This window comes from Oncorhynchus keta, chromosome 18 (assembly GCF_023373465.1).
Source record: "Oncorhynchus keta strain PuntledgeMale-10-30-2019 chromosome 18, Oket_V2, whole genome shotgun sequence".
In the NCBI taxonomy this organism is placed as follows: Eukaryota; Metazoa; Chordata; class Actinopteri; order Salmoniformes; family Salmonidae; genus Oncorhynchus; species Oncorhynchus keta.
This window is the reverse complement of record NC_068438.1, coordinates 14980983-15125161: the sequence shown is the minus strand read 5'-3', so window position 1 is coordinate 15125161 and position 144179 is coordinate 14980983. Positions and strand designations below refer to the sequence as shown.

At 42.2% G+C, this 144179-nt stretch overlaps 5 protein-coding genes, 3 long non-coding RNA genes and 1 pseudogene across 10 annotated transcripts; 4 read left to right on the top strand and 5 right to left on the bottom strand.

The window, feature by feature from the left end:
* Positions 1-15391: 15391 nt before the first annotated feature.
* On the top strand, positions 15392-15980 carry LOC127909002 (uncharacterized). Its single transcript, XR_008069417.1, has 2 exons — positions 15392-15786; positions 15883-15980. It is a non-coding gene; the product is annotated as an uncharacterized LOC127909002 (long non-coding RNA).
* Positions 15981-61494: 45514 nt separating this feature from the next.
* On the bottom strand, positions 61495-90192 carry LOC118396838 (sorting nexin-19-like). Its single transcript, XM_035791249.2, has 3 exons — positions 90094-90192; positions 89424-89595; positions 61495-61666 (listed from the first exon to the last, which is right to left on the bottom strand). The coding sequence occupies exons 2-3, from the start codon at positions 89525-89527 to the stop codon at positions 61495-61497; spliced, it is 276 nt and encodes a 91-aa protein (XP_035647142.1). The 5' UTR covers positions 89528-89595; positions 90094-90192.
* Positions 90193-94820: 4628 nt separating this feature from the next.
* Positions 94821-96736, bottom strand: LOC118396837 (sorting nexin-19-like; annotated as a pseudogene).
* Positions 96737-101113: 4377 nt separating this feature from the next.
* Positions 101114-106382, top strand: LOC118397336 (L-amino-acid oxidase-like). Its single transcript, XM_035791986.2, has 8 exons — positions 101114-101635; positions 102390-102492; positions 103001-103215; positions 103408-103520; positions 103732-103933; positions 104504-104572; positions 104734-104870; positions 104973-106382. Exons 2-8 carry the CDS (start codon positions 102462-102464, stop codon positions 105736-105738), a joined length of 1533 nt encoding a protein of 510 aa, XP_035647879.1. The 5' UTR covers positions 101114-101635; positions 102390-102461; the 3' UTR covers positions 105739-106382.
* A 2649-nt stretch (positions 106383-109031) lies between these two features.
* On the top strand, positions 109032-118004 carry LOC118397338 (succinate dehydrogenase [ubiquinone] cytochrome b small subunit B, mitochondrial-like). The gene is made up of 4 exons (XM_035791988.2): positions 109032-109175; positions 110185-110295; positions 113047-113197; positions 116423-118004. The coding sequence occupies exons 1-4, from the start codon at positions 109127-109129 to the stop codon at positions 116586-116588; spliced, it is 477 nt and encodes a 158-aa protein (XP_035647881.1). The 5' UTR covers positions 109032-109126; the 3' UTR covers positions 116589-118004.
* On the bottom strand, positions 112345-116428 carry LOC127908646 (uncharacterized). Its single transcript, XR_008067876.1, has 2 exons — positions 114713-116428; positions 112345-114528 (listed from the first exon to the last, which is right to left on the bottom strand). It is a non-coding gene; the product is annotated as an uncharacterized LOC127908646 (long non-coding RNA).
* Positions 118005-118131: 127 nt separating the features above from the next.
* LOC118397337 (uncharacterized) lies at positions 118132-122207 on the bottom strand. The gene is made up of 6 exons (XM_035791987.1): positions 122016-122207; positions 120945-121040; positions 120747-120758; positions 119516-119653; positions 118927-119081; positions 118132-118593 (listed from the first exon to the last, which is right to left on the bottom strand). The coding sequence occupies exons 2-6, from the start codon at positions 121012-121014 to the stop codon at positions 118369-118371; spliced, it is 600 nt and encodes a 199-aa protein (XP_035647880.1). The 5' UTR covers positions 121015-121040; positions 122016-122207; the 3' UTR covers positions 118132-118368.
* A 7940-nt stretch (positions 122208-130147) lies between these two features.
* LOC118397333 (carotenoid-cleaving dioxygenase, mitochondrial-like) lies at positions 130148-136455 on the top strand. 2 transcript variants are annotated; one of them, XM_035791985.2, is made up of 13 exons: positions 130148-130305; positions 130575-130764; positions 130900-131111; positions 131228-131343; positions 131541-131643; positions 131789-131926; positions 132171-132331; positions 132505-132672; positions 134425-134562; positions 134723-134905; positions 135068-135178; positions 135284-135454; positions 136310-136455. In XM_035791985.2, the coding sequence occupies exons 1-12, from the start codon at positions 130284-130286 to the stop codon at positions 135428-135430; spliced, it is 1689 nt and encodes a 562-aa protein (XP_035647878.1). In that variant the 5' UTR covers positions 130148-130283; the 3' UTR covers positions 135431-135454; positions 136310-136455. The 2 variants fall into 2 exon arrangements, with proteins under 2 accessions (XP_035647878.1, XP_035647877.1); XM_035791984.1 differs by lacking the exon at positions 136310-136455 and having other exon boundaries at positions 135284-135687.
* Positions 130323-138082, bottom strand: LOC118397334 (uncharacterized). Of its 2 annotated transcripts, none has more exons than XR_008067860.1 (5): positions 137792-138082; positions 137321-137429; positions 136996-137107; positions 136649-136700; positions 130323-130576 (listed from the first exon to the last, which is right to left on the bottom strand). It is a non-coding gene; the product is annotated as an uncharacterized LOC118397334 (long non-coding RNA). The 2 variants fall into 2 exon arrangements; XR_008067862.1 differs by lacking the exon at positions 130323-130576 and adding an exon at positions 136265-136406.
* Positions 138083-144179: the final 6097 nt, after the last annotated feature.

Sequence of the window (144179 nt, the reverse complement as noted above, 5' to 3'; positions counted from 1 at the left end):
CATTTCACGGTAAGGTCTACACTATTCGGCGCATGTGGCAAATAAAGTTTGATTTTAGTTTTTTATATCGCTTCTCAGGTCAATGTCTTGGAAATCTTCCACAATTCACGTTTCATGTGAGTATGACTTCCTCGAACTTGTGCAGACGAGAATGTGGCCTTTGTGTCTGGACATTATCCAACCATGCATGCGTGACCCCACCTGGTACCCATTACAAGCCTTAAACCCAAACATAGATTTATAATTGGGTAGGCACTAATGCCTGGCATAACCAGTTCAGTTTATAAACAGCAGGGGAGAGCTAAGCGATCAGGTGTTATTGCTAACACCTGCCCCTTATGTGCCAGAGGTGCACTAAAGCACAACACAACTAACCTGTGAAATGTGAGCCCTGTTGTGGCAACTATGTTACGACTCTGATAGTTCAGCTCCTCATTTGTGAGTAGAATTATTGTAAAGTACAGTAGGTTATTTTATTTTCTCAGTAAAAATTGAATATAACAAATTGACCTACTCTAATCAACTGGTAAACATTATATTATACATGATAGTACATTTATGTACTTTGGCAATTGCAATATAATGACATAGTAATTAAGTTGAGTGGTTTTTGTTATTAAATACTGTATATCAATGGAATATGGACTGTCCATATACAAATGGGGACTGTCCTCAACTAAAGTACAGTACTATGTAACTAGCCTGACGACTCACACTAAATTTTCCACTGCTCTGTTGCTCTATACGTACTTTAGTTTGCGATTGCCATCATTGAAGTTGTTTGTGGTGACGAGGGCCACGAGGGGCGTGGTACAAAACAAAGTCATCAGCGATTGGATAGTCTAACCAATCAGAGCATCAAAGCCAATGATGAATTTTCAAACTGCCACTTTACCCACGTGTGTTTTGGCTCTGGCCCAACCCATAGTTTTCTTTACCTATCAGACATCGCTGAATGTGTTCGCAATTCAGTGCAGGGGAGATACGCATAGCGTTTTGCGAGAGAAAGGAGTCTGGGTAGCCAGGCAACTATCTCAAAACATGTTAATTCAAAACTGTTACAGTACTGAAGTGTTACCCAATTACAATACCAAGCACATTGTCAGTTTTGGGGTAATATAAAATCTAATCAAATGTTATTGGTCACATGCACATATTTAGCAAATGTTATTGTGGGTGTAGCAAAATGGTTGTGTTCGTAGCTATAACAGTGCAGCAATATCTAACAATTCACAACAATACACACCAATCTAAAATAATGGAATTAAGAAATATATAAATATTAGGATGAGCAATGTCGGAGTGGGATTAACTAAAATACAGTAGAATAGAATACAGTATATACATGTGAAATGAGTAAAGCAATATGTAAACATGATTATAGTGATTAGTGTTCCATTATTAAAGCGACCAGGGATTCCATGTCGAAGAGACCCTCTTCCAACAAATCTCCCTATGGTAACACTGAGCCACTACTTCTACTGCCAGAAGTGGGAGGCTAAAGGAAGGTAAAATAAATCATAGCTTGAGGCAAATTCTTAAACAGAACAGACAATGAGAGATTGTGTGAGATTGATCCCAATTGCAAGCCTCAGCATACCTTTGGTGTTCAGTCAACACTGAGCGCTCAGAACCCCACTGAGGCTGAGAGGAGGAAAGAGAAAAAAGGCTTTAGTTTAAAGCAGTTTGTTAAAGGACGGCTAGAGAATACACAACCTCACTGATTAACCAAGACAAGAGTTGTGTTGGTCTCTATTGTCCCGCTATGGTTCTATAACGCTACAAGGCTTTCGTCTCTAGGTTTGAAGTCCTGAATTCATCCAAGCCCAACATCAAAACCAGAACCATGTTTACAGAAGCACATTGGTTATGAGAATATCAAATTGTATTTGTCACATGCGACGAATACAACAGGTATAATTATTAACAAATTTACATTAAAAAACTATTTCCTCACCATGGTCGTTGCTTTCAAAATCTTGGCTAAGATCAAATCAAATCCATTTTTAAGTGTCACATGGGCCTTACCGTGAAATGCTTACTTACAAGCCCTTAACCAACAATGCAGTTCAAGAAATAGAGTTGAGTAAATGTTTACTAAATAAACAAAAGTAAAAATAAAAATAAAAAGTAACACAATAAAATAACAATAAAGAGGCTATATGCAGGGGGTACCGGTACTGAGTCAATGTGCACGGATACAGGTTAGTCAAGGTCATTTGTACATGTAGGTAGGGGTAAAGTGACTATGCATAGATAACAAATAAAGTGTAAAAACAAAGGGGGGATATAAATGTAAATAGTCCGAGTGGCCATTTGATTAATTGTTCAGAAGTCTTATGTCTTGGGGGTAGAAGCTGTTAAACTACTTCTTCGGGATAGGGGGCAGCATTTTCACTTTTGGATAAATAAGGTGCCCAAATCCGACTTCCTACTACTCATCCCCAGAATATAAGATGTGGATATTATTAGTAGATCTGGATAGGAAACACCCTGAAGTTTCTAAAACTGTTTGAATCATGTCTGTGAGTATAACAGAACTTATGTAGCAGGCAAAACCCCGAGGACAAACCATTCAGAATTTTTAATTTTTAGGTCACTGTCTATTCAATGAGTTTCATTGGGAAACCAGATTTCTAAGGGACTTGTTTACAGTTCCTACTGCTTCCACTGGATGTCACCAGTCTTTAGAAATTGATTGAGGTTATTCCTTTGTGTAATGAAGACGTACGGCCATGAAGACGTACGGCCATCTTGAATGAGTGTCACTTGAAGTGGACTTTGAGAGAGGTGCATGACTCGAAAAGTAGCATCAATTTGTTTTCTTTTTGTATTGAACACAGATTATCCCGTCTTCAATTTGATTGATTATTAACGTTTTAAAATACCTAAAGTTGTATTACAGAAGTAGTTTGAAATGTTTTGGCAAAGTTTACAGGTAACTTTTGAGATATTATGTAGTGACGTTGCACAAGTTGGAAGGTGTGTTTTTCTGGATCAAACGCGCCAAATAAATTGACATTTTGGATATATATTGACGGAATGAATCGAACAAAAGGACCATTTGTGATGTTTATGGGACATATTGGAGAAAAGAAGCTCGTCAAAGGTAAGGCATGATTTAGAATGTATTTCTGCGTTTTGTGTCGCGCCTGCAGGGTTGAAATATGCTACTCTCTCTTTGTTTACTGCTGTGCTATCATCAGATAATAGCATCTTATGCTTTCACCGAAAAGCCTTTTTGAAATCTGACATGTTGGCTGGATTCACAACGAGTGTAGCTTTAATTTGGTATCTTATATGTGTGATTTAATGAAAGTTTGATTTTTACAGTATTTTATTTGAATGTGCCTCTGCATTTTCCCTGGCTATTGTGCAAGTGGGACGCTACCGTCCTGCCTATCCCAGAGGGACACCTCCGGTGTCGCTTGTCATGCGTTAGCAGAGAGAAGTGTCTATGACTTGGGTGACTAGAGTATTTGACCATTTTTTGGGCCTTCCTCTGACACCGCCTAGTATATTGGTCCTGGATGTCAGGAAGCTTGCCCCAAGTCATGAACTCGGCTGTACGCACTACCCTCTGTAGCACCTTATGGTCAGATGCCAAGCAGGTGCCATACCAGGCGGTGATGCAACCAGTGGTGCAGCTGTAGAACCGTTTGAGGATATGGGGACCCATGACAAATCAGTCTCCTGAGGGGAAAAAGCTGTTGTCCTGCCCTCTTCACGGCTGTCTTGGTGTGTTTGGACCATGATAGTTTGTTGTTGATGTGGACAACAAAGAACTTGAAACTCTCGACCTGCTCCACTACAGCCCTGTCAATGTTAATGGGGGCCTGTTCAGCCCTCCTTTTCCTGTAGTCCACGATCAGCACCTTTGTCTTGATCACATTGAGGGAGATGTGCCAGGTCTCTGACCTCCAGGTCCACACTGCCAGGTCTCTGACCTCCTCCCTATATGCTGTCTCATCGTTGGTGGTGATCAGGCCTACCACCGCTGTGTCGTCAGCAAACCTAATGATGGTGTTGGAGTCATGCTTGGCCACGCAGTCGTGGGTGAACAGGGAGTACAGGAGGACAAAGCACACACCCCTGAGAGGCCACAGTTATTTTAAAAACAATTTTATTTTACCTTTATTTATACATGTTTTTTCTCATTGAGATAATATCTATTTTCCTTTTCCAAGAGAGACCTGGTCCAATAGCAGCAGGAGGAACAACGTTTCAGACAAAACAACTTGCATACACTTACACAACATTAAACAAAACTATAAATACACCTACAGTACAACAATTACATATTACATTAAAAACACAAACATCTTGACTAAAAACAGCTGGCCTGAAAACAATTACACTCTTCTATGATATACATATCGATCAAGTGTTTAAACTCCACCAACAAAACTAGATCATCACATTTTAAAATGTTCAGGAGAGAATTCCAGGACCACGGTGCTAAGTAACAAAAACTTTTCTACCATGACCTGTTCTAATTTTGGTACTGTTAGAAGCAAATCAGAATGGGACCATAATTGATATTTATTTACTGACCTGACTAAAAAAGATGGACCAAGCAGCGTGCCCAGGAGGAGCAGGGATTCTGGGCCTGGGAGGAAAGCCAGGAGTGGAGGACATCCTGGACTTGGAACGAAATGGCAGGAGACAAAAGACTGCCATGGAAGCAGGCGGAAGCAGCGAAGGAGGTACAGCGAAGACACTGGGGTTCGCAGCCACGACGTAGGCCCAAGAAGCAGCCTCAAAACATTTTTGGGAGGGCGCACACGGGGTGGTCGGCAACGCTGAGAGGTGAGTCAGAGACCATGGAGGAAGAGTTGGATAGATTGAGAGAGAGTTAACGGAGGGGTGAGATAGAGACCTTCGATGAGTGGTTGGCCAAAATGTGAAGAGAGTGAAGCGGAGGAGGTTTGGCTGGAGAGGCAAGACATTCGCCCTGAGGAGCGTGTTATCTGTCTGATGCCACGTGTGTCAGCTCCCCGTATTCGTCCTGAGGAGCGTGTCATCTGTCCGGTACCATCTGTGCCGGCTCCACGCACCAGGTCTCCATTGCGGCTCCACAGCCCAGTATGTCCTGTGCCAGCTCTCCGCATTCGCTTTGAGGAGCGTGTTATCGTTCTGGTACAATGTGTGCCGGTTCTACGCACCATGTCTCCAGTGCGCCTCCACAGCCCGGTACGTCCTGTGCCAGCTCCCCGCACTTGCCGTGCGAAGGTTGTCATCTGTCCAAGACACGTTGTGCCAGCTCCACGCACCAGGCCTCCAGCGACGGTTCCCAGTCCGGAGCCTCCAGTGATGATCCAGGGCCCAGAGCCTCCAGTGATGATCCATGGCCCGGAGCCTCCAGTGATGATCCATGGCCCGGAGCCTCCAGTGATGATCCATGGCCAGGAGCCTCCAGTGATGAGCCATGGCCCAGAGCCTCCTGCGAAGGTTCCCAGTCCGGAGTTCCCAGTCCGGAGTCCCCGGCAACAATCCACAGTCCGGTTCCTCCGGCGACAATCCACGGTCCGGAGCTTCCGGCGACGATCCACGGTCCGGTTCCTGAGGCGACGATCCACGGTCCGGATCCCCCGGCGACGAGCCCTGCACCAGAGTCGCCACCAAAGCGGGCGGATCCGCGAGCGGAGCGGGGTCTATGTCCCGCACCGGAGCCGCCATCAAGGCTAGATGCCCACCCGGACCCTCCCCTGTCATTTAAAACCTTCAATGTTGCTGAAACAGTGCTGTGGCCAGACCTAAAACCTGATTGCTTTCCATGCATTCCAGAAGCATTAAAACGATGAGGAGTATTGGTTAAGATCAAATCAATCAAAGAGGATTTCAGAGGATATTTTATATTCAACCTAGTTATACTGTTGACAATCTGAGTGAGATTGTAGGTATTGCACAGAATTTTAAGTTGATCAGAGCTAGATGTTAGCCAGTCCTGATTCAGACCCTCCTTCAGGACAAACTCAGAATTGACATTCTGTGATAACAATTTGAAAATACAATCCAGAGAGCCAACAGTAGCAGATGGAGATCTATAACAACAAGATACAACAATATTTAAAGATGAGCCAAGGTTTAGGTTCAAAGACAGATATTCAAATTGCTTAGGTTTAGTAACAGAAGTCAGAACGACCACCGAGAACTTGTCTTTTACATATACAGCAACACCACCACCCTTAGATTTACGATCTGTACGAAAAACATTGCAACCATTTATGCCAATATTTTTGTCTGTAAATATATTTTTTAAGCCATGTTTCAGAAAGCATAAATACATCCGGGTCGGAAGTTTTTATCCAGATATTCACAAAATCAAACTTCGGCAGAAGACTTCTTACATTCATATGCAAAAACTTCAGGCCACTCTAACTACTTAATTCGGCAGGGGTAAGAATGTCAGAACCTGGATTAGACTGGACATTTCCAGACAAAAGAAGCAGCAAGATAATGGCAAGTCTAGATCGAGTGTTACAACATTTGGAGTTACAGACAGAACTTGAACGAGAATCCATAGTCACCAGAGTCTTTAACGCCACATATTTCAGAAGATGTGTAAAGTCCAGAGACATGGTAAAGTACCAAGAGAACAGTCCTGACATGTAAGCGCAAGAGTCCGATTTCTCCCATATTGATCGGGAGAAATGTGCATAGTTCTCATGTGCATTTCCGAAGCAAGTGTGGGGTTTCTCACAATACTCGGGGGAGAAACAATCATATATTTCCTCATTTACAGTGCAACGGGTTCTAAATGTATCGCCAACATTGTAAAAGCCAAGGGTAGACACCAGCAAAATTAACAACAGCATCATGTTCGTTAAATGTCCTAAAAGTCACTAATCAAACCGCTGATCAAAAAAAGAGTTAGCGATGTATGCTTATGATGTAGACGAGCAAAGTGTTGAGCAAAGGGTTGAGGATCAGCGTGGCAGATGTGTTGTTGCCTACCCTTACCACCTGGGGGTGGCCCGTCAGGAAGTCCAGGATCCAGTTGCAGAGGGAGGGGTTTAGTCCCAGGGTCCTTAGCTTAGTGATGAGCTTTGAGGGCACTATGGTGTTGAACTCTGAGCTGTAGTCAATGAACAGCATTCTCACACAGGTGTTCTTTTGTCCAGATAGGAAAGGGCAGTGTGGAGTGTGATTAATATTGCATCATCTATGGATCTGTTGGGGTGGTATGCGATGGTGTTGATGTCATGACCAGCCTTTCAAAGCACTTCATGGCTACCGACATGATTGCCACGGGGCGGTATTCATTTAGTCAGGTTACCTTCACTTTCTTGGGCACATGGACAATGGTGGTCTGCTTGAAACATGTAGGAATTACAGACTCTGTCAGGGAGAGGTTAAAAATATCAGTTAAGACACTTGCCAGTGTTGATTGCCTCGAAGCGAGCATAAAAGGCATTTAGCTCGTCTGGTATGTTCGCATCACTGAGCAGCTTGCGACTGGGTTTTCCTTTGTAGTCTGTAATAGTTTGCAAGCCCTGCCACACCCGACAAGCATCAGAGCCGGTGTAGTAGGATTCAATCTTAGTTCGTCTGAGGGCATAGTGGGATTTCTTATAAGCGTCCGGATTAGTGTCCTGCTCCTTGAAAGCGGCAGCTCTAGCATTTAGCTTGGTGCGGATGTTGCCTGTAATCAATGGCTTCTGGTGGGGATATGTACGCACGGTCACTGTGGGTCAATGTACTTTTTGATGAAGCCGGTGATTGAGGTGGTATAGTCCACAATGCCATTGGATGAATCCCGGAACATATTCCAGTCTGTGCTAGCAAAACAGTCCTGTAGCATAGCATCTTCATCATCTGACCACTTCTGTATTGCGCGGTACGTGTTTCGTTTGCATATTTTGTTTGAGTTTGATAGGCCCAGTATTGGTTGCCTTTGTTGTTTGGTTTGTGTGCTGCGTTGGAGAGAGTATAATGGTTAGTTTCCAGGCCCTGCCTAGCCTGGAAACTCTTGTTCTACTTTCTGTTGGGATGTCAGTCTGAGGTGAGTAATCGGCTGTGTACCTCGGTGGGAGATTTGGGTAGGGTAGTGGAACTTGCTACCCTGAGATATAGTCATTTTCCCCTGATAGGCTTAGTGACATGTTTAATTTTTTGGAATATGTTGGGTATGGTTAATGTTTGTTATTTTTGTGTGGTGTCTGTGGACTGAGTAGTTGTCTCGGGGGCACATCCGTGGCTTGGTGGAATTTGCCAGCATGCTGGAGAGTTTTTCCTTGCCAGCTGGCTACAGTGCGTAAATTCCCACTGCAAATCCGCATGAAGACTAGGGTTGAGTTATTGTAGGTTTTTGGGAAGCTCCATATCTCATCTCTCTTCTGTGGTGCTCAGGGTGATTGTCAATTCTCGGGTTGTGGTCTGGTGTGCTCAGCAGAGGGGAAGAGCGAGAATTTTTTGTGTGACTATGGCGTCTTATGTAGATGAGTTCATTCGCTTTCCATCGGAGGAATGGTTAGATTTAGGTACTAAAGAACAGCTGTTGAAGGTCGCCGAACACTACAAGGTTGAGATTAGTGATAAACGTCTAAAGAATTCTATTAGGTTGATATTGAAGGCCAATCTGATGGAGAGTGGTATTCTTGAAGTTACCACTGGGCCAGCCTCTGCTGAGGCTTTGTCGTTTCCCCATAACTTTACAATGGCCATTCCATCGGTTAGTCCTAGTAGCCTTCTTTTTGAACAGCAGAAAGAACTGCTTCTGTTACAGCTGGAGCATGATGTTGAGACGAGAGAGCATGATCGGCAGCATGATCGTGTAAAGTATGAAAAGGAATTGGCATTTAAACAAGATATGGAGCGTGCTAAAATCAAGTTGCAACAAGAACGTATAGAGTTGGTTAGGGAAGGAAAGATCTCAGGGGAGAGTTTGTTTTGGGAAGGTGACCCAGATTTACCTAGGGGTAGTTCCTCTTTTGGTCGTGCCCCAGAGACATTTGATATTGTTGGGAACTTACGGTTATTGCCTCAGTTTAATGAAAGGGACCCCGAGACATTCTTTTCGTTGTTTGAGCAGGTTGCTGACGCTATTAGTTGGCTTGATTCTGACCGCACTTTAATGTTGCAGTGTGTGCTGACTGGTAAAGTGCAGGAAGCATATTCAGCTCTTAGTGTACACAACAGTGCCAGTTATGTTAAAGTTAAAACAGCTGTGTTACAGATTTATGAATTGGTCCCTGAGGCTTACCGCCAACGATGTATAACTTTAAAAAGGGATGATAAGCAGACTCATGTTGAGTTTGCGCGACAATTATCTTTACAGTTTAATCACTGGTGTTCCGCCTCTGCAGTTGTGATTATGTTACAGCAATTTAAGGAAACAATTCCTGATCGTATTGCCACGTACATTAACTAACAGAAAGTAAAGAATGTCGCTGAGGCTGCGGTTTTGGCGGACGAGTATGTGTCGACTCACAAAAGTGTCTTTGCAGAGCCCCGTATTCGGAAAGAGTGGGGGCGTTCGGATAGATTTGGGCTTTGCTCACCGAGATACTTTGGTTCACGGGCAGAGTTCTATTCAACTAGGGTTGAGCCTGACTCCCATGGTAAAGCTGACTTTGGGCAGGAGTGTCACTACTGTCAAGGTTCAGGTCATTGGAAAAACGAATGTCCACTTCTCAGGTCAAAGGGTGCTTACGCTAAATCTAAGCCTACCGCGTTAGCTGCACCTGTTCCACATCAGTTCACTCATGACTCATTTCCTCAGGCCCAGGAGAATGGGAAAATCCATATTGATCCAGACTATTTACCTTTCATTACGGAAGATTTTGTGTCTATGTTAGGAAGTAAAGACCTAGTGCCAGTGACGATCCTGAGAGACACAGGTGCCTCTGAATCATTTGTGTTGGAGTCTGTGTTACCCTTTTCTGCTGAGACTGATTCGGGGAATAGTGTTCTAAATAGGGGAATAGGTTTGAACACTCTGTCAGTTCCATTGCATAAACTGATGTTGGATTGTGGGCTGGTGAAGGGTGAAGTTGTTGTGGGGGTGCGTCCTTCGTTGCCTATTGAGGGTATCGACGTTATCCTTGGGAATAACTTGGCTGGTGAGCGTGTATGGCCTGTCGTGTTTCCATCTCTGGTGGTTTCCACTAAGCCGTCATTTGTTGGGATTCCTGATGAGAGTGTACAGAGTTTCCCAGAGGTGTTCTCTGCGTGTGCAGTGACACGTTCTATGAGCCGTGGCGAACTGGTCACTGCGCCGACTAATGATAATAATACAAAGTATGTCACTGTTTTCCCTGTTATCCCGTTATCTGTAACCCGCTCAGATCTAATCAATGCGCAACGGGATGACCCCACGTTGGAAGAGTTGCGTGACCAAATTGTGCCTGTAGAACAGTTGGGAGATGTCGCCCATGGCTATTTTCTCCAAGAGGATGTCCTGATGAGAAAGTGGGTGTCTCATGATAGTTGTTTTCTGGGGGAGGCAATTAGTCAGGTTGTTGTACCAGTTAAGCTTTGTGAGTTGGTGTTGGAAACTTCTCACAGCGACGTTGCTGGACATATGGGGGAGAGGAAAACCTACAATCGCATATTAAGACATTTCTTTTGGCCTAGATTAAAGAGGGATGTTTCTGATTTTATCAAAACTTGTCACACCTGTCAATTAACTGGTAAGCCTAATCAAGCTATTAAACCGGTACCATTGTTTCCTATTCCTTTTGTATCTGATTATTGACTGTGTGGGTCCTCTGCCTCGTTCTAAAAATGGTAGCAGTTACCTGTTCACTGTGATTTGTCAGACCACTAGGTTTCCTGCAGCCTATCCTCTCCGATCTATCACGACTAAATCTGTGTGAAAAGCTTTGACTCAGTTTCTCTCATTGTTTGGAATCCCTAAGGTCATTCAGAGTGATCAAGGATCTAATTTCACCTCAACAGCTCCATATTAAACACAATTTGTCTAGCGCCTATCACAAAGTCAAGGAGCGCAACGTCAAGGAGTCAAGAACCACTGGAATGTTTCCATCAAACACTTAAGTCTTTGTTGAGAGCTTATTGTACTGAGATGGATAAGGATTGGGAGCAGGGGTTGCCTTGGTTACTGTTAGCTGCTAGGGAGGTTTCACAGCAGAGCACGGGTTTCAGTCCAAATGACCTTGTGTTTGGACATAGGGTGCGTGGACTTTTATCTGTTCTCCAGGAAGACTGGAAGTCTCCCGAGCCTCCTCAGTCCCTGTTACCGTATGTGTGTGATTTCCGGCGACGGCTGTACGCAGCTGGTGAAATGGCTAAAGAGAAGTTATCATCTTCACAGGAGATGATGAAGGGCATATTTGATCGCCGAACTGAGCCTCGTCACTTTAGTCCGGGTGACCAGGCTTCTTGCTCTGCTGCCAATTGTTGGTTCTCCTTTTCAAGCCAAGTTTCAAGGTCCATATACAGTGGTGCGCCAGTACACTGAGCAAAATGATCTAGTTGCCACTCCAGAACGGAGGAAAGCACACCAGTTATGCCATGTAAATCTGTTAAAACCCTATTATGCACGTTCCTCTGAGACTGAAAGACGGTATTCTACAGAGGATGGTAAACCTGTTCTTTTGGCTGATACCGTTGTTTCCTTGGGTTCTTGTTGTGCTAGATCTGTGCGTGAGGAGGAAGATGTTCCTGGTCCTGACGATTGTATATTGCAGGGTAGATTGAAAAATTCAGAAACACTGGATATTTTAGACAGTCTTCTCACTCACCTACCTGTTGATGGGCGGAAAGAGATGGTTGGTCTGATTCAGAGATTTCCAGGTTTGTTTTCTGATACACCTACACGTACAAACTTAATAGAACATGATATTGACATTGGAGATGCTGACCCCATTCGTCAGCGGTTCTACAGAGTTTCTTCAGAGAAACTACGTTGTCTGGATGCTGAGGTCAAGTACATGCTGGAGAGTAAGATAGCACAGCCTTCTTTCTCCAGTTGGGCTTCTCCCTGTATTTTGGTCAGTAAACCGGATGGAACAAACCGATTTTGTACAGACTACCATAAGGTAAACAGTGTCACAAAGCCAGATTCATTTCCTCTTCCTCGGATGGAGGACTGTGTTGATCAAGTCGGTGCAGCTAAGTTTGTGAGCAAATTTGACCTGTTAAAAGGCTATTGGCAGGTGCCACTGACGAGTAGGGCACGTTAAATCTCTGCCTTTATTACACCCTTTGGTCTGTACTCGTATTCGGTTATGAGTTTCGGTCTGCGTAATGCACCTGCCTCTTTTCAGCGACTTATGAACAGGGTTGTCGCCTGTCTGACTGGGTGCGCTGTTTATCTGGACGATGTAGTGATGTATGCATATACTTGGGACGAACATCAGTCCCGTATTCAAGCCTTGTTCGAACGTCTGGCTGCGGGTCGCCTCACAATCAATCTGGCTAAATGTGAGTTTGCTCAGTCGACCGTTACATACCTTGGAAAAGTGGTTGGGCAGGGTGAAGTGCGTCCTGTTCGGGCTAAAGTGGTGGCTATTGATGCTTTTCCACCACCAACTACTAAAAAGGAACTGATGCGTTTCTTGGGCATGATTGGTTATTACCGTAGTTTTTGTAATAACTTCTCTACGGTGGTCGCTCCCTTGACAGATATGCTGAAAGCTAAGGCTGTTTACATTTGGTCTACTCGTTGTCAACGCGCTTTTGAAGATGCAAAGAGGTTGCTTACCTCAACTACGGTGCTGGCTGCTCCTCGCATGGATTTGTCAATTACCTTGCAGGTGGATGCTAGTCATGTGGGAGCAGGTGCAGTTTTGCTGCAAGCAGATGTGTCTGGGGTTGAGAGGCCTTTTCCAAAAAGTTTAACGATTATCAGTCGAACTATTCGGTTGTTGAAAAGGAAGCGCTAGCACTCATTTTGGCGCTACAACACTTCGAAGTGTATGTCGGGTCGGGGGTAGTACCTATTGTGGTCTACACCGACCATAACCCCCTCACTTCTTTGAGGTCCATGATGTGTCCAAACCAGAGGATAATGCGATGGTGTTTATTTTTTACAATCATTCCATCTCGATGTGCGGCACATCCGGGGGACTGAAAACGTGATTGCTGATGCGCTCTCTCGTGCGCCCTGTTCCTAAATGTTTACGTGACTGACCATTGTTTTGTATTGTCATGTTCTCTCTGTCCTGTCTGCTCCCTCCTGGTCTTGTTTTCTTCTTTCCTCTTAAATGTTGCTCCCTGTGCGAAGGTCGCTGAGGTCTGTGGAGGAGGTTGGCTGGGCAAATTGTGTGAAAAGTGTGAACACGTAACACCTCATCAATTTGTGGCGCAGAAGCTGTGTCAATTTGGAACTCAGAGGGTGGTATTTTGTTCTTGTTGGTCCCCGGTTTTATGGGGGGGAATGTGACGACCCTCCCTCTGTCTGCCGTATTCTCTCTTTGTTGTTTCCTTATTAGGATGCTGGTGGGCGGAGTTGGGAGGGTCGTCAGCTACATGGGAAACACCTGGGCCCGGTGTCTCCCAGGATAAATACACCACTTCCCCATTCATGGAGGAGACTCTCTCCATGCAGACACTTTGATAGTTTTTGTTGTGCTTCTTGGTGGTTTTTGGTTGTTTGCCTTAGCACATTTCAAAACCCTGCATTATCACATTCATGCATGCAAAACACTCACTTACACTACTGATTACTGATTACACACACCATTGATATATTTTCCTTAGTTGCTTTAGTTAATAAATATATATTTTGTTACTCCTTATCTCCACGTTTTCTCCCTTTTGTTACGGGCTTTGAGCCGGTTCGTGACACTAAGCAGGAATCAGGAGCATAGAATTATGGTCAGATTTGCCAAATGCATTGCGAGGGAGAGCTTTGTGTGTGTCTCTGTGTGTGGAGTAAAGGTGGTCGGGAGTTCTTTCCTCTGGTTGCACATGTGACATGCTGGTAGAAATTAAAGTCCCCGGTCCCTAGGAGCACCGCTTCTGGATGAGCATTTTCTTGTTTGCTTATGGCCTTACACAGCTCGTTGAGTGCGGTCTTAGTGCCAACATCGGTTTGTGGTGGTAAATAGACGACTACGAATAATATAGATGAAACTCTCTTGGTAGGTAGTGTGGTCAAGAACTTATCATGAGGTACTCTACCTCAGGCAAGCAATACCTCGAGACTTCTTTATTATTAGGCATCTCGCACCAGCTTTTATTGACAAATAGATACCCACCTCTCATTTTACCAGACGTAGCTGTTCTGTTCTGTCCTGCCGATGCACGAAAACCCCAGCCAGCTCTATATTATCTGTGTCGTTGTTCAGCCACGACTCGGTGAAATATAAGATATTACAGTTTTTAATGTTCCGTTAGGATAATCTCGAACAGAGATCATACAGCAACACTTGGCCCATACATCAATGACAAAACTCTGTTATTGTATTTGAGTGTTACCTGAGTGTGGACAAGTTTGGGATGTTCCATCCCATTAGTTTGAAAAGCTTCAACTTACATTCCTCAAAATGACAGTCCTGAGAGTGAGAAATTGTGTCCTGGAGCGGCTCCAGAGGGAGTGTTTCAGACTGGTGAAATCTTACTGTACTGTGAAATGACGTACTGGGGTGTACATGCCGGCTAGGTCACTGGTGGCCAGACTGTTAAAAACATTCACGTAAATGAAACTATCCTACGGGAGGCTCAATCAACATTTTGGAGCCAAGACAATACTGAGAAATGTTCAATGTTCCATGATGCCCAAGTGATATATCAAACCTTCCGAGCTGTTTATTTTAAATATAGGAAACTGAAATGTGTTTTGAAAGAAATCAGAGGTCTTTGAAGATGATTTAATTCAAATTGGAATTTGTACAAAGTAAACGAGGATTAGAGGAATTGTTAAGCCCTCACTTGCTATACTCCACTGATACACTCACAGATTCACATGTGACACACAGACTTTGTTTACTTGAAACTCCCAGCTTCTACTGTATCTCTGTTTTTCCTATCAATTATTTTCCACTTCCTCTCTCCTCTGCGAACATGTACCAGATCCACTGCCCGAGCCAAACAATGTTCCATACAGAAATTAGAGACTAGTTTGGCCTCCAAAGACTGCAATACAGTGTACTATAACCTACATCCTCATATACCTGTCAAAAGTATTGCATACAGACCCCTTGACTTTTTCCACATTTTGTTATGCTACAGCCTTTTTCTAAAATGGACTGAATTGTTTCCCCCCCTCAATCTACACACAATACCCCATCATGATCAAGCAAAAACAGGTTTTTAGACATTTTTGCTAATTTATTAAAAATAGAAAAACAGAATATTACATTTACATGTATTAATTTACAAGTACTCAGACCCTTTGGCAGCAATTAAAGCCTTGAATCACCTTGGGTATGACGCTATAAGCTTGGCACACCTGGACTTCAGGAGTTTCGCCCAGTCTAAATCAAATCAAATCAAATCAAATGTATTTATATAGCCCTTCGTACATCAGCTGATATCTCAAAGTGCTGTACAGAAACCCAGCCTAAAACCCCAAACAGCAAGCAATGCAGGCGTAGAAGCACGGTGGCTAGGAAAAACTCCCTAGAAAGGCCAAAACCTAGGAAGAATCCTAGAGAGGAACCAGGCTATGTGGGGTGGCCAGTCCTCTTCTGGCTGTGCCGGGTGGAGATTATAACAGAACATGGCCAAGATGTTCAAATGTTCATAAATGACCAGCATGGTCGAATAATAATAAGGCAGAACAGTTGAAACTGGAGCAGCAGCATGGCCAGGTGGACTGGGGACAGCAAGGAGTCATCATGTCAGGTAGTCCTGGGGCATGGTCCTAGGGCTCAGGTCAGTTGAAACTGGAGCAGCAGCATGGCCAGGTGGACTGGGGACAGCAAGGAGTCATCATGTCAGGTAGTCCTGGGGCATGGTCCTAGGGCTCAGGTCCTCCGAGAGAGAGAAAGAAAGAAGGAGAGAATTAGAGAACGCACACTTAGATTCACACAGGACACCGAATTAGGACAGGAGAAGTACTCCAGATATAACAAACTGACCCTAGCCCCCGACACAAATTACTGCAGCATAAATACTGGAGGCTGAGACAGGAGGGGACAGGAGACACTGTGGCCCCATCCGAGGACACCCCCGGACAGGGCCAAACAGGAAGGATATAACCCCACCCACTTTGCCAAAGCACAGCCCCCACACCACTAGAGGGATATCTTCAACCACCAACTTACCATCCTGAGACAAGGCTGAGTATAGCCCACAAAGATCTCCGCCACGGCACAGCCCAAGTGGGGGGGCAACCCAGACAGGATGACCACAACAGTGAATCAACCCACTCAGTCTACCCTACAGATCCTCTCAAGCTCTGTCAGGTTGGATGGGGAGCGTGTTGCACAGCTGTTTTCAGATCTCTCCAGAGATGTTAGATCGGTTTAAGACCGGGTTCTGGCTGGGCCACTCAAGGACATTCAGAGACTTGTCCTGAAGCCACTCCTGCGTTTTCTTGGCTGTGTGCTTAGGGTCATTGTCCTGTTGAAAAGTGAACCTTCACCCCAGTCTGAGTTCCTGAGAGTTCTGGAGCAGGTTTCAATTAACAATCTCTCTGGACTTTTCTTCGTTCATCTTTCCCTCGATCCTGACTAGTCTCCCAGTCCCTGCTGCTGAAAAACATCCCCACATAATGATGCTGCCACCACCATGCTTCACCGTAGGGATGGTGCCAGGTTTCTTCCAGACGTGACGCTTGGCATTTAGGCCAAATAGTTCAATCTTGGTTTCATCAGACCAGAGAATCTTGCTTCTCATGGCCTGAGAGTCCTTTAGGTGCCTTTTGGCAAATTCCAAGCAGGCTGTCATGTGGCTTTTACTGAGGAGTGGCTTCCGTCTGGCCACTCTACCATAAAGGCCTGATTGATGGAGTGCTGCAGAGATGGTTGTCCTTCTGGAAGGTTCTTGCATCTCCACAGAGGAACTCTGTAACTCTGTCAGAGTGACCATCGGGTTCTTGGTCACCTCCCTGACCAAAGCCCTTCTCCCCCGATTACTCAGTTTAGCCGAGCAGACAGCTCTAGGAAGAGTCTTGGTGGTTCCAAACTTCTTCCATTTAAGAATAATGGAGGCCACTGTGTTCTTGGGGACCTTCAATGCTGCAGAAATGTTTTGGTACCCTTCCCCAGATCTGTGCCTCAACACAATCCTATCTCGGGGCTCTACTGATAATTCCTTTGACCTCATGGCTTGGTTTTTGCTCTGACATACACTGTCAACTGTGGGTCCTTAGATCGACAGCTGTGTGCCTTTCCAAATTATGTCCAATAAATTGAATTTGCCACAATGATCAATGGAAATAGGATGTACCTGAACTCAATTTCGAGTCTCATTGCAAAGGGACAAAATTCTTATATAAATAAGGAATTTCTGTTTTTTTACAAAGCTGTTTTCACTTTGTCATTATGGTGTACTGTTTATAGATGATTTAATACATTTTAGAATAAGGCTGTAACGTAACAAAATGTGGAAAAAGTCAAGGGTCTGAATGCTTTCCGAATGCACCGTATGTACAACCAGAATATGATGTGTTGGAGATCCTGAATTCAAATCTAAAAAACAGTTAATGACTCCCCAAAATAAACTTTAGTAACACTGTATTTTAGGTAAACATGTTTAACCTTCAAAATTAGGTTTACAGGCACAAGGAAAATATGAGTTATTAGGTCATAATACACTCACTGCCAACATAAAGCCTTTCCCATTTTGCAGTTGTGGATGAGGTCATGAGTAAATGTAGTGGGGCATTAACTAATTGAATATGATCACCTATGAACTTAGATGTGTAAAAAAAACACCCACATAGCCTTATAATAAAAATGTGTTTCACTGCATTATTAATATAATTACATGTAATTGTAATACTTTTCATGTGTAAATTTCCATTACTTTCCATGGTTGATATTGGAACTATCTGCTATCCATTGTCGAAGGGTTTAACCTGAGTGCACTAGAAATGCTACACTAAGACATGCAAGAAATGTACCATATGTATGTCTGAAGACATTTTAGAGGCTCGCATAATTCTGTGTCATACTACATCACTTTTACAAAAAAAGTCTATTTAACCTAAAAAAAAAAGTATGATGACCAGATGAACTAGGTATTCTACAAAATGGCCCGTCCTTAGTATTCCATGTTCACGCTGCGGTTTTACTGTGAGTATTTCCCGTGTAATAGCTTAGAATGCAATTAAAATGTCTCATTCAATAACTGTGACAAGCTGCAGAATGTACTATTTCATCCGGTGAATTAAATCAAATGTATGAAATTATAGTAATATGTTCTTACCCAATTGATTGGGTTACACCCAGCCAATATTCATTGCTCAAATGTGATCTAATAACAGATCCCTTGTGTTTGATATGACTCTCCAAGCTGATGTGAGAGACCTTTCCTATTCCTTTCCCATTGGATAATATACTTGAGTGTTAGGCTCTGTTAACATTCAAATACCCTTTTTCCCCAAAGTATTAAAAGTGCGCTGTTGAACAACAATCAGCATGCAACGAAAGTTCGATTTTCCTCCAACATACAAGACAAAATACTGGTGATCTTTTTATAAAATATTTACCATCAAAGCCAACCTGACTACCAAAATGTGAAGATAATGCACTCTCTCTCCATTCAGATTTAAATACAGTCACATTCATATTCACTTAAACTCTCTCTCTCTCTCTCTCTCTCTCTCTCTCTCTCTCTCTCTCTCTCTCTCTCTCTCTCTCTCTCTCTCTCTCTCTCTCTCTCTCTCTCTCTCTCTCAAACATTGTAACAGTACGAGTGAAAATGTATTATTCAAAATAGCAAAGATCCAACTGAGGCTACAAACTTGTATCAGGAAACAGATGCTTCTGCTTACTAGTTGGAGTTGTTTTCCACCAAACCCAGAAAAACACGGCCATGCCAACTCTTCTGCTCTGCTCAGTGAAATACAATGATTTCACTCCTGCCCATTGCATGCCAGTCTATTGAGCTGTTCTGAGAATTCATTCTGTGGTGTAGTCAGCTGTTAGCCTGTTAGGGGTGCGTGACTGAGAGGTAGCAGAGAATTGGATGAGACGTACAAAGCTGCACTCTATGGTGCTTGACACTGCCAAATCAATGCAGCCAAGCTAGAATTCCGGCAGCTACAAGAGAAATGACAAAGGGGATGAGATGACCCTTCCTCTACAGACCACCATGGGCCATTTATACAACAGGTCATCTTGTAATTTGGGGAGGGCAGGAACATAATTCTATTTGGCTAAAAAAAACAAGTTTAGGGATGAGAATTGTTTACATTGATTAAATTGTAGAAACATAGCGAGGAACAGCTTACATTAGCTTTCTAAGTGTATGCCTTGAAATCACATATACACTGAGTGTACAAACTGTTAGGAACCCTTTCCACGACATAGGGAAGGGACCAGGTGAATCCAGGTGAAAGCTATGATCCCTCATCGATGTCACTTGCTAAATCCACTTCAATCAGTGGTCACCGGCCTTTTCTGAGTCAAGATCACTTTGAGTCACAATGCAAGCCGAGATCTACCGCTCAAAAACGTAAATGCAACACAAACATATTAAAAGCAGTACTGTAGCAATGAGGTTTGTGCAGTAGGGTATAGGCCCAGTACATGCATCTGATGGTCAGTGGAGGGAGAGGGTAGCAGACTTATGGTCTGCCTCTAAACGTATCTCCGCTCTCACTTTCCTCTGCAGACACTGACCAATAAGGGACATAATCTTCCAGCGTAACTCCAGTAGCACCCCATTATTTCTGCCTCATGCACAAATTCATTGTGTAACTTCTATTAAAGTATTCCTTGATATTAAAAAAATACCCATGCTGCTAATAATAACACAAGCCTATCAATATACTTTACGACTCATTCATTGCAGCTGCAGTGCTGGTTGTAGCACGAGTGGAAGTCGGGAGAACGTGCATTTTATGGCTTGTAAAAGTGTTGAATAGAGTGTTGACAGTGCTGAGTAAGAACTGTAAACTAGAACTCACTAATAAAAACAGACGCTCTTTGCTCTATTAGTTGACAGTCTCTCTCGTCATGGTTTTAAAGGTTTTGAAATCTCACAGCATCAACTACTCCATTGCAGACACGGTAATCTGAGCCATCCGATTGGCCAGCAGTAGGCCTATAGATTTGCTCTCCGGGCCCGCCGGGAAGGCAGAGTTTGTACCTTAAGACACATGAAATGGTTAAAATTGGGAAGACATCGGCTACTCTACGCTCAATCGGTTGCACCTACCGCCAACAGCGGGAGACCAAAAAAATACAAATAAAATAGGAACGCAAGGCTTTATCGTTGTTTTTTTACAGAAATGTTTGGTGATTGACTAGGAATGCCATTGCCATTGACTAGGAATGTCAAACTTCACAAGATAATATGAAAATATTTTGGATTGAAAGAGAACCACAGCAAATTAACTACTTACAGTGCGTTCGGAAAGTATTCAGACCCCTTGACTTTTTCCACATTTTGTTACGTTACAGCCTTATTCTAAAATGGATTAAATAAATACAAATCCTCAGCAATCTACACACATTTGTAAATTTGTTGAAAATAAAAAACAGAAATACCTTATTTACATAGGTATTCAGACCCTTTTCTGTGAGTCTCGAAATTTAGCTCAGATGCATCCTGTTTTCATTGATTATCTTTGAGATGTTTCTACAACTTGGAGTGGAGTGCACCTGTCGTAAATTCAATTGATTGGACATGATTTGGAAAGGCACACACCTGTCTATGTAAGGTCCCACAGTTGACGGTACAGGTCAGAGCAAAAACCAAGCCATGAGGTCGAAGGGATTGTCTCTGAGACAGCATTGTGTCGAAGCACAGATCTGGGGAACGGTACCAAAAACCAAAAAAGTCTCCAAGAACACAGTGGCCTACATCTATCTTAAATGGAAAAAGTTTGGCACCACCAAGACTCTTCCTAGAGCTGGCCGCCCGGCCAAACTGAGCAATCAGGGAGGAATGGCCTTGGTCAGGGAGGTGACCAAGAACCCGATGGTCACTCTGACAGAGCTCTAGAGTTCCTCCGTGGAGATGGGAGAACCTTCCAGAAGGACAACCATCTCTGCAGCACTCCACCAATCAGGCCTATATGGTAGAGTGGCAAGACGGAAGCCACTCCAAAGTAAAAAGGCACAAGACAGCCTGCTTGAAATTTCCCAAAAGGCACCTAAAGACTCTCAGACCGTGAGAAACAAGATTCTCTGGTCTTGATGAAACCTTGATTGAAATCTTTGGCCTGAATGTCAAGCGTCACTTCTGGAGGAAACCTGGCACCATCCCTACGGTGAAGCATGGTGGTGACAGCATCATGCTGTGGTGATGTTTTTCAGGGGCAGGGACTGGGAGACTAGTCAAGATCGAGGGAAAGATTGACGAAGCAAAGTACAGAGAGATCCTTGATAAAACCTGCTCCAGAGCGCTCAGGACCTGACTGGTGTGAAGGTTCACATTCCAACAGGTCGATGCCAAGACAACACAGGAGTGGCTTCGGGACAAGTCACTGAATGTTCTTGAGTGGCTCAGCCAAAGCATGGACTTAACCCGAACGAACATCTCAGGAGAGACCTGAAAATAGCTGTGCAGCAACGCTCCCCATCCAACCTGACAGAGCTTGTGAGGATCTGCAGTGAAGAATGGGAGAAACTCCCCAAATACAGGTGTGCCAAGCTTTTAGCGTCATACACAAGAAGACTTTAAGGCTTTAATCGCTGCCAAAGGTGCTTCAACAAAGTACTGAGTAAAGGGTCTGAATACTTATTTAAATGTGATATTTCAGTTTTACATTTTTATAAAAGAGCAAAAATGTATAGAATTGTGTTTTTGCTTTGTCATCATGAGGTATTGTCTGTAGACTGATGGGGGGGAAACTATTTAATACATTTTTGGCTGTAACCTACCAAAATGTGGAAAAAGTCAATGGGTCTGAATACTTTCCGAAGGCACTGTACTTAGATTGGCCCCAAAACAATCCAGATACACCATTATCAGGCCTCAGAAATTGCAACGCTACACAATGTAGGAATGTTTTTGGATAAAATGCTGCCTCTGGTTCTATGTTGATACCGTAGCTTACTGTTTTGTTCAAGTGTTCAGGCACCAAGTTAAAGTCATATCCCGCTTGTGCGAAGACGCACCAGCAAATCCCAAAGCTGAAACAGACGTCCATCATCGCTGAAGTGTCCAATATATATGATATTCTCATGTCTGATATTAATGGACAACAGAACCATACCAGGAATGTGTCCCAGTGGCCCTGATGCCTTTATGGTAAATGATGTCACATCATGTGATAAACCTACCAGATGCTGCTGCCTTGTCAATCCATTAAAACCCTCAGCTTTGCAGCTGTTCAAAGTATCAAGTATCAAATCTCTGAAAATATTGGCATTTTCTCACCATTTCTCAACCACATTGAAGACAGGTATAATTAAATCATGTGTATATATACACTTGAGACTAAGTAAATAATTGAGTTCATTTAAAAGGACCAAGTTGTTAAACTTTGGGTTATCCTCAATGATGTGCAGTGTATCCAGACGTGTGATTGAATTGTGTTGTCGAATCAATCAAATCAATTTAAATTTGATGGTATCAAATTGAAATTATTAGTGTGAATCAGTTAAATTAAATGTGCCAACCATTTGTGTATGAGATTATTCAACATAAACATTCGATTATTTTACTTACTTATTTATTTTACTTATTATTTTAAAAACCTTGGTACCCAGACTTCACTGACAGGCTCCTTCAAAACACAACATGTGCTGAAACATCACCAAGCATTGTACATCCATTTTAAATAGCTACTCTAATTTAATAATGACCTTTGGTTGAAACAATGAGACATTATACCCTTGGGTAACTTTTAGAATGAACAAATAGTCTTATTTGACAGTAAAGTTCATGTCCATGACTAAGTTTTGTCTAAAAATAACATGCTATTTTAGACCCTGTCTTCCAACTACTCACGACCTTGCTCACATGAACAACAAGACGTCAAAATGCCATTGGCCATTTGAACTCTGAACAGCTTTGGGGCATAGAAAAGGATACAAAATAGGCATGCTTGTCACATTTAGGGGTGAGAGAACCTAAAAACAAAAGTTTAAAGTATCTATGGCCTGGTATTAGCGAGAGCACTGACACACTCACAAATGGAATGCTTGGCACATTTGAGCTGCCTCTTTGACTAATTAAATTAACACCTGATGGCCATGAAAACTCACAAATGAAGTTATTTCATGCATATTCACTTCGTGTGACGTTATTTAGTCAAACCACACTCAACTATGTTATTCTCAAATGTTTTCACTGCTGCACACATCCACAGATAAGTAAGTTAGAAAATATATTCTTGTATAAAGGTTCAATAAGCTGTAGTCTTTTAGTTACTCCACAAGTCAGTCTTAAAAAGTAATTGCGCTTAACATCCAAAATCAAGAGCCACAATAACCCAGACTTACAAAAAACTCTCAAACCCAACATGGCTACTTGGAATTGAATTGAAACATTCTAATTTCTTTGAACTGAAAGAAACACATTCTTCTGAAAACAGATGACCATAAATGTTAAGAATTCATGTCCGAAGTGAATACCCGGACATTTCTCCCCCACACACATTTTTGGAGAGCACTCTCAGACCTGAGCACCCTTTTGTTCCTGTCAACTGATAAGGATCAGTCAAAAGCAGCGACTAGGCAACCTCTCTCAAACAGAATAGGCTCTATGGAATGAGAGGTCAGCAAGCCACTGTGTGACTTTAAAACAGTGGGGAAATCAGCAAATATCACGTTGGTCCCACTCAACGTGCATGGAGAAGGAATGAAGAACTTGGGGTCTCGCAATAACTTCACAAATCACAGCTTATTTGTAAAGTTTTCCCAAGCACTTCTGCTTCACAAATCACAAATCATCTTCACAAAGCAAAGTCATACTACATAGAAGATGATGCTTCTCAAGCATCTATATAGCCCCTATAAAAGGTTAAGGAGGGCTTCCCTAAGCCTCAAAAGCTGTAATTTGTGTCAAAAACCATTATCCACAGTAGATAGCTTTGCAACAAACAAAACTGCTGACCTATGTTATCAGGTTATATACAGTACCTGTCATTCGTGATTTAGTATAAAACGTTCATTCTGTTACTCCAACCTTCAACCTCCTGAAGAAATTGGATGACATTCCAGGGTCTGTGAAAACAATTTCAGAGTGTCATGACCCTCAATGACCCCAATGAACATGTGTTTCCACAAGAGAGAGAAAAAGTATCCACATTTATATCATTGGGGTGTGGTATTTCTGGGTCACTGTTCCAGAAACCCTATCATAAGCATGCAAAAACATCATTAAGGGAAGACATCCATCTTCATCTAAATTATACAGTGTACCACTAGGAGACATTCATTGACCGTCCCTGGAGGTGACCTTGACTTTTCCTTCCGATACTCAAAGTACCATGTGCTACTCCTGAAGGAACATATTTTATGAGTTGTTGACCATTTCCCCAGCCAGCCTCACAGCCTGCCAATGTTCTCACTGTCTCACCTCCATCAGAGCTAAGCACCACACACCCTAGTGCAGTGGCCCAGTAACAAACATGAAACAAATGGCTTGAACAATGCAGAGAGAATTCATCTGAATCTCTATAAGCTTAAAGGCTGGAGCTATGGATGCCTGGTCCGGGCAGACTTATGTCCCCTACAGTGTGTTGTAAATGTCATGGCTACTCACCATTCTAGAGGTTGGACACTTCTGCTGAAAGGGAATGTCTTCAGAGGGGAACTGTGGAGAATTCAGTTAGTAGGATAGATCAAGCTGCCTTGCACACACCTGCTTTTTTACTCAGAGCTTTCAGAGTATAACCTTGACATGTTACTACTGGACATTTATAAATGTAAATTGAACGTAATTTGCACTCTTGAGTAAATTGTTTTTGACCATCTTCGCACTCGTTGCTGAGGTGACAAAATGGCAGTAAAATATGTTTTTTTTTTCTTAAAAAAATAATGAAACCATATTACAGAGTACATGAAATGAACTCACATATCTCTCCCTCTTTTCATGTTGAAAAATAAACAGCCACCCGCCAACCTTACCTGAATCTTTTCAATATGATCTCAACCTTGTGGCATTTTTGTGGTTATTTCTTTCTAAGTCACGAGAACCAAAACCTCTGTCATTTGATACAATAGCTTGCAGTTGAACAATAGCTTGCAGTTGACTAAGAAGAGCACTGCTGAAGAACTGTTCCAAGAGCAGGTGTGCTCTGTTGAGAAAACACTAATTGTACTGTTTGTTGTCATTGCTGCCATTCTAAGAGTGTCCCCATTTGGCACAGACGTCAATTCAATGTGTATTCCACATTGGTTCAATGTCATTTATTTTCAATGACGTGGAAACAATGTTGACACAACCAGTGTGTTTCCACTGCGTCTCCTCAAGGGTCTTGGTGCTCACCCCTTTCAAATGAATCAATCATGTAAAAGTGTCATAAGTCAGGGCATTTTCAGGATGTTAGCTGAAGCTGTTTTCTTTGGAGAGCTGTTGTGGCTGACGTGATAAATGTAGGTAATGCAGAAGTATATTGTCATGGGGTGACTGACAAATGAGGATATGGTCACTAGCTGTGGGGTAACCCCTCGGTAAGACTAATGAACGTGATGGATGGTAAGACTCTGTGAACGTGATGGATGGAGAGGAACATGTACAACACATCGAGAATAAAAATGACTGCGTGTGAGCATTTGTTTATAGAAACGAGTCGCGGCTGGTAAGCTAATGGGAGGACATGTGAGAAACAACGACAATTACATTTTTAAAAATTGTTTTTAATGTTTGAAAAATGTTTGAGGAGGACCGCCCCTATTTTTCCCAAGTGGAGCCTTCACTGATTGAAACACATCAAATGTGTGCTTCGTTTCCTATTTAGTTTAGTGAAAAATCTGATTAAGAAAAAGTTAAACAAATTAAATCTATCTAAATACGTATATTTTTGCACATGGCAACCACACCTTGTCCACACGTAAAATATTAGCACTGAGGGAGAAGGTGTGGAAGACTAAGGAAACCCAAGCCTTTCTCTGTATATCAACACCCACCATTAAAAAGCCATATCAAATCCAGGAATACACAGTACATAGCTTCATCATGCGGTCATGCATATCTGAATGGAAATATCACTCAATCTCAAATTGTGCCAGACACAAATTACTCTTAATTATGAGTGCTCTCACTCAAAGAAGCATTGTGATGTATTTAGAATTAGCCAAGGAAAATTACTCATACATGAAATGATCAAATATACAATACAACGGTGCCAAGCACTTTGCAGTGTTTGCGTCAACAACAGAGACATCAGATCCACTGGAGATGAGGTCCCTGCAGTATTAAGGAATCTGAGTTGAGCTGTGGACTTTGGTGTAAGAGAGACGTGATGTGCTGGTGTAAAGAGTCCCTATGGGGTTCTGCAGCTGTGCAAACCAACCACGCTACCATCTGTCTGACAGACAATCCCATGATGTCATTGCAAGTGAGGTCACTGCTGTCACTGAGCAGAATGACCGGGAGTTGCGTGCTGTCAATCAGGAGTGGACACAGGTGCGGGGACATGCTCAATGCTCCAGCCCAGCCGCCTCATTGCAGTATTTTTCCCGACCGGCCAAAAGCAACAGCTCACGCCTGGTTGGGTTTTACTCTCCCTCAGACGTCACCCACCCACGATTTCCCACAAAAAAAGACAATGTCCCCTTTCTGTGTCCCAGGTGAAAAAATATCTGCACACAGGATTTAGTGGAAATTTGATTACCCTGAAACAGTGTAGAAAAGAGAGTGTCTCATTAACAGCAAACATGTAGGGTCATGAGGTCAAAGGCTCTTGTTTGCCCAATCAACACAAACCGACGTCATTATTATCATTCCATTATTTAGCCTCAGATTTTCCCAGTGGAACTTGATGTCAAAAAGACATCATATTTGTTTGTAAACATTTTTTCAAGTTATGTTTTGGTTATTAGGTTGTCAGACCAGATATAAAGACATTTTTCTGGTCGCTAAAAAGACGTTAACAAAACTTCCTTTCACAACTAGTATACAACAAGACCTGGATGTCACAAAGGCCGTCTTAGTGACGTCATTGCAACCAGTTTGGCTGGCTAGGGTTATATTTTCTAATTGTGGAGGGCAATATTCCACAGCAGCTTTGCATTCCAGTATTTATAACCACAGTTGAGTCACCCCCATACAAAATCTGTTGCTTCTCCTACGTAGTGATCACATCTTATGTCATTTCCAATACGTCAAGGGCTAAAGGAGACAATGAGTAATTCTTCCCAGGCATCAGTGACTTAGAACGAAATTGTCAGCTCAAGACCTTAGCACACTTCCCGCTGCATGCTCCCACAGAGTCAGTCAGGGGAAAGGTGACTAAATACTGAATAATCTCATCCTTCAGATAAATATATGCCATTTATCAGACGCTTACAGTCATGTGTGCATACATTCTACGTATGGGTGGTCCCGGGGATCGAACCCACTACCCTGGCGTTACAAGCGCCATGCTCTACCAACTGAGCTACAGAAGGACCAAAACCATGATTGAACTCCTTGGCCTAAATGCCAAGTGTCACATCTGGAGGAAACCTGGCACCATCCCTACGGTGAAGCATGGTGGTGGCAGCATCATGCTGTGGGGATGTTTTTCAGCGGCAGGGACTGGGAGACTAGTAGGATCGAGGGAAATATGAACAGAGCATAGTACAGAGAGATCCTTGATGAAAACCTGCTCCAGAGCGCTCAGGACCTCAGACTGGGGTGAAGGTTCACATTCCAACAGGACAAAGACCCTAAACACACAGCCAAGACAATGCAGGAGTAGCTTCAGGACAAGTCTCTGAATGTCCTTGAGTTGCCCAGCCAGAGCCCAAACCTGATCGAACAGTTCTGGAGAGACTTGAAAATAGCTGTGCCGTGAAGCTCCCCATCCAACCTGACAGAGCTTGAGAGGACCTGCAGAGAAGAATGGGAGATACTCCCCAAATACAGGTGTGCCAAGCTTGTAGCGTCATGCCCAATAAGACTCGAGGCTGTAATCGCTGCCAAAGGTGCTTCAACAAAGTACTGAGTAATGGGTCTGAATACTTATGTAAATGTGATGTTTATAAAACCCTGTATTTTCTTTGTCATTATGGGGTATTGTGTGCATAATGATGAGCAAAGAATAACAATTTAATCATTTTTAGAATAAGGTTGTAACATAACAAAATGTATAAAAAGTCATGGGGTCTGAATACTTCTCGAATGCACTGTATATGTTGTGTCAAGATAACCTGATTACTACTGCCAATATTCCATGTTATGTTATGTAGATACATTTGTATGAGCTGGGAGATGACTTACACTTATTCTCCTATATAAGCGGCTATAAAGCCACATAAAGTACTAATGTAACAGTATTGAACCAGGGACCCTCTGCACACATCAACAACAGACACCCACGAGGCATTGTTACCCATCGCGCCACAAAAGCCACGGCCCTTGCAGAGCAAGGGGAACAACTACTTCAAGGTCTCAGAGCGAGTGACGTCACCGATTTGAAATGCTATTAGCGCGCACCACCGCTAAATAGCTAGCCATTTCACATCAGTTACACTAACAAACGTCAAATTCTGGGGATTATATTGATATTAAATACAGTGACAATCTATTGAAACAGAAGATGAATGTTAATCTGCTGAGAGAAATACTACAAGAAACAATCACATAATCCAGTTAAGGGGATGGCGTTGTGTCGTCCCATATTAATCTCTCCTTTTGACCATGAATGACACCGATAATATGTTCATATTCAAGGACTTGTGGCTTTTGTGGCTTGAGAGAAAGAGAGATTATTCTTGAACTACAGTATATTAACTAGCACTATTGAAAATCATACAATGAAAATATTTCAATCTCATATGCAGCTTGGGACACGCACATGCCTAGACTTGTCCACTGTGATATTCCCTCATACATTGAAATGATCCATGCTTCACATGTCCTGCTTTGTGTTTTTCCTCTGGAAAGTACCTCTCTTCTGATTGGAAATCAATATCATAATAACTGACCGTACCTTAAGTCCTTAACCTTTAAGTCCTCTAGGGACACTGACCAAATATACCAGCATTTTCCCACCATGCAGCTGATGACCCACAGCAGGTGCAGCTGATTTTAAAAATCCTGCACTCTTAAGGAGTGTTATGAGAGGGAAAAACTCCAGTCTTTTCCCACTGGGAACATTTGCTTTTCGTCCATTTGGCTTGGATCCAGGTGGAATAGAGAGCTCAGCTCAGCTGGGTTAGACCCCATCAGTTAACTAACCTTCTGGCTCAACCAAAGAGGAAACTATACTTTTCATCACAAGCTGAAGAGCTTTCAGTAAAACTGAATAAGACAAGCTTTGCATAAGGACATTTTCATACCATGACACTGACAAGTGTAATGTAAATGATAAAAAATGTTGAGCACACTACATATTTCAATTTAAATAGACCTATGGAGTGCTATTCTAATGTTAAATCTCATGTCATGTGTCATGTTTCTGTCGTGAGAGAAGTATACCGGTCAGATTGAGAAGTACACAGTATATGGGGAGATGTTGAAAATGAAATAGTATTTTATTATAAAACAAACGTATGCAGAATTGGTTGAATTCTGATGTACTCAACAAATCCTCAATGAAAGAAAGGTATACAGACTTAATATGTTGAGAATGTATCGTAATGTTTTTAAAAATGTATAACTGCCTTAATTATGCTGGACCCCAGGAAGAGTAGCTGCTAATGGGGATCCATAATAAATACAAATACAAATAAATACATGGGCCATAAATGTCTTGGTTAAGAGGGCGGTCTAGGCTGCTTATCTCTGTGGTCTGTTTTTAAAACCCTCTCTGGTTTAAAAGATCTCTCTGGTTTTAAATCCTCTCTAGATCTCTGGAGATGGCTATGGCCACTCAAATAAAATGTTGAAAGATGCCGTAAGAAAAGACTGTCCCAGAACCTGTGTAAGAGAGCATTGCTAACTATTGAAAACAAAAGTTACCTATGTAACCACGGTTATGTGAGCTATATGGATCACTCCAATATATTGGTATCACTCCGTGGTGGAGGGATTCATCCGAGGTGAGGATTTACAGATTTACTCCCGTGTACACCTGTGCCGTGACACACGTTGAGGCGCCTTTAGCACCGTAGAGGATTGGAGTGATCCATATAGCTCACATAACCATGGTTACATACATAACCTTTGTTATGTTTCACTATATTGGATCACTCCAATATATTGGTATATACGTATCAGATTAGTCGGTGCTAGAGGGCCCTTGCAGCCAGCGGCGAAGTCCCAGCGTGGGCCAGAGACACAGGGGCCGTCAATGTAGAAGGTGATTCTGGCACAGTCCCCAGAAGGGGAGGCGACGCCCAGGACCGCTGAACGAACTGCAGAGTGAGGTGCCACGTTTACCCGATAGTACCTAGCAAAGGTGCAAGAGGAAGCACAGCTGGACGCAGCACAGATCTCAGCGAGGGGCACTTCACTCAGTAGAGCCCAGGACGCAGACCCACCTCGTGTTGAATGTGCCACCACAAATTCCAGCACTGGCATGCCAGCCAGGCAGTATGCTGTCGTAATCGTGTCCAAGATCCAGTGAGAGTGCCTCTGCTTTGATAACCCAGCCCCCAGGACTCTCTCACCATAGCAGACATAGAGCTGGTCGGGGACAACAGGGACAGGAGAAGGCTGAATCAGGGTTGTCTGGGCCAGTATGGGGCCACCAGAAGCAGAAGATGTTCTGCCATCCTGGTCCTGTTCAGCATAGCCTCGATCAGGGGGGAAGTGGGGAATGCGTAAAGCTCCAGCCCTAGCCAATCGTGAGCCAAAGCATTCAAGCCCAGAGGCCCTGGTGGCTCTGACATTGAGTACCACAGGGGGCAGTGTGCATTGTCCAGGGAGGCAACAGGTCCACCTGCGCTGTTCCTGAACTTGTCCCACAAGTGCTGCTCCACCTGGGGATGTAGGCTCCAGTCCCCAGGTGGCAGGCCCTCCCTCAAGAGCAAATCCGCGACTCTAGACAGCCCTGAGCCCAGAGAAGGAGCTCCCGTGCTATAAGATTGAGGCGGTGGGATCTCAGTCCACCCTGATGGTTGATGTAAGCCACCACTGTGGTGTTGTCCATTCTCACCAGGACATGTCTTCCTTTCAGATGTGGAAGGACAGCAGGGCCAGCAGTACAGCTCAGAGCTCTAGTGTATTGATGTGCCTGCCGCTCCAAGGGGGTAGCAAACAACCGCTGGCTGAACTGCCCTTGGTCACACCCCCCCAGCCAATCTGGGAGGCGTCTGCGCTGACCAGCCACGGTGGCACATCCTCAGCATCTCCACCCCACCTGAGAGAAGAGCAACAACGCCAGCTAAACAATGCCACTGCTGAAGAGGCCGTTGATGGAGCAGGCCCAGGGGAATCAGCAACGAGGCCGCCGTAAGCAAGCCCAACTGGCGATGGCAGGTCAGGGCGGGCACTACCCGCCCCTACCGAAAGTGGTTGAGGCAAGATGGATCACCTGAACCCTTCTGGTGGGAAGGTGTGCTCTCATGAGGACTGAGTCCAGTTCCATACCAATGAAGGTCACCCTCTGGGTGGGCATCAGATGACTCTTCTTGTCATTTACAGTAATGACCTGGGTCCTGGTTGGGGCACAAATCAGCCAATCGTCCAGGTAATTGAGGTTCAACAATCCTCGGGATGAGAGAGTTGCCATGACAGCGTCCATGCACTTTGTGAAAGTGTGGGGTGCCAAGGAGAGGGCGAAGGGAAGAACCATGAATTCATAAGCCATCCCTTCGAAAGTGAATCGGAGGGACTGCCAATGAGCTGGGTGAACAGGAACATGGAAGTACGCATCCCTCAGGTCCAGCGCCTCAACTCACTGGTCCCAGGACACGGCCTGCAACACGAGACGGGGGACAGCATGTGGAAACTCAGTACCTATAAGTACAAATTGAGGTTGCGGAGGTCCAGAATCGGTTGAAATCCTCCATCTCTTTTTGGAAGCACAAAATAAGTGGAGTAGAACCTACCTAGTTGTTCTGATGTCTTGATCCTGCGGATGGCACCCTTATCCAGGAGTGAGGAGATCTTCGGCCGCAGTGTTTTCTTCAGGGGGTCGGCCACCGTGGTGATACGAAGGCCCCTGAAGGACGGGGGCCGGCACCGGAATTAGAGTCGGTACCCCTCGAGCATAGTGGACAACACTATGCTCCACACCCTCCTCCCACTTTGCCCTTTGAGACCTGGAGAAGCGCCGAGGCCGGGGAAGGGTGTGTCCTCTGGTGCCCCGAGCACCTGGGTCTCCCAGGCACGTCCCTATGTCAGTGACGGTTGACACCATCACACCTCTCACAAAGAGAGGTCATACACTCAACCAAGCCAACAAGGCCACAAAGTAGGGATCCAACGCCCTGGGAGAGCTTATGTTGTGACCCCCTTGGAGGAATAGGAACCCGGTGAGGGATAAATTACCCAGTACCTCTGCAAGAACCAGGGTAGACCTGTGTGGGAAACAGCCTGTTGCTTCACTGCATGCTGTGCCCCTCCCCGCTGTCATACCTTAGCACAATGGGGCAGGAGAAGGACCTCACCGTCGTTCGGGTGCAGGTGTGTGGCGACATTCCATCTGCCTTGCACCCGGGGCCTGAGGAGGCGGCATGAACTGTCTCAGGTTCTCTCGATCCCTATGAACCTTATCGGTCTGCTCTAGAATGTCATCAACCCCAGCCAAATGTCAGTTCTGGGGTGATGGGGTGAGTGACAAATGTGCTCTGGAGAGCAGGTGGCAGACAGGATTGGGCCAGCCAGAGATGGCGCTGGGACCACTTGCACCAGGGCCACATCCCTTTGGAGCAGGGAAAGCAGGCGAGACACCTCCATCACTTCCCGGTGGAGCTGCCATGTGCCCTCCTGCAGTCAGGAAAACAGAGTATGCAGGTAAGCCTGCAGCAGCATAGCTGTGTTGGTAAGGTGTCCAAGAGAGCAGAGGGACCCATATGTGGCTTTCAAGTCCGCATTAAAGACTCTGGGGGGGTCCATCCTTCAGTCGTGGGTTCCGCCCTGGCAGAGGCCCAGATCTCCTGCAAGGCCTCGAGGAACTCAGCAGAGATGGGGAGTCATCACTGTCCACCAGTTGATGTTCAGTGCAGTGGCTACCAAGTGAGTAGGCTCCTCATAGCTTCTCGAGCCGCTGGGGGATGATGAAGCCCCTCCTGGCGGCTTCTGATGACCTGTCAGCTTGGTAACCCCGCTCACGGTGGTGAACAATGCCAACATCATCCCCCAGGAACAGCCTATCACTGGCCATCAGGGAACAGCTGTTGTCGCCATCGAAGCTATCAACCTCCTGACGCAGGTCATGCGCCCTCCGTTCAAGGTGGTCCCAGCTTTGCCTGCGGTGGCTCCGGCCACAATTCCTGGGAAGGGTACTGGGCCCAATAGGAGGGACTAACAGCTCGCTGCCGCACCTCTCCTGAGGGAAGGAGCTCGTCCCCAGCCTGAGCCTGGCCAACCCACTTGCACATGGCCTCCAATCATGCCAGGTGCAGGCGTTCTGAGAACACCACACAAAACATGCATCCAGTAGGGCGCTCCACCACCCTCTATGTGTGGCTCCAACCCAGGCAGTGGGGTATGCGGATCCCCAGGGGGATGCCACCATCACACCTGTCACCAGGGGAAGCCATAAACTCAGCCAAGCCAACACTGCCACAGAGCAAGGGTCCGACGCCCTGGGAGAGCTATGTCGTGACCCGCTTGGAGGAATAGGAACCCGGTGAGGGATAAATTACCCAGTACCTCTGCAAAAAACGTGGAAGACCCCTGTGGGAAAAACAGGCAGACAAAAAAAACAGCAACCAGGTAACGGATTTGATTTATTTGGTTTTGGTTTTACGCCAACTGCAATATTACCTACTGGTTTAATATCCAAGCAAAACAAACAGCACCATATAGAGTACCGCCTGTGAACGAACCCCAAAGTTAATGTCTCAACGTAGTTTTCCACGATACTCACACTCTGCAGGGGAAGGAACAAGAAAAACACTGCAAGATAATTAACGGAGAGGCGCGGGGAGCTGCATGTTACGCAATTCACAACACACACATAGTTCGAACCAGTCGACAAGTTGTGGAGGGTAAATGACGGTTTGTCGTAGCAAAAGCCACCAATAAATGAATGCACACGGAGTCGTAGTGTACCGCTAACGAAACCACGAGCGGAAGATACAGATCAGCCGTGTGCAGCGAGTGGAGCACTCACAAGGAGGGGCTGCTCCGGGCTGCAAACTGCCAGTGAGTATACTTCCAAGCAAGATATTACACTTACCAGTGACTTACCAAGCTCACTTCAGAATGTTTATACCTCAAACCATACGGACATCCGCCGAGAAAATGAAAGAACGTGTCGCGGCAGTGGGGTCTATATATAGGGGCGGACCCCAGCCGTGACACAGGTGTACACAGGAGTAAATCTGTAAATCCTCACCTCGAATGTATCCCTCCGCCACAGAGTGTTACCAATATATTGGAGTGATCCAATATAGTGAAACATAACACTCTTAGAAACACAAAATGTCATGACAAATACGATGATTAAAGGAGCAATCTGCAATTGATACATCAATTGTTTCACTTTTAAATGAATGACATGCACCCATTGATTCTTGAAGAATAACTTGCCTCATGAGCTTAGATCAGCTGTTGTACCTATCAAAACCCAAAATATAAACTTGTTTAACTCCAATGTTTGTGAACAAAGTAAATGTAAACAATCTTGCCTCAAAACATGGTTAACACTATAATTTTGATATATATCAGTCCTTACATCCATAGCTCTGTTAACTCATTTGAGAGCGGTTACATTTCTCCAGCCCCACCAAAACGTGGCGGAGTGACGTTTTATTATTTAAACAATACACTTAGGCTATAGATTGTAGATATGGCAATGTTCAACACAGACAAAAAGTCCATTATCGTAATTCCATTTGCCATAAATGGGTCAAATAATATTATACTGTAATTTTAATACTCATGCCAATTTGCTCACCATAAAGGGCAATCAGTTGAAACCATAACTACCCTATTAAAAACACAGGATAATGAATTTTGATTGGCCAGGCTGACATCAGCCCAGTGCCCAAATCTCTAGCTCCATCTTAAATAATAATACCAATGGGAACGGCTGTCTAAATGCTGAGCTGGCACATGGGCATAGGCACCGCCTGTTGCTGCACGGTGTTCCAAAACCAATCACTCTCTAATAGAACAGCTGATTCCGAGACCATAGTATAGTTGTAAATAGGTATAGATAAGTAGCCTCTTCATTTCCTATTCCATCCACCAATGATAACACAGCAATGTCATCCTGATATAGGAAAAGTCCATGATATGACTTTTGAATCAATATCCTCTTCTTAGATTGGAAAGCGATTGGGAGGAAGCATATGCTTCCTAAAGCTATGGCAGCTACAGTATGTGATGTTTATGGTGAAGTAGCTTGCGGGAGCCTTGCAGCATTAGGTCAACTGACTTGGTGGAGAAGTTAGAGCATCACCTCGTCAGATTGGTCAGCCAAATGATCCAGAGCGTCTTGGTCAGCCAAATGATCCAGAGCGTCTTGGTCAGCCAAATGATCCAGAGCGTCTTGGTCAGCCAAATGAGCCAGAGCGTCTTGGTCAGCCAAATGATCCAGAGCGTCTTGGTCAGCCAAATGATCCAGAGCGTCTTGGTCAGCCAAATGATCCAGAGCGTCTTGGTCAGCCAAATGATCCAGAGCGTCTTGGTCAGCCAAATGATCCAGAGCGTCTTGGGCAGCCAAATGATCCAGAGCGTCTTGGGCAGCCAAATGATCCAGAGCGTCTTGGGCAGCCAAATTATCCAGAGCGTCTTGGGCAGCCAAATGATCCAGAGCGTCTTGGTCAGCCAAATGATCCAGAGCGTCTTGGTCAGCCAAATGATCCAGAGCGTCTTGGTCAGCCAAATGATCCAGAGCGTCTTGGGCAGCCAAATGATCCAGAGCGTCTTGGGCAGCCAAATGATCCAGAGCGTCTTGGGCAGCCAAATGATCCAGAGCGTCTTGGGCAGCCAAATGATCCAGAGCGTCTTGGGCAGCCAAATGATCCAGAGCGTCTTGGGCAGCCAAATGATCCAGAGCGTCTTGGGCAGCCAAATGATCCAGAGCGTCTTGGGCAGCCAAATGATCCAGAGCGTCTTGGTCAGCCAAATGATCCAGAGCGTCTTGGGCAGCCAAATGATCCAGAGCGTCTTGGGCAGCCAAATGATCCAGAGCGTCTTGGGCAGCCAAATGATCCAGAGCGTCTTGGTCAGCCAAATGATCCAGAGCGTCTTGGTCAGCCAAATGATGCAGAGCGTCTTGGGCAGCCAAATGATCCAGAGCGTCTTGGTCCTGTATAGTCACGATTCAACTGCCAAGGAAAAACACTGCAAATATGGCCTGGACAACACAACAGAGTTACATGTCATGAATATTGGAGTAAATCAGCACACAATGGAGTCCAAATACTTGACAGATGCAAGCAAAAATGCTTGACACATGCTGGAAATACAGGATTCAAGCTTTTTTATTTTTGAAGAGTGTTTATTAGCTCCCCAAGCTAATATCTAGGCCTTTGCTTCGAACCCAAATATTGAATTTTGCCATATTTTCTGATGAATATGGACGAATATTAATGGTTATTTTAAGGTCTTATTCTACGGGACTGACAAGAAAAACAGCATCTGTAACCTTACAAATAACTGTCTAACCAGTCTGTTACCCTGTCATTCATCAAGTGTAACAAGAATTGAACTCTTTCTCTAAACTTTTAGTCATTCCCTGCATTACTGACCCCATCATGAACAACAGCAGGATTAGCTGTGTCACTCCCTGATCTGTTTCACCTGTCCTTGTGAATGTCTCCACCCCCCTCCAGGTGTCACCCATCTTCCCTATTACCCTCAGTGTATTTATAGATGTGTTATCTGTTTGTTTGTTGCCAATTTGTCTTGTCTTGCCAAGTCAACCAGCGTTTTTCAAAGCTCCTGTTTTTCCTAGTCTCTTTTTTCTAGTCCTCCCGGTTCTGACCTTCGCCTGCCCTGACACTGAGTCCACCTGCCTGACCATTCTTCCTGCCCCTGACCTAAAAATGCCTGCCTGCCACCCTGTACCGTTTGGACTCTGACCTGTTATGAACTCTTGCCTGTCCTTTACCTGCCTCTTGCCTGCCCCTCGTTGTTCAATAAATATCAGAGACTCGAACCATCTTCCTCCTGTGTCTGCATCTGGGTCTCACCTTGTGTCGTTATAGTACGAACTGGCCATGACTGACCCAGCAGACTCAGACCAGCTCCGTCACCATTAAAAAACACGAGGAGCTACTTCAGAACCTTATGGAAGGGTTCCAATCTCTGGCAGAATGCCACGACCAGGGGTTCAAGGCGTTAATGGAGCAGTTCTGTGAATTGTCTCTCAGGCAGCATGCCACATCTGATACCTCCCAGTTGCTCAGTAACGCCCTACCAGTGATGGGTTTGTTCAGCCTACCCCGACTCCCGGAGAACCCCGCTTACCTCGTCCTGAGCGATATGCTGAGGATGTTGGAAAATGCCGGGAGTTTCTTTCCCAGTGCTCCCGTATTTTTGTCCCCTACGGATCTGTCGAGGTTAGCGTATCTTATTACGCTAATATCCGGAAGGTCGCTCTCCTGGGAGCAACAATCCGCCGTTTGCTATTATCTGAAAGATTTCATGGTGGAGGTGAGGAAGGTGCTCGGCAGAGAGGCGGCCCGAAAACTACTGAAATTACATCAGAACTCCCTTAGTGTGGTAGATTTTCACACATTGGCCACTGAGAGTGTCTGGAATCCGGAAGTCTTGTTCGATACTTTCCTTCACAGACTATTAGAGGAGATAAAGACAAGCTAGCAGCTCGGGAGTTACCTTTGGACCTCGATTCCCTCATCACCCTTACCATTAGGATTGATGGGTGTCTACGGTAATGCAGGAGTGAGAGGTCTCGGTCGCGCTCGTTCATCTGCTGCTGCTTGCTCACCTCCGAAGGAATCCAGAAGTCCCCGAAAGCTGCATTTCTGACAAGATCCGAAGCCACCCAAGTTCCCTCGAGAATCATCGGCGATGGGTGAGTTGGACACACTGGAGCCTATGCAACTGGGCAGAACTAGATTATTGCCTAGGGAACGTTCACATAGGCTGAGCTCCAACTGGGAATTCTCTAATTACCATGACCTGTGCTCCTTTTTTGTGATCCTGCTGTGGAGAGACCAGTCTAAGTCTCTCCGGGTGTTCATTGACTCTGGGGCAGACGCAAGTTTTATGGATGCTACCCTTGTATCGGAACTAGGTATCCCCACTCAACTCCTCTCCATTCCTAAGGACGCTAGGGCACTGATCGGCCGCTCCATTGGACGAGTCACGCACAGTTCCCATTAATCTGAGGTTATTTGGCAATCACAGTGAGTCTACACAGCTTCTCCTCATTGAATCCCCTCCCGTCCCTGTAGTGTTGGGATTTTTTTGACTCCTAAAACACAATCTCGTTATTGACTGGACCCCGGGTTCAACCCTGGGTTGGAGCCCGTTCTGTCACTCCCACTGCCTTAAAGCAGCACGGCCGCCCCCGAGACATCCTCCTCTGGGTATAAGTAAAGCATTGGATTTCTCTACTGTTCCCGCAGAGTACCATGATCTCCTGGAGGTATTCAATAATGCTCTTGCTACCTCTCTTCCTCCACATCGTCCCTACGATTGTGCCATTGACCTCCTCCTGGACACCACACCGCCTCGAGCTCGGCTATATTCCCTATCCGGCCAAGGCCATGGAGGAATACATTGAGAACTCTCTGGCTGCTGGGAGCATTCACCCTACTGCATCTCCTGCTGGGGCATGTGGAAAAGAAGGACAAGGCCCTGCGTCCATGCATCGACTACCGGGGCCTCAATGACATCACGATTAAGAATCATTACCCCCTGCCATTCCTCTCCTCTGCTTTCGAACCTCTCCAGGGGGCTACCATCTTTTCTAAGTTGGACCTTCGGAATGCCTACCATCTTGTTCGGATACGCGAGGGGGGCGAGTGGAAGAAGGCTTTCAACACAGCCAGTGGACACTATGAGTATCTGGTCATACCATTTGGGCTCACCAACACTCCCGCTGTTTTCCAGGCCCTGGTCAACGATGTGCTCCGTGACATGCTGAATCTTTTTGTGTTTGTCTACCTCGATGACATCCTTGTCTTCTCCCGGGCTGCCCAAGAACACGTCCTTCAGCGCCTCCTGGAGAACCAGTTGTTTGTGAAGGTGAAGAAGTGCGGGTTTCACCACTCTACTATCTCCTTTCTGGGATACGTCATCACTGAAGGAAATGTCCAGATGGATCTTGAAAATGAGAGTGGCGGTGGATTGGCCCCAACCCACATCCAGAGCGCAAGTGCAACATTTACTGTAGTTTTCTCATTTCTACCGCCGCTTCATCCAGGGCTACAGATCAAATCAAAATCAAATTTATTTATATAGCCCTTCGTACATCAGCTGAAATCTCAAAGTGCTGTACAGAAACCCAGCCTAAAACCCCAAACAGCAAGCAATGCAGGTGTAGAAGCACGGTGGCTAGGAAAAACTCCCTAGAAAGGCCAAAACCTAGGATAACAGAACATGGCCAAGATGTTCAAATGTTCATAAATGACCAGCATGGTCGAATAATAATAAGGCAGAACAGTTGAAACTGGAGCAGCAGCATGGCCAGGTGGACTGGGGACAGCAAGGAGTCATCATGTCAGGTAGTCCTGGGGCATGGTCCTAGGGCTCAGGTCAGTTGAAACTGGAGCAGCAGCATGGCCAGGTGGACTGGGGACAGCAAGGAGTCATCATGTCAGGTAGTCCTGGGGCATGGTCCTAGGGCTCAGGTCCTCCGAGAGAGAGAAAGAAAGAAGGAGAGAATTAGAGAACGCACACTTAGATTCACACAGGACACCGAATAGGACAGGAGAAGTACTCCAGATATAACAAACTGACCCTAGCCCCCCGACACAAACTACTGCAGCATAAATACTGGAGGGAAGCACCCAGGCGGCTCCCCTCTCTGCACTCACTTCTCCCAAGGTACCGTTCACATGGTCCCCAGCTGTTTACAGGGCTTTGTGGATCTGAAGCATTGGTTCACTACTGCCCCAATCCTCGTCCATCCGGAGCCGTCCCGTCAGTTTGTGGTTGAGGTCAATGCTTCTGAATTTGGAGTGGGGGCCATCCTGTCCCAGCAATCTTCCCATGACCAAAAGCTCCATTCCTGTCCCTTCCTGTCCCATCGTCTCAACTCCTCTGAGAGAAACTACGACGTAGATATCCGGGAACTTCTGGCGGTCAAGATGGTGCTGGAGGAGTGGAGGCACTGGGCTGTAAGGAGCAGAACATACATTTTTGGTTTGGACAAACCATAAGAATTTGGAATAGCTCCACACTGCCAAGCACCTTAACTTTAGGCAGGCCCGTTGGGCTCTGTTATTCACCAGGTTCAACTTCACCATCTCCTACTGCCCAGTGTCTAAGAATGTGAAGCCAGACGCTCTCTCTCGCCTATACATTTCCAATGCTACACCCTCTGACTCTGAGACCATCCTCCCTACCTCATGCCTTGCGGCTTCAGTTGTTTGGGGTGTTGAGACCCTGGTCTGAAAGGCACAATGGTTCCAACCGGATGCTGGAGGAGGCCCGGCTAACTGGATGTTTGTCCCTGATTCGGCCCAGGTCCAGGTCCTGGATTGGGCTCATTCCTCCAGGCTTACATGTCATCCTGGCTCCCGTCGAACCCTGGCCTTCCTCCAACAACGCCTCTGGTGGCCCACTATGGTTCCTGACGGCTCTGCCTTCGTCACGGCATGCACGGTATGTGCCCAGAATATAACTCTGCGGCAAGCTCCGTGAGGCATTCTTCAGCCACTGCCCGTTCCTCATTGCCCGTGGTCCCATATATCCCTGGATTTTGTCACTGGGCTTCCTCCGTATGATGGCAACAGCGTCATCCTGACAGTAGTGGCTCGGCTGTCTCTTCTCAAGACCAACTCCAGGTATCGTCGACAAGTGGACCGCCGCTGGACTCCGGCTCCCCACTATCGTCTTGGGCAGAGGGTATGGCTATCAACACAGGACCTGCCCCGCCATCTCTAGAGTCCTTAGTCCCACTGCTGTTCGTATTCTGTTACCCCGTACCCTCCTCATACACCCTTCTTTTCATGTGTCCAGGATTAAGCCCTTGTCTCACAGCCATTTGTCTTCTGTTTCCAGGCCCTCCTCCCCATGTCATCGACGGCCATCCGGTGTACACGGTGAAACGCCTCCTGAGTGTTCGACCACGGTGCAGGTGTTTCCAGTACCTGGTTGCCTGGGAGGGTTATGGCCAAGAGGAGAGGTGCTGGGTCCCCGCTAAGGACATCCTGGACCTGGCTCTCATCGCCGACTTCCATCGCGGTAAACCAGGTATGCGCACAGGTAGGACGCTAGTTGATGCCCCTAGAGGGGGCATACTGTCACACCCTGATCTGTTTAACCTGTCCTTGTGATTGTCTCCACCCCCCTCCACGTATCACCCATCTTCCCTATTACCCTCAGTGTATTTTCAAAGCTCTTGTTTTTCCTAGTCTCTCTTTTCTAGTCCTCCCGGTTCTGACCTTTTGCCTGCCCCTGACCTCAAACCTGCCTACCTCCCTGTACCGTTTGGACTCTGACCTGGTTATGAACTTTTGTCTGTCCTCAACCTGCCAATTGCCTCCCCTCGTTGTTCAATAAATATCAGAGACTCGAACCATCTGCAGCTGGGTATCGCCTCGTGTCGTTATAAGCTGTTTACACAGTGAATGGATCAGCTGCACTGTTTACGAGCCTAGAGCTGTCACCATAACAATCTCTCAAGCACACATACTTCATCTACTGTACAATAAACTGTACATGATTAACTGTGCAATAAACTGTACATCAACAGCTTTTCAGCTCTCCTCCAACTCAAACAAGCACCTCAAATCAAACCATAGATGATGTTGATACATTTTGTTATTGTTTTCTTTTTTTGCTCCTTTTCACTCATGCGTCTCAAAATGTGCCGAAGCGTTCACATGACTGCCATTGTTGATGTGTCTAATGCTTCTGTGAACGGATCGGTTCACTTTCCCACCGAAAACTGTCTCTCTGTGCCTGATTGCCTCACTGGCCAACAATGTGATATGCAGAGCTGTGATGGAGCTGCATCTGTTTAAGCCACTCAGGATTAGTAGGAGGGAGAGCAGGGAGAGATCAAATTGTATTTATCACATGCGCCAGATACAACAGGTGTAGACTTTATCGTGAAACGCTTGCTTAAGAGACCTTCCCAACAATGCAGAGTAAAAAAAAAGATTGTAAAAAAAAACGAATCGCTTACACACTAAAAGTGGTACTTGAGGCACACTCAGTGAAAACATTAAATCATGTACCTGATCTTCAGACCAAAACTGCAAGCACATTATCTGCTTTACACTCAGTTTGCAATTGTAAAACACACTTTTTGCAAAACACTAAACAGTTCTCTACATTAGACACGTCATTCAAAACTAACAGGTCTTGTGTTTCGTTTGGAAAACACTGTCATTCAAAATGCCACACTCATTTACCGATTACCTACACCTAGTGTTCACGTGTGAAAACACATAATAGCTCATTTCTTGACTTAGAAATCAGAGCTTAAGCACTATATATAGGCTTCAGGTTGGCTTTTTTGGTTTGGACAACAATGGAGGCCAATTTTGGAGAGAGAGTCAGAGGAAGAGGAGTGAGAGTAAGAGGAGGGACGAGGAGGAGGCCTGTGGTGACAGACGAGGGGGCTTGACAGGGCTGGATACTCCACTCCAGATGCTACTTCCCCCGCTGTTTAGCCAGAGAAAACATCGCTTGTGATGTTGATGAGCTGCTATGGCCAGACCCAAACAGGAGACAGGATGCACTCAAATAGTTTTTTTCATTACAGTAACAAGCCTATTTTTTTTTATCTTCTACTGTATTTGTTTTGTCTGTTACTGTTCATCCCGAAATCTGGATGAAAATACAATTTTTTGATAAAGAAAGACATTTTATTTTTCCCCCCCTTGCATTTCTGTTTATAGTGTAAAAATATACTGAACATGCATACATACTGTATATATTTGTGCACATACATGCACATGTGAGTTTTATGACAAACTGCCATGGACTCCACTGAACATGCAAAAGACACAAGATAGTAGTGTTTTACATTTGTCACATCCGTGTGTAGTTGGCGTGTATAAGAGCTAATCATTCGAGATGTGTGACATTTTGCATGTTGTGTGTGTGTTTTGGGTTTTGTGTGTAGAGTCAAGAGAAAAGGAGCCATAGTTTCAGAAATCTTGTGTAAGCCTTTGTTAAAAACTGTAATAATAAAATTGTAGCACAAGAGGAATAAAATACACAAGAATGGAGCTATATACAGGGAGTACCAGTACCAGATCTATGTGGAGCTATATACAGGGAGTACCAGTACCAGATCTATGTGCAGTGGTATGAGGTATTTGAGCTAGATATGTATATGAAGGCAGGGTAAAGTGACTAGGCATCGGGATAGATAATAATAAGAGCAAGAATAAAGAACAGAGTAGCAGCAGCAGATTGTGTGTGTGTGTGTGTGTGTGTGTGTGTGTGTGTGTGTGTGTGTGTGTGTGTGTGTGTGTGTGTGTGTGTGTGTGTGTGTGTGTGTGTGTGTGTGTGTGTGTGTGTGTGTGTGTGTGTGTGTGTGTGCGTGTGTGTGTGCGTACGTGTGTTGTGTCAGTATGCGCGTGTGTGTGTGTGCATATGTAGTGTATGTGAAAGTGTGTAGTGTGAGTGCATATATAGTGTGTATACTGTATATAGTTGTGTGAGTTAGCATAGAGTCAGTGCAAGATGGGGTCAATGCAAATAGTCTGGGTGACCATTTAATGACCTATTTAGCAGTCTTAGGTTTGGGGTTAGAAGCTGTCATGGAGCCAGTTGGTCCAAGAGCCGATGCTCCGGTACCATTTGCCGGACTGTAGCAAATGGACTTGGGTGGCTGGAGTCTTTAACAATTTTCTGGGCCTTCCATTCACACTGCCTGATATAGAGGTCCTGGATGGCAGGGAGCTCTGCCCCAGTGATGTACTGGGCTGTCCACACCACCCTCTGTAAGGCTTTGCGGTCAAGGGCAATGCATTTGCCATACCAAGCGGTGATGCAGCCAGTCAAGATGTTCTCAATGGTGCAGCTGTAGAACCTTTTGAGGATCAGAGGGCCCATGACAAATATTTTCAGCCTCCTGAGGGGGAAAAGTCAGTGTCATGCCCTCTCCACGACTGTGCAGGTGGACAGCAAGGAACTTCATGCTCTTGACCCGCTCCTCTACAACCCCGTCGATGTCGGTGTGGGTGTGCTTTCCCCTCTTTCTCCTATAGTCCACGATCATCTCCTTAGTCTTGCTGACGCTGAAGGAGAGGTTGTTGTCCTGGCACCACACAGTCTCTGACCTCCTTCCTGTAGGCTGTCTCATCTTCGCCGGTGATCAGGCCTACCAGCGTCGTCTCATCAGCAAACTTGATGATGGTGTTGGAGTCATGCGTGGTCATGCAGTCATGGGTGAACAGGGATTACAGGAGGGGACTAAGCATTCACCCATGAGGGGCCCCCGTCTTGAGGGTCAGCGTGACGGAGGTAATTACAGATGTGAGTGCTACAGGGCGATACTCATTTAAGAAGTTTCCCTTGGAGTTATCAGGAACAGGGACAATGGTGGTCACCTTGAAACATGTTGGGATTATAGACTGCAACAAGGAGAGATTGAAAATGTCAATGAAGACACTTGCCAGCTGGTCTGCGCATGCTCTGAGAACCTGACCTGGAATTGTCTCTTCTGGTATTCCGAGAGAGAGGAGGGAGAAGCGACGAAGAGGACACACATCAACACTCACAGTAGATGGAAAGACTCCCATCTGGACAGACAGCAGGACAAGAAACACAGACATGAGACATCCATCAGAGGAGGGAGACAACTATGCTCTATGACATCAGAGGGCTACTATGGCTTGTTGACCAAACTTCCCCCTGTAGGTGTGCCAAAGAAGATGAGAAATTCTTCAGTAATCACTGAAACATCTGCCCCTCCTCTTATATTCCCCCATAGAGAATATAACTGGCTTTTGACTGCTGAAACATGCTGGACAAGTCAAGCTAGTATTATTGATGTATGGTCCAACTTCCAAGCTGTCAACATTGTGTTTATTCCTGACGTCTTGCACTTCTGAGATTTTAATGATTATCTACGATCATGATTACAGTACAACTCCAAGTCTCATCTGATTACAAGTATATTGAGTGTAATAACACTGGCAAGGTATACAGAGTTCGTAACGGCTTTGCTCATGTTGTCTGCGGTACTACTTTGGGTAACTGCCACCAAAGTATTTCTCCAGAGAATAAAAGAGGGAAAGAAGCAAATTAGGTTTCTGTTCAGGCTTTGTTTTCAGTTAATGGATGGGAAACAATCCAGGGGGAAGAGAAACTCAATTGTTTCTTTTGCATAAGCACATACTTGGAAACTATTATGTGGATAATCAGGTTGATTTAAACTGAAATATGAATCCCTCCACATTATGGATCCAGAGATGTATAACAGATATTATGTTAGACAACTGCCTTCATTCAACCTGAGTTCCAAACTGTGGGGGAAAGAGAATGGAGTACTGCCTAGAATGGGTGGTCTGTTGATAAAAATAGAATAGTCCTCTTGGAAAATTACCACAGTCTGAGGGGCTTTGTTCCGTCTAGTAATTGTTTTCTAAGGGTCTGTTACTCAACTCTCTCGACCCATGATGTATATAAACCCTGGATTGTTGATCCTATGTATTGGCCATTGAGAGGCTTTGAAGCCACCGGTCGGCCATATTGGCACTCCCCAGTAGGAGCAGTCCTCTATAAGAATGAATGGAATTCTACAGTATTTCAATTAAATGTTTCAAGTACAAAATTACATGTATTTAAGTAATATTTTGTTGTAGTGGGGATAGTAACATTATACTTTTGAATTTGATTTAAATTGTACTTTTTAAAATGTAGATCACATACTATAATTTAAAAGTATGCAATATGGTGTTTGTAGTAGAATAAATGTGGCAAAAACGAAAACAAATGTAGACATTAATACATACATTTCTATAGCTTCCAAAATATTTTTACAATGGTGGGAGTGCCAAGATGGAGGCACGGTGGCTTCAACACAGCACCCCCTATCAGTCATCTACTGTATATTTAAATCATTGGTCTCACTCAATCTAACTTTAATATCTTAAATAAGGACCCAATATTTCCAATTATTTTCTGTGATTGAAACTCCAAGGCCAGCTGAGCCTTTCCTGACCTGTCTGTTAGAGAAGGATGATTGAAAAAGACAGCCGCTGCAGCTGAAAGACAAGAGTGCCATTAATCGGGAATTCAACAAACACATAGCAGACTCCTGAGAAGCAGCAACACCACTCTTGCAGATGGTCTTGTCAGTGGTGAGACTATAGCCATACAGTGATGTACCCTTTGGAAGTGGGTATCATTTTGCCTGGTCCCAGATTTGTTTCTGCTGTCTTTCCAACTCCTGGTGTGATCAATGGACATAGGAGTTGGCAAGACAACACAAACAGATCTGGGACCAGGTTAGGTATCGTTGCATTTGGGGTAAATAATGAATGATGGTTTGGGTGAATGTTTAAGGGTTAACATGGGAAGTAGAGTGGATTTCAATGCAGCAGGTCAGGTTTGATTAGACCACCCGTCACCAGAGGAAAGGCAGATGCAATAAAGTGTCTCGCTACAGCTTTTGATCTGCCAAAACCTAATCCTATTTTATTAAATCAATTCATCACTGCTGACAAAAAGTGAAAGCATGCAATTTGATTCACTCCAACTGAGGTGGAAGATTTCTACCTTCTACTAAGTTAAATTGATTAACTTCTAAATATAATTTTTTCCCCCCTTGTCATGCAACTCACAACAAAGTATAAATTGTACAAAATGCCACTGACTTATAAAGAAAGCACATCTTTGCTATTGTTCTATAACAACTCTGGACCAAGCACAGAAACAAAGGATTTAGCGTTAGCTTGAGGATATGCCAATGGGAGTTAACTTGGTAATAAACTCATGACAGCACTGTGCAGTATTTGCTGTTGTCGTCCGTTGACAGATAACTAGTAATGCTCTTCTTTTAAATGGCCGTATGTAAATCTTTGCTGCAGATCAAGCTGCAGCCTGACAGGGTCAAACAAGGTTCAGGCTTTGATCATCGACCAATCAGAAGCACCGTATAATCAGCTGCCATCTAAGAAGTCTATCTGACAGCCATCAGGTCTTCCTATAAAAGAGCCATTTTAATAGGAACAAATGATATCCAAATAAGTCCCATTTTCTTTCCTTCGGGTTGGCTCTGGGGTCACAGTCATTTGGGGTCACGGTAATGGCACCACTCATACATGAGTTAACCCCTTCTTTGTCTTCTGTAACGGCTGTTGGAAGGAGAAGGAGAGAACCAAGGTGCAGCGTGGTACGTGTTCATGATCTTTTAATTACACTGAACACTAGAACAAATAGAACAAAACGGAACAAACGAAACAGTCCTGTCTGAGACAGAGACAGAAAACACCTACCCACAACTCCAGGGCGAAAACAGGCTGCCTAAGTATGGTTCTCAATCATTGACAGCTGATAGCTGCCTCTGATTGGGAACCATACCAGGCCAAACACATAGAAACACAAAAATAGAACAAAACATAGAATCCTCACCCCAACTCACGCCCTGACCAACCTAAAATAGAGAAATAAAAAGGAACTAAGGTCTGGACGTGACACCTTCTCCTATTACCCCTGCTCTGATACCTTGACTTGGGGAAGAGCTGCACGATGGAGCAGAGGTAACTCAATTTTGTGAAATGAATGTCAATTCTGAATCATTAATGTCTGAGTTTTTTATCCTTAAGGTCCCTTACGAGCAATAAAGAGATGGAACAGAGATTAAATTAACGAGTCTTCTCTAAAACAAATTAACTCGAATTGAGATGACCATTTGAGGAGTATGATGAACAGAGATTTGATCCTTTTCCGACCAAGATTCCAATCATGTCTGATGCTTTTCTCTTTAACTGACTAAAGAGCAACAGCTGAAACATCATGAGGAGCTACAGTATATTAACATGGTATCATAAATCAACAACTCACGGGCACAATAGTATAGACAGGTACAACTGGATAATACCCTCAATGGAAGTTGTCACACAAATGTGCAAACATCAGGCTATATTATGTCACTTCCAGCTGTATTCAATCTGACCTATAAAATTGTAACACATGGAAAGTTCTGTTGTATTGCATCTCTTGCTAGCAATAGTGAACACTAAACTTGTACGTTAAAGGACACATTCTTCCAACACAGGCAACTACCTCCGATAACAGCCAAAAACAGACCCACAGATACCTGCACGAGCACAGTCACAGAATTCTGACACTGTATTCTTCCACTGTGTTGTACTGTGCTGCGCATAAAGTTAACATTGTATGTTGTATACACTGTATGTATTATAATTTTGATTGGCAGCCATGTTAGATTTCAAATGTCCTTGAGCAAACAACCCACAGGGCACACACTGGTTGAATCAACGTTGTTTCCACGTCAATTCAATTAAATGACTTTGAACCCATGTGGAATAGACGTTGAATTGACGTCTGTGCCCAGTGGGAAGCAACTTTACCAGAGGAAACTGTTGATTTAATGTGAAAGAAAACAAACTTGAGTACAGCTGCACACTGGGCTAAAAAGAATCCCACGTGTAAAGTGCAACCACAAATACAAAGATGGATGAAAATTGCTGAGGGCATTTTCAATATCACAGTCATCGGAGCTCTCATTTTGTTGGCGCAATCAAAACAAACATAGTCCATTGGAAAAGACAGGTGCCGTCAATTATAGGAAAAAAAGAGACACGATTTTGGTCACAGCTGTGAGTGAGAGCATTTTCTCAGTCCATGACTTCCAGCCGCATTGCGACACTGTCAAACTGATATTTACATCTGAATCCTCTGAACGAAACGACTGTATTCCTCGCATCATGTGGTCAGCCTTTTCTCGTCAGCAAACAAAGTACAACATACAGAGTACAGTGATGCTTATCTGACTGCACATGCAGAAACTAGAAACCACTAAATGAGTTGTACTACTACAGGTAGCCAAGTGGTTCGAGTGTTGGGCCAGTAACCGAAAGGTTGCTGGATCAAATCGCTGAGCTGACAAGGTAAACATCTGTTGTTCTGAGCAAGGAAGTTAACCCCCGGGTGCTGTGGATGTTGATTATGTCAGCCCCCCGCACCTCTCTGATTCAGAGGGGCTGGGTTAATGTGGAAGAAACGTTTCAGTTGTACAACTGACTTGGTATCCCCCTGTCATGTACTACTACTAAAGTATGTGTAGGCCCAAGGAGGGGAATCGATTAAGAGTATATAAAAACGTTCTAAAAGGAGGTAACTAATAGAAGAGATAAGAAGTTACGGTAACAGATGGATCCCAATGTTTTATGATAATGCCTCCCTGTGGTTGATACATCAATCCTGTGGATTTGCACTAAAACTCAACTATTTGGCTAAAGCTCCACCTAGGGGCAAATGTGCTCACTTACAACCAAGAAAAATGATATGAACGTAAAGATGGTCATAAGTCATTTATTTTTATGTAAAAAGTTTAAGTTGTTGCTTAAACTTGTGTGATACCAGGGGAGAACTGGTGTTTCATGAATTACCCAGATAACTATCAATCCAGTACAGTACAGAGAATGACCCTTCTGTATTTTCTAGTTGCAATGGAAATGATTTGCACAGTTTAACCTGAATATCTACACTGACATTGGAAAAGATACACTGAATACTATTTGTGTAGCTGCTACGGATATCGAGCAGGGAGTTTGTCCTTGAGAAGCCAGCGACATACTGTACCTTGACCATATGACAGGAACATGATAAGCACCAGAGGGCAATGTTGTACAGCAAAGTGACCCTCCTCACCCTCTAGTGCTGTCACATACTGTACTGAACACACACACAGCCAGGAATCATACCAGTCAGAGTGTGTGGCTCAATAAAGACACAGTCTCATGGATGACTGAAGTTTATAGTTTGAACTAATGGTATAGTGTGTTTCATCAACATTTTAATAACATTTAGTAGGAGAGGTGTGGTACAGTATACAGCAGATGTGACTCTGGTATGCAGTGGAGTCATGTAAAAAGGAAATCATTTTCTGAGAATAAGGTGTAGGATTAAAGGTAATGTATATGGTAAACCGTGTATACATGTTTATATTTAAGCAAAAAGGCCTGGGGGGGGGGTGTGGTATATGGCCAATATACCAGGGCTGTGCCCAGGCACTCAGCGTAGTGTTGTGCTTAAGAACAACCCTTAGCCGTGGTATATTGGCCATATATCACTAACCCCAGAGGTGCATTATTGATATTATAAACTGTTTATCAATGTAATAAGAGCAGTAAAAATGTGTGTTTTGTCATACCCTTGGTATACGGTCTGATATACCACGGCTGTCAGCCAATCAGCATTCAAGGCTCGAACCACCCAGTTTATAATATAGCATATATCATGCTCATGGATTCTATGTATAAAGTCACTATAACAATGAACAGGAGAGAGGTTAAAATAATAGCCGCAATGTGAGACACATTATACAGAAAACATATAGGTTACAAATAAGTCCACATTTGTGGTATTACTAGTAACCTAAGCAGGCTTAAAAGACTCAACTTGAACTTCCTTCTTTTTCAGTCCCAGCAGGAATTTCTGCCAGGCACGTGTTTCTACATAAAAGAAAACAAAAGAAAACAGGCACAATGTGCCTTTCAACACTGCCAAAAACCCAAAGCGTGTCAAATACTGTTGGAGATTCAAAGTCTAGAGATTGCGTAACTTTCACTGGAAACATATGTTTTCGATGTAAATGAGGACATGAAGACTGGTGGGGTTCCTGCTGATCTTAAACAAGTCTTTCTTTTATTTACTCTATTAAAACTCGATGCTGTGCGCCAACAACAAATACCTGTGGGCACCATCCATCTGGAGAGCCCTATCCATGCATGCATGCCTTGCATCAATGCTATGGCCTAGTCACACCCAGAACCTGAGCAACTAACTGTACGGATTATCAAATTGTGTTGCGCCACTGAAAAAGTTGTGTAGTCTGAATTATTCTTTCTTTTTCAATTTACTGTTTGCTCTCTTGGGGAAATAGCTAAAGGGTGAAATAACATAAAAGTCACCTTTGGAACTGAGTGAATTAATCTTAAAAATATACACTGTATATTTCAAAGTCAAAATGGAGACATATATCCTCTCCTCTCTAAATTGTTTATTTTTTCTCTCTCCTCTCTCCTTTGTTTGTTCCCTCTCTCAAGGAAGTTATCCCATGCTGGGAAACAGACATAGTTTCTCTCCCAAATGTTCCAGCTTTCTGCATAGCGTAAACCTGACAATTTTCAATATCCTTACTTTCCTTCTCAATGTCCCTCCACAGTAAGGGAGCTTCATCGATTCACTTGTTCCACTCTCCTGTGAAGAATAAGCTTCTGTATTGTGGTGCGGGCAGGTGGGGGGGGGGGGCTTCACCCCAGCAACCACAGGCTTTGCTCTGGATATGTGTGTGAAGATAGGTTGGCCTGAAAGCCTGCTTCCTGGGGCCTACATTTCACTGTTATATAAGTCTCTGACAGCTAAAAGCTTTTACCCTCTCAGTTGCCACAGCGACCCAGTCCTGACAGTCTGTAAATGTGAGGTTACGGTGTATCCATAAGTATCTCCTTTCACCCCAACACTGTGTCCTAACGGGCCCTGGTTAAAAAAGTAGAGCACTAAATAGGGAATATGGTGTCATTTGAGACACACTTATGATTCTCTGCAACCAGTGCACATGAGACAACGCAAAATCAATCTCCTCTATTGCACTCGGTTTCAATTTGACAAATTGTGGGAGATGTGGAAAAGTGCAGTCGTGAAGTGTAGCCTGCAGAGGCATGTACTATACGTACTGTAGATAGTCAAACTGTTCCCTGGCTCACAGCCACATCACAGAACCCCCCACAGATTGATAAAAGAAGATACTCAGCGCCGGTCAAAAGTAGTGAACTATGTGCCATTTGGGACACAGCCAGCATATCTCTCCAGGAATAGCTGGCCCATTCAATAGAACAGGGCCTCTGAAGGAACAATCCCATTCAAATGACTGCCACCCTGCATAAGACAGAGAGCATACCGGGATCTCAAGCTCACTCATTCATCATACTGTAGCAAACATTTACGGAGCTGAATGTTAATATGACATCTTTATAACTACATGTAAACCTTAACATAGTTCACATTGTTTGTTAGATGGGCTGACACACACACATACACCGATTGTTATGTTTGTATGAGGGACAGCCATTGTCAAGGGTAGCTAGGCTACACTAAGCAGCTTTGTCTGTCCATGACTATTGTGTAGGGGCTTGCCCACCCATTTGCGTCAGATCTTTGCATGGGAGTTTTGATGTACGTACCCCTATAGAAATATAATTATGCATCAGAATACCAGGTCTGTCATACTGAGTGTACTCATGAGTGTTCCAGTCAAATTGTTGTGGTCTAAGGGTCGTTGTCCCTTCTGGTAATCCTATTTCTATGCATACCACTTCCCCTTGTGTATAGTATGTATAGAGTGTGATATACCACTAGATAGCCTCTGTGTATGTTTAAGGAGGCAAGCCAAGCCTTAATGGTTCAGAAAACCGCCCTCTTAACCACAGTTCCAGACCCAAACTATTGTGTATAGCCTAGTCAGACAAAATTATTCCCCCTTTATCATCTCCACTTCACGCAGCTGTTACGTAAGCATTCATTCTAATCAAAGCTGTCACTGAAACGCTCAGGAGAGTAGAGGGAGAGAGAAAAAACACTGGAAACACGATATAGATCAGTTGATGTGGATCCCAGGCACTTCATGGAAACATTGACAGAGAAAATCTATCTAAACAGCCCTTGGTTGGATGGGAGATTTTCATGATAAACAATCATTTAGATCATCTCCATGTTGGATAACAGATGCAGTGATGATGATGATGGTCTTGGGTGAAGCTGGAGGTGTGGGGAGTTGGGGGTAGTCATCACCATGGTTATTATGGGCTCTCTCTCACGTAGAATGATGGTCAGAGAGCAGCAGGGTCTCTAAGGGGCCTCTCTGACTGGCAGCATTACAGCATGTCCCTAGACGCGGCTGCTTGGTCTACCCCTGCCATGTAAAACAATTCACCGGTTCACAGGTTGTCAATAAAAAAAGGGGGGCTTGGATTTGACGATCATGTTTAGTATGTGTACTTTGAGAAAAGATCATTAATGAATGAAATAATTGTCTGATTTGTCATATTGGGCACTCCAAACGAGGTACCTAGAAGACTATGTGACAATGACCCTGTTCGTTATCAGGTTTGACTAGATTTTAAGAGTTAATCGTTTATCGCCATTGGATTATACTTCATGGTCATATAATGCCATTCGGTATAAAACAGTTTGGTATTATGCAAGCATGAACAGAACAATCTCTTCCAAGGGTCTGTTCTGATTTCAATTATGGGAGGTCTACAGGTTTCATCCATTTTACTTGTTGCCATTGGAACAGAACCATCTGTCTTCGGGGCACAGTGGGGAACATGGCAAGGCGCTTCGGCAGATTATTATCATTTTTTTCACACTGATCTATAAGACAAAACGTTGAATTATTGGGATTTTTGGTTTCACATGTACAGTGGAGCAAAAAAGTATTTAGTCAGCCACCAATTGTGCAATTTCTCCCACTTAAAAAGATGAGAGAGGCCTGTAATTTTCATCATAGGTACACTTCAACTATGACAGACAAAATGAGAAAAAAAATCCAGAAAATCACATTGTAGGATTTTTTTATGAATTTATTTGCAAATGATGGTGGAAAATAAGTATTTGGTCAATAACAAAAGTTTATCTCAATACTTTGTTATATACCCTTTGTTGGCAATGACAGAGGTCAAATGTTTTCTGTAAGTCTTCACAAGGTTTTCACACACTGTTGCTGGTATTTTGGCCCATTCCTCCATGCAGTTCTCCTCTAGAGCAGTGATGTTTTGGGGCTGTTGCTGGGCAACACGGACTTTCAATTCCCTCCAAAGATTTTCTATGGGGTTGAGATCTGGAGACTGGCTAGGCCACTCCAGGACCTTGAAATGCTTTGTTTCCCGGGCGGTGTGTTTGGGATCATTGTCATGCTGAAAGGCCCAGCCATGTTTCATCTTCAATGCCCTTGCTGATGGAAGGAGGTTTTCACTCAAAATCTCACGATACATGGCCCCATTCATTCTTTCCTTTACACGGATCAGTCGTCCTGGTCCCTTTGCAGAAAAACAGCCTCAAAGCATGATGTTTCCACCCCCATGCTTCACAGTAGGTATGGTGTTCTTTGGATGCAACTCAGCATTCTTTGAGTTTTTACCAAAAAGTTATATTTTGGTTTCATCTGACCATATGACATTCTCCCAATCTTCTTCTGGATCATCCAAATGCTCTCTAGCAAACTTCAGATGGGCCTGGACATGTACTGGCTTAAGCAGGGGGACACGTCTGGGACTGCAGGATTTGAGTCCCTGGCGACGTAGTGTGTTACTGATGGTAGGCTTTGTTACTTTGGTCCTAGCTCTCTGCAAGTCATTCACTAGGTCCCCCCGTGTGGATCTGGGATTTCTGCTCACCGTTATTGTGATCATTTTGACCCCACGGGGTAAGATCTTGCGTGGAGCCCCATATCGAGGGAGATTATCAGTGGTCTTGTATGTCTTCCATTTCCTAATAATTGCTCCCACCGTTGATTTCTTCAAACCAAGCTGCTTACCTATTGCAGAATCAGTCTTCCCAGCCTGGTACAGGTCTACAATTGTTTTTCTGGTGTCCTTTGACAGCTCTTTGGTCATGGCCATAGTGGAGTTTGGAGTGTGACTGTTTGAGGTTGTGGACAGGTGTCTTTTATACTGACAACAAGTTCAAACAGGTGCCGTTAATACAGGTAACGAGTGGAGGACAGAGGAGCCTCTTAAAGAACAAGTTACAGGTCTGTGAGAGCCAGAAATCTTGCTTGTTTGTAGGTGATCAAATACTTATTTTCCACCATAATTTGCAAATACATTCATTAAAAATCCTACAATGTGATTTTCTGGATTTGTTTTCTAATTTTGTCTGTCATAGTTGAAGTGTACCTATGATGAAAATTACAGGTCTCTCTCATATTTTTAAGTGGGAGAACTTGCACAATTGGTGGCTGACTAAATACTTTTTTGCCAAACTGTATATGCAAAGTTAAACTCTCCTTCTCACAGCGGGCCACAAAGCAGTGTGTGTGCGCGCGTTTGTGTGGCTGTGTGCATGTTTGTTACAGCTATCGTTTCATAAGAGATCACTGGAGAACATGAGAACATGCTGAGGCTGCGAGACCCACACCCTAGAGGGATTGTTTCATTAGATGAATCAATAAATACATTGCTTTGGCCACTATCATTCCTACAATGCGTGCAACGTTCACCCAATGTTGTGTCTAGTATAATATTACATTGGGCTTTTAGACTCCAGAGTAGGCCATGAACATTAGAATGTCCCACCCCTTTGGAGACAGCAAAATATTTGGCTCTCATTGGTTGGTGGTTGCATGCAATTGGTTTTGTAACTTCAACAAGGGACCAATGCTAAGAAGACCAGGGTCATGTTCATCTGGCACCAAACATAAGAGTAGGCTGAAACTGGGAGGGACTACCTGGACTGAAGAGTGTCTGCTAAATAAATGAACTGTAAGCCACTCATTTTTATTTCCGTTGCGAAACTTTTAAAAACTGTTTCAGATGCATGCCCTAATGAACACAGACCAGATTGGTGTGTTCTGATTCAATGTTCCTTGATAACACGTAAATATAAACTAGTAGTGCTATGGGCAAAGCAGACAGAATACCAGTGCACAGAATACCAGTGTTCTCCAGTCAACAGGTGCTCCTCCTTGACTCACCATACGGCTTTGGTTAAAAGACGGCGTCATCGGGATCAGGGCATGGACGCCTTGCAGACAGTGTTTTCTCTCTTCACACCTGTGTTAATTTATAGTATAGGCTCTCGTTTGATCAACACAGAGAGACAAAGGCCAATAGAGCTCTCAGGTAGAGAGGCGATGACTGTGTTTGATGTTGCAGCTCTGGGCCATTGCCTAAAGAAGATGGATTACCTATGTTCTAGTCATGAACACATTCTGGCTCTTCTTAATGGGGCCATGCTGGCTATATGGCTATGAGTTGTAAATGATTTAGCCAATGAAATGCTCAAATCAAAAGAAACTACTGGGCCTCAGCCTCAATGACCTCGCTGTTATGGTCTGGAGAAAATAAGTTTGCATTCATGTTAAATGTTGACAACACTTTAGCCGACACTAAGACATAGAATGCATTGGGATGTGGTTTAAATGCATTGTAGAGTTGTTGTCATAAACATGCGGGACCACCTTATAAAACTCTTCTCATAATGATTCAAACTATTAACAACCATTTTGTGTCATTGAGGCAAATCTGCTATGTAGAGAGACATAACATGTAACTAGCCTTGTAATAAGACATTATAAAAGGCTCGTCATCAAACGTATACATTTTTAAAAGCCTAGTTTGATAATAATTGAATGACAAATGATGTACACTAATCCAATTTTGGTCATTTTATTGGTTTTGGAAATTATCAACACCAGCAAATGTAAAACCCTGTGAGTCCAGTTATACCACACTGACAGAGTTACAAAGAGTCATTCAAAGCATTAATATGTCAAATGGCACCCAAAGTCTGACGGGTGTAAAGTGCATTGGGATTGTAATGTCAAATCAGACACGTGGTAAATTGTATTTTCTCGATTCCTAGCTCCCTCCCCTCTGACCTTCTCAGCCAATGTGTTTTGAGGAGGCAAGGAGAGAGGACAAGAGGAATCGAGAAAATACAGTTGAGAAAGAGCTTTGGTGTTGACAAAAGAGAAGTTACTGAGAAACGACGAGACTAGTAGCCATTGCAAGCAGAACCCTTCTCACGAGAAACCAAACAAATGACAAACAGTACCTCTTCTGTAAGTTCGTTAATCACTGATAACTTATTTTTATCGTGAGGGTAAACATATTATTGTGTCTATACATGGCACCATACAGAGGACATAATATCATTTGACACAACAACAACAAAGATGCAGTACTCGAACAACTTGTAACAAGCCACGTAACAAACTTTCAGATTTGCACTCAGAATTCTGTTAAATGACTTACGTGTTGAACATTTCATGTGACGGGATACATTTGAGGACAGGACAATTGTCTTGCAGAATGCAAGCTAACCCTAATGTTCATCACAAAGGATTCAACAGGAACAGAGGTAACAGCTAGGAATGTGTTCAGGAGGGAATAAACATCACAGTACACAACATTCAGCACAACATTAGAACACGCCTTGTCACTGGGGTTTGCTACTACTTTATGACACAATCTACAAAAGGCATGTCCACAGACTCCATAGTAAAGACAGACGAGACCCCTTCCAGCCATGTATAAGGCAATTTAAAAGCATTTCCTACAGGTATTCATATCCTTCTCTTCTGTACTACTGGTATCCCTATCATTATTTTTGATCAATATACATTTTCACAGAAAGCAATATTACAATCAAACAAATAAGTTATAGACACACTCAAATAAGTCAATCACGTTAACAAGAATACAGAAATAAAGAATTACATTTATTATTTTCAGACAAAGTTGAGTGCAGCAGATTGTGTTGGACGTATTGGACGTCTGACATGAGATGTATGCTACTATGCTGCCTGCATGAGCTTTACCTGGCATCAGACCTACCGTACACATTTAAAGGCATTAATAAGCATCAGTAAGAGTGGGGATTGTTAAACACGGTGAACATCTTGTTTCATGCAATGTTGAGAAGTCTTTGTGCCAGTTTCAAAGACATAGGTTAGGCATAGATAGGCGATTACACAGTAGCATGGCCCAAAAATATTTTGGGCATCTCAGATTGTTCTGGCAATTCTCGCATAAAAACTTTACTGGGAGGAAGGATGTGTAACGTGCTTTTTGAGAAAAGTGGCCATTTTAGGCCCTTTTTAGACCTACCTATACATGCCTCCTGTAAGACCCTATGATCCGTAAACGGTCCATGGTACAGACATCATGGTGTCATTATACTCCTCTGAAATATTCATTATGGCTATAATCTGAAATACATTTTTTCACATTAATATCTCAAAAGTGCCCTTTTTGATTTAGCTTATTTTTAAACATATTGTTTGAAACAATATACTCTTCGAAAACATCACATTTCCAGAGTGGGCTCTCTACTACTTTCAAAGAAATTATAAACGCTATACATCAACATTTACATTATAGGCCATTAACCAATCACAGCCCTCCAGCACATTCAGCAAATCACCAGTTGAGAGAGTTCCCTTTGAATCCATTTTCCCATTCACTGTGTTGGTGGTACTCATAAAATATATCATCATTTTAAAAAGTAGCAGAGAGACCACTGAAAATGGCATGTACTTGTAGAGTACATGATTTAAAACAACCATGTCAGATCCATGGGAAAAGTGGCTATCAAGCGCTTTAAAATGCAGTGGCCTTCATCATAAGTTGAAAACGTGTGAGTGACCATTTCAACAGAAACATGTCCGTGGACCATATCAGTACGAGCCAGGCCTCAGGAGTAAGGGAGTAGAGGATGAATGCAACACAGCACATGTGCAGCTTGGTGTAGGGCCAAGGGATCAAAAGGAATAGCGGCATATAACAGGGAACACATAGGCAAGTCATCCCGAAAGGGCAAAGCACGACATAGTAAGCCTGATGTGGGGAAACAATCTAATTGGACTTCTCCAATAGAATATAGAAAGACCACAAGGGATCATGTTGGTGTGGAGTAAATCTGAAATGAGTTTGGTCCAAAGCTGGAGGCTTTAGGAAGCAGGAAAAAGGATGGATTTGGGAAGTTTGGGAAGGCAGCTTTTCCCACACGTGCGTGTGTTTGGGCTTTTGGAGATCAGACACGTATTCTGATCAAACAGAAAACAGGTGTTGGGTAATCAAAGCTGCTCCGGATGTGTGGCCGATGTTTGAGACCCACAAATGTTATGGACTAAATCAGAGACAGACCCGGATGACCTCGGGTCCAAAATGTCAGAGTTAAAGGTGGGGACACATGAATAATGGAATTTATCCAGATACTGTCACACCCTGACCATAGTTTGCTTTGTATGTTTCTATGTTTTGTTTGGTCGGGGTGTGATCTGAGTGGGCATTCTTTGTTGGATGTCTAGTTTGTCTGTTTCTGTGTTTGGCCTGATATGGTTCTCAATCAGAGGCAGGTATTAGTCGTTGTCTCTGATTGGGAGCCATATTTAGGTAGCCTGTTTTGTGTTGGGATTTGTGGGTGGTTGTTTCCTGTCTTTGTGTTTTCTGCACCAGTTAGGACTGTTTGGGTTTTGCCACATTTGTTATTTTGTATTTGAAGTGTTCAGTTTGTATTTATTATTAAATAAGATGAACACTCACCACGCTGCGCTTTGGTCCTTTCCTTCCCAGGAAGAAAGCTGTTACAGATACATTAGGCTGGACTTTCATCGAGGGCTATTCACTGACAGTTGATTAAACGTGTGTGTGTGTGTACACCAGTATTCCTCCCACGACTTTCATGGTGGTAGTTTCTCTGCGTTTTCGGAGAGACTTTGCAGCAGGGTTTTCTAAAAGTTTTCCTCAGATGTTTCAGGGATGAGGAACTTGAGGAAATTGTCCCAGATACAGTAGACCAAGTGTCTGTACAGGGTAAGAGTCACAGGTTAAAGGTCAGGGGTCTCCCAGAAATCAACTCTTCAACATTTCCTCCAAAAGTATCCACCATTTAACTATCGACAGTTACAGGTGGACATTTTAAGTTTGTTTAAAATTTTGAAAACTTCATCATTTGGGGCTTGCGAGTTTTACAATGGGCCAAATCACAACCTGATATTTCGGCAACAAAAAAAATTCCCCCATTCACACCAAGGCATGATTCAGGCGAAAGCATACAGCCGAAGAGGACCAAAACCTAAGCTCCTACGAGGTTCAATGAGCCAAATTACTTCAGAAATGGAATCCTTACAATTGGCCGTGTTCTTCGTTCCAGTGAAGAAAATTCCTGAGACAACTCTCGTGATTTTAACAGCATGTTTCAAACACTACAGGGACTTAGTTGAGTCGTAAATATATTATACTGTACCTTACGCACACACACCTTATTTGAACATTTCAATAAGAAGATTAGGGTGATGCATGCCGCTATAATCAAAACTGATGCATCTTAAGAACAAAGGGCTGGCAATGTATAAATCATCAGCTTGACCCAATGGAAACGTGTCTGGAAAGAGGTATATCATATGGAACACGCTATAAAGCTTGGCTGATGCCCACTGATTCACAACCAGCTCATCACTTAGCTTTAGAACCCTTTATCAACTCCTCATGCCATGTTCCTTCATAATCTATTGTAAGACCATGATGTCAGGCTCTTTAAATTATAGCCAGACAGACAGGCAAGTGACGTAGTGTATATGACTCTGTTTTTTGTGTGTGTGGTCACCTGTTTATGTCAGGGTTCTGCAGAGATTCCAGTGCAGTCTGCCGGTTTAGTCTGTATTTGTCCGAGCACAGCACTTCTGAGAGCAGATCTGTAAACACAGAAGAGTACAAATATAGAAATGAGAGGCCATATAGGACTCCACAGAGAAATCAGAACAGCCAAGGTCACCAAAAATATATTAACTAAAAACATAGCTAGTTGGATAAAGTAAGACCAGCAGTCCCTGAAATGGCTTCTTAGAAAAATCAATAATTCGTTTACAAAATTGAATTTACATGAAATGCCATTGTATTGCACGTAAGCAATATAAACCACCGTAATACAAATTAATTGTATGTTTGCAGAGGTAGATAGGAATGAGCGAGTATGGGCCAGGGTTTTTTCCTGATCATTTGCTGTAATGGACCAAAGTTACAACCTAGTTTATTTTTCATGGTCAGGTCACAAGGTCAGGATAAACTCCTGGGTCCTGTTTATTTGTAATGTTCATAAAATAGTACATTTGAACGTAAAAACTAAAATGAGCGTTTCTTATTGAACATGTCCATAATCCCTCCTGGTTTCAGTCCATTTTCTTCCATTTGGTGTCTAATGAACATGAGCCTGCCTCTTCGTTATTAGTAATCACTTGCCTGGTAGTAGTTTCATGAGGCAGTGCATGGATTGCTGCTTGGTGTCCTCCTTCTGTTGGTGGCTGTGCGCCGGGGGGTGCTGGGCTGGTAGGCTGCCCCCATGCCACACCTGCTGCAGGACCCGCAGGGTACAGGTCAGGTTGGCCACGCTCACGTTAAGCCAACTGCAAGTGACAGACGACACACACATCAGGGATGTGATCAGGACAACATACTGTAGATATATTGAACAAAAATATAAACACATGTAAAGTGTTGGTCCCATTGTTCATGAGCTGAAATAAAAAATCCCAGAAATGTTCTATATGCATAAAAAGCTTATTTCTCTTAGATTTTGTGTACAAATTTGTTTACATCCCTGATAGTGAGCATTTATCCTTTGCAGAGATCATCCATCCACCTGATAGGTGTTCCATATCAAGAAGATGATTAAACAGCATGGTCATTACACAGGTGCACCTTGTGCTGGGCACAATAAAAATGCAAATCTAAAATGTGCAGTTTTGTCACAACACAATGCCACAGATGTCTCAAGTTTTGAGGGACCATATAATTGGCATACTGACTGCAGGAATGTCCAACAGAGCCTTTGCCAGAGAATTAAATGTTAATTTCTCTACCATAATCCGCCTCCAATGTTGTTTTAAAGAATTTGGCAGTACATCCAACAGGCCTCACAACCGCAGAACAAGCGTAACCACGGCAGCCCAGGACCTTCACATCCGTCATAAATGTCATCACAGTAACTTTAGTTGAAATATCAACTTACTAGTGATACACCGATACTACATTTAGGCCAATACCCAATATTTTACTTGACCCCTCCCCCCCAAAAACGATACCGATAACCAATATTATGCATAATTTATGCATTCTAGTACAGTTAAATACGTAACACACACTGACGCAGCGGTCTAAGGCACTGCATCTCAGTGCAAGAGGCGCTACTACAGTCCCTGGTTTGAATCCAAAAAATCTAGTAAATCACATTGTAGGATTTTTTTATGAATTTATTTGCAAATTATGGTGGAAAATAAGTATTTGGTCAATAACAAAAGTTTATCTCAATACTTTGTTTTATACCCTTTGTTGGCAATGACAGAGGTCAAACTTTTTCTGTAAGTCTTCACAAGGTTTTCACACACTGTTGCTGGTATTTTGCCCCATTCCTCCATGCAGATCTCCTCTAGAGCAGTGATGTTTTGGGGCTGTTGCTGGGCAACACGGACTTTCAACTCCCTCCAAAGATTTTCTATGGGGTTGAGATCTGGAGACTAGCTAGGCCACTCCAGGACCTTGAAATGCTTCGTTCCCCGGGTGGTGTGTTTGGGATCATTGTCATGCTGAAAGACCCAGCCACGTTTCATCTTCAATGCCCTTGCTGATGGAAGGAGGTTTTCACTCAAAATCCCACGATACATGGCCCCATTCATTCTTTCCTTTACACGGATCAGTCGTCCTGGTCCCTTTGCAGAAAAACAGCCCCAAAGAATGATGTTTCCACCCCCATGCTTCACAGTAGGTATGGTGTTCTTTGGATGCAACTCAGCATTCTTTGTCCTCCAAACACGACGAGTTGAGTTTTTACTAAAAAGTTATATTTTGGTTTCATCTGACCATATGACATTCTCCTAATCTTCTTCTGTATCATCCAAATGCTCTCGAGCAAACTTCAGACGGGCCTGGACATGTACTGGCACGTCTGGCACTGCAGGATTTGAGTCCCTGGCGACGTAGTGTGTTACTGATGGTAGGCTTTGTTACTTTGGAAGTCATTCACTAGGTCCCCCCGTGTGGTTCTGGGATTTTTGCTCACCGTTCTTGTGATCATTATGACCCCACAGGGTAAGATCTTGCGTGGAGCCCCATATCGAGGGAGATTATCAGTGGTCTTGTATGTCTTCCATTTTCTAATAATTGATTTCTTCAAACCAAGCTGCTTACCTATTGCAGAATCAGTCTTCCCAGCCTGGTACAGGTCTACAATTTTGTTTCTGGTGTCCGTTGACAGCTCTTTGGTCTTGGCCATAGTGGAGTTTGGAGTGTGACTGTTTGAGGTTGTGGACAGGTGTCTTTTATACTGATAACAAGTTCAAACAGGTGCCGTTAATACAGGTAACGAGTGGAGGACAGAGGAGTCTCTTAAAGAAGAAGTTACAGGTCTGTGAGAGCCAGAAATATTGCTTGTTTGTAGGTGACCAAATACTTATTTTCCACCATAATTTGCAAATAAATTAATGAAAAATCCTACAATGTGATTTTCTGGATTTTATTTTCTAATTTTGTCTGTCATAGTTGAAGTGTACCTATGATGAAAATTACAGGCCTCTCTCATCTTTTTAAGTGGGAGAACTTGCACAATTGGTGGCTGACTATATACTTTTTTGCCCCACTGTGTATACACACACACACACACACACACACACACACACACACACACACACACACACACACACACACACACACACACACACACACACACACACACACACACAAGTTATTTTGTTGGCATTTACATATGTCCCCATAACCAGTAAAACATAATCAAAACCTATTTCTTTCACTTACTTGCTGTGCTGTTTCGTTGTTCATTTGTTCAGTCATTTCATTTTCCACCAGGATTTCTATGGAACGCCATTTGGGTCTTTGCGTGTCAAAAAAGATACACGTCAAAAAACACAAAACAATCTGTTTCAGTAGCTAGCTAACTATATAGTTAGGTGTCATCATCTAAAATAACCCTAATTTATAAGACAGTTCTTATTTGATTAATGGTGGTCGGACCCATCTATGTGAAGCTAGCCACAATAAGGATTAGCCACAATATTGGACTTTGCGGTTAGCCTTCAAGATAAAAGTATGGCATAATTCTACTATTTGTATTCATTTCCATCACTGTCAATGACACTTTTTATTTTGAAGGCAAACTGCAAATTCGACTAATCCTTATTGTGGCTAGCTTCACACATAACCCGGGCCAGTCGACCCTCACTAGCCAGATGAAGCTAGCTGGCTGCTTATAACGTTAGTTTTGGGCAACAGGGTTAAGTAGCTGGCTAGCTATATATTTTCATGAACTGAAGTTCAATTTCAATTAGCCGAACAACAAGTGGCAACCTAGCTAATACTTACAAGGATTCCTAAATCATTGCTAAGAATAATGAAAATGACTGCAGTTTCTACTGGTCATTGTTTTCAGGCTGGTTGTATTGGTGCTAGCTAGGTACCATGCTAAAGCTAGCTAGCTACCCCAGAAGTTGCGGTCAAACAAATACTACCAACGCGGTATTGTAAACACATCGTTCGTGGCCGGTGTTTGCATACTTTTTTGGTACAACTTTGACAGTGCTACTGTATCTTTTTCTACACGAAAAGACCCAAACAGCATTCCATAGTATGAATGTCGTGAAGCTAATAACAGTGGCACTATTACTGTGTAACTCCGATAGGGCAACATCTGAAAAATAGCGCACTTGGTAGTGTGTACCGGTGCTTGACCAGTTGGCGAAAGCCAACATCACCTACGACAGAGAACAGTTGATTGTCAAGGGCAATGAATTCCATTATCTTGGCTTTAATGGATGAAATGTCTCTATGAAATGTTGTTACGCTTTCAAATGACTGCTTGATCCACACAGCAGACATTGTGGGCTAGGTTAGGAATGCTGTGTTGCATGTGTAGCGCAACATTTTACGTGGCGTCATTACGTTATGTACCTACTTTATATACGCGGTAGCTTTGACATCGGTTTTTAACATCGGCGTTAAACTAGACATTGGGCCGATACCGATGTTGGCATTTTTAGCTAATATCGTCCGATTCCGATATATTCACCGATATATCGTGCATCCCTACAATTCACTTCTGACAGGGTAAACCGTCCACTTTTAAATGAAGACGTGTGTATGACGATGCTGTCACATGGAGAGGACATTTTACGCCCAACAAGATTAAAACCTGTTCGCAAAAAGATACATTGAAGAGACAGTATGACACACACACAAACAATAGGGTCCACTCCACACTGACTTATAGCATAAAAGGCACAGAACGCAACAACCCCCATCCACATGTGCAGAGGTATTTTGAGCACAAGGTAAACGGCCGTACTACATTCCAATAGCCTTACAGAAATGCAGTAGATGGTATTAATCAACTACACAAAAGTCGTCCAAAGAACGTGCCATGCTTGTAAAATGATCGGTGTGTTTACAGTCATACACACACAGGGAGAGACGATTTGCTGTTGGTCTCTTGAGTAGGGTTTACGCAAACAGTGTACACAAAAATAGTTTGTATCCAGACTCTATTCAATTGGATGAGAGACTTGATCAAAATCAATGAATAACACTCTGCAGGTGTTACATAATACTGTAAAATCCACAAAAATATGGTTCATGGCACATTTCAAGGCCCTTAATTTAGTTATTTCATTACAGGTTTTTTCTTTACACTGCTGAGGGACATGGACGGTTCTGAGAAAACATGGATCTCGTTTTTGTTTTGACTATCTTATACCCTGTCATTGTTAGTATGTTTCATAACAGCGAGGCTGGCTTACCAAACCAATACATGATGACATCTGTGTGGAACCACGATGTGGGACTGTGAGTAAATGTTACTATAAAAAAGCCTATGAAGGATTGCCTGCTAAGAACCTCTCTCAAGATTGATGTGAGCAATTATTATCTTTGCACATACAGTATGTTGTATGCCTTGGAGGGAGAGAGGAGATAAGTTCATATTAAAAATAGGTTCCAATGAGAGTCTACTTCGGAGTTCAAATAACAATGACTAGGAGTTCTAATGAGAAAATACAACTTATGTAACACAAGTCAAATGGATTCCGTCCAAAAATTTGATGCATATTGAGCTCAATACTTGTGCTTGACTGAAGAAGCTGCCATGTCTCACAGAGCAGCTATGAATTCTGGGAAGTGGACCGTGAATTTTTTTTTGCCACGGATCTCCTACTCTTCATGCCTCTGAAGTTTACTCTGCTCATTAAAAACTTAGAATGTGGACAATGATGAGTGTCCGTTCAATGCCGCATACCAACCGGAGACAAGTGCATTAGCCTAAATAATGGTCGCTTACGACGACAGAGACGAGTCGAAAACACAAGCACATGAGCACAAGGTGCCGAGACCAAACATACTCTCTTCCAGACAAACACTTAAAAAGTGCTTTCTTTTTTCACTCATTTGGGGAAAATCTTTGGACTTTTCGGCAGATCCTTCTTAAAGCATTGGGAACCTCCCAAGTCTCCCCCGTCTATAATGTCCTGGGATGGCTGGTCTGGTCTGGGCTGACATGCACGCGGCCGTGGTTTATGTCTTGGGGAAGCAGCAGTCACTCCAGCTCCTCCTACCCAGTCACTAGGGAGGTTTATAGCAGCCCGACTGCACTATTTCATCAGGAAACACGGAGGCCCTGGAAACACTCCCAGCAGGGCCTTGCACTCTTTGATACGCTGTGATGTCTTTCACAGTCAGCATCAGAGTACGTCATGTTCACATTGAAATAACGTCGCCCTAACTTGGTGCACCCGGTGAAGGTCTTCTGCTGTGAGTAACGATATAGGGAAACCAACCTAAGAAGTAAGCCTACTAAAGAATGGTATGTTTCACAGTGGGCGATGTTTACTCTGGAAAAGATCAGGCATCTTGATATATCGATGAATGGCACCCGTGATTTCCCACCACCACATACTATCTAAATCCGTTATATTGTACAGTACATATTACAGTATCATTGATGAAAATTATGCAACACAAAGTGCAATAGCTAACCAGCCTCTCAACATTAGCGTCGGTGGATGGAATGCTGGCGTCTCTGGGATAACATGAAGACAAAAGCTGCACTTGTCCAGACAAACCATTTAAGGGCTGTCGGTGGACCACAGCTAATGTAAGGTGATGGAACTAAAAAGCGAGTTGTTTGAAATCAACAGTGGTACATTTTATTTCGTACTACTGACCCGGTGTTCAGTTTATGAAGTGCAGCTCATTTTGACTGGCAGCGGCTTTGACAGGGACATGCAGCATTAGCAGGGAATACATTTCTCCACCTCAGGAAGAATGGAAAAAAGGGTTACTGCGCTCTCCCGCAGCCAGCCATGTTTAAACAACCCCGTTTCAAATTCTAATAGGTGCTTTGATTTCTTCTGACACTGCAAAAACATCAACGTGATAACTATATTCCATTTGGAAAAGTGCCTAATTGACATGTGAAATTCGCTGGGAAAAAGTGACAGCCCGAGACGTGGTGTTGTTCGGGTAGGCAATGGAAAGGGGAGTGAGAAAGACAGTTAATTCATTGTCTGTGACAGACAGAGACGTGGTGTTGTTCGGGTAGGCAATGGAAAGGGGAGTGAGAAAGACAGTTCATTCATCGTCTGTGACAGACAGAGACGTGGTGTTGTTCGGGTAGGCAATGGAAAGGAGAGTGAGAAAGACAGTTCATTCATCGTCTGTGACAGACAGAGACGTGGTGTTGTTCGGGTAGGCAATGGAAAGGAGAGTGAGAAAGACAGTTCATTCATCGTCTGTGACAGACAGAGACGTGGTGTTGTTCGGGTAGGCAATGGAAAGGGGAGTGAGAAAGACAGTTCATTCATCGTCTGTGACAGACAGAGACGTGGTGTTGTTCGGGTAGGCAATGGAAAGGGGAGTGAGAAAGACAGTTCATTCATCGTCTGTGACAGACGGAGACATGGTGTTGTTCGGGTAGGCAATGGAAAGGGGAGTGAGAAAGACAGTTCATTCATCGTCTGTGACAGACGGAGACGTGGTGTTGTTCGGGTAGGCAATGGAAAGGGGAGTGAGAAAGACAGTTCATTCATCGTCTGTGACAGACAGAGACGTGGTGTTGTTCGGGTAGGCAATGGAAAGGAGAGTGAGAAAGACAGTTCATTCATCGTCTGTGACAGACAGAGACGTGGTGTTGTTCGGGTAGGCAATGGAAAGGGGAGTGAGAAAGACAGTTCATTCATCGTCTGTGACAGACAGAGACGTGGTGTTGTTCGGGTAGGCAATGGAAAGGGGAGTGAGAAAGACAGTTCATTCATCGTCTGTGACAGACAGAGACGTGGTGTTGTTCGGGTAGGCAATGGAAAGGAGAGTGAGAAAGACAGTTCATTCATCGTCTGTGACAGACAGAGACGTGGTGTTGTTCGGGTAGGCAATGGAAAGGGGAGTGAGAAAGACAGTTCATTCATCGTCTGTGACAGACAGAGACGTGGTGTTGTTCGGGTAGGCAATGGAAAGGGGAGTGAGAAAGACAGTTCATTCATCGTCTGTGACAGACAGAGACGTGGTGTTGTTCGGGTAGGCAATGAAAGACAGTTCATTCATCGTCTGTGACAGACAGAGACGTGGTGTTGTTCGGGTAGGCAATGGAAAGGAGAGTGAGAAAGACAGTTCATTCATCGTCTGTGACAGACAGAGACGTGGTGTTGTTCGGGTAGGCAATGGAAAGGAGAGTGAGAAAGACAGTTCATTCATCGTCTGTGACAGACAGAGACGTGGTGTTGTTCGGGTAGGCAATGGAAAGGAGAGTGAGAAAGACAGTTCATTCATCGTCTGTGACAGACAGAGACGTGGTGTTGTTCGGGTAGGCAATGGAAAGGAGAGTGAGAAAGACAGTTCATTCATCGTCTGTGACAGACAGAGACGTGGTGTTGTTCGGGTAGGCAATGGAAGTGAGAAAGACAGTTCATTCATCGTCTGTGACAGACAGAGACGGGTAGGCAATGGAAAGGAGAGTGAGAAAGACAGTTCATTCATCGTCTGTGACAGACAGAGACGTGGTGTTGTTCGGGTAGGCAATGGAAAGGAGAGTGAGAAAGACAGTTCATTCATCGTCTGTGACAGACAGAGACGTGGTGTTGTTCGGGTAGGCAATGGAAAGGAGAGTGAGAAAGACAGTTCATTCATCGTCTGTGACAGACAGAGACGTGGTGTTGTTCGGGTAGGCAATGGAAAGGAGAGTGAGAAAGACAGTTCATTCATCGTCTGTGACAGACAGAGACGTGGTGTTGTTCGGGTAGGCAATGGAAAGGAGAGTGAGAAAGACAGTTCATTCATCGTCTGTGACAGACAGAGACAGACCGTGATGCACATGCTGGGAAGAACCCCTTAATATCAGCAGATTTGGAGCATATTGGCTCTGCTAGTTGATTGTCATTTCTTCTCACTGGAGCCCTTGTTGGAACTCCCTAGCTGCTTCTAAGTGACATGATAGTTGAAGACGCAGTAGACCACTCTCTCACCTACATTTAATACCTTGATACACACAGGGTTGATGAAACGTATGGAAAGGCATCTTCTTGTTTTTTTTATGTAGACCAGAGGTGTCAAACTCGTTCCATGGAGGGCCTAGTGTCTGCTTGTTTCTGTTCTTTTCCATTCAATTAAGACACGGACAACCATGTGAGGTGAGTTCCTTACTAATTAGTGACCTTAATTCATCAATCAAGTACAAGGGAGGAGCGAAAACCCGCAGACCATGGAATGTGTTTGACACGTGTGACAGACGATTATCAAAATGGACTTAAGGATTTAGAAGTCCATCATGAAGAACGCACTACAACACTTGAGAATGAAGAACCTGTGCTTAATTGTTAGGGATATTCTGCCATGACTGTGGGCTGCGAGCCTGTCAAACCAGTTTAAAATGTGAGGCCTGTCTGGGTTCAGGCTTTAACACTCATTCCATGTGATCCATGTAAAAACCCTCCGGTGCCAATCACATAAAGTGTAGTTATTATTCTGAAACCTTGGGTGAAAATAACACAAGGATTTGGCACTCGGCAGCCAATGGGATAAACACTTTTCCAAACAATAATGTGGAGGACATGAAAGTGTTTTTACAGAGCTCAAAGAAATGGGGGAAATGAAACAACTACTTTCTCTAAGGTCAGACTCCAGCACAGCTGAATTAACGTACTATTTTAAAAATAGACGTTGGATGAAACACCCCGTCCAAATCCTGCATCACACTTCACTTTAAATTACGACAACGCTTAAATTGTCTCAATGACCTAAGCCATATCTGATACATTTCCACTTCACTCAAGATTCAAAGTTGTGTTGAGTTAATTACCAGAACCAAAACATCCAACAAAAGTCAGAATGATGGATTTTAAGCATGGCAGGTGTTAGTGTATGCAGATGTACAGTGTAAGTGCACAGGGAAATATAGAAAAAAAGGCCAACTGCTAGTTGAATTCCGACAATGCTGGTGCCAAACAGAGCAAGATGCCTAGGCAGCCAAAAAGATGAATTATATCAATCTATTTAGCTAGCAGAATAATCAAACTGGGAATAGAGGTCTGCAGCCAGCCTCATTACAACTCATTACATGTTAACAGACTGTTCCACAAACCCAGAGGCACACTGGACTGAGACAAAGTGTTCCTCCTCAGTGCAACGTGTCCGCTTTAGCTCACAGTACTCATTTGCATCAACAATACTAAAGCCTGTCATACACAACAAGAGCATTTTTCTCCTCAACCACCTAAACCAAGGTTCAGGGAAAGATTCCACTTAAAGGACTTAAAGGGATATTTCGGGATTTTCACAATAAGCCTATCTATTTCCCCAGAGTAAGGTGAACTTGTGGATACCATTTTCATGTCTCTGCAGTCTACGGCATGCAGTTTGAAGGAAGTTCCTAACTAGCATTAGCACAATGACTTGAAGTATATGGGTATCTGCTAGCATGTTAGTAGATAGCGCAATGACTGGAAGTGCATGGGTAACACTAGTTAGCATTGGCTCACAAAACTACCTCTACCTTCCTTTATACTGAACACAGACGTAAAAATAGTATCCACGAGTTCAATCCCGAAGTTTCCCTGTAAGGGAGGACTTGTTTGTTTGTAAAAACTAAACACAACCACACGGATGTAATAAAGATTGAAAGACAAACAAATAAACACGTATTTACAATACGGTCGGTTACACGAGAGCGCCGTCTTTATCCACCGGCTGCATCCCCAAAGTGGCTCCAGATGGGCTGTGCTGCAAACTCTGTCAGATGAGAGCTAGCCTCATGAATAAACCTGGCCTTCAGGTACAGACCAACAACACTGGCTGGAGAGGAGGACAGCTGGGAATGATTTCTGACCAAAGGGACTACCATATCGTGCAACCACAAAATGAATGCCACTCTTCTGTCCAAAGACAATTGAAAATTGTATGGCTAGGCCACCACTAACTGCCAAACACCTGAAACACAATGCCATTCTCCATGTATCAGAGCGCTAATGACAGATCCACAAAACGTCTATTTGGAACTTTAACCATAAACAAAAATAAAAATTTTAGGATCTTGAGATAGGATAAAAAGGAACAGAAATGTCTTCCGACAGACGGATGTCATCTCATCTGCGTGACGCCTTCCTTCCTCAACACCGGTAAAACCACCTCTACTTGAGTCAGAGGCACTGCGGCTTCATTCGAACTCTGATAACATCTCTGCACATCGATGTGAAGCCAAGACATTGTTTACTCTGGGTCTCAAAACCACCTCTTCTTCAGTAAGAGGCGCTGCGGCTGCATTTGAACCCCGATAACATCTCTGCACATCGATGTGAAGCCAAGACATTTTTACTCTGGGACTCAATTAGTCTCGGCCCTCAAGGCCAAGGGCTACATCAGAGGTTTGTGTAAAGTACGAGAGGAGAAATCTCAGGCTTAATCAAAGTCAAGCCAGAGTTTACATCTCCGAAGAGGAGAACATTGGGCAGATGGCCTGTGAGCAATAAGGCGCATCATCGAGGGGCTCTTGAGAGGTCTGTCTGTCGAGTCCTGGTGGATGTCTGCTGTGAGGAAAGTCCTTAACTGTCTGTGTGTCCAGAGCCTGGGGGGGTGAGAGAGAGTGAAAGAGACAGATGGACATAGAGAGAGGCAAAGCTAAGGCTGATAGTTCTGTGTGAAGATGGGTGTGTGGGACAGGGGCACCAGAAGGCATAATTTCCAACTTATAAACAGCCAGGATGTTGCCCCCCACCACTATAAAAAAGCTGTGTCCTCTTCACTTGAGAGCTCTCAGGAAAGAGCACACATTTTTCCTTAAGACCCAACGTCTTGAATGTCGATCAATTGGAAAGGACATGCAGGAAGTCTGCCACTGAATGACGCTGAATGACTCATGTTAATTACAGGCCCAGCAGAACCTCATAAGGGATAGAGGTTGGGGGCTGACAAATAATGACACAGCAGAGTGGGGGCTATTCAGTGGCAGTGCTGGGGCCTGTGGCGCCATTATGAACAGTGTCTTTAGCACTGCAGGCATACTATAGACACACACTACTGGGTTCACTGCAGCTCCCACAAAAGGGGCTGGGGAGGCAATACTATGAATCTCCTCTGGATCCGACAATGCCTTGGTGGGAGACTCATGAGACTGTTAAAAACCGGGTTTGAATATTGTGTGTGAAGTTCTGTGAACACGTGTGGTGGCACATTGGCCTGCCGGCAAAGTGTGCTCATCAGAGGGAGACTGATAGCTTGGTGACCACCTCAAATAACCTCTATTGACCTCAACAGAACACACTATGCTGTGCTTCTATGTAGGTCTATTTGGCAAGCTTTTCAAATTGTGTTCAATCTGAATTGTGTAGTAGAGACAGTGAGAGCATTTAATTAAAACTCACACAATGCTATCCAAAATCCCGTAACAATCTCCCTCTGTTCTTTGCACACAAGTGGTCAAGAGAGGTTAGAAGACCAAATGAACAAGAAAAAGATGGTAGAACAACATGCTAATAAAGATTCAGAAGCCTTTGTAAATTACTTTCATTACAGTACCATAGACTATAAATTGATGGTTCTGGCTATTAAAATACTATAGTCATCTTGTTGCCAGAGTTCTTTAAGTTTCTTAAATAGATTATAATGACAGTCTCCACTGTGATTGTTCATGGAATGCACTTCCAGAGTTGATATTAAAATAACCATGAGCCAGACTTGAGCTGTGCTTACAGGGAACCACCAAGACTGGGAAGCCATTTGGATGGGACAAAATTAGTAGTTGGCCAAATAAGCCAATGTTTTTGTTTTGAAGTGTTAATAACACATGATAATCAAGCCCCACTCAATACAGCCAACTTCCTGGTAAGAACGAAGGAGTGTGATCGTCTGGGGTGCATTTCTCTTCAAATAGATCCATCTCCACTGTGGTCTTTATTCTGAAAACCTTGTATGGTGTCTGGTGTGCTAATCATTCTGGCATGCCTGGGTATGTGAGGAGAGTGCCGCATCAGAGAGCTAGTGCTTCTCATACCTGGGTTCAAATAGTATTTTAAATATTGCAAATACGTTGACTGTTTTCTTAAGCCTGCCTGGAATGTGCCAGATGGGTGGGGTTTGCACAGGACTATTTCATTGGTCCCATTCCGCCAGGCGAGCTCAATCAAACATGGCTTACGTATTGGAAAGATTTCAAATACTATTTGAATGCAGGTCTTGTGCGAACACGTTCCACTGATACCTCTGCTGAGCCGGTTAGCATCCAAAAGGTGTCTGGCAGACTAACACCTCCAGACAGCCTCCAGACTCCAGGCAGATTTTGGATTTTGATGGGAATTAATTGTTGGTCCCCAAAAAGTCCTCACAAATATAGTAAGACATAGCTGTGTGTGTGTGTGTGTGCGCGTGCGTGCGTGTCGGTGGCTGTTTTTATTGGGAGTATCGTGGTGCCTCATTCCACCGGCTGGTCAAAACACTGACATCTGACGTTACCAAACCAGATCACGTGTGTGGCTGGGGCAGGTTTGCAGAAAGGCTGATTTCACAGTCTAGTGCATCGCATCCAGGACAGTAAGAGGCCATGTATTTATCCAGCGTCCATCTCAAAATCTGCCCTTTTCCTGCTAATTGTCCTCTTTGATTCACTTGCGCATACGGCAGGCTCCCTTGAACCAATTTCTGGTGACAAATGGCATGTAATTCTATACCAACGATTGTGGTCTGGAGAACTATGGCATTAGAGCTACCATTAGAAGCACCAGAATAATTTTCTCATTACAGTCCATCTAAAATATACTACTAAATTACTAAGAAATGGCATAAAGTTGATAAAGATTGGATACTGCTACAGTATGGGGTGAAAATCAAAGAAAGTATAAGGAAAAAGTACACCTAACATTCCAATAGGTGCCAAGCCAGTACCCAAATCCTAACACTCAATTACCATACATGGATCGGATGAGTTACTTTGCCAATAGCTTGTTTCATCGTTTTCATTTGCAAACTCTTCACTGCCATAGATATTAGTAAACGAGAGTGATTGAATATATGCAGCCTATGAGACGGTTATAGAAGACATAGTAGCAGACCAGTCAGTCTGGGTGGAATACGTCTCTCACACGATAAATGAGAGGGGGAACCTGCCAGACAGTATTCCTCTCTGTTAGTAATTACTCTTGTGGGTTGGGGCTTGCCAGGAAAGAGCAATTTACGGCAGCAGGTGACATGTCATCCTGAAAAGAAAATCACCCGGCAGAATTTCCTTGCGGTCGGAGCGGCACACGACGAGAAGAATACCAGGAGCCATGAGCAACCGCCAGCCCATGATAAGCACGGACCGAGAGGGAGAAAGGTTGATGGAGAGGAGCTGAACTCGCCAAAATCCCACCCTTAAGAAAAAAGATTGCTGTCAGAGTGCATTGCAGTCGGAGTGTAGTATAACTGCAGTTACAGTGCAGTATAAATGCAGTTAAACTGCGTCTATAATACCACAGTCGACTGCAGTTACTGCACTTTTACTGAGGTTTCAAAACTGCAATCTTTTTTAGTAATAAATAGTACCTCAATGCTCAGCAGACAACTATAATCAAATCCAAGATGTTAACCTCTCTGGGGTAGGGGGCAGTATTTTGACATCCGGATGAAAAGCGTGCCCAAAGTAAACTGCCTGTTACTCAGGCCCAGAAGCTAGGATATTTATATAATTGGTAGATTTGGACAGAAAACACTCAAAAGTTTCTAAAACTGTTAAAATAATGTCTGTGAGTATAACAGAACTGATTTGGCAGTCGAAACCCAGAGGACAAACCATCCCAAGAAACAATTTTTTCAGCTTACCATTTTTTTCAATGACTATTACTTTAATTACAAGTCCAAGTCCTCCCAGATTGCAGTTCCTAGGGCTTCCACTAGATGTCAACAGTCCTTAGAAACAGTAGCAGGCTGTTTTTTTTTTTAATGACCCAGAAATTGTAGTTTTTCTAGGTGGCTCCCATTTTGGCTGTAGTGTTTCCAAGCACGTGGAAGAAAGCGTTCTTTGGTATTTTTCTCCGGTAAAGACAATAATGATTCTCCGTCTTATATTTTAGCATTTATTTGCGTATTAGGATACCAAAGGTTTGATTATAAACGCTGTTTGAATTGTTTGGAAAAGTTTATTGGTAACGTTTGGGATTCATTTTGTATGCATTTTGATGGAGGGAAAATGGGTGGATTATTGACTGAAGCGCACCAGCTAAACTAAGTTTTTATGTATATAAAGAATGACATTATCGAACAAAATGACCATTTGTGATGTAACTGGGACCTTTTGGAGTGCCAAAACAAGAAGAACATCAAAGGTAAGGCATTTTTTATATCGCTATTTCTGACTTTTGTGTCGCACCTGCCTGTTTGAAATATGATTTTCATGTGATTGTATGTGGGGCGCTGTCCTCAATGGCTTTCGCCAAGTTAAGCTTTATTTTGATGTATAACACGTATATTTTCAAGAATGTTAAATATTTGAATTTTGCGCTCTGCAATTACACTGGATGTTGGCCAGGTGGGACGCTACCGTCCCACCTACCATAGAAAAATGTATCAACCCGAGTAATGCAAGTGGCTGTTCCACTGGTTGTCATAAGGTGTATGCACCAATTTGTAAGTCGCTCTGGATAAGAGCGTCTGCTAAATGACTTAAATGTAAATGTAAATGAGTAACATTATCAGAAACATAGCCTAATCAAACTGTCAGGCCATAAACACTTTATGGCAGGGCAACTATAAATACAGTGCATTTCGGAAAGTATTTAGACCCCTTGACTTTTTCCACATTTTATTAGGTTACAGTCTTATTCTAAAATGGATTTAAAAAACATTATCATCCATCTACACACAATACCCCATAATGACAAAGCAAACACAGGTTTAGACATTTTTGCAAATTTGCATAAAAATATCACATTTACAGAAGTATTCAGACCCATTACTCAGTACTAGGAGCGGCAGGGTAGCCTAGTGGTTAGAGCGTTGGACTAGTAACCGGAAGGTTGCAAGTTCAAATCCCCGAGCTGACAAGGTACAAATCTGTACAAATTGTCATTCTGCCCCTGACGGTTCCTAGGCCGCCATGGAAAATAAGAATTTGTTCTTAACTGACTTGCCTAGTAAAATAAAACTTTGTTGAAGTACCTTTGGCAGCGATTACAGCCTCAAGTCTTCTTGGGTATGACGCTACAAACTTGGCACACCTGTTTTTGGGGAGTTTTTCCCATTCTTCTCTGCAGATCCTCTGTTAGGTTGGATGCTGCACAGCTTTTTTCAGGTCTCTCCGGAGATGTTAGATCGGGTTCAAGTCCGGACTCTGGCTTGGCCACTCAAGGAAATTCAGAGACTTAACCCGAAGCCACTCCTGCATTGTCTTGGCTGTGTGCTTAGGGTCATTGTCCTGTCATTGTCCTGCTTCACCGTAGGGACGGTGCCAGGTTTCCTCCAGATGTGACACTTGGTATTCAGGACAAATAGTTCAATATTGGTTTCATCAGACCAGAGAATCGTGTTTCTCATGGTCTGGTAGTCTTTTAGGTGCTTTTTGGCAAACTCCAGCTCAAGGAAGAGTCTTGGTCGTTCCAAACTTCTTCCATTTAAAAATAATGGAGGCCACTGTGTTCTTGGGGACCTTCAATGCTGCAGGAATGTTTTGGTACCCTTCCCCAGATCTGTGCCTCGATACAATCCTGTCTCAGAGCTCTACGGACAATTCCTTCAACTTCATACCTTGGCTCTTGCACTGACACTGTCAACTGTGGGACATTACATAGACAGGTGTGTGTCTTTCCAAATCATGTCCAATCAATTATATTTACCACAGGTGGACTCCAATCAAGTTATAGAAACATCTCAAGGATGATGAACGGAAACAAGATGCACCTGAGCTCAATTTCGAGTATCATAGCAAAGGGTCTGAATACTTAAGTAAATAAGGTATTTCTGTTTTTTTAGCTTTAATAAATGACCAACATTTTCTAATAAGCTGTTTTTTGCCCTTGCACGACACAGCTGATTCAAATTACCAACTCACCATCATTAAGCTTTGATTATTTGAATCAGCTGTGTAATGCTAGGGCAAAACCAAAACGTGCACCCAGGGGGGCCCAGGGGAGATTATGGGAAACCCTGGCTTAACCTACTGAGGTAATCCACCATTTCAATACACATGGCTCTCTTTTACTGAGCTTTAACTAACACATTGTTGTACATCGTAACTCAGATGAAATACCAGTGAAGGCAATTACAATCAGTGCCCAGAGGCGCCCCAATCAAAATACCTTAAACTTAGGAATTTAACTAATTTATTCAACAGTTAAAGGGAATATAGATTGAATACTTGGCCGGGAATCAGTAATGATGAATACTGGTGACTAGTCAGGCTAGTATGCATAAAAGACTGTCAAGTTGGGCCTGAAACTATTCACGTGTTGTTGACATTGGGCTGCATTGCTTTTAGCTGAACACTACTATTTTTGGTCAAAGGAGCATTGATAGTTCCTCCATTTGAACTAAAATTACCAAACAACTTTTCTGAACACGAAGGTCACAGAACTATGCCTCTGGTTTGTTGTAACAGAGCACGTCGTCCCCATGCAGCTCAGTTGGAAGAAAAAGGATAGCTGAAGTGTGAACAGAGGCATTAGCCTACCGCTGACTTCATGTCACTGACTGTTTATGACAAGTGCGTTTATCGCTTATCAGGGCTAATTTTACCCACCCTCAGATCGTGTTGCAGCTTACGCACTTTTCGGGAATCGAACAATATCTCCCCTGGACCCTTTAGGGTTGACCGTGTTGACCAGAGTTGACTCCATTATGTCCTTGATGTCCAATGTCAGGAGCACAGGGGTGAATGCCACTAAATGGTCCGGCTTAAAGGGATACGTCACTCAAATTAGAAAATGACAATGGCATATCTGTTTCCTGATGCTGAAAGAAGGAAGAGATGAGACAGCAATCCACATTTTGGACTTGCTTACCTAGCCATTGTCCCCAACAGCTAAATTTCGCACTTTTGAACCAAAAACCAACAGAAGTCAATATGTTCGATATAAGCGTGTTTTAAATTGCAAGTATCCTCCAGACACAGCTAGCTGACTGCACTATGGGGAATACAGTTTTGATAGAACAATGCATTTCATAACGTTTGCTTTGGCAGAAAAAAACCTCACCAAGACCTGATCCTTGCCTGGCAGATCACTAGAACCCATAGAGGGTGTTCGTACACTTTCCTCCAGCCAAGATGTTAAGCAGTGGTGGGTGACTTGATTGCAGCATATTCACGAGGAACCTTCCCTCCACCAATGGCCTTCCCAGTTCAACACTGATATTGCTCATTATTTTGGTCATTCTCATTCTGATCACACCGTTGAAGAGGATGCCGTGTTACAACAGGCTGTTCCGGATGTCACACCTCCTCAACAGAACAACGAGTGATAGGGTTACATAACAGGGCTCTTTTCCATCCCTGCTATGCCAAATCTGCTGGAAACGAATGCGAATGGCCTGACCACCAGTGCAGTGGACTCAAACAAAAGCTGGGCGCCTGCAATTGGGGTCTTCCTCCACCGCTCCTTCACAGCTGGGTGAACAACTCATAACTCACAGAGTACGAAGAACAGAAAGACCCTCTGTGCAATGAAAATAACCAGCACCACTGTTAGAAACAACCATCTCGGAGGGAAGTCTATTTTGGGGCCAATCATTTAGGCTGAACAGCTGAACTCGTCCTGGCTGTCAATGAAAAGCTTTCACCATTAAAGAACAACAAGGCCTCATACTTTGTTAACTCCTGATGAAAATAAATCAGCTTTGACACCTCCCCAAAAAGACGACGGCTAATGAAACATTTTAGTTGAGAGGAAGAAAAAGTGTGTCTTCTGGGACAAGGCAGAATCCAAGCCAGGACATCAACAGAAAAACATTGCCATGAAACAGCTGGTGTTTTTTTAAGTTCTCAATAAAAATAATTCAAACAAACTATTGGGTAACAGTAATACACATCTGTAACGTTTCGGGCCTGTCCACCATTCTTCATGCCATCGTTCCTCTCCGAAAATGGATGTTGGCTGTGGATTCAACATGGCGGGGAGCCCTGCTGTACACTACAGTGCAAATGACCCATTTGACATGGTTAAACATCTCACCGCATGGATCTGCTCCACACATGGCAGCAGAGCTGGAGAGCTGGGCTGTACATGCTGTGCTAAAACTCGTCCTCAGCAGAGTGCAGACACTGTCTTTAAAGGCAGGAGGAGGGAGTGGAATAAGAAGGCCAGGCTGAGTCGAAGACGCATAAACAAGTAGAGCCGGATCCAGAAATATATAGATGCAATTAGCCTACCGAAATGATCATATTTGTCTCTAGCGCTGCATTGTGTCATTGTGAAAATAAGGGCACTTAAACGTGTCTTTTCCAATTGAACAAATAAGAGAATGCAGTGTGATCATTATAATGTGTGAGTGTGTGTTTAGCGTGTTGAAAATACACCAACACTGCTATTTTAAAGTTATCATTACATATTAGGCCAACGACATCGTTAAATCTGGAAGTCTGACCAGAGAGTTTAAAGGCTCATTGCATCCCTGAACATGTGCGGTCATTGCTAAATTAAGCAGAGACTGAAAGTCCTTTAATTAAAGCCAAACCACATGCTATCACCCTGGCTGAAAGCAAAGCTCCACGGCTGCAGTGCCACGGCTGGTCCCAGGTCAGATATTAACAACGGCTAAAGGGAACAGGGGAGAGGGGGGACGCTCCCGTTGACAAGTTCAAAACGCACAGTCTACACTTCCTTCATCAAGCTGTCATCGGGCTCCGAGGCCCCCGGCTCGCATTGTTTATGAAAAGTATTCATATTCCAATCAAGGAATAAAAATAAAGAATTGTGTCATTGCACGACAGGTGCAGCGAGGCAGAGGGGGAGGGAGGGGAGGGGAGCGAAGCTCAACAGGGTTAAAGATGTGAAACGTACAGCAGAGCGATTAGCCGCCACACCTCCACCACGAACAAGTGCTCCATTCAAAGCCCTGAGAAAGAAGGTAGTGTGCTGACGGACTTGTATGGTATTTCAGGTGCTACTCCAGCAGGGAACACCTGTACTTTGTCTATTCTGTCAAGGGTCATATTTGGCTTGCTGGTGACGCTGTCGATGCATTACCCAAATACTGAATGATGTATTTTCTGGACTTGGGAGAGCAAATGTTCCACACTGGAATATGTTATCAACTATGCTCAGCTCAGGTAAAAGGTTGCACCGAAGTTAAGCTACTTCATCCAACTTGACTACTAGGAGGTTTAATCAACACTTCTTTAATCACTATTATGTCATGGCCAATAATACTGACATTCAATGCTGGGACAACAGTCCCGTGTCTCACAAACTAAACTAAAACTACAGGTGTCAGAAGTGGGATCCAGAATGACCAAAAAGAGGAAACTATCATTTTATTGAACTGACAAGACAGAGGCTAAAGGGTGGAAATGAAATAGAATGGGAAAACAGTACAAGCGATATGATGCAAAGAAGGAAGTGGAGAGGACACCGACACCTATTTGTCAACACCTCTTCTCACCTTGGCAACTGGACAAATTTTAGAGCAATGTCATGCAAAACAGATCTCAGATTCCCTTGGCTTAAGATGGTCCCTTGAGTACTCTGATGACTGAAGGATACTGCACATAACAAAAACAAGCATATCATCACCCTGTGAGACCACCTTACGGGGAAATGTGTTATATTTAAAGCTTACGTCAATACTCACTTTTCTGAGAGGAGTGTTTGTGTGAAGGACATATCTGCGCATATGAAATTGCTGTCATTCACAAAGCCTAAAGAAAATGTTGCTGCTGTTCCCTGTGTGAGGTTATACAGTATATATAACATCTCACTAAGAGGATGATTTTATCCAAAAATACTTACAAAATGTATGCACTTAATGTCATGTGTGTGTTTTGTGACCCCTGCAAGAATTTAACCTATGACCTTGGCGTTGCTAGCACCACACTCTTACCAACTGTACTGGACAGTATATGAGGAATATTATTCAATGAGATAAGGTTTCCTTCGATGCCTTTCCTCTGAAGATTGTGCTTGCCTCATGTACAGACAAAAGACACAAATCTGGCCTCGAGTGGATTTTCCAGACTTCTGTCTAAGGGTGAATATTTTCATCTATGATTGTCCCAGTTTCCAGTCTATAAAAGTATGCATCTCCCTAACCAATGCCTTGTACCCCATTTACGAGAGCAAGTCTTCAGCCAAATTCTTCACACAGACCCAGACGTTGTGTGTTGGAGGCCGACTCCATCACTCGTGGTTCTTGATTAAAGCAGAGCAGACATGCAAGCGGTGCCGTTTACTGGCATGAACCGGGTTTCCATAGCCTGCATCTCCTTTGCATTTTACTAAACGCTTATGTCATATTAAATAGGTGGCGTTCTTGGCGTTTTCATATTGTAAATTTAAGTAAACAACTCAAATACTCCTACTGAAATGAAGTAATCGACGCACTGCACTGAGAAGTACTGTGAATCTTTAATCAAATACGGTCTTGAAAACCTGAACAGATACAGACAGTAGTCAACAGTAGCCAAAGCTATAGGCCTAGTAACTGTTTAGAATAGCTAACCTTGAGGCCAATCCTTTCCCTTGTGTTAGAGAATTTAAAGTGTGAGAGAATTTAAACCAAATGTGTTTGCCTCTACTGACATCTCCAGAGGCATGGGGGTCCTTAGGGCCTGTCTGTTAGGGTAGAGTTAGCATAGCTGAGCAACGTGTGAAAAGATGAAGAGAGGACTGGTTGCCACAGTGCGGTCTCTGCTGACGGTTTCTGCTGACAGACTGATGCTTTAAATAGTGGGGACCAACAACACAGGGGACACTAATACAGGGCCCTCTGTCTTTAGGGAGGGTTAGGTGACTTAGATCACACAAACCCGAGAACATTGTACGCATGTTGGGTTTACTGGTACAGGGTCAGCTATACTTGTCTATGACCAAACTGCTGTGAAGTTGTTGCTGAAGGCAATCTCAGAGAAGGGAAGCCACCGAAACATATCAAATTCAAGAGTCAGAGGTACCTTTATGACACCAGAAGAACCTTACTTTCGATTCAAGAAAATATGCTTAATGAGTCTAAATTCAAAATTTCCATAACCGAAAAAATATACCTTTATGAACTATCATTATATTAATCAAAATCCTTATTTTAATCTTAAAGAGAATCACAGTTTTTACTCATAGAACTGGAATGAAAGGAGGAAGCTTCTACTTCATAAACAGGATTGGTCTTTGAATGCTGTATTTAGCCCGTGGTCAATCACGTCCCAGTCTGGCTGATGCTCAGCTCACACATCAAAGCCCATGGGGCCCCTGTGATACGATATTTTCCGATGCTCCCGTCGAACGGAAACCCTTGTAAAAGTCGTCTGAGCGGCAAGAGTCATTGAGGGGAAAGTCTCATTAGGAAAACAAATTAGCCTAAGCATTATCACAGCATCAACAATATTTATTTGAAAGGTACTAGGTCTAGCTTTTATACACCATCCTTTAGGCTTCATCCCAGAGTGGGAGTGTTAATACTGATATAGGATTATTTTTGAGACAGGATAATGTTGAGGCACAGATCTGGGGAAGGGTACCAAAAAATGTCTGCAGCATTGAAGATCCCCAAGAACACAGTGGCCTCCATCATTCTTCAATGGAAGAAGTTTGGAACTACCAAGGCTTTTCCTAGAGCTGGTCTCCCTCCCAAACTGAGCAATCGGGTGAGAAGGGCCTTGGTCAGGGAGGTAAACAAGAACCCGATGGTCACTCTGACAGAGCTCCAGATTTCCTCTGTAGAGATGGGAGAACCTTCCAGAAGGACAACCATCGCTGCAGCCCTCCATCAATCAGGCCTTTACGGTAGAGTGACCAGACGGAAGCCGCTCCTCAGCAAAAAGCACGACAGCCAGATTGGAGTTTTCCAAAAGGCATCTAAATGACTCTCAGACCATGAGAAACAAGATTCTCTGGTCTGATGGAACCAAGATTAAACTCTTTAGCCTGAATGCCAAGCATCACGTCTGGAGGAAACCTGGCACCATACCTACGGTGAAGCATGGTGGTGGCAGCATCATGCTGTGGGGATGTTTTTCAGTGGCAGGGACTGGGAGACTAGTCAGGATCAAGGGAAAGATGAACGGAGCAAAGCACAGAGAGATCCGTGATGAAATCCTGCTCCAGATTGCTCATGACTTTACTGGGGCAAAGGTTCACCTTTCAACAGGACAACGACCCTAAGCACACAGCCAAAACAACGCAGAAGTGGATTCGGGACAAGTCTCTGAATGTCCTGGCCTAGCCAGAGCCCGGACTTGAACTACATCGAACATCTCTGGAGAGACCTGAAAATAGCTGTGCTGCGACACGCCACATCCAACCTGACAGAGCTTGAGAGGATCTGCATAGAAGAATGAGAGAAATTCCCCAAATACAGGTGTGCCAAGCTTATAGCGTTATATCCAAGAAGACTCGAGGCTGTAATCGCTGCAGAAGGTGCTTCAACAAAGTACTGAGTAAAGGGTATGAATACTTATGTAAATATAATATTTCAGTTTTTTATTTTTAATAACTTTGTAAACATTTCTAAAAACCTGTTTTTGCTTTGTCATAATGAGGTATTGTGTGTGGATTGATGAGGGGGGGAAAACGATTTAATACATTCTAGAATAAGGCTTTAACATAACAAAATGTGGAAAAAGTCAAGGGGTCTGAATACTTTCCGAATGCACTTTATATAGGCAGGTCGGATCTGATCCTAGATCAGCTCTCCTAATCTGAAACACTTTGTGAATGCTGGAAAAGTTATCAAAACTGCTTCTAATAATCCACAGACTCCATAAATAAATGTCAATACAGATTAAATGCATTATCAAGTTACTATCATTAGGTCTATCAAGTTTTAGGATACTTTGGTAGGCCTATTGATCACAGCAGAGAAGAACATACTGTTTCAAAATCAGTTTCCCCCCTAAAAAATGGAAACAGAAGCAACTAATCACATAACATAGACCTACTGTAGGTACAGAGGCACAGTGGACGGTTATAAAGTAGCAGGTTGAGGAAACTTGGAAAGAATTGATTTCCAAAGTGATTAAATATAGCATATTTACTTTTCTTCCAATCACTGTAAACTTGCAATGTGAAATAAATAATAGGATTCAGCGAAATGTGAAGAAAACATCTGGCTCAGGGCAAAAAGAATAACATTCTTTTACAACACAAGCTCCTGACAGATGGTATTGTGAAGCCATTTGAAGGGACCATGACAGACACGTTTATAACTGTGTGTGTGTGTGTGTGTGTGTGTGTGTGTGTGTGTGTGTGTGTGTGTGTGTGTGTGTGTGTGTGTGTGTGTGTGTGTGTGTGTGTGTGTGTGTGTGTGTGTGTGTGTGTGTGTGTGTGTGTGTGTGTGTGTGTGTGTGTGTGCGAGAGAGAGAGAGAGCGGGCCCTGAGTGAGAGCATGTCAGACTCGGACAGTGGGGAGAGGCAAAAGGTCATTGGAGAAAAATCTCCCCCTGCTTGAGACTATCCTGCCAAATAAATGACTGTGACACACATCGAGGCATGCACAGTAACAGGCTACTTGAACGCCAAAATAACGATTACCCTCCAAAGACCCAACATACCTGTCCCATATGTGCACCAACCAGAGAATGTAAGCGGAGCTGGAGTGGAGCAAGGCGTTGAGCGTACCCAGTAGAGCTCACCTCACCAGCTCAGGGCATTCCCGGCCCAGCATGCATTTGTAGTCTACTTGTGTGCTGCTGTAGCCCCTTGCTTTAGCTACTATCATGGAGTTCGCTAAATATTTTCATAAAGAAACTGATAAAACCCACAGGTGCTAAATCAATGTGACAAAGATCAGGAGGACCAAGAGCAAGAGAGGGCGTGCAGTGATGTAGTGTCCACAACTGAAAAGACACGTATCCCGAGAGCATGATGATGTACTTACTATGTGCACATGCTAACAGAAAGGAATGAGGTGGGTAGCTAGCTAAGTGTGACATTGTAGCAAAGTACACACTACCGTTCAAAAGTTTGGGGTCACTTAGAAATGTCCTTGTTTTCAATGAAAACATACATGAAATTAGTTGCAAAACTAATAGGAAATTTAGTCAAGACGTTGACAAGGTTATAAATAATGATTTTTAATTGAAATAATTATTGTGTCCTTCAAACTTTGCTTTCGTTACAGTGGTATTCTAGTTGTCAATTTGTTGAGGTAATCTGAAGAGATTTCACCCCATGCTTCCTGAAGCACCTCCCACAAGTTGGATTTGTTTGATTGGCACTTCTTATGTAGCATACGGTCAAGCTGCTCCCACAACAGCTCAATAGGGTTGAGATCCGGTGACTGTGCTGGCCACTCCATTATAGACAGAATACCAGCTGACTGCTTCTTCCCTAAATAGTTCTTGCATAGTTTGGAGCTGTGCTTTGGGTCATTGTCCTGTTGTAAGAGGAAATTGGTTCAAATTAAGAGCCGTCCACAGGGTATGGCACGGTGTTGCAAAATGGAGTGATAGGCTTCCTTCTTCAAAATCCCCTTTACACTGTACAAATCTCCCACTTCACCACCACCAAAGCACCCCTAGACCATCACATTGCCACCACCATACTTGACAGATGGCGTCACTCCTCCAGCATCTTTTCATTTTTTCTATCTCACGAATGTTCTTCTTTGTGATCCGAACACCTCAAACTTAGATTAGTCTGTCCATAACACTTTTTTCCAATCAAATCAAATGTATTTATATAGCCCTTCTTACATCAGCTGATATTTCAAAGTGATGTACAGAAATCCAGCCTAAAACCCCAAACAGCAAGCAATGCAGGTGTAGAAGCACAGTGGCTAGGAAAAACTACATAGAAAGGCCAAAATCTAGGAAGAAACCTAGAGAGGAACCAGGAACCAATCTTCCTCTGTCCAGTGTCTGTGTTCTTTTGCCCATCTTAATCTTTTATTTTTATTGGCCAGTCTGAGATCTGGCTTTTTCTTTGCAACTCTGCCTAGAAGGCCAGCATCCCGGGGTCGCCTATTCACTGTTGATGTTGAGACGGGTGTTTTGCGGGTACTAGTGAATGAAGGTGCCAGTGTACTTGTCCTCTTGCTCAGTTGTGCACTGAGGCCTCCCATTCCTCTTTCTATTCTGGTTAGAGCCAGTTTGCGCAGTTCTGTGAAGGGAGTAGTACACAGAGTTGTACGAGATCTTCAGTTCCTTGGCAATTTCTCGCCTTCATTTCTCAGAACAAGAATAGGCCGATGAGTTTCAGAAGAAAGATCTTTATTTCTGGCCATTTTGAGCCTGTAATCGAACCCACAAATGCTGACGCTCCAAATGCTGAAACTAGTCTAAAGGACAGTTTCATTGCTTCTTTAAAAAGAACAACAGTTTTTAGCTGTTGCAAAAGGGTTTTCTAATAATCAATTATCCTTTTAAAATGATAAACTTGGATTAGCTAACACAACATGCCATTGGAACACAGGAGTGATGGTTGCTCATAATGGGCCTCTGTACGCCTATGTAGATATTCCATAAAAAAGCTGCCGTTTCCAGCTACAATAGTCATTTACAACATTAACAATGTCTTCACTGGCCTCCCAAGTGGCGCAGAGGTCTAAGGCACTGCATCGCAGTGCATCGTCACTAGAGATTCTGGGTTCGAGTCCAGGATCTGTCGCAGCCGGCTGCAACCTGGGAGGCCCATGGGGCGGCACACAATTGGCCCAGCGTCGTCCGGTTTAGGGAGGGTTTGGCCAGCAGGGATATCCTTGTCTCATCGTTCACTAGCGACTCCTGTGGCGGGCCGGGCGCAGTTCACGCTGACACGGTTGCCAGGTGTCAGCGACACATTGGTGCGGCTGGCTTCCGGGTTGGATGGGCATTGTGTAAAGAAGCAGTAGGGCTTGGTTGGGTTGTGTTTCGGGGGACACATGGCTCTCGACCTTCGCCTCTCCCAATTCCGTACGGGAGTTGCAGCGATGAGACAAGACTGTAACTACTACCAATTAGATACCATGAAATTGGGGAGAAAAAAGGGGAGAAAAAAATAAATTAAAAAATAAATTAAAAATTAAAAAACTGTCTACACTATATTTCTGATCAATTTGATGTTATTTTAATGGACAATTTTTTTTTGCTTTTCCTTAATAAACAAGGACATTTCTAAGTGAGCCCAAACTTATGAACGGTAGTGTATTTAAACAAAAAAATCATATCTCTTAAAAGTTTGATCCTTTTCGTTCAATTATCTATTCAATAGGCTATCATTGATTTTGGCCCAATAGGCCTGCTGACATATTACCTCTTGCAAGGGGCTTTCGGTTTTGATGGGGTTATTTTGCCTAAAAATCTTTAGGCCTACCTTGAGTATAAAAAAAATACAAAAATGACAACTCTGCATCTCTGCCCAGCCTGTCAAGAGAGGCCCGAGGGGTGTTAGCGTCCACCGTGGCTCTGCAAGTGCGGAGAGGCTATTCTCCACTGCTGACCGGCTCACCCGGCACCATCGTATCAGCCAAAGACTCTGGCCAAACTAGTGTTTCTAAAAGTGATTTCAAAGGCCTAATAAGGCATTTTTCGATTCACAGACTATATGCTAAATTTATAGATAAATACACCAAAATGTTGTTTAAATGCTGAGCGCTTAATGTTCATGCCAGCCTAGTGTGTTGCACTCACCAATGCTCCACCATGTATTTCTTTGTAGGCTATAGCCTTGAAATAATAATAATAGAGTCGTAATAATAATTCTGGTTCCTTCTTTGGTTCCTTCTTTGTCTGGCTCCTGACCTACTTAGAGTGTTGTTGTTTAAAGCAACATTTAGCCTATTTAAAATTATGAGTGCTTTTTACTGTCACCTATTATTGTTGTTCATTCTGATCTGATGGTTTGGTTTCAATACTTCACAACCAAATGATAGGTCCAGGTCGGCACAGAAATGTTGTTGTTTCAATTGTGATTTTAATGAATGGAGCAGTTTGGCAGTTTCTCTTCCTGCCAAGCGAGGAGCGGTTTTCCCCGTGAGCGATGAGTGGGATTTCCGACCGCTCAACTCCGCTCACATGCTCTGGCATCAACTACTGACCAGACGTACCTTACAGCCAAGTACATAACATCGCTCAGGTGCAAATTCTTTACAAGGACAGAGATTGTGCTCTTGCACAATAGACGAACAGTTTCCAGTTATTCAGCAGAAACCACCACAACAACCACATTGGCCCCTTTTATAAACTCCTTGAGATATGTAAGATACCTTAGTTGTTGGACAAAATAATACTGGAACAATACTGTATCCACATAAGCCTTTTCCTAATTGCTTAATTATAATACGAGTTTGGATGCACAGTAAATCTACATTAAATCCACCTACACTGTCAATGTTCTGAAAAGATCACATTTCAAAATGTTTAGGTTCCTAATTTCCATATGTTCTGATATACAGTGTACAAGATATGGGAGGTCAGTGTTGACTGGTGAGTGGTGACAGATGTGTTCTATGGCTGTCCATGCCATAGAAATAGAATGGAGTAGAGTAATAATTATATTTCTATGGTCCATGCCATAGACATTAGTACAGTACCTGTCAATAAGGGTTCCATGAGGGTTCCAAACAGCAGCCGGATAGTCTTCCGGGATGTTGTCGGTGCACAGCCAGCTCCACTGGTCCTTCATCAGCAGACACATGATGTCTAGGGCCAAGTCAGCTAGGGCCAAGTCAGCTAGGGCCAAGTCAGCTAGGGCCGTCTCCACCACTGTGGACAGTGCCACAAAACACACACACGTAAATGACACACACACACAAGTAAATGACACTCACTTTACTAAGTAGCACACATGCTTAAAACAAGCACATTTAAAACAGTAGGCTCGAAGCCTTGTTTATGTATCACCATACATTAGCAGTGGTCCAAAGTAAAATCATTTCAAATAGTAAATATAATTCTGGCTATGAAATTTGAAAATCTCAAAACAATAAAGCCTCATGTAAGTGTTAGATATCTATTGTATGGCTTCAACATTATTGACAAAAAATTTTCAGAGGGAATCTGTCAAAAAAGAAAAACCTATGATCCGCACAATGTCAAACATTGACACAACCTGTAACCTCTTGCTCCTGGAAAGATTTCTCAGCAGACAATAAAAGATTTTCTCTTTTAAATACCCCCAACAAATGTTTGCCAAGACTTCCCTCTAGTGGTGACATTATAGTACTTCAGGAGTATGCTGGTCACAGCATTCAGGTTGTTTACCTTTGAAACCCTTGAAATGTTCAGGAGAGATCTGGAACAGGATGTTTCAGACCTGTCTGGTCAGCGAGAGGGAGCCAGACGGCTCACCATCAAAGTCTGGCCCACATCTGAAACACGTCTCCTTCAGACAAGACAATGAGCAGACTTTAAACATGGAAGCCCCAGCTATTTGGATTCAAATAAAAGGGACATATTCATTCCAATGTCAAGTCTTGGGAGATTGTTACCATATGGAGTCAATGGGATCACCCATTTTTTCTAAGGCCATTCACTGGATTGGAGACATAAAATATCTTACCAGTTAGAGGACCTTAACCTTCGGTGCTTTTCACCTTCCAAAACACTACACATTCATAGACAGGACCAGTCACTGAACTTAAACTAAGTAAGAAGAGTAGCAAATCCTGTTTTTATGAAAAAGTACAGTAAAAAAAACAGCATTTCACAATAAATGACTCACAGATAGACACTGTCGGGAAGAACAGGAAGCAGTCATGACGCAAACATCCACTATCACGAGCCAAGATTGATGTAAGAACTTAGTTCCTGTTTTGAACTGATGGGCCAATGAACAATATTGTGAGTGGTCATGTAAGTTTAGCCATCCACCACTACTAAAACAATCCACATTTCTTGCAGTCCTTACCAGAATCTTGAATGGATGTACCTGGTAGATTATTCTGTGGGCCTCCCACTTCTCCTCTGAGGCCTGGACTGCCTTCCCTCTCAGCCTCTGCATCACCGCAAGTTCCCGCTCCTTGATGAAGGCCTCTAGACCAGCTACTGACAAGCTGTTAAACCCCTGCAAAAAGAGAAGCATGACATAAACATTCATGGGTTTAAGGAGTAAAAATACTGATAACATAATTTAATACGACAGGCATCACTGTAGTCAAGAGACCACAGCAAAGCACAGTACTTACTGTGCTCCCCTCATCAAAGCAGTATAGGTAGGTTCATGCTCTACAACATCCGCAGAGTACGACCCTGCCTCACACAGGAAGCGGCGCAGGTCCTAATCCAGGCACTTGTCATCTCCCGTCTGGATTACTGCAACTCGCTGTTGGCTGGGCTCCCTGCCTGTGCCATTAAACCCCTACAACTCATCCAGAACGCCGCAGCCCGTCTGGTGTTCAACCTTCCCAAGTTCTCTCACGTCATCCCGCTCCTCCGCTCTCTCCACTGGCTTCCAGTTGAAGCTCGCATCCGCTACAAGACCATGGTGCTTGCCTACGGAGCTGTGAGGGGAACGGCACCTCAGTACCTCCAGGCTCTGATCAGGCCCTACACCCAAACAAGGGCACTGCGTTCATCCACCTCTGGCCTGCTCGCCTCCCTACCACTGAGGAAGTACAGTTCCCGCTCAGCCCAGTCAAAACTGTTCGCTGCTCTGGCCCCCCAATGGTGGAACAAACTCCCCCACGACGCCAGGACAGCGGAGTCAATCACCACCTTCCGGAGACACCTGAAACCCCACCTCTTTAAGGAATACCTAGGATAGGATAAAGTAATCCTTCTCCCCCCCCCCTTAAAAGATTTAGATGCACTATTGTAAAGTGGCTGTTCCACTGGATGTCATAAGGTGAATGCACCAATTTATAAGTCGCTCTGGATAAGAGCGTCTGCTAAATGACTTAAATGTAAATGTAAATATAGCACTTCAGACCTCATGTCAGAGACATTAAGGACTGGGGTGATTTACTGGAGAACCTTAGCCAGGACCTGAAAACAGACACAAAAGCAGGTAACACAATCGTTTGAATGGAATCAAACTTTATTTCTATAACAATGCATTTCACAACCCATTTCACATAAATGTCAAGTGCATTTCATCATTAAATAGTGTGTATATATATACAATACCAGTGAAAGGTTTGGACACACCTACTCATTCAAGGGTTTTTCTTTATTTTCAACTATTTTCTACTTTGTAGAATAATAGTGAAGACATCCAAACTATGAAATAACACATATGGAATCATGTAGTAAGCAGAAAAATGTTAAACAAATCAAAATATATTTTAGTTTCCTCAAAGTAGCCACCCTTTGCTTTGATGACAGCTTTGCACACTCTTAGCATTGTCTCAACAGGAAAATTATGTGGCTATATTGAAGCAACATCTCAAGACATCAGTCAGGAAGTTAAAGCTTGGTCGCAAATGGGTCTTCCAAATGGACATTGACACCAGGCATACTTCCAAAGGTGTGGCAAAATGGCTTAAGGACAACAAAGTCAAGGTATTGGAGTGGCTATCACAAAACCCTGACCTCAATCCTATAGAAAATTTGTGGGCAGAACTGAAAAAAGTGTGTGTGAGCAAGGAGGCCTACAAACCTGACTCAGTTACACCAGCTCCGTCAGGAGGAATGGGCCAAAATTCACCCAACTTATTGTGGGAAGCTTGTGGAAGGCTACCCGAAACGTTTGACCCAAGTTAAACAATTTAAAGGCAATGCTACCAAATACTAAATGAGTGTATGTAAACTTCTGACCCACTGGGAATGTGATGAAAGAAATAAAAGCTGAAATTCTCTCTACTATTATTCTGACATTTCACATTCTTAAAATAAAGTGTTGATCCTTACTGACCTAAGACAGGGACGTTTTACTAGGATTAAATGAAAAACAGTTTAAATGTATTTGGCTAAGGTGTATGTACATTTCTGACTTCAACTGTATATATATACACACTTGTGCTCAAAAGTTTGGGGTCACTTTTGAAAGAAACGGTGAATAGGCAACTCCGGGATGCTGGCCTTCTAGGCAGAGTTGCGAAAAAAGCCATATCTCAGAGTGGCCAATACAAATAAAAGATTTAGATGGGCAAAATAACACAGACACTGGACAGTTACTCTGCCTAGAAGGCCAGCATCGAAAAGTCGCCTCTTCAACGTTGACGTTGAGACTGTTTTTTTGCGGGTACTATTTAATGAAGCTGCCAGTTGAGGACTTGTGTTTCTCAAACTAGACACTCTAATCTAATGTACTTGTCCTGTTGCTCGGTTATACATATTCTGAGTGTACAAAACACAAGGAACATCTTCCATTTTGCCCTCAGAACAGCCTCATATCGTCGGTGCATGGACTCTACAAGGTGTGGAAATTGCTCCACAGGGATGCTGGCCCATGTTGACTCCAATGATTCCCACAAAACCCAGCAGCGTTGCCGTTCTTGGCACACTCAAACCGGTGCGCCCTGGCACTTACTACCATACTTCATTCAAAAGGCACTTCACCCTCTGGATGGATCGCATACACAATCCATGTCTCAGTTGTCTCAAGGCTTACAAATTCTTCTTAAACCCATCTCATCCCCTTCATCTACACTGATTGAAGTGGATTTAATGGGTGACATTAATAAGAGATCATAGCTTTCACCTGGTCAGTCTATGTCATGGAAACACAGGTCTATATATTCAGGTTTGGACGAATTACTTGAAACATGTAATTACATCACAATTAAAGTAATTAGTAAAATAATTGTCCAATTTAGTAATCTAATCTGATTACTTTTGGATTAACGCCTTCGTAAACCAGCATCTGCTTCGTCAGTTTATGTTGCAAATGATCAATTCCATCTCTGAAGCTTTAATGCATGCTTCCCAGTCGAAACAGTTTGTGCATACATTATGACAACATTTTGCGACGTTTTGGTTCGTTTGGTGTTCGGCAGGAGTTTTCTTTTACTGTTTGAGCACACAAAATGTTTTCTTGAGGCTTGTCGAAGTTCGGGAGCCGAAGTCTACGCCCCTTTGTTGGTGATTGGTCAACAGTAGGGATTCTTCAATGAAGTGTTGTCATTCAACGACAGATGACTACTTTTCACGCACATCTTTTCACTTGAGAAATACTGCATTCAAACATCTTAGTTAGATGTCAAATAGCACGACTAAGACCTCCACTCCAAAAACATCCAAATGAACTACAGAGCAACCTGAACTTATGTATTCGGACGCCTTTAGTCTGCCAACTCAACTCCTGAATCCTTGAGCAAGTGCTGTCTCAACTTCATAATGCATATTCTTGATGAAATGGCATCACTAAAATGACAGCTTTACTGTCAAGTTCCAGAAATAGCTTTTCCAGCGCTCATTCTTTGATTTTGAAATTATAGGCTTACACCCAGCCACCAAACAGAATGTGGCCAGTAAAATAGGAAATGGTAATTTGAATGTCTGGCCCTCCCTTCATACAACAGTCTGGTATGCTGTCTCTGCCTGGCCGGCTCCCCTTTCTCTACTGCGATTCTCTGCCTCTGACCCTATTACGGGGGCTGAGTCACTGGTTTACTAGTGCACTTCCATGTCGTCCCTAGGAGAGGTGTGTCACTTGAGTGGGTTGAGTCACAGACGTGATCTTCCTGTGCGTTGGAAGAGATCTTCGTGGGTTATACTCAGCTGTGTCTCTGGGTAGTAACTTTGTGGTCTGTTGATATCCCTCTAATGGTGTGGGGTCTGTGCTTTGGCAAAGTGGGTGGGGTTATATCCTGCCTGGTTGGCCTTGTCCGGGGGTATCGTCGGACAGGGCCACAGTGTCTCCCGACCCACCCGTCTCAGCCTCCAGTATCTATGCTGCAATAGTCTATGTGCCGGTTGGCTAGGGTCAGTCTGTTATATCTGGTGTAATTCTCCTGTCTTATCCGGTGTCCTGTGTGAATTATAAGTATGCTCCTTCTAATTTTCTCTCTCTTTCTCTCCTCTCCCAGAGGACCTGAGCCCTAGGATTATTACTCAGGACTACCTGTCCTGATGACTCCTGGCTGCACCAGTTTCAACTGTTCTGCCTGCAGATATGGAAACCTGATGAGCTCTCCGGCCACAAACCTTCCCGTTCGGGTTTCCAGGTGAGGCAGAGGGACAAGGACATGCAGCAGCAGGTCAACAACAGCCCTGGTGTAGTTCACCTCCATGGCCGAGCTCTTCACAGCAAGGTGAGGTGTGCAGACCCGGGAGTATGCTTTCCAGAGGCTGTTCTCTCCATCCGGTTGCTTCTTCAGCTAGGCCATGACATCTTTGGCTCTCAGGTAACTCTGAAGGTGGCCGCCACACAGGTCCAAAACCCCCTGAGCCAGGACCTTACGGTCCACTCTTCTTGACCGACACTTCAGAGCCATTGCCATGGAGTACATGGCACTTTGCACCTCAACCTGAAAGTCCCACTCTGAGGACACTATGCAGTACCAGGTGGACGTCTTGGATGATCTTGTGCACGGTGGTCTGTATATAGTGGTCTAGCTGCCGCTCACTCTCAGGCGAAGGAGGGATCCTTTCCAATGTGATGAACCTCTCCTGGTGAACAGCGCTGTTGGAGTCCAGGACAGCCTGAGATCCCAGCCAGCCCCTCAGGAGGCTCGTGAAGACACACAGCAGCCATACATTTAACAGTCAATGGAAGAGAATCAGCCATGTCAGAAGAGCTCCAAAGCCCAGTTGGCTCCTCTGACCCAGTTGGCTCCGGCGTGGTCCACTGAATTGGGCCAACAGTCTCCGACTGAGTGTGAGACATGGCTCTTCATATTACTTTTATATTCAGTGTCAAAAAATGTTTTTATAAGTAACGTTCCATTTATTTCACATGATTTAGCTCTGTGATAAACTAATTTATTCCCTGCAACCTGCAGGAAGAATTTGTATTATTGCCTGGCTAGCTAGCTACCGGTGCTAAGTTAGCTGAGTAGCTCAGGCGAGCAGCAGTGGAGTGGACCTAGCTAGCTAGTTATCGTTATACTAACGTTAGCTAGCTACTGTACTAAGCTAGCTTGTTGCTATGTAAAAGTGAAAATGTTTCATCTAGCTTCATCTAACGATTTTGTAATGACACATAGACTTTACATTGAACTGATCATATGTTATATTACATTATTGATATGATGGGATGTCGGGTTGCCTTTCCTTTCGTTAGCTTGCTACAGTAACTAACGTTAATAGCTGCTAGCCAAGCATTCCAATACTTTAGGCTAAATTACCCAAGCTCAATTTACCTTAGTCAATGTAGCTAGCTGTATGTTTCTGAAAGTACGACAAGTAAAAGTATACAAGCGGTCATGGCAACTGTATCACTTGCAAGAAGCAGACAACGTCTTGTCTTTTTTTGACAGCTCGGACATTAGTTTTTTTACTTTCTGTATCCCTTGACCAGGGTTGCCAGGTATAGCTAATATTTCTAGACAATGATGCTTCCACTGACACATGTCTTGGGGCGCAGCAAGAGGGGTGTTGCCAAATTTATCCAATTAACTCCTTTTTCAATAACGTTATGGAGCGAATAAAGAAGGAATATCGATGTAATTTGTAACTACGTGGACTCAGATGCAAAATTCAGTTTTCCATTAAAATAATGATTATTTCAGAGTTTCAGAATATATCGCAAGAAAATATAAAATATAATTTCCTTTTATTAAACTCGCCAGATCATTTCCCATCAATGCATGTCGATTTAACTTGATTTGACTACTATGATTAAGCAAAAATGCAAGATGATGTGTGGTTTATGGCAAATATACCACGACTAGGGCTGTTCTTAAGACACAGCCCTTAGCAGTGGTATATTGGCCATATACCACAAACCCCGGAAGTGCCTTATTGCTATTATAAACTGGTTACCAACTTAATTAGAACAGTATAAAGTAATTGTCATACCCATGATACAGGGTCATTGGTTAGAGTTAGCTAAAATCCTCTCATAACCTTCTACGAAAAGTCACTTCCAGTCGTAGTTGTACTCCACGTAGACACAACCTTTCTAAATGGACCAGCTAGAAAGGGCCTAACATTATCTAAAAACGAGTGAGAAGCAAACTGCTGCAAAACAAATGTTGCTCAAGGTTTTTGCTATACATACAGAGTAGGGTTAAAGATAAAAACGATTTATTGATGTCAAGGTTAGCCAATAAATTCTAATTTCATTCAAGATAAAACAAAATCAAAGGTGACATATTGTGGTCTAGGGTGAAGATGGCCTAATGTCCGGACCTCTGGCAGTCTCTCTGGGGGTACCACAGGGTTCAATTCTCGGGCCGACTATTTTCTCTGTATATATCAATGATATAGCTCTTGCTGCGGGTGATTCCCTTATCCACCTCTTCGCAGAAGACACCATTCTGTATACATCTGGCCCTTCTTTGGACACTGTGTTAACTAACCTCCAAACGAGCTTCAATGCCATACAACACTCCTTCCGTGGCCTCCAACTGCTCTTAAACACTAGTAAAGCCAAATGCATGCTTTTCAAACATTCGCTGCCCGCACCCGCCCGCCCGACAAGCATCACTACCCTGGACGGTTCTGCCCTAGAATATGTGGACAACTACAAATACCTAGGTGTCTGGCTAGACTGTAAACTCTCCTTCCAGACTATTAAACATCTCCAATCCAAAATCAAATCTAGAATCGGCTTTCTATTTCGCAACAAAGCCTCCTTCACTCACGCCGCCAAACTTACCCTAGTAAAACTGACTATCCTACCAATCCTCGACTTCGGCGAAGTCATCTACAAAATAGCCTCCAACACTCTACTCAGCAAACTGGATGCAGTCTATCACAGTGCTATACGTTTTGTTATCAAAGCCCCTTATACCAAACACCACTGCGACCTGTATGCTCTTGTCGGCTGGCCCTCGCTACATATTCGTCGCCAGACTCACTGGCTCCAGGACATCTACAAGTCTATGCTAGGTAAAGCTCTGCCTTATCTCAGCTTACTGGTCACGATAACAACAGCCACCCGTAGCACGCGCTCCAGCAGGTATATCTCACTGGTCATCCCCAAAGCCAACACCTCCTTTGGCCGCCTTTCCTTCCAGTTCTCTGCTGCCAGTGACTGGAAAGAATTGCAAAAATCGCTGAAGCTGGAGACTTATATTTCCCTCACTAACTTTAAACATCAGCTATCTGAGCAGCTAAACGATCGCTGCAGCTGTACATAGTTTATCTGTAAATAGCCCACCCAATCTACCTACCTCATCCCCATATTGTTTTTATTTACTTTTCTGCTCATTTGCACACCAGTATCTCTACTTGCACATCATCATCTGCTCATTTATCACTCCAGTGTTAATCTGCTAAATTGTAATTACTTTGCTACTATGGCCTATTTATTGCCTACCTCCTCACACCACTTGCACACACTGTATATATTATTTTTCTATTGTGTTATTGATTGGACGCTTGTTTATTCCATGTGTAACTCTGTGTTGTTGTTTATGTCGCACTGCTTTGCTTTATCTTGGCCAGGTCACAGTTGTGAATGAGAACTTGTTCTCAACTAGCTTACCTGGTTAAATAAAGGTTAAATTAATAAATAAATAAAGAGCTGGTGTAACTGGGTCAGGTTTGTAGGCCTCCTTGCTCGCACACGCTTTTTCAGTTCTGCCCATAAATTTTCTGTAGGACTGAGGTCAGGGCTTTGTGATGGCCACGCCAATACCTTGACATTGGTGTCTTAAGCCATTTTGCCACAACTTTAGAAGTGTGCTTGGGGTCATTGTCCATTTGGAAGACCCATTTGCGACCAAGCTTTATCTTCCTGACTGATGTTTTGAGATGTTGCTTCAATATATCCCCATAATTTTCCATTGTCACGAAGCCATCTATTTTGTGAAGTGCACCAGTCCCTCCTGCAGCAAAGCACCCCCACAACATGATGCTGCCACCCCCGTGCTTCACGGTTGGGGTGGTGTCCTTCGGCTTGCAAGTTTCCCCCTTTTTCACCAAACATAACGATTGTCATTATGGCCAAACAGTTCTATTTTTGTTTCATCAGACCAAAGGACATTTCTCCAAAAAGTACGATCTTTGTCTCCGTGTGCAGTTGCAAACCGTAGTCTGGATTTTTTAGAACAAGTCTCCTTCCTGTGCGGTGTGACGGCTGCGTGGTCCCATGGTGTTTATACTTACGTCCTATTGTTTGTACAGATGAACATGGTACCTTCAGGCATTTGGAAATTGCTCCCAAGGATGAACCAGACTTGTGGAGGTCTACAATTTTTTTTCTGAGGTCTTGGCTGATTTCTTTTGATTTTCCCATGATGTCAAGCAAAGAGGCACTGAGTTTGAAGGTAGGCCTTGAACTACATCCACAGGTACACCTCCAATTGACTCAAATTATGTAAATTAGCCTATCGGAAGCTTCTATTGCCATGACATCATTTTCTGGAATTTTCCAAGCTGTTTAATAAAGGCACAGTCAACTTAGTGTATGTAAACTTCTGACCCACTGGAATTGTTATACAGTGAATTATAAGTTAAATCATCTGTCTATAAACAATTGTTGGAAAAATGACTTGTGTCATGCACAAAGTAGTTGTCCTAACCGACTTGTCAAAACTATAGTTTGTTAACAAGAAATATGTGGAGTGGTTGAAAAACAAGTTTTAATAACTCCAACCTAAGTGTATGTAAACTTCCGACTTCAACTGTAGATCAACAGTGCTGTTCTGATATATACTATTGATTCCACTACCCAATTTCTATTTGTAAATACAGTGTAAATACAGCACACTACATCTTCTATTACTTCCACTGCATGTTATTTTTACTTGTCTATTTTCATCATTATTATTGATTAATGTACTGCATTGTTGAGGGAGCTAGCACATAAGCATTTCGCTGCACCTTTTATACCTGTTGTAAACGGTGTATGTGACGAATACATTGGATTTGATTTGACTCATGTGGCTCTACTTTGGCTGTTGAAAGAATCTATTTTAGTGTTCAGCTGCTGCTCAGATAACCTGAAAAAATATGCCACAAAGAACGTCAATGTGGCACAATGTAGCGTAGGAAATGCTTAAATCTAGAATCCTTAAAGGCTACATCAATTTGTGAACTTAGAAATGAATGATATAAACAGTGGTGGGAAAAGTACTCAATTGTCATACTTGAGTAAAAGTAATAGAAAATGACTAAAGCAAAAGTGGAAGTCACCTAGTAATATACTACTTGAGTAAAAGTTTAAGTATTTGGTTTTAAATATACTTAAGTCTCAAACGTTAATGGAATTGCTAAAATATACTTAAGTATCAAAAGTAAAAGTATAAATAATTTCAAATTCCTTATTTTAAGCAAACCTGATGGCACAATAATAAAACATAAAATAAATAAATATGTGTATATATATTGGTGGATATCCAGGGGTACACTCCAAATCTAAGATATCATTTACAAACTAAGCATTAATTTGTGTTTAGTGAGTCCACCAGATCAGAGGCAGTAGGGATGACCAGGGATTTTCTCTTGATAAGTGCATGAAGTGGACTTGGATCCTTTCAAAATGTAACAAGTACTTTTGGGTGTCATGGAAAATGTATGGAGTAAAAAGTGTATTCTTTTTTATAGGAATATAGTGAAGTAAAAATAGTCAAAAATATGAATAGTAAAGTACAGATGCCACCAAAAACTACTTAAGTAGTACTTTAAAGTATTTTTACTTAACTTTACACCACTGGATATAAACGCATTGATTCTTGAAGAATATAACTTATGCCTAATGCGCTTAGTTAAATTATTGTACCCTATCAAAACCCCAAATATAAGCTTGTTTTACTGAAATGTTTATAAACAATGTAAATGTAAACAAACCCTGTATAGCCTCAAAACATATTAAAACTATAATTTTGATATAATGGATGGTCAGTCCTTGCATTCATACCGGGAAAAATATTGTGGGAAGTGAGTTGGCAACTGGAGGGTTGCTGGTATCAAATCCTAGATGCCATTGCCTGCCGTTGTACCCTTGACCAAGGCAACAACAGCTTCCCGTTGCCCACCGTAGCAGCCCCCCGCACCTCTCCAAAAACCTGTATGTGTGTCTTTCGGAAGGGTTGGTTTAAAAGCGGAAGTCAAATTTCGGTTGGAACTTGTGTGCAATTTACCAATAAAGTGATCTTAATACATTTGAGAGTGGTTATATTTCGCCGTCGCTTAGCTTTTTACTAAAACAGATGCGGGGTTCGCTTTGTTATTGTTTCAATTAAGTATCCTAGCTTTAATAAGGCTCAAATGCCAATCTGTCTACAACACCCAATATAATAAAAGCCAGGTGAGCGTCAAAGTTTTAGGGTTCAATTCTAAATGACACCCTTTTCCCTTTATAGTACACTACTTTTACCCATCCCAAATGACTTCTTTTTTTGTAGTACACTACTTTTGACCAGGACTCAAAGCGCAATGTATAGAATATGGTGCCATTGGGATGCATCATTAATGCAGTCCGGGAAGTAGGAAACATTTACTTTCGTCTTGTTCTTTTTCTGTTTATAATTTTTGTTATAAAGAGTAATATAGCAATCAGGTTATTATGCATGGTGAAAGGTGCATTGTGGAGCACATCCATTGCATTATCACAGTTAATGTGTTGCTGACTGTTTACATCACATGAATTAAAAGGCTTATCAAGCGGCTTTTGATATGTATCCCATTCTCAATTAACGGAAACAAAGGAATTCCAATGATGTAACCCTTTTGAAACCTTCACGTTTACTTTCGATTGCACTCCTCCTGCACTATAAACGAAGACGGGCTTATCATTTGACATCACACGAAGGTGCGTAGACGTTCTGATTGATTTAACCTAATTGTCAATGTATGTATCCAATTAAATATAACTCACTGTATCTTCGATTCTTAAAATACAATTTCTCTATATCAGGTTAGGTAAGGCAAGGTGCACTTCAGGTGACACTAAAAATGCACTATAAAACATATATTATGTTGGTGGGAAGAGGGAAATGAGGTATGCTGGTGAATAGTAAACCTCACTAATCTAATTTGTTCAGTGTGGTTGAATCTCGAGCCGGTGTCGGAAAATATTTATTTCCGACCTCAGGAGCCCACATAGGTCACTCATTAACATACGTTGGGTGCAATTTCACACATAGCATGTGTGATTTCCAGTCTTTCATGGTGAGACGCCAACTTGTAAGAATCCTAGAAAATATTTAGGCTAAGTAAATATAGCTAAACTATATAGCTCACAGATATTTGTTTCATGCATGCATATCGCTTTTGATAAGTTTCTATTGATGAAGGTGAGTGGTCTCCAATGAAGGTAGCCTACCTGTATCTCAGTTTGTCTGTAGACCTAATGATTTATTCATATATAGGTGTTTTAAGGTAAGTCGTTATGATATGCATGATTCGCAAATTAATGTTAATGTTCTTAATTTAATAAGCAACGAAAACAAATGTGTAACTTAATATTGGTGGGGTTCAATATTATATAACATATATAATATTAGTAAAACCAAGTCAATCACATTATGTAGGCTACAGTACGTGCCTCCATGTTTTTGCTTTAGGTTTCTATTTCTCCGGTGGGCGTGAGCATCACTAGAAAAGGGAAAGCAAGGACTCTGGGTTTCGGAATCAAGATGATACCCTATGTGTCGTTGTGCAAATATTGTAAGTATTTTCCTTTTTATTAAACACATCTTTCTTTAGCTTAGTTATAATGACATTGACTTGTGTTCAAAGTTCATAGCCTATATTTTTGTTTATTTGAAGAATTTGTAAAAATGCATTGTTTCAGGGAGTCCAGACATACATTGACTCTACAATCAAAATAACAAGTACTGCTCACCTTATGGGGCAATGCAAATACAAATAAACATGTGATCATCTATGTATAATTGCAAAACAATAGCTTCTGCTTTTGTAAAAATGTGTTGTTGAATTCCTACAAATCATTGGAAAGTAGTGGAGGGGATGTTCAGGAACAATCTAAAAGTCATTGTTTTGTGATTTTGGGTGGAAATAAGAATAGCCCAGCATATTGTATGCCATTCATGTATGTTGCATCTACTTTAATAACATATCCCTCTGTAGCCCTTTTAAAAATACATTTGTACATGTTTGTTTAATATTGTAAAGCCTAAAGGCCGATTAAACATTTACTTTGGCTCTTTTCCAGTTCCTGTCGCTATAGTTGTGATCATAGTTTTCAGTGTCAATGGATACATTGAGGATCCTCTTTTTGACTGCCTGCAAGATTCAGACTATGCCGAACTCCTTGAAATTGTGGACAGAGGTCTTCCCTTCACAAAGACACCCCATCATATTGCCATCGTCGGTGGTGGTATTGCTGGACTGACTGCAGCAAAGCTTCTGGAGGACGTAGGGCACAAGGTACGGTATCTTTTGTATAATTTACTGTATCAATGTCAACACAATTAATATCATTGACATATGCTAATTTACTTATGATTGACATAGTGAGAAAGGAATTTAGTGTCAGTATTGTAATTATCTGGTTATGACTAATAATAGACCTACAGTGTAAAAGGGGGAAACTGATGGCGTTTGTTTTTTTTGGACAAGGTGACTTTAATAGAGGCAAGTGATCGAATTGGAGGACGGGTGGAGACCTACAGAAATAGAAGAGAGGGATGGTATGCAGAGCTGGGTGCTATGAGGATCCCTAGCTTTCACAAGTGAGTAAGGCCTGTTGTCCTATCACATGAAATAAGTAGCTACCTCTTATCCCCTGTCTTCATATGTTATTGTTCAAAAGAGGTCAAGCATCCTATCTCAAATTAATCATTATCAGATACTGGTGCATGTCCTATAGAGTTGCATAAGAATGATAGCAAGTGTACTTTAACCATCAATACAATGTTAACTATGGCATTTTTAATTCAACAGAATTCTTTTATCATTTTCATCAAAAATGGGCCTTGGACTGAATCCATTTATCCAGGATGACATCAACACATATTACCATGTGAACGGGTTGCTGCAGAAAACATACAGAGTTAAAGAGAACCCAGACGTGCTGAACTATCCCTTGACTGACAAGGAAAGGGGAAAATCGGCTGGTCAGCTCTTTGACTTGGCCCTGTGGAAGGTGTGTGCAAAGAGAGGGGGGGCTCCCACCATTCGTGTTGCAAAATAAATGTACACATTATTCAATCATTGCACCCACACAGCTTGCGCGCGTCAAAGAACATCTGTGTAGCCAGGCACTAAAATATAACTTGGTTCTATTTGTGGCGCTTGACACGCTGCAAGTTCCGCCTCTCCCATCTCCTCATTGGTTTTTAGGAGCATATACCCACGTGGGTGATTGAAAGATGAACTGAGGTCCACACTCCAGTCGGTGGTGGTAATGCACCATAAAGTTGGTTGCCAACCGCAATATAAAGTCCAAAGAAGAAGCCTGGAAGGAGAGATTACTAGAAACGAACTCTGTTTACCCTTTTATCTGTGGATTAATTGTCGGGAGTAGAGGACCTTGTGCATTTCAGGTAAAATAACAACCCAATGTTTAAATTAGAGTGGACGCACGCGGTCTGGTCAGCATGTTTAGACTCCTGTGGTGGAACACTGTGTAATGTTAAATGTTGTTATATACATGTTATATAAATGTGTCACATAACAGTTATAACAAATGATTTATACAAATTATTTGTTGTAGATAAGGGATGATATGAAGACAGCTGGCTGCGAGGCCATGTTGACAAAATATGACTCGTACTCAGTCAAGGTAAGAAAACACTTGGTTGCTTATAGGTAACCATCAGACAAGATGCAGGATTATTGTCAGACTCTAAATTGGTAGGCACTTTGCCACTTTCCTTACTAGAAACGGGAACAAATGTATTTAAATATCTTTATTCAGCCATTTTTTGTGTTGTTTTCTGACAGGAGTATCTAGTGAAGGAGGGGAACCTGAGTCGTGGTGCCCTGCGCATGATTGGAGATATCCTGAATGAGAACAGCCTCTTCTACGCATCACTTTCTGAGATGCTGTATATTCAGTCGGATATCAATGACAACACTGCGTAAGAACACCACTATGCACGTACAATCAAATTAGACACCCCGTCCTACATCTAGTGTTTGTTAAGTAGAGTATTAAAGAAGTGGAATGTTCTGTTTTTCAGCTATTACGAGATCACTGATGGGTTTGACCATTTACCGAGGGCATTTTACCAGGCCCTCAACTGCACTATCCTTCTCAACTCCAAGGTCCGACTCATCAGTCAAACCAGCAGCAATGTGACCGTATCCTACCAGGACTTGCGTGATCCATCCTCTCTGACCAACCTCACAGTCGACTATGCCCTGGTGACAGCTACAGCAAAGGCCACCCTCTTCATGGACTTCCAACCCCCGCTGTCACCCCAGAAGATGGAGGCCCTGCGGTCCGTGCACTACGCCAGCTCCACCAAGGTGGTCCTCAGCTTCAGCGAGAGATTCTGGGAAAAGGATGGTATCAAAGGTGGGAAAAGCATCACAGATCTCCCCTCTCGTTTCATCTACTACCCTAGCCACAGCTTCCCAGGCACGGCTGGGGGGGCTCTCCTTGCATCCTACACCTGTTCCGATGACTCCACTCTGTTCCAGGGGGTCAGCGAGTATGAACTGAAGGCCTTGGTGATGGATGACCTGGTTAAGATCCATGGGGAGGCTATACGACCTCTCTGCACTGGAGGATTGGTGAAGAAGTGGGGGCTGGATCCCTTCAGCCTGGGGGCTTTTGCCATTTACACACCTTACCAGCAGACGGACTACGCCTCGGACCTGTTCAGGAATGAGAGCAGGGTCCACTTTGCTGGGGAGCACACGGCACTACCTCATGCTTGGATTGAGACTGCCATGAAATCTGCACTAAGGGCAGCCAGGAACATCAGTAACCTGGAAGGATAGACATCTGGGGCCTGGGCACATCAATTTTTATTTTGAATAGCTTGAGAGGTTGAATGTTGACAAACTAAATGACGAAATCCAATGGCCAAACCAAAAACTATTTATTTTGATAAAACATTTTAAGTAGTCTGATGATGCATTCGGTAGTATTCATGTGTTCTGCTCTACTCAATATGAATGGCACAACATGATGAGAGGAGTGTTGACGAAATGTTCAGCAGAACTGAAAATGTTTACTGGCCAATTTACAAGTCCCCTTCAGGGCACAATGTTAATACTTTTTACCCTTTCGAACCTGTTTTTTTTGTGTGTACTGTTTTAAAATGGCAACTTTGTTAAATTGCCTACAGTATTGTACAAAATAACTGTGTCAAATGATGTTGTCACACAGATGTTACAGAGATGTTATGAGTAGCACTGTGTAGGTGTAGTATTGGGCCTATTTTTTTATATATATTTTTATTTATTTAATAAAGCTGTATTGTAACCAAATACTTTGATTCTCTAGCATGTCCAATTTAGGCCCACCTGTTGAATAATTGTACTGTGGCATATCATCATTTTAGGCAATGCTGTTATGGGTTCGATGCATAAGGGAAAACGTAATTCACAGTTCTCTTACCAAATAAAAACATTATAGCCTATTTCTCATTGTCCAGCTCCCATCAATGGGCACCCTTCTGCACCATCTGCGTGAACCGGTTGGTTATAGACAAGGTAGTGTCGATGAAGCGGTCAACACAGCTCACGAGGCAAGCCTCTGTCCGTGAATCCATTTTTGAACTCGGGCTCCCCTCCATGCACTTGTCGAGACAGACATCTGTGAAGTTATGCACCTTCAAAAGAAGCAATGAATCAGCTAAGTCAACTTCCATGTGGAGATCTCAAATAGAAGATTCCGTAATCAACTCGCAATTCGGTTTGTCCATTCTGAGAACACATTTGATTGTATAATAAAAAATCAAATGCAAGATACACTTCAGAATAGTTCATGTACCTAGCTTTAGTTGGCTAGCTAACTTCGTAGCATAACTTCTGATGTATGGAGCGAAGCTATCTACCTGGGTCTGAAACTGCGCTTTCTGTTGTTCAATTGCGATCATCCTTTGGAGCTCTGAAGCATCAGCCTTTTTTGACGAATTTAAATCAAAGCCGTCCATTACAGTAACTATGATTGGTTACAGTCGGGTTAATTCAACCCGTAGAGCTGATAATGACCTTCTCTGTAGGCTTGTGCGTTTGCTGCTCAGTGGTTTGTTGTGGGTTTGCTCTATTACGAAGATAATTGACTAACACATGAGTCATGACTCTCCAATATTTTCAATGTTCAGCCTCTATTTTATGTAAGGCCAACCCATTTTTTCTAAAGCCACAATATCTAACTTTTTGGGCTACTTGACCAAATCCACATAGAATTGTGAGTTATAGATATATAATTCTCATTGAACGCAAGTCTAAGAAGCGGTATATCTGTTCTGTGTGCGATATTCCTATGCTTCCCCTTCTAAAGTTTTGTTTTTGCTATTTTACGTTTGGTTTTATACACCAGCTTCAACCAGCTGAAAATACAATATTTTTGGATATGGAAAATATATTTCACAGCTGTTTAGATGGTACAATGATTCTCTACACTATACTTGATTGTTTTTATCACATGAAATTAGGGGAACTATTCAAACAGGAAATGGCGGAGCATTTTCTGCATTTTGCACCATTAATAAAACAATGTGAACGTTTTAATAATAGGATACACACATGCAATCTAATGGATAGATTCTGTTCAGGCGATAGTTCACCCAAATTATATATTGGTTTCCTTACACTGTAAGCAGTATTTGGACAAGATATGGCATTTGAGGCACAAATTCAATGCAAGTCAATGGAACCTACAATATATTAGCATTTTCACAGTGGTGGAAAAAAGTACCCAATTGTCATTCTTGAGTAAAAGTAAAGATACCTTCATACAAAATTACTCAAGTAAAAGTGAAAGTCACCCATTAAAATACTACTTGAGTAAAAGTCTAAAAGTATTTAGTTCTAAATATACGTATATACTTAAGTATCAAATTCCTTATGTTAAGCAAACCAAATCGTACATTGTTTATTTATTTATTTAATTTATTTACATAAGCCAGGGACACACTACAACACTCAGATCTCATTTTACAAATGAAGCATGTGTGTTTAGTGAGTCCGCCAGATCAGAGGCGGTAGGGATGACCAGGGATGTTCTCTTGATAAGTGCATGAATTGGACCAGTTTCCTGTCCTGCTACATACTTTTGGGTGTCAAGGGAAAATGTATGGGTGTAAAAAGTACATTATTTCCTTTATGAATGTAGTGAAGTAAAAGTAGTCAAAAATATAAATAACAAAGTAAAATACAGATACCAAAAAAACCTTCTTAAGTAGTACTTTAAAGTATTTTTACTTAAGTATTTACACCACTGAATTTTCACGCACCAACCTAAAGTATCTCAAAATGGATTGTGTAACTCAATGAAGTCACTTATAGATGATTTATGAAGGACGGAAATGCAAAAATAGGTACCATTGACTTCCTTTGGATTTGTGCCACAAATGCTTTATTTTATATTTTTTATTGAAACAGTAGCCAGGTAAACAAAACCAAAGCGTTGATTGCCGTCGTACCTTGTCCATAGACTGCTTAAATTGTAAGGAAACCAATATGCCATTGTTTAATTTGGGTGAACTATCCCTTTGATATAATCACTGCTATCTATTCAGATTAAAAGGGTAATCTGCAGTTGCTATATCCATTTTTTTATTTATAATTTAATGATGTACTGCGGTGTACCAATAGATTTTTTAAGAATGTAATTTATAAATACCTCATTAGCTTAGTTCAACTGTTGTACCCCATCAGAACCCAAAATATGAGCTTGTTTTACTCCAATGTTTGTAAACGAAGTAAATATAATCAGACACTATAGCCTCAAAACATAGTTAAAACTATACCTTTGAAATCATGGATGGTCAGTCCTTGCTACCATATCTCTGTCTATGAATTTGAGAGTGGTTAAATTTCTCTAGCCCCATCCCATTTACCGAAATTGTTATAATACATTTGGTAACATATAGCAATGTGCAGTCTTCTATTTTTGCAGATCAACATTGCCCCTAACGTTTGCTCAAAATTGATGTATGTTTCTTATACTTTATTATTGGAAATAGCCTATTAAACCAAGATCAATCAAACATTGCATCATTGTTTGCATTAAAATGCAGTTTATGTGGCACATGAGAATAACACGAAAAAGCATACACAGTCGACTATCACCCTGTTCTCAAATACTCCTGATCAGCAGTAGACAAAACAGCAACTACATCCGGGTAAATTGTGTGACCTTGGTTGGTTAATTGTCATGGCGGCCATCGTCAGGATAAGTTCTGTCTGTCACAGAGGTGTCAAACGTAAGTGTCTTTGTGTGTAAATTTGTATGTTAATTCCACATTTGTGTGTATTTCATATTGTTGTTCTTACCAAAAGTGACGTTACACATTGTAATGTGCTAGTAGCTAGCCAGCTAACGTAATGTTTAGCTGATGGATGAGCAAGGTACGACTTTTCAAATTCACCTAGTCGGCTCGGGGATCTTTTGGTCACTGGCCCAACGATCTTAACCGCTAGGCTTCCTGCGCGAGCTGTCACTGGAGTCAATTATTGGCGTCACTGCATTGAATCGGATCTGTTTCCGCATCCCGTAAAATAGCCTGAAGCAGCTAAAATGATCAACCTCGATTCTAAACTCTTCGTATCAGTTTTAGTCCTCATGCTTGTTAGGAATTAAGGCCATCTCAACAATCTATCACTTTTCAAAATATTCTATATACATGTTAGGCTATTCTTCCCTTATCAATCCCACATACTGTGGCATGAATCCAATTCATCCATACTCCGACAGTATATGGTCTTTGGCTGCCTATACTTCAGTTCGTCGAATATCTGACATTACCATATTTGACCTCTAGTTGTACTTATACTACTTTTAACATTACATTACATTTAAGTCATTTAGCAGACGCTCTTATCCAGAGCGACTTACAAATTGGTGCATTCACCTTATGACATCCAACAACTCCCAAGACACACAATTCACACACAAGTTACCCTAAAAAACGTATAAACCAGATAGGCTACCTGTGATTGCTGACAACCACAATAATGGAATGGTTTATTGACACTCCTTACAGTTTGAGGAAAGAAAGATGCCTCCTCTGATTTATAAAGGCCTATGTGTAATAATATTCACATTTTGGAACCGAGACGTGTGAACAACTGTCTACATTAAAGTATACCCTAAGCTGTATTGGTTTATGTTGCTTTGCCATCATTTAAAACCATACTTATAATTGAACAGTAAATATTGTGATTTAGTTGAAATATTGTTCATGACACTGATTTCTCGTCTTCTCCCCACAGCTCTGTTTTATCGTAGCTCTCTCCTCTCTCGAACCCTGGTTGCACAGCAAAAGGACCAGGACTGTCGCTACCCGTTGACTGCTAGGATTCATGGATCCTCATCTCTCTATGGTTTGTTTCCACAATATAAGAGCTTTGCCGATAGCCTAAAGTTTGCCTGTAGCACTCAAAGATGAATAATAATTGTATGTTTGTGATTTTTGTGACTTCTTAAAGTAATCAATGTTCAGGCTAGGATACTTGTTATGTGTGTAAGGTGATAGTGGTAGGCCTATATTATAAGTATTAGAGCCTACAGCCCTATAACTAAGGCGATTCAAGTATATATTTTTTTGCGCTCTCTTGTATGCTGAGCTCTTGTATGCTGTCTCATGCGAGAAGGATTTGAGGGGGGGTTAAGTCATTTATTGGCAGGGAGCTGGTTAGTGATGTCCCCACTGACATGTTATTTGTGTATTTGGTACATACAGTCCATTCGTTAAGTATTCAGACCCCTTTACTTTTCCCACATTTTGTTACGTTATAGCCTTATTCTAAAATGTATTAAATAGTCCCCCCCCCCCCTCCCCATAATGGCAAAGCAAAAGCAGGTTAATATATTTTTGCAAATTGATAAAACACTTCCATAAGTATTCAGACCCTATACTCAGCACTTTGGCTGTGATTCCAGCTTCAAGTCTTCTTGTAATGACGCTAAAAGCTTGGCACACCTTTATTTGGGGAGTTCCCCAGTCTAAGGTCCTGAGCGCAGGTTTTCATCAAGGATCTCTGTGTACTATTCTCTGTTCATTTTTCCCTCGATCCTGACTAGTCTCTCAGTCCCTGCAGTTGAAAAACATCCCCACAGCATAATGCTGCCACCACCATGCTTCACCGTAGGGATGGTATTGGCCAGGTGATGAGTGGTGCCTGGTTTCCTCCAATGTGACGCTTGGCATTCAGGCTAAAGAGAATCTCGTTCAGAGAATGTTGTTGCTTATGGTCAAAGTCCAGAGTGCCTTTTGTCAAACTCCAAGCTGGCTGTCATGGCCACTCTACCATAAAGGCCTGATTGGTGGAGTTCTGCAGAGATGGCTGTCTTTCTGGAAGGTTCTCCCATCTCAACTGAGGAACTCTGGGGCTCTGTCAAAGTGACCATTGGGTTCTTGGTCACCTCCCTGACCAAGGCCCTTTTTATTTAACTAGGCAAGTCAGTCAAGAACAAGTTCTTCTTCTCCCCAGACTGCTCAGTTTGGCCAAAAGGCCAGCTCTAGGAAGAGTCTTGGTGGTTCCAAACTTCTTCCATTTTAGAATGATGGCCTCCGTGTTCTTGGAGAACTGCAATGCAGCAGAATTGTTTTGGTACCCTTCCCCAGATCTGTGCCTCGACACAATCCTGTCTCAGAGCTCTACGGACAATTCCTTCGACCTCATGGCTTGGTTTTTGTTCTGACATGCAGAGTAAACTGTGGGACCTTATATAGACAGATGTGCCTTTCCAAATCATGTCCAATCAATTGAATTTACCACAGGTGGACTCAAATGAAGTTGTAGAAACATCAAGGATAATCAATTTGGATTATTTTCTCAGAACAAGGTTAACCAACATGTGGCATGATGTTTGAACTGTGATATCTAGTGAACCATGAAACTTGAGAACCTAAGCAACAACTTATGATAGCGGGCCACAGGAGGTTGGTGGCATCTTAATTGGGGAGGACGGGCTTACGGTAATGGCTGGAGCAGAATCAGTGGAATGGTATCAAATACATCATACAACCATGTGTTTGATGCCATTCCATTTGCTCCGTTGCGGTCATTATTATGAGCCGTCCTCCCCTCAGCTGCCTCCACTGGAGCATGTTTGTATATTAAAACCTCAGAATCCGTAGGCTAATAGACAAACGTAATTGCTTCGAAGTGCTAAAAACATGTCAGGCCAACTATAAATCTCTCTGGCTAAAGGGTTATAAAATACATGTAAATACACCGTTTTCAATGATGAGTCTTTAAATGATGATCCCCTCTCTCCACAAGAGGTTAGTTCTGCATGTGGATGTATGATGTTACGCACGCCTCTATGAAGAGGGAACGCAACACCCTGCTACAACTAAACTCTCCGTGAAGTGAAAAAGGTATGGACTGTAGGTGCAAGTAAGAATGACAACAGGCAGACTGTGGTACCGTTTACAAGGACTTTATTCCTTTACACGGTAATATGGGGAAAGGGGGCTGGACGGAACCAAAGCAAAGAAATTAAATCTCAAAGCCCCCTCTCCTATCTTACCTGCCTAACCAATACTTAATTTAGTACCACCTGGTGTCCTAACCAAAATACAGGGGGTGGTCCGCCCAGGTCTTACCTATTGTGCCTAGACAATGAATATACTACGGGTATATGTATGCCCGCGGGCCTCTTGCCTAAGCACTCCCTAGGTGCCTTCCCCTTCCCCCCTGGGAACAAATGAAACAGAATATTAAACCATTTTCAAACTAACTAAGAAACAAAGGACATCAAATAAGCTCTACCTGAGAAACAAACTCACAGAACATACCACTTCCCAGCAATGAACTCCCAGCAAAATCAACCTCTAGCAAAATCTCTCTGCAATGACCTCCCACAAAATCTCTAGCAAATCTACCTCCAGCAAAATCTCTCTCCTAAACAGAACACTGGCTTTTATATAGCTTCAGAATGAATGTGTAACTGGAGACAGCTGAGTCTTGACGAGGGGGCGGGGTCAGCTCTCCAATTAGCCATGGAGTCGACTAATCAGCTGCTTGAGGGATTTCAGGAAGCCATTTCTTGAAATAAACAGATGCAAATACACAAACTGGGGAACGTAACAATGATTGGATGTTTTGTTATTTGTCTTTTTGCAGCTGGCTCTGTGTCCAAAGCTGCCTCTCTGCATTGGACAGGAGAGCGTGTGGTGAGCGTACTGCTGCTGGCTTTGGGGCCTGCTGCCTACTACTTCCCCGGACCTGCTGTTGACTACTCGCTGGCTGCCGCCCTCACCCTGCATGGCCACTGGTAAGACGAGTTTCCCCTCAAATTATTTGTTGGTTTAAAGAGCACTGGCCAGCGGTCTCACTTCCTTATTCTGCTTAAACATTTTTACTTTCATATTTCCACAAACTATCCTTTCCGGACTAAAATTGTTGTACGTGTTCCGAATGAGCTCAGACCATAGTTTTTCAGCTTGAGAAAATGACTTGGGTTGTGACTACAGTCGGAAGCTTTTATGAAGGACAATGGTAAATAGAATAGAGTAGGCAAGTGGTTGGGATAACCAACCAAGTCTATGTCCACTACATTTCTGCTCATGCAAAAACTGTTTTGTTCTTAGCGTTTATTTTAATTTCATTTACGAGCGCTTTTAGATTTTTGAAGAGGTGGGCTAAATGTCTCCCTGGAGCACTATGCCATTGCTAGACCACTGACTAAATAAGTGGCAGGTTTAAAGTACAAATCGTAGTTATGTGTGGTGTTAATACCCCTTAGTTTTTCATTTTGGGTACTTGGATATCCTCAAGGCATGCCCCTCTAATGAAAACCAGCTAATTCCCAGTTGTCCAACTTGTTGCCAACTTGTCGCTGAGGAGTTGAAATGCACACTCATATGATCATTTTTTTAAACATCAAGATTACACATAAGAATGCTGTTCATGTGTAATACACAGTGGCTTTTACATTTGCTACTTTTGTTAAGTGCCTTGGACTATAATGAAGCCATTTTTTAAACTGAGCTCAGTACTATTGAACTTTGCCTTACTTGCTAATGTTTGAGTGCCACTATTTGAACTGGAGTCATCAAATGGCACCATTGTCCAGTTAACTGAGGAACACTGAGTACGCCTACGAAACTCTGTCCTCCAAGGCCACTGCTTTGTACATTGGCTTATCTCTTTAGGCATCATTCAAGGAATTCACCATTTCTCATCCCTTAATGCTTCCAGTTCTGTTTGTTCTCAATGTAATGGTGTTGCTTCCGTCCCTCTCCTTGCCTTGCCCTGGGCTCAAACCTGGAACCCTCTGAATACATTTACAACAGTCACCCACAAAGCATTGTTACCTGTCGCTCCACAAAAGCCGCAGCCCTTACAGAGCAGGGGAAACGACTACTTCTATGTCTCAGAGCGGCGTCATTGATTGAACGCTGCTAACTCGCTTGCCATTTCACATGGGCTACATAAACAGAACAAGACACCCCACTCTGTAGTCTAAACAAAGAATAGCCTAACTAAGGTCGCATGATGGTTCCTTGAGCTATTGGTGTGTTCCTCAAGGACTTGGTGGCTCCTTGGTGGGTCTTCAGTCATTCAGATTATGCATTTGTCCACTTCCCTCTGCAAAACATTACCCTGGGGGAGCCAATGATCATGACTATGAAGTTAGGCTGGCTATAACCAGTGGTGTAGTGGAAGGTTAACACCAATGTTCCCTCTAAGCTACGCTCAGTAGCCCCGAGAGTGCATGCAGAAGAAATATCAGCCCACAGAGAGAAGCACGAGATTAAACTTCACTCAACTCAGCTGGAAGACATACCTTTGGTTAGTGGAGGAAAGGGAGAGGGAAGGGATGTTGAGGCGGACCTTTAGTCTACTGCTCTTTTCCTCCACTGAGACTGACCATCAGATGCAGGTACCATCAGCCCAGGAAAATAAAAATAAGCAAAACATTTCAAATGTATTCTCACTCAGCTGTGCCTCCAAGTAATACAACAATTGATCAATTACATGTGTGATCATATTGCCTACCTCAAATGTTTGTATATAAAAATACATTAAATGACCGAAGAACAATGCATTGGCAGAGCAATTCAAGAAAAGCCAATATATGGTGATGGCTTACTGCACAAACCTCATTGCCACAGTACTGTTTTTAATTGGTTAATGTTGCATAGGCTTAAGTTGAAGTCAGCTTTTTTTGTCGTTTTTTTAATCTCTGCGGTAGATCTCGTCTTGCAGTTAGACTCAAAGTGATCTTGACTCAGAAAAGGTTGGTGACCACTGTTCTAGAGTTTTCCCTGTTAACACTATCAATGTTTTCTTTTACTGTGGCAACTGTGATAGAATCAATGCAATATTAGCCACTTTCAATGCAACATACCAAAACAAAATCAACTATGCAAGAGATTGTTGTATACAGAACATATCGGAGTAAGATTCTATTGCATTGAGACAAACTACTCAGCCCGTACTCTACACAGACCTGTGCGGCATAAACAATTGGAGCTGCAGTAGGCCTATATGCAAGTAGCCCATTGCCATATATGGATCTGTGCCATTTACTTTGAACTGGACTTTGTTTATAGCATGAGCGGTCGTGAGTGATGTGCTTGTTTTGAGATCAGAGCGAGAGCTGCATGTAGCCACATATGCACATTTTGTTCATATCCTTTGCTAGTTAGTGAGTTATCCCAGTTATAGATTATTTGTAGTCAGCAATAGGGGATTGATTGCTTTCTACAAGAGCACCAAACTTGTACATTTCTAGACATATTTGAAAAACGAGTCATAAGGAGCTTTTTTGTCTTAAAGGGGCAGTGTTGTATTTGAAAACCGGCTTGAATAAGCTAAGTAGGCAGAGGATAGCATAATGTCTGATTTTCTAAAATAATGGTATAGGAATAATAATGCTTTTTATCTTTTTAGTGGTTTCTTGCATCAAACAACATTTTCAGTCACTTCCTTGTCTGACGGACAAGTGGATAAAAAAGGTTAATGTCAAGCCCTGCATGTTTTTTTTCAACAGTCTCATGGAATGTAGGTCTACATTGAACATCACACATTGTCTGCTACTGTAGGCTGAGTGATAGCGGTTCTATTTCAATGTTAAAATGTTGTTTCATCCATTGTTTTTGATGGTAGGCCACGCTGGTAGGCCTACACTATGATCAAATAGTCACAGTAGCCTACTTGGCCACCGCTAAATGTAAATTAAAGCAGCTACAGCCTCTTGTGTTCACAGTAAACACGTTCAAGTTTGCAATCAACAGACCAGAAATTTGCTCAGTGCCCCCAAAAATTAGAGTGAACATTGGTTAACGCTGTTTAGCCACTTCTATTTTGCCCTAGCGTTTACCCACCTTTTGCGCAAAAATACATTGAAGGTATATGGAGTGTTACTTTGCTCACCACGATTATAGTTTACCCACCTATTATTCCTTTTTATTTTGGCCATACATCACTGGCTATTACGTAATATTGTGGTTTTAAGCAGTTTCATACATTTCTTGTATTGTCTTCTCTCCAGGGGGATTGGACAAGTCTTAACGGACTACGTTCACGGAGAACCGAAGATCAAGATGGTCAACGCAGGCCTCTTCCTGTTGTCGACTATCACTTTTGCCGGTCTCTGCTACTTCAACTACAACGATGTAGGCATTTGCAAAGCGGTGGCCCTCTTATGGAGCAAATGAATGGATTGAGGCTTGGAGGTTTGGGATGGGTGGCGTGGGCACTGGGATATCAGCCGTCTTGTTCTGGTATGATTGTGAACATTCAAGGGATTATATGTACATTTCTATAAATATCATTTCACAATATTACCAGTGATTCACATGTGTCGTAAATCATGTTGAGTCAGGATTTTGTTTTTTTTGGGGGGGGAGATTAATTTTTTTGCTTGTAAGTTCTGGAGGTTTTGCGTTGGGCATCAACAGATCTGTTTGTCATGTTAATAATCTGCTCCTATTGATTTATGTGGACTAAACTAAATAAGTAGTCCCCCTGACCCCTACCAAACACATGCTGCAGTTGGTTAAATGTTATACGGTTAACTTTTACCTGGTGCCTGTTAAGGAGGGTGCAATTTTACAGAACACTTAGATAGAAATGCATTTTGTAGAACAGATGTGATGATCTTATGTAGATAGAATAGGGAATTGTCAGGTTTATTCAATGCATTTCTAGCTTCCTATCACTGAGTGCACGCCTGTTATCAACTGCTAATATTCCAAACACTTGTGTGTTGCTTATTATCTGGGGAAGTAGCCACAGTGATTTACATATTTGACATGAATTTAAGCTCCAGTATGGCAAATGACTTCATCTCTTCTGTACTAACTTAATTTATTATGTAGATGTTGCATTCTTATTTGTGGTATGTGTTGTGTCTGTCACCAGTCTGTAAATACCAGCTAGTGCCCTTCAAGACCATTGCAGTCAGCTTAGTGCCACACATTTAGTCTGTTTGACCTTGCTGGTCTGGTTTGATTGACATGAGCAAATGGATGTGAGCACTGGCAGTATTTAAACCCCATAGCCATACTGTTCTGGACTTCAGGGGTCTGTTCAGAAAGGGTGCCACGTTATAGAACATGGAGAGATGCATTTTGTGTAATTGATATGATTTGTCATGTGGAATTGGGCATCACCACAGCTCTATTCATTAAATGTCTAACTGCAATGTTCTGAACGATTCACCTCACTGATCACATCCCAGGAGCATGTAGAAGAGTAGCCATACTGATCTGTACACCATTGCACTTCCTCCTGTACCAGGCCGTTTTAAATTAGTCAGTCAATATGTGCATAATTTACTTTCTCAGCTGTGCCTGGCATCATACTCTTGCCTGAGTATTTAGCAATCTTGTTGGCAGGAATTTCACTTTCCATTTATCTGATCAAGTGTGTTTATGTATGAACAGCTGCTAAGCGTCAAGTTGAGTACAGCTACCATCAAATATTAAGTGAAGTCAACATGGCAGAGCTTTGTCTTTGTTCTGTTGGGAGAAACAAGGAAGGGTTGTCCTTGTTAAATATCTAAGAAAGATGAAGGTATGTCTTTGTTCTCATTACTCATGTCTAAAAGCTTAAATGGCTTTGGAAATTCAGCTGTGTCGTCTGTTTATTAGTTGTCGTCGATTTATACATCACCAATCCGTTCAGATTGTTAATCACAAATTAGCTCTGGGAAGAAGAATGCACCTTAAGCCTCTTCAGAATTAATGTGGATACGGATTTGATTATGTATTAAATCAGTTTAATACAGAGTGTATACAGAGGACGGTAGACTACACACAGGTAGAAACAGCTTCTGGTAACTGTTCAGAATGACTAAGCAATCGAACTTAAGTGTATACTACTCTATAATGGGTATTTAAGCATTAAAAAATAACAATTTTATAAACTGGACCAATAACTTTCTATTCTATAAACACTGAGTATTTACAGTGGCTTAACAAAAGAACCATGAACTCAACATGCCAGTAAGCGCATAATAGAGTTCTCATCCACAACATCCTTAGGCACCTCCCTGAGAACTAACTTTATGAGCTCTGCATCTGGGCCAGCCTCAAAGCTCAAGTATGAACTAGTCCGCAGCGATGACTGAAATCTGTACTGAGATGTACCAGGAATGACTTCCATGAAGAACACAGCCTCATGTTTTGAGCAGCCAATTTGGTCAGGCAAAGGTTGCTCCTGGGGGGAAATAAGAGGGAGCGGGTTACCTTTGTCTTGTCAGTGTGAAGTTTGTGCGAACAGCTGGTATGAAGGTACAGTAATAATCACCTGGGTTGTATTCAGCAGGGAGAAACTGCTAAGTGGGAATGTACTTCCTGATCTTATCTCATAAGGAGAACACCGATTTTTGTTTTTCTTGAACGACTGCTGAACCCAACCCCAAACTAAGGCTAAAGAGACTACAGAGGGTGTCTATTGCTTTGTGGAAAGTTCAGCTGTAAAATGTGAAATGAAGCCATACGTTAAATGTTAACGTAGATGTAAGCACTTCATTTCTAAATGTATGCTTACCAGTGGTTTAGCAGAAACTCCTTCTTGGTCCCCATTCTTGCAGCACACCATGTAAGTTTGCTTACAAGGTGATGTCACAGAGAGAATAACAGCAATTCCACTGGCCTTGGCAATGTCATTGTTTTTATATTGTTGGATATTGAACCGGCAATCATCTAGAAACCAGATAAGAAAAAAATATGCATCCAACAGAGGGAAATATGTCTTGCAGCAAATATGCGTAAAGTACTTTTGCACGTTTTAGTCATATGGATGTCACCTGATCTTCCCTGATGCACGGGGTTGTGATATGCAGCAAGCGCATCAGTAGCCTAATCTCTGTATTATACTTTGAGGGCCAGTTTACTGGACACAGATTCAGGGGTTAAAGCCCCCAAAAAAATCCCATGACTTAAACTTAGAGGTAGACTCAGCGAAAGGAAGATGCCACGAGCAACACCGCAGATTTGAAATGAACGAGATTCAAGACTTCACTCTCATCATTTTGTACATGTATTAAACCGTGAGTGGCCAATTCCATATGACAGAAATCCTTCACAGTGATGGATAACTTTAACCCCGGCAAATTGGGTTCACTAGGTACATTTACCTGCTTTGCATTGCTCCTTATTCCGCTCTTTAAACTTGAGAACGTCTTCATCTACAACCAGGAATCGGTTGTTCTTGATTTGGATCATTTTTTGGAAGCATTTTCTAGTCTCCTTTTGAAAATCATCCGACTCTAAATCTGCAGACGAGGAGGGAATGTGTGAACCCAACAAAAAACATTTGACAGTGTGATATACACAGAGTATACAAACCAGGTGAAAGCTATGACCCCTTATTGATGTCACTTGTTAAATCAACTTCAAAATCAGTGTAGATGAAGGGGAGGAGACAGGTTAAAGAAAGATTTTTAAGCCTTAAGACAATTGAGACATGGATTGTGTATGTGTGCCATTCAGTGGGTGAATGGGAAAGACAAACGATTTAAGTGGCTTTGAACGGGGTATGGTAGTAGGTGTCAGGCGCACCGGTTTGTGTCAAGAACTGCAAAAGACATCCAGCCGACTCGACAACTGTGGGAAGCATTGGAGTCAGCATCCCTGTGGAACGCTTTCGACACCTTGTAGAGTCCATGACCCGACAAATTGAGGCTGTTCTGAGGGCAAAATGGGGGTGCAACTCAATATTAAGGTGTTCAGTGTACATGTTTTAAAGTAACTGTCCAGTGTTAAGATTTATATGAAATATGACCTAGAATTAATTACAATACGAGTTCATTAATATTATTTGAAAGAAAAACGTATCTGTGTTGGATTGGTGTGGGCGTACACCAACAACAGAATGGTATGGGCATATACCGGTCCTCAGTAGGATGACATCAGAGAGGAAGAGGCTAAGCGAAAAGAGTCACTCCCGTCAAAATCTGTCCATGTGGGAATACAGCGATAAGCAGACCGCCTGCCTTCCCACCTTTAGGACAATGACTCCCATTGTTAGGGTGGAGACAAGACCATCTCGTCATTATATACAGCATCTCTGATGGCATCATCCTCTATGAGGAAATAGAAGGCATGTTTTAAATGTTCTGTTTGAGATACAAGTTTGAGGTGTGGTTTTTGAAGTGTTTTTTTCTCCAATGTATGCTTTGGCCACAAACATGAGTATAGCATGAGTCAACAACATTATTTGGGTATGAGCCAACAGAATGTGAGATTTTCACTGGACAGTTACTTTAACATTCTATGTTTTCAGCTGGAACTAAATAGCACATGGTCTAGGTAAGACGAGCCACATCTACATAACTTGTAATAGTAATTGTTAGAAATGTATATTACCGTCATGTTCAACTTTACAGGGAATCAGTCCACACAGATAACATGAAGAAAACACAAAGACACAAGGAGCAGAGGGTGACATCTCTGACAAAGCTTTGAACATTATTCACATTTAAAAATAATAATAATTTAAATTGGTAGTTTACACGTGGACATAAAAAAACAAAGTTCAGTCAACCTTTTAAAGCACCACTTTACCTTGAAAAAAGATGTCCTCCTTGTTTACTACCGCAAACTCAACACACTTACATTCGGAGCTGCTTGCCATCTTCTCCGGATCAAGCTTGAACGTCACTAGAGGCAAAAATATATTATGAGGCCTAAATTTATGACAAATATTGTCATACATTAATTTTTTCACTCACTGGCCATATATATATATAGATCTATAAGTAGGCTAGTTAAAAATCCTACTCAAGTAGCCTTTAAAATACTATAATATAGCTTATATAATTTACATTCAATAAAACACTACTAATTTGAATAGCCTCTACTCAAACCAATGCAGATGTGGGATTTTCTTTCAAACACCAGAGGGAGACATTTCACTTGATTATGCCATGAATCGAGCTGCACTGAGGAATACCTTCCCTTTTCTTGACATAGACTGACCGGGTGAGGGGTGCAACTCAATATCAGGAAGGTGTTCCTAATGTTTTGTGCACTGTAATCGCCATTCCAGGACTACAGTTTGCGCAATTACCTTACCCCTACATTTACCTTACCACATTTGAAGTTTGAATGATCCTATATTGCAAGGACCCTAGAGCTATCATCTTTGATCCATCATTAAGAGCCACTGGCAGATCCGATCATACACATAGCCCTACTTTTAGTGATAGGAAACACTGCCAACTCAGTAAACAGAACCTAACATGTTTATCATACACTCATATTATTGTCATTGAATCAATGTACATTGTCTTAATAAAACGACCCAATTGGCCTACTCTCAGGCTACATGTGTGTTTTGTTCCACACGTGTTTAATGCCGTGTTCAGAACAACTGGGAGCTCAAAACTCTGAAATCGATTTGAAACAGTCATCCAACTCGAAATTCCTACTCGGGAACTCAGACCTGAAGCTCACTAAAGTCATTATTTGACCTCGTATGTTCTCAGTTCTCAGTTGTTTTCTCAGTTCTTTGAATGCGGCATAAATGCCCGTCAGTTAGGGCACAACCAGGAAGTGGTTTCAATCATAAACCATTTAGATTTAACTTGTCAACTCGACAGTAATTCTTAAAGATGAAGTGTGGCTATATCTTACCTCTGAAATGTCGCCTTCTGTAGGCTATTCAGTCATGACTTGAACTTAGAATAGATACTTTGTACCGACAGATGAAGCCTATTCATGAGGGGCACCTCCGACACTCGGTCGCATTGCTGCTAAACCCAATTTATGCTTTGAACAATAAAGATCCGGAGGGTGTGATGTAATCTTGGCGCATCCGGAGGCTCGCAGAGGCCAAAACGAGCACCACAACGCCATGCGCCTCCAACATTTTGTAACGCAAAAAGTAGAAAGGGTGCTAATGACTGTTTGTCTACCTTAAACTATAAACTTTTGGGAATATGATGACATCGCTAAATTAGTGCACATATCAAATTGCACGGTCAATCCGCAATGTAATCCTTTACCATTTTGGACAAGTAACTAGTAAATAATCAGTAACGGGACTTTTGGATGACCCAAACTCAGTAACGTAATCTAATTACATTCAGTAACTTTTAGAAATGTACGTTACCAATTTAACAACATATTCCCGGATAAATCAATGTTCAAGTTTATATAGCTGTCCATATATGGATGTTAAATTTTACTTTAAGAGTTGGTTATGTAGGCTTCTCCTAACCCATCGCTTTCTACTACATATAATAATAATATGATTAAATTATAACTTTACATTAAAAACCAAAGTCTATCAGAATGTTATACCCCTTGATCTTCAAGAATAGGACTTGGAAATATGCAAATATAGATTAGCCAAATTGTTTTACCTGAGCATGACCCCAAATCTAAAGAATTATTAGCCAGCCCTACTCTGTTGTTTATGATTTTGTTGTCATGGAGGACTGATTGGGCTCATTGATTCCATGCTGCGCTCATGGAATGGCATGCTTTGAGCACTACTGAAAAGTGCTATTTACATGTGAAAAATTAATGCCATATGCAGCATTTGCTATAGGCCTCATTGTTTACCTTTTTGTTGGTGACACATTGATATCTTGATAATATGTAACTGTTTGAAGGGCAAATCATCAGATGAAATAATAAGTAAACAGTCACCCCACCTCTGTTTTCAGACAATAGACATAGCTATGAATGCAAGGACTGATTATCCATGATATGTTTACAAACATTGGGGGAAAACAAGCTTATATTTTTGGTTCTCATGGAGTGTGACAATTGAACTAAACTCATGAGGCATTTATAAAAGTTATATTCTTCAAGAATCAATGGATGTATACAGTACCAGTCAAAAGTTTGAAGACACCTATTCATCCAAAGGTTTTTCATTATTTGTACTAGTGAAGACATCAAAACTACTATGAAATAACACATATGGAATCATATATATATATGTAATAACCAAAAAAGTGTTAAATAAAATATTTTATATTTGAGATTCTTCAAAGTAGCCACCCTTCGTCTTGATGACAGCTTTGCACACAGAATCTCAAATATATTTTGATTTGTTTAACACGTTTTGTTAAAAAGTTGTTTGTTGTTTGTTTCACACTTTTTGTGATTCCATGTGTGTTATTTCATAGTTTTACGGTCTTCATTATTAACCTACAATGTAGAAAATTGTTGAAAATAAAGAAAAACCCTTGAATGAGTAGGTGTGTCCAAACTTTTGACTGGTACTGTATATAAAATAAAATAGGTTTTCTAAACAGGGCACATTTGTTTTGAAAGCATGGTGTAATTTGTACCCAATTTGAAATGAAACAGATTGATGTTATGATCAAGTTGTTTCCTGTTAGGATAATGGCCATGGATACAAAAGGAAACTTTATTCTGTTTTGTTTTTTAGTGAGGAACATAATTAGCATAACTGATCAACTCAAATCTGTAGTCCCAAGGCTGTCAATTTAGTATGGCAAAAACACTGTACTATTGCATTTACATAATTGTTCTCTAACAGACGTCTGTGGTATTGACCAAAATGCCAGTTATAGTTATTTTGAAACTATTAAATATTTCTTACATGCTAAATACTGTAGAAGGTTTGCTGTCTTGTGAACATGTATTATCAAAACTCACTGCACAGTACACTCATCATATGATTTATCATCAAACATGTGTTTCCCGACTTCAAGGTAAAATTGAGAAGATATGAAAAGGTGTTTGTTTGAGAACTAATACTTCATAAAAAGTCATTATAACAGTAGGGAACCATGATAGTTAGTTGATTGAAATAGCACAGCTTATCCTAAATCCAGGGAAAACAGGGTTAACTCACATTGCAATATTCCAATAACTTGCATTCAACCTATGGTCAGGAATTCAACATCACTTCAAGTTTGTCAAAAACCCCTGGTTTATCTATGCATTTATGATGATGATATAACATTGAGCGGTTTCACATTCATGTCCCATATATGGTTTCCCTTTTCATCTGTGCCTACACTGTATAAATCAGCGCTCATCAATTCAGATGGGTTGACACGAGGGGAAATGGTTTATCTACCTACACCAGTTATTGCATTAACCACTTTAACATGCTCGCCTACTAATTATTTCCCTGTCAAGTTTGTCAAAGCATTCGTGCTCGTTTTGTCAAACAGACAGTTTGGTTCAATTTAAGTGGGACATCGCAGTAACTGATGACACAGGCAGGCTATGGTATAGTTTGGCCTCACTGTGAGAGGATGTGAGTAGAGTCAGAAAGAAAACATGCTGAAATGACTGAGCTCTGCATCTGCAGCATTGCATATTTAGTGTTTTTGATGAATGTCCATGGGGACAAGAGTGACGCCAATGGACATACGAAAATGTACAGTAACTGAAAGGATTAGGAAATAGCTCTCAGCTTTAGACCACACATTGCTGAAAGGACACTGTACTTATTGTACAAAAATAACCATTTTGGATGTTAGATGACCGGAAATGCAGAGAGCATTTAAATTCAGACCTGGGTCAAATACACATGTGAAATGTGTGCTTGATTTAACCGTTTGCACTTTGGGGACTATTGTACTGGCTAAAATTAAGTATCTGAAAGTATTTGGAATACTGTAGGTCAGGGTTCCCCAATATGCCAAATTAAGAAAAACAATCTATCTTAACTAATATCACCAGGAAATCAGCTCAAAATTATTTTACTTTAGGAAATCTGTACTCAAGTATTCCCACGCATACATGGAGGCATACGTTTCCCAATGTAATCAAGATTTGAAGTGTTCTGTTTTTGTCAAATATATCTGTTTGGGATTCTTGCAGTCAATTTGCAGTGTACAAATTATTTATAACTATGTTCCGCCCCATCGGCCCACGGCTGAATGTAATTGGTGACCCATCCATATCATGCGATAATGATAACTAGAACCATATGTTTATAAATAATATGACCACAGTTTAAAATTATAATTTAAACGAATACTACTAATTTGATGGTTGTAGTCATCAAATGTCCCATTAACAACCACCCATATCAGCTAACTTTTTAATTTCACATTTCTCAAGTATAGGCAAATTATCATAATGAATGATAACAGCAAAATGCCTGTGATAAGTGATTGTAATGTTCGGTTTATCATTTCAGCTATAGGCTACTGGCTAAAAAAGTTATGTGAACCCTTTGGAAATACCTGGATTTCTGCATAAATTGGTCATAAAATTTGATCTGATCTTCATCTTGGTCACAACAATACACAAACAGTCTGCTTAACATATAATTGTTTGTGTTTTATTAGTTTTTCATGTCTTTATTGAACACCCCATGTAAACATTCACAGTGCAGGGTGGGAAAAGTATGTGAACCCTTGGATTTAATAACTGGTTGACCCTCCTTTGGCAGCAATAACCTCAACCAAACATTTTTTGTAGTTGCTGATCAGACAAGACATACACACCGGTCAGGAGGAATTTTGGACCATTCCTCTTTACAAACTGTTTCAGTTCAGCAATATTCTTTGTCTGATCTCTTGAGGTCATGCCACAGCATCTCAAATCGGGTTGAGGTCAGGACTCTGACTGGGCCACTCCAGAAGGCGTATTTTCTTCTGTTGAAGCCATTCTGTTGTTTATTTACTTCTGTGTTTTGAGTCGTTGTCCTGTTGCATCACTCAACTTCTGTTGAGCTTCAATTGGAGGACAGATAGCCTAACATTCTCCTGAAAAATGTCTTGATAAACTTGGGAATTCATTTTCCTGTCAATGATAGCAAGCTGTCCAGGCCCTGAGGCAGCAAAGCAGCCCCATCCCATGATGCTCCCTCCACCATACTTTACAGTTGGGATGAGGTTTGGATGTTGGTGTTTTGTGTTCCTTCCAAACAACTCAACAGTAATATCATGTCTCCACAGAATATTTTTCCAGTAGCGCTGTGGAACATCCAGATGCTCATTTGTGAACTTCAGACGTGCAGCAATGTTTTTTTTTTGGACAGCAGTGGCTTCTTTCTGTGGTGTCCTCCCATGAACACTATTCTTGTTTAGTGTTTCACGTATCGTAGACTCAGAGATGTTAGCACGTTCCATAGATAGATTTCTGTAAATCTTTAGCTGACACTCTAGGATTCTTCTTAACCTCATTGAGCATTCTGCGCTGTGCTCTTGCAGTCATCTTTGTAGGACGGCCACTCCTAGGGAGTAGCAACAGTGCTGAACTTTCTCAATTTATAGACAATTTGTCTTTTTGTGGACTGATGAACATAAAGGCTTTTAGAGATACTTTTGTAACCCTTTCCAGCTTTATGCAAGTCAACAATTCTTAATCTTTGGTATTCTGAGATCTCTTTTGTTCAAGGAATGGTTCACATCAGGCAATGCTTCTTGTGAATAGCAAACTTACATTTTGTGAGTGTTTTTTATAGGGCAAGGCAGCTCTAACCAACATCTCCAATCTCGTCTTATTGACAGGACTCCAGGTTAGCTGACTCCTGAGTCCAATTAGCTTTTGAAGAAGTCATTAGCCTAGGGGTTCACATACTTTTTCCAACCTATACTGTGAATGTTTAAATTATGTATTCAATATAGACAAGAAAAATACAATAATTTGTGTGTTATCAGTTTAAGCACACTATGTTTGTTTATTGTTGTGACTTAGATTCAGATCCAATTGAATGACCAATTTATGCAGAAATCCAGGTAATTCCAAAGGGTTCACATACTTTTTCTTGCCACTGTACGTCAGAGGGACCGTTTCAATTCAGACAGTTTCACCCGCATATAACAAGAGATATGATAGGTGCTATCGTCCCGTTGGTTTAGGCTTATCCGTCATGAACAGGTCATTAGAAATCTGTGGTGCGTTATCTCCAGACATTTTACTTCTCTACACTGCAAGAAATGACATGTATCAAGGATGATACCATTAACAAGGATTAACAGGGAGCAGCTTGTTCAGCGACCATCCAATCTTGGAAGACCAAAATAATAGTTTTATTGGCTAAATGAGGAAATTCTCGAGAGTTAGACTAAACATTCCAAACCGATAGGGTCGTAGAAGGTGACCACCACTGACCTGGCTCAAAAAGGAAGATGAAGACCATGATCTCTCAAGATAAAACATCATAAACACACATAATTATGGATACACGGAGAAATACAAATATCTCAGGAAATCCCCTATAATACTGTCAAAAAACAGCTGCAGTTCCCCTTTTTTAACAGCCTCATTCCACAATTTCAGTGTTTAGAGCTGGAGGGTATGTTCAATATTATGAGTGCATGGAAGATTTGTTTTGTCATGGGAATGTCCTGTACTGAAATGAACTAATTTAACCAATTACTTACTTTCAAATGTAGGGACAGCTAGAGAATCAAAGAACATCATAAACCCACTCTAAAAACACGTGCTTTATTGACAGGGTTGGCTAACAACTTCCAGATTGTAATAACATTCAAATTGGGGGTAATATAACACAGTCAATTCACAGTTCAGCGTACTGCAGAGAAAATAACACTAAACCTACATTTAAGTGATAATGCCAGAGAAGCCACTCAATGGGAACAGACGTCAGTTCAACATCAATTTTTGTCAACTAAGGTGAATTCAAAGTGAAATAATCAAACATTTTTACCATGTCAATGGATTTACGTTAAAAGATCAGTAAAATAAAAGGGGGGGAAGACAGAAATTCACTAAATTCCTTTATGTTGATGACTTTTGCCCGGTTGGAGTCTGATAAGGTTCCAGGCATCCCATAATGTGATTTTTTTAAATGACTGAATTACTTTTAGTTAGTATTACCAAATAAAGTGAAACCACAAGTATTTTATTAATCTCCATCTTTTCATACATCTGTCCAGTGAGGATGTGTTTGAGCTGTAGCATGACATGTAATAATGACGCGAGTTTAACAGCAGCTGTGCGACATGCTTCATGGGGTTCACGGAGGGACATGTTCAGGGATCGGTTATCATACAATCGTAGGTCTGTTTTTGTAAGTTAACATTTACGGTTCGTGACCGTAAACGTACCCTCATCTCAAACTTCTGCACTGTGCAATTGAGGTCAACTCTTAAAACACCCAGGCACGTATTACACCAATCTCTTTGGTATTACTCTTTGCCTTGGCAATGTTTTAAAAGGTTTACATACAGCAATTGTTCTGCCAAATATGGCCACTACAATATTTAATAACACTATACTGAAAAATATTATAAAAGTGTATTATAATAAAGATGCAAATTATTTAATAGAATAAGGATAGGATCAACTTTAATGTCCCTGAGGCATCTTAGAAAATTGGATGAAACTTTTAAAAAGAAGGTGAGGAACATGATCTCCAAGATGGATTTCAGTTCACATAAAAGCATGCATAATAATACATTTTAAAAAAGCTCCATGTTCATTGTCTGGAAATTATAAGCAATGCCTCTGAAAATCCCTTGACACAAATAGCTGTTGTTGTTTTATTAATAAAACAGCCTAAGGATACAGAGCTGGAGCGTGTCAAATATTATGACTGGACGGTTTGTTCTGTTGGACTTTCCTGGTCTAGAAACAAAACTGTAATAATGAGGTCTGCTGCTTTATCGTAGCCCTTTCCTGCAGTCAAATGGCCTAGTGGCCTCATGGTGGAAGGTTAAGAGTTTTCACAATTTCATAATTAATAAACATTGTTTCAAAAACCCGTCGAAATCCAGTGTTTCTTTGACCTCTTTCATACATAGGCAGCCGCTAAGGTCAATAGCGACAATTGATAACCTTTCAGACAGTTAACAAAGTGCCACATCAGAAGCATCTGTACCTTTTCAGACAGTAGAACTCTGCTCCTGTACAGAATGTTCAGTAAACAGTGGTGATTGATGTGCGGTGATGTTTTTCTGCTGTTTTTTTATGGTAAGGTAGATTGATGTGTTTTCTTTCTACTAAATGTATTGGTACGTCATTGTATTTACAAACTTCAAAGTACTTTGCTTGAGAGAGTGGTCTGCAAGCAGGCAGGCAGCTCGAGATCATTTGATTGGCTATCTCCAGAGAAAGTCGTGTGTCGGCATTTAAAAAGCTGTAGTGTATGTACCCTTTCAGACAAAACAAACATACCATAGCCGAGGCGCTTTCAAGGAGCCACATTCTATGTCTGAAAGGTGTATAGCTTAAATGGTTTTGTAATATTTTAGTCTTCTGTGTGTATATAAAGTTTAATATTGGGATGCAAACTCAAAATACATTCAACTCTATATCTGACATGGTACAGGTGTATTTTATTTTTAAGCCCATAACCATGTGTGTGGGGTGTATACTTTTGTTTCAAAGTAGATTTGTTTAAGACTACCAAGAAACACTGTGTGACCTTGATTTAGCCCACTGCAGTAAAAGGTTAAATAACAAATAATGTAAACAGATCTCTTAAATATACCCACAGCTAATGACCACACTCCAAAATATCATGTTTTATACAGTGTAGCTCCTGCTGTGTTAGTTTACAACTTCTGGAGCAGATCCAGAGATCATCCCCTTGATTGGGCTATCAGAGTTATTTTTTGACTGCAGCCGAAGATGTTTGGGGTTGGGAGTGCTGCAGTTTTTTCACTGACAGGGAAATATAGGACTAGTAAACACCCAGTGCACTACTTTGTGAGATTTTTTAAATTACATTTCTTATTCCTAAATATTTTTTTGTTTAGACTTTTCAGGGCGTGCGGCAGCACCCCTACTTCTCACGCCTATGCTTACAGACCTGTTCTGCAGAGACTTATGTAAGAACCACCACGTGGTCTAAAGGGTTGCGCTACAGTGACAGTATAAAAGCTCAGCCTGTTACACTAAGCAGCACACAGGAGCTTCACATGAGAAGAGTCCTATCACTTGCCCTCGCATCAAGCAAGACCGCCACAGACATTCTCAATCCTGACAACCATGTCACCTCCAAGCAATACAGGTAAGTTGATGTTCTCCAATGAGGGTTAAAACGTTTCGTAGCCAGACTGTATATTGCCTAATTTATTTTCATCTCATCTTTAGAACATATGACTATTCACTTTGTAAAATAAAAAAAATCTAAAAGAGTCATTTATTTTAGGTTTATTAATCCTCACAAGCTCCTTTAATACAATTTCTAGTTCTGCTTTAATATCTATCTGCTGTTTTTGCTTTGTAGGTCTTCAGATGTTTTGGGGTAATAATATTGTCTGGACTTTGTCCTTGCAGACCTGAAAAAGAAGAATAAGGATCATCATTACACAGACGTGCACGGCCTGCCATGCATTGAGAAGATCGTTGCCTCTGTGGATGAGACCCCAGAGGCCATCAGCACTAAGATCAGTGGAACTATCCCAGAGTGGATTAGTGGCAATTTCCTCAGAAACGGACCAGGAAAGTTTGAGATTGGTAATAATAAGTGAGTATATTTTAACTATATATGTCTGACCAGAATCAGATGAGGTGTAAATGACTATTTCTGCATATAAGGAATTATTTACTGGAAGTCTCACCAAGTCAAAGTACTACATTAACTATTTCTTCTGCTTCTCAGATTCAACCACTGGTTCGACGGAATGGCCCTCCTGCATCAGTTCAAAATCGCAGGGGGTCAGGTGACCTACAAGAGCCGCTTCCTGGGCAGTGACTGCTACACGGCTAACAGTGAGAACAGCCGTATCGTTGTGTCTGAATTCGGGACTGTGGCCATGCCAGACCCCTGCAAGAACTTCTTCCAGCGCTTTCTGTCCCGGTTCGAACTGCCAAGTGAGTTTACATTTCAAGTCTGCAGTTCAAGAGCTTGAGGTAAAAGAGTGTTAAATATATGACAGAGAATTGATTTGCATTGTACTAATCAAATGAAAACTGTCTTTGGTCCACAGAAGCATCAGATAATGACAATGTGAGCTTTGTGACGTACAAAGGTGATTACTACGTGAGCACGGAGACAAACTTCATGCACAAGGTGGACCCTGAGACACTTGAAACAAAGGAAAAGGTAGGCCGCTTTTTATTTTCTTTTTAAAGGCCGACACACACTACCAACAGTAGCCTTTATACACAAAGGGTTTCATTCAGTCTAAACAAATAGCCAAATGTTTTGGTTGAAATATTTTAAAAGATACCTATTGCATTATAGGACAGCATGACTGAAGGGCTATTAAGACATTTCATTGTTGTTGCTACTCTCAACAGGTGGACTGGAGCAAATTCATCGCTGTCAATGGAGCCACTGCCCACCCCCACACAGACCCTGATGGTACAACATACAACATGGGGAATTCTTACTCTGCTAAAGGTAAGTAAGGAACAAGCCCCTGCCCATTCACTAACCACCTTCATTAAGAATTACAAAACACAAACCACAAACCTGAAATCTGCCTGCAAAAAAATGGCCAAAGGTTAGTTTTCCACGTTCCAAATAAAACCTGTATTTTTATCAGGTGCAATTTACAATATAATCCGCGTGCCTCCGACAAAGACAACGCCAGAAAACCCAGAGGAAACCCTGGAGGGAGCTACTGTGGTCTGTTCTATTCCCTCAGTGGACAAGGCAAGACCTTCATACTACCACAGCTTTGGTGAGCAGACCGCACAAAGCCTCCACAGGCTAATGTGGAGCTAATGACACATTTAAATGTAAACAGCCTTTCATGTAAACCCTCTCACGAGTAGATGGCTCACTCACACAATTATGTTCAAAGCAAAATGGTCATGTTTCATCCTTTTGTTAATCAGAATGCACAGCAATGATCTATCAATACTGATATGATCTGACTCAACTCCAAAAGAGTGGCAATTGATATACTGCTCATTCGATTTCAGCAATGTCGGAGAATTACGTGGTGTTTATTGAGCAGCCTATCAAAATGGACCTCTTGAAGATTGTGACAGGCAAGCTGAGAGGAAAGGGTATCAGCGATGGGGTCTACTGGGACCCTAAACTTGAGACCATCTTTCATTTGATTAACAAGCAAACAGGCAAGGTAAGACCTTGGTATAGAAATCCCTGGAACTCTTGGAGTCTCTCAATTAGTTTAGAAAGTTTTGGTAAGAGACAAGCCAGGAACGAGACAACAGAGGATACTAAGCCAACAGTAATTACTTGTAAAGTTACACGCTTCATTTCTGATGACTGACTTCCTTTATTCTCTTCCAGCTCTACTCAGTCAAGTATCACGCCAAAGCCCTGTCCACGTTCCACCAGATCAATGCCTGGGAGGAGGATGGCTTCCTGGTTATGGACCTCTGTGCCGCAGACGATGGCAAAGCCATCAACAACTACATGGTTCAGAACATGCGCAAGTCAGGAGAGGCTCTCGACGAGGTTAGTATCGGTCTAAACTGAAGAGTATAACACTTCATAACTTTAATGAATAAGCACAAAAAAAAGACTAATCCTAACAACAAATACGTATTTCATTATTTGTAAAACATTTATCTTTAAAAAAAAAAATTATGAAGCATTTATAATGGCTGATTCATTAAAGCTATATAGTATACTATAGTTTTGGCAAGTCAGTTGGGACTACTTTGTGCATGACACAAGTAATTTTTCCAACAATTACTTACAGATTATTTCACTTATAATTCACTGTATCACAATTCCAGTGGGTCAGAAGTTTACATACACTAAGTTGACTGTGCCTTTAAACAGCTTGGAAAATTCCAGTAAATGTCATGGCTTTAGAAGCTTCTGATTGACATACTTTGAGTCAATAGGAGGTGAACCTGTGGATGTATTATTTCAAGGCCTACCTTCAAACTCAGTGCCTCTTTGCTTGACATCATGGGAAAATCAAAAGAAATCAGCCAAGACCTCAGAAAACAAATTTTAGACCTCCATAAGTCTGGTTCATCCTTGGGAGCAATTTCCAAATGCCTGAAGGTACCACGTTCATCTGTACAAACAATAGTATGCAAGTATGAACACCATGGGACCACACAGCAGTCATACCGCTCAGGAAGGAGATGAGTTCTGTCTCCTAGAGATGAACGTACTTTGGTGCGAAAAGTGCAAATCAATCCCGAAACAGCAAAAGACCTTGTGAAGATGCTGAAGGAAACAGGTACAAAAGTATCTATTCCACATTAAAACGACATAACCTGAAAGGCCGCTCAGCAAGGAAGAAGTCACTTCTCCAAAACCGCCATAAAAAAGCCATAAAAAAGCCAGACTATGGTTTGCAACTGCACATGGTGACAATGATCGTACTTTTTGGAGAAATGCCCACTGGTCTGATGAAACAAAAATAGAAATCGTTATGTTTGGAGGAAAAAGGGGGATGCTTGCAAGCCGAAGAACACCATCCCATCCATGTAGCACGGGGGTGGCAGCATCATGTTGTGGGGATGCTTTGCTGCAGGAGGGACTGGTGACTTCACAAAAGATGGCATAACGTGGAAGGAAAATGATATGGATATATTGAAGCAAAATCTCAAGACATCTGTCAGGAAGGTAAAGTTTGGTCGCAAATGGGTCTTCCAAATGGACAATAACCCCAAGCATAAGTTAGTTGTGGCAAAATGGCTTAAGGACAACAAAGTCAAGGTATTGGAGTGGCCATCACAAAGCCCTGACCTCAATCGTATAGAAGATTTGTGGGCACAACTGAAAAAGCATGTGCGAGCAAGGAGGCCTACAATCCTCTCATTCACACCAGCTCTGTCAGGAGGAATGGGCTAAAATTCACCCAACTTATTGTGGAAGGCTACCCGAAACATTTGACCCAAGTTTAAATTGTTTAAGGCAATGCTACCAAATACTAATTGAGTGTCTGTAAACTTCTTACCCACTTGGACTGTTATGAAAAAAATAAAGCTGAAATAAATCATTCTCTCTACTATTATTCTGACATTTCACATTCTTAAAATAAAGTGGTGATCCTAACTGACCTAAGACAGGGAATTTTTACTAGGATTAAATGTCAGGAATTGTGAAAAACTGAGTTTAAATGTATTTGGCTAAGGTGTATGTAAACTTCCGACTTCAACTGTAAGTGTAACCAGCTGAAGTCACTAGGATCAGTTATCCTACGTGTGAACTGGTTGAGGTTGATTTTTTTTGTGTTTAAATTAGGTGTACAACACTATGTGCAGAGTGTTCCCCCGGCGATTTGTCTTGCCTCTCAACGTCGACATGGAGACACCCCATGGGCAAAATCTGAACACACGCCCCGGCAGTACCGCCACTGCCACCAAGACTGCTAAGGACAAGGTGTGTGTACAATAATCATGCACAAGTCTTCTGTTATACAGCACTGCTGAAATACAACACTCATTTTCCAATCAAGTTCATTAAACAAAAGGTTATGTGATTAGCCTCCACATTATGTGAATATTCAGCATCAGAGCCTCACTAAACACTCTCTCTGCAGGTGTTTTGTACACATGAGGATCTGCACGATGAGGAACTCCATAAGTACGGAGGTCTCGAGTTCCCACAAATCAACTATGCCAAGTACAACACCAAACCATATCGCTACTTCTACGGTTGCGGTTTCAGACATCTAGTAGGAGACACTCTCATCAAGATGGACCTCCAAGGCAAAAGAATGAAGGTTGGTTCAGTTATATTGATTCTTCCTTCCCCTTTAAACACACTGTAGAATATCTGCATCAGTAACAGTACTCTATTGCGATGAGTGATGTAGGCCTAGGTAATATTTGGCAGTTTGATGTTAGGACGTTCAATGCTGACCTTCACACTACTGTGCTTTAAGGTGTGGGAGCATCCTGGACTGTACCCTTCAGAGCCTGTCTTTGTACCCTTGCCTGGTGCTACAGAAGAGGATGAAGGTGTCATTATGTCTGTGGTCATCACTCCAAATAAGGTCAGTTCCCCTTTAAACAACTATGAATGTTGGTAAACAATTGTTGCACTCCTAACTCCCAATGTCAGCCTCTTAACTTAATGTAAACATGTTCTCCTTCTCAAGGACAAAAGCACGTTCCTGTTGGTTTTGGATGCCAAGACATTCAAAGAGTTGGGCAGAGCTGAGGTGCCTGTGAACATTCCCTATGGTTTCCATGGGACATTCAACTCCACTATGACTCATAGAAGGCTTCTATCAGAAAAAAATTAGGAGGCCCATCAGAGTAACACAAAGGTGTGAATTGTACTGTGTTCTCCATTTTTAATTTCTTGTAAAGTATATCCTTTCTGATGATTGACTAGATAGATAGCCATCAAAGCACCTTATTGTCAAGTTTACTTTAAAGCACTGTGAAAAACTTGTTGGTTCCATGCAAACAAAGAAAATGTGTGTCCACTCCTGTTTTGTGAATATATCAATCCTATATATAAACAACTTATAATAAAAATATGTATTAAGAAAAGTAATGGGCAAATGTTTTATAATTTTTTTCACTCACCACCAAAAAGGTCGTAATAAATCTTTCAAAAATATTATTAGAAAAAGTGAAATATAGGCTATGATAACACCACCCAATATTCCATGTGATACACAGATGAATTAGTCCTAGTCTGAATGGAATCCATTGACACGTGTGGTCACTCACACAACACAGTTACTTCCTAAAAGTTAGTTTCCTGATTGGTAATGGCTAGGCTATATTTCACCGTCTCAAGTAAAAAGGTTAACTGATTATATACATTTTCAAAGACGAGTGCTTAACTTTGGATATTGCACACACTGAAACGTCAATCTTTTAACCCGATTTATTGTTTAGAGTAGGCTACAAATAAATAGCTCATATATAAAGATATTAACCACAATGGCACTCACATTTTGTTTGCCAGTGTGGGATTAAGAGTGAAGACAGTCAACATAAAAAGCATACATACAGGTAAAAATAAAAGTACTGACATGTTACTGATTGAGATCTGTGAGGAAATATTTACAAATGTCTGTAGCATGCAGGCCTGTGTAGCTAGTCTATCCCTGTAGTTTGTCAGAAATAAGAGCCAAGGTACACCTCAAGTGTTCTTTCTTCTCTTTCAGGTGTGACTCCAAGTTTCTGGCCTCCATCAATATGTCTTCCAACTCCCTAACTTGTGAGGCATCTATTGCAGCCCTCTCACTGTAGGAAACAAAGGCACTACGTAGGATGGACATGACAGTGTGTACAGATTATTTCAAGAGAAGCATATTCACCTAATGCTTGTTTATCATAATAAAAAACTGCGTGTGTGTGCAGTATGCTTGCCTGGATCCTTAATGTAATATGTGATGTGGATTAAGTACTGACATTTAAACTCCAAAATGTGTTCTGACATGACAAAGAATGGAATGAAAACCTGTTCTCAACACATTTGTCACATTACCTTTTTTTGTACCTACCTCAACACTTCAGAGTATTTGGAAAATAGCATGTTGACCTCTCTATTTGCACCTATCATTTGAAGGAAAATAAAAAGAGACGTAATGTATATATCAATACCAGCCATTTACCAGACACTTTAATCAAAAGCAACTTAGTCATAAGCACATTCTTTTTACGTACTGGTGGGCCTCGGGAATTGAACCCACTATCCTTGCATTGCAAGATCCATGCTCTACCACATGAGCTACATTCTATTGTTAGATCAATATTTTTCTTGTAAATGGTATCAATTGAGCTAAACATTTATAATTATAATCTATAAAACATAGAGATACAAATGATTCCAAACCAAATATGTGCATACCTGCAAGTTCAGCCTCAAACAAATCTGAAGAGTATGAAGCTGGTGTTTTACTACTCTGTGATTTTTTCTTTTTTGCTGGAGAATTGTCACAATATGCAGATGTTTGTTCAACCTATTGCAATGAAAGAGAAAAGACAACTCAAATACTACAACACACGTTAACTAATAAGAAATGGACATTGATATGGTTGAGTTGAGAATAGATGTAAATACGTAAGTTAGCTAGGCTATCCCAAAGGTGAATGGAATACTTGTTTTTCTAATGGCCCTCAGAAGTTTATGTACTTTTCCAGCAGATGGCATCAAAACTGCAGCATTTCCTGACCTCTTGTGACAATTTTTGTTTTGGGCCTTTGTTGTCCATTCCCCTCCCTTTCGGTGGCATCACTCTGCCTGGCATTGGTCACTTAAACGTTTTTCACACTCACTGCTTGCTAAAACGTTACGTGTAGAGATGTCTGCGGTTAGCTACAATGGTTGATGAGAGACTGCATTTTAACACCGTGTAACATGCTAACGTTAGCTAATGTTTCTTCGCATGTCTAACGGAACAATTCCAGCTAGCGAACAACAAACTATCAGCTGCAGAATCAGCGCAGCTGCCCTCAACTAACAAACCCTGCTATCTAAACTAGCTAACGTTTGGTTAGCCAACGGTAGCTGGCAGGGTCTTATCGTTAGTTAGCTACAATGTTTTGCTTAAACACATCCTTAATTGATTTCAAGGTCATTTACAAAAATGCGTTATGTAAAATTGAGTAGCTAGCGTCCTAAAACATTAGAAAAGTAGACTTACTTTTACCTATCCGTTTGGTTTGCCAAATTCGAATTCCGATTGTTTTGCGCGAGCCAATCCGAAAGTTTCATACATTTTACGAACCTACTGTTCCTTATTATTTTATAAATCCCTCAAACTTGTGAAACTTAAAAAGTTGGAAAACATATTGGAAGTCGTGTGTCTCTGAATGTCTGTTAAACAATAACGTCCTGAATTATTATTATTTTTTGGAGGGGGCGTGGGGTGGTTCGCTTGGTGTTTTATTGTTTTCATTGTATTCACAGGAATGTCCCTGTATTGATGTGTAATATTGTTATTATTGTTGAATGAAAAAATAAATGATTAAAATACAAAAAATTACTATTATGATCTACGCCACCTACTGTCTAGACAGTGAAGAATATTACAGACAAATCCTAAATCCTATACCCCAAATATTCAAATATCTTAATGATAGCTCTGACTATGCAATTAACCTCTGGTACTTTATATACAGTAAGTACTGAATTGGTTGATGTTTATCCTTCTGCGTTTTCAATACATGTGCTGCCTGGCTGTCTTGTCCATAATAAAGGCAGTCTGAATCCCCCCATGTTTCCTGTTAATGTATTTAACTACATCTGTATTTGAAGATAAGTGTGTTTATATGAGAAAATGAATTGCCTTTAAAAATGTGTGTCTGCTGTATGAACACAACAACGACCCTCCTGATATGGCTGTTTCTGAAAAACCTGTGCCTGGTCAGCACAACTGGTATAGGGTAGCTGCAACTCCATTCATCCTCAATGGCACAGAACCACAGATAGAATAATGAGCTGTTGAAGACCAACCCAGCCAGAGCTAGTTATAACAATATTTGACATAACTACTGAAGATTTACTCCCCTTGCAAGATTTATGTGCAGGCCCCTAGGGATCTAGGGGCAGGCCTGGTTTATGTGCAGGCCTGGTTCACCAACAACTTCGCACACAAGTTCAGTGTGTTAAATTGGAGGGTCTGTTGTCCAGACCTATGGAAGTCTCTATGGGGGTACCACAGGGTTAAATTCTCGGGCCGACTCTTTTCTCTGTATATATCAATGATATAGCTCTTGCTGCGGGAGATTCCTTGATCCACCTCTTCGCAGACGACACCATTCTTTATACATCTGGCCCTTTTTTGGACACTGTGTTAACAAACCTACAAACAAGCTTCAATGCCATACAACACTCCTTCCGTGGCCTCCAACTGCTCTTAAATGCTAGTAAAACTAAGTGCATGCTCTTCAACCGATCGCTGCCCGCACACGCATCACTACTCTGGACGGTTCTGAATATGTGGACAACTACAAATACCTAGGCTGAAAGTATTCGGCCCCCTTGAACTTTGCGACCTTTTGCCACATTTCAGGCTTCAAACATAAAGATTAGTGGTCCTTCTGTGGCTCAGTTGGTAGAGCATGGCGCTTGTAACGCCAGGATAGTGGGTTCGATTCCCGGGACCACCCATACGTAGAATGTATGCACACATGACTGTAAGTCGCTTTGGATAAAAGCGTCAGCTAAATGGCATATATTATTATTATTATATATTATATAAAACTGTATTTATTTGTGAAGAATCAACAAGTGGGACACAATCATGAAGTGGAATGACATTTATTGGATATTTCAAACCTTTTTAACAAATCAAAAACTGAAAAATTATTCAGCCCCTTTACTTTCAGTGCAGCAAACTCACTCCAGAAGTTCAGTGAGGATCTCTGAATGATCCAATATTGACCTAAATGACTAATGATGATAAATAAAATCCACCTGTGTGTAATCAAGTCTCCGTATAAATGCACCTGCACTGTGATAGTCTCAGAGGTCCGTTAAAAGCGCAGAGAGCATCATGAAGAACAAGGAACACACCAGGCAGGTCCGAGATACTGTTGTGAAGAAGTTTAAAGCCGGATTTGGATACAAAAAGATTTCCCAAGATTTAAACATCCCAAGGAGCACTGTGCAAGCGATAATATTGAAATGGAAGGAGTATCAGACCACTGCAAATCTACCAAGACCTGGCCGTCCCTCTAAACTTTCAGCTCATACAAGGAGAAGACTGATCAGAGAAGCAGCCAAGAGGCCCATGATCACTCTGGATGAACTGCAGAGATCTACAGCTGAGGTGGGAGACTCTGTCCATAGGACAACAATCAGTCGTATATTGCACAAATCTGGCCTTTATGGAAGAGTGGCAAGAAGAAAGCCATTTCTTAAATATATCCATAAAAAGTGTAGTTTAAAGTTCACCACAAGCCACCTGGGAGACACACCAAACATGTGGAAGAAGGTGCTCTGGTCAGATGAAACCAAAATTGAACTTTTTGGCAACAATGCAAAATGTTATGTTTGGCGTAAAAGCAACACCCCGAACACACCATCCCCACTGTCAAACATGGCGGTGGCAGCATCATGGTTTGGGCCTGCTTTTCTTCGGCAGGGACAGGGAAGATGGTTAAAATTGATGGGAAGATGGATGGAGCCAAATACAGGACCATTCTGGAAGAAAACCTGATGGAGTCTGCAAAAGACCTGAGACTGGGACGGAGATTTGTCTTCCAACAAGACAATGATCCAAAACATAAAGCAAAATCTACAATGGAATGGTTCAAAAATAAACATATCCAGGTGTTAGAATGGCCAAGTCAAAGTCCAGACCTGAATCCAATCGAGAATTTGTGGAAAGAACTGAAAACTGCTGTTCACAAATGCTCTCCATCCAAACCTCACTGAGCTCGAGCTGTTTTGCAAGGAGGAATGGGAAAAAATGTCAGTCTCTCGATGTGGAAAACTGATAGAGACATACCCCAAGCGACTTACAGCTGTAATCGCAGCAAAAGGTGGCGCTACAAAGTGTTAACTTAAGGGGGCTGAATAATTTTGCACGTCCAATTTTTCAGTTTTTGATTTGTTAAAAAAGTTTGAAATATCCAATAAATGTCGTTCCACTTCATGATTGTGTCCCACTTGTTGTTGATTCTTCACAAAAAAATACAGTTTAATATCTTTATGTTTGAAGCCTGAAATGTGGCAAAAGGTCGCAAAGTTCAAGGGGGCCGACTACTTTCGCAAGGCACTGTATATATTTTTTTATCTTGCTTTGTTTGCTCTTTTCAGTATTATGTCTATCTCTGATAAGCTACCCAGGAAAGGGCTGAAAGTAGCTCATATTAATATATGTAGCCTGAGAAATAATGTTCATGAAATCAATAACTTGCTCTAACATAAGATAAAATTCAGACATTAGACATTTCTGAGACTCAGATAATTAATTTGACGATACATCAGTAGCAATACAAGGATATAACATTATAGACAATACATACATGCTTATGGGGGAGGTGTTGCTGTATATATTCAGAGCCATATCCCTGTAATGCTTAGAGAAGATCTTATGTCAAGTGTTATTGAAGTGTTGTGGTTGCAGGTTCACTTGGCACATCTAAAGCCTTTTCTTTTGGTGCGTAGCTATAGGCCACCAGGTGCTAACAGTCAGTATCTAAATAATATATGTGAAATGCTTGATAGTGTATGTGATATAAACAGAGAGATCTACTTTCTTGTCGACCTGAATATTGACTGGTTTTCTTCAAGCTGTCCGCTCAAGAGCAAGCTTCTCACTGTAACCAGTGCCTGTAATCTGGTTCAGGTTATTAATCAACCTACCAGGGTGTTTACAAACACGACAGGAACAAGATCATCCACATGTATCGATCCCATTTTTACTAATACTGTAGAACTTTGTTCTAAAGCTGTATCTGCACCCATTGGATGCAGTGATCACAATATAGTGGCAAGATCCAGGAAAGCCAAAGTTCCAACAGCTGGGCTTAAAATAGTATATAAGAGATCATACAAAAGATTTTGCTGTGACTCTTATGTGGATGATGTTAAAAATATGTGTTGGTCGGATGTGATTAATGAGGAGCATCCAGACGCTGCACTTGATGAATTTATGCAACTGTTAATGCAACTGTTAAGAAACTGACTGTTAGAACTGTTAAGGCTCCATGGATTGATGAGGAATTGTAAAACTGTATGGTTGAAAGAGATGGGGAAAGGAGTGGCTAATAAGTCTGGCTGCACATCTGACTGGCTGACCTACTGCAAATTGAGAAATTATGTGACTAAACTCAACAAAAGAAGAAACTTTATCATGAAGCCAAAATCAATGATAAAGAATGATGGAAAAAAAACTTTGGAGCACTTCAAATTATATTATGGGCATAAAGACAAAATCAACTCCATCTTTCATCGAATCAAGATGGCTTATTCATCACAAAACCATTTGATGTTGCCAATTATTTCAATTATTATTTCATTGGCAAAATGGACAAACTTAGGCAGGAAATGCCAACAATGAACAGTGAGCAATTGTATTCATGCATAAAAAAAACAAATAATGAAAGAAAAGCATTGCAAGTTAAAATTTTGGAAAGTTAGTGTGGGAGAGGTGGAAAAATCATTGTTATCGATCACTAATGACAAACCTCCTGCCGTTGACTATTTAGATGGAAAGCTACTGAGGATGGTAGCTGACTCTATAGCCACTCATATATGTCATATTTTTAATCTGAGCCTAGAGGAAAGTCTTTGTCCTCCGGCCTGGAGGGAAGCCAAAATAATTCCGCCACCCAAGAGTGGTAAAGCAACCTTTACTGGTTCTAACAGCAGACCGATAAGTTTGCTGCCAGCTCTTAGCAAACTTTTGGAAAACATTGTGTTTGACCAAATACAATGCTATTTTCTGTAAACAAATTAACAATAGACTTTCAGCATGCTTATAGAGAAGGGCACTCAACATGTACTGCACTGACACAAATGACTGATGATTGGTTGAAAGAAATCGTCAATAAGAAGATTGTGGGAGCTGTACTTTTAGATTTCAGTGCAACCTTTGATATTATTGACCATAACCTGTTATAGAAACAACTTATGTGCTATGCCTTTTCAACCTCTGCCATAATGTGGATTCAGAGCTATCTATCTAATAGAACTCAAAGGGTTTTCTTTAATGGGCGCTTCTCTAATGTCAAACATGTAAAGTGTGGTGTACCGCAGGGCAACTCTCTAGGCCCTCTACTCTTTTCTATTATTACCAATGACTTGCAACTGGCATTAAACAAAGCATTTGTGTATATGTATGCTGATGATTCAACCATATTACGCATCAGCAACCACAGCTAAGGAAGTCTCTGAAACCCTTAACAAAGAGTTAAGGGCCAGTAATAACAAAGACCAGTAATAAACTGGTCCTGAACATCTCTAAAACTAAGAGCTTTGTATTTGGTTCAAATCATTCCTTAAGTGCTAGACCTCAGCTGAATCTGGTAATGAATGTTGTTGCTGTTGAACAAGTTGAGGAGACTAAATTACTTGGAGTTACCTTAGATTGTAAACTGTCATGGTCAAAACATATAGATTCAATGGTTGTAAAGATGGGGAGAGGTCTAGCCATAATAAAGAGATGCTCTGCTTTTTTGACACCATACTCAAAAAGCAAATTCTGCAGTCTCTAGTTTTGACTAATCTTGATTATTGTCCGGTCGTGTTGTCCAGTGCTGCAAGGAAAGACCTAGTTAAGCTGCAGCTGGCCTAAAACAGAGCTGAACGTTTTGCTCTTAATTGTAATCAGAGGGCTGATATAAATACTATGCATGCCAGTCTCTCTTGGCTAAGAGTTGAGGAGAGACTGACTGCATCACTTATTTTTATAAGAAACATGAAAATGAATTGTTTGCATAGTCAACTTACACACAGTTCTGACACACACACACTTATCCCACCAGACATGCCACCAGGGGTCTTTTCACAGTCCTCAAATCCAGAACAAATTCAAGAAAGTGTACAGCATTATATAGAGCTCTTATTGCATGGAACTTCTTTCTATCTCATATTGCTCAAATAAACAGCAAATCTGGTATCAAATAACAGATAAAGCAACACCTCGCGGCACAACGCCTCTCCCCTATTTGACCTAGATAGTTTCTGTGTAAGCATTGACATGTTAAGCTAAAAAAATCTAAGAACGGCACATGTTCTGAATTCTGTCGCTGTACATTTCAAAAGTGCTCAGCAAATAGTTATATTGACTACGTCCATCCTAGCTCGCTCATTAATGTATTAATCGAAATGGCATTTTATCTGCTCGTCGTCCCCTTATGCCATAGTTTATACATCTCAATTGTCAGTAGAAACCACTTTTGTTAAACCAAGTCAGCCATATAAGCTATGTTTTTTTAAAGGCAGTAAATTAGGCTGAATGAACTGTTTCGCTGCCAGACAATACTCTGTCTGATAGCCATTTGTAGCAGTGGTATTGTGCAATTAATGTATTGTTTAGTGTTGTGTAGTGGCTTTGCTGGCATGCATCCCACTTATTT

Excerpts from the sequence above, each read along its gene's own strand:
- LOC118397336 (XM_035791986.2), top strand. The coding sequence starts at position 102,462 with ATGATACCCTATGTGTCGTTGTGCAAATATT. Across the intron at positions 102,493-103,000 it reads TGTGTCGTTGTGCAAATATT|TTCCTGTCGCTATAGTTGTG; the intron begins GTAAGTATTTTC and ends GCTCTTTTCCAG. Across the intron at positions 103,521-103,731 it reads AGGATCCCTAGCTTTCACAA|AATTCTTTTATCATTTTCAT; the intron begins GTGAGTAAGGCC and ends TTAATTCAACAG.
- LOC118397333 (XM_035791985.2), top strand. The coding sequence starts at position 130,284 with ATGTCACCTCCAAGCAATACAG. Across the intron at positions 131,344-131,540 it reads CACTTGAAACAAAGGAAAAG|GTGGACTGGAGCAAATTCAT; the intron begins GTAGGCCGCTTT and ends TACTCTCAACAG. Across the intron at positions 135,179-135,283 it reads TGGTCATCACTCCAAATAAG|GACAAAAGCACGTTCCTGTT; the intron begins GTCAGTTCCCCT and ends CTCCTTCTCAAG.
- LOC118396838 (XM_035791249.2), bottom strand. The coding sequence starts at position 89,527 with ATGTGTCTGCTGATGAAGGACCAGTGGAGCTGGCTGTGCACCGACAAC. Across the intron at positions 61,667-89,423 it reads CATGGAACCCTTATTGACAG|TTGGCTTAACGTGAGCGTGG; the intron begins GTACTGTACTAA and ends TGTCACTTGCAG.
- LOC118397338 (XM_035791988.2), top strand. The coding sequence starts at position 109,127 with ATGGCGGCCATCGTCAGGATAAGTTCTGTCTGTCACAGAGGTGTCAAA. Across the intron at positions 109,176-110,184 it reads CTGTCACAGAGGTGTCAAAC|CTCTGTTTTATCGTAGCTCT; the intron begins GTAAGTGTCTTT and ends TTCTCCCCACAG. Across the intron at positions 113,198-116,422 it reads CTCACCCTGCATGGCCACTG|GGGGATTGGACAAGTCTTAA; the intron begins GTAAGACGAGTT and ends TCTTCTCTCCAG.
- LOC118397337 (XM_035791987.1), bottom strand. The coding sequence starts at position 121,014 with ATGGCAAGCAGCTCCGAATGTAAGTGTGTTGAGTTTGCGGTAGTAAAC. Across the intron at positions 119,082-119,515 it reads TAAGGAGCAATGCAAAGCAG|ATGATTGCCGGTTCAATATC; the intron begins GTAAATGTACCT and ends TCTGGTTTCTAG. Across the intron at positions 118,594-118,926 it reads GAGTTTCTGCTAAACCACTG|GAGCAACCTTTGCCTGACCA; the intron begins GTAAGCATACAT and ends ATTTCCCCCCAG.